The 122,767-nt window shown below is 47.3% G+C and overlaps 2 protein-coding genes across 2 annotated transcripts; both read right to left on the reverse strand.

The window, feature by feature from the left end:
* Window positions 1-4,724: 4,724 nt before the first annotated feature.
* On the reverse strand, window positions 4,725-64,456 carry LOC100074728 (MLX interacting protein). Its single transcript, XM_007666927.3, has 17 exons — window positions 64,033-64,456; window positions 27,502-27,608; window positions 26,855-26,940; window positions 25,744-25,833; window positions 24,325-24,366; window positions 23,072-23,243; window positions 21,935-22,024; window positions 21,214-21,305; window positions 19,229-19,898; window positions 18,809-18,918; window positions 18,193-18,373; window positions 17,414-17,538; window positions 16,822-16,923; window positions 16,551-16,690; window positions 16,017-16,140; window positions 12,492-12,621; window positions 4,725-11,907 (listed from the first exon to the last, which is right to left on the reverse strand). Exons 1-17 carry the CDS (start codon window positions 64,404-64,406, stop codon window positions 11,786-11,788), a joined length of 2,757 nt encoding a protein of 918 aa, XP_007665117.2. The 5' UTR covers window positions 64,407-64,456; the 3' UTR covers window positions 4,725-11,785.
* An 11,760-nt stretch (window positions 64,457-76,216) lies between these two features.
* Window positions 76,217-107,537, reverse strand: BCL7A (BAF chromatin remodeling complex subunit BCL7A). The gene is made up of 6 exons (XM_001506088.5): window positions 107,250-107,537; window positions 98,283-98,364; window positions 96,225-96,321; window positions 93,201-93,368; window positions 83,197-83,318; window positions 76,217-79,481 (listed from the first exon to the last, which is right to left on the reverse strand). The coding sequence occupies exons 1-6, from the start codon at window positions 107,504-107,506 to the stop codon at window positions 79,410-79,412; spliced, it is 798 nt and encodes a 265-aa protein (XP_001506138.3). The 5' UTR covers window positions 107,507-107,537; the 3' UTR covers window positions 76,217-79,409.
* Between the last annotated feature and the right edge of the window lie 15,230 nt (window positions 107,538-122,767).

Here is a 122,767-nt window from a genome sequence, read left to right on the forward strand (position 1 = left end):
ACATGTAGCAGCCGTGGCCAGTGGCTCATTTGCCCTGCAGCTAAGGATGTAGTTATGATGCCAGTTGCACTCAGAGGGCTGGTAGAACCCTTTTTTTATGATATTTGTTAAGCACTTATGTGCCAGGCACTGTACTAGGAAGCACCATAGCATAGTGGCAAGAGCAGGGGCTTGGGAGGGGAAAAAGGGTGTCCAGAGGGTTCCCCTGCTTCTTCAGGAAGCAGAAAGCATGGATAGAACATGGGCCTGGTATTCAGAAGGACCTGGGTTCTAATCCTGGTTCTGCCACTTGTCTGCTGTATGACCTTGGGCAAGTCATTTATCTTCTCTGTGCCTCAGTTATCTCTTCTGTAATATGGGGATTAAGACTGTGAGCCCCATGTCTCGTTATATCCCGGCTAGACTACTGTGTCAGCCTTCTCTCTGACCTCCCTTCCTCCTCTCTCGCCCCGCTCCGGTCTATTCTTCACTCCGCTGCCCGGCTCATCTTCCTGCAGAAACGATCTGGGCATGTCACTCCCCTTCTTAAACAACTCCAGTGGTTGCCTATCGACCTCCGCTCCAAACAAAAACTCCTCACTCTAGGCTTCAAGGCTCTCCATCACCTTGCCCCTTCCTACCTCTCCTCCCTTCTCTCTTTCTACCGCCCACCCCGCACGCTCCGCTCCTCTGCCGCCCACCTCCTCACCGTCCCTCGGTCTCGCCTATCCCGCCGTCGACCCCTGGGTCACGTCCTCCCGCGGTCCTGGAACGCCCTCCCTCCTCACCTCCGCCAAACTGATTCTCTTTCCCTCTTCAAAACCTTACTTAAAAATCACCTCCTCCAAGAGGCCTTCCCAGACTGAGCTCCTCTTCCCCCTCTACTCCCTCTGCCATCCCCCCTTTACCTCTCCGCAGCTAAAGCCTCATTTTCCCCTTTTCCCTCTGCTCCTCCACCTCTCCCTTCCCATCCCCACAGCACTGTACCCGTCCGCTCAACTGTATATATTTTCGTTACCCTATTTATTTTGTTAATGAATTGTACATCGCCTCGATTCTATTTAGTTGCCATTGTTTTTACGAGATGTTCTTCCCCTTGATGCTGTTTATTGCCATTGTTCTTGTCTGTCCGTCTCCCCCGATTAGACTGTAAGCCCGTCAAACGGCAGGGACTGTCTCTATCTGTTGCCGACTTGTTCATCCCAAGAGCTTAGTACAGTGCTCTGCACATAGTAAGCGCTCAATAAATACTATTGAATGAATGAATGAATGTCAGAGAAGGACTCCCTCCAACTGATTACTTTGAATCTACCCCAGTGCTTAGAACAGTGTAAGTGCTTAACAAATTCAATCATAATAACTGATAATAATAATAATTAGCCCGTCGATTAGACTGTAAGCCCGTCAAACGGCAGGGACTGTCTCTGTTGCCGACTTGTTCATTCCAAGTGCTTAGTACAGTGTTCTGCACATAGTAAGCGCTCAATAAATACTATTGAATAATAATTCTGTTGTATTAGCAGACACTTTTCCTGCCCATTACAAGCTTACAGTCTAGAGGGGGCTTACAGTCTACAGGGAACTGACATCACTATTATTATTATTATTAGTTACATCTCAAATAGGAGTTTATGTGGCCACTCCTCTCCCCCCATTAAGCTGGGGGTGCCCACTCTATCTGCCATAGTCACCTCTCTGATTGGCCCCCTAAATCCTCTGCACCCAGTAACTGCTCGATAAATATGGTTGAATGAATGAATGAATGAATGAGCCGAAGTAAAATAATGGGAAGAATAGGACTGGCCCCTTGTTAAGCTGGATTGGGTTAAACCCAGCATGATCCTCCCTAAAATATTAGCAAGGAATAGATGAACTCTGAAGCCCCCTTCTAGCCCCAGGTTGTCTATGAAACTTTTCTCTTATCTTAGGGGCGGGATGAGTTTCATGCTGTGTCATTCAGTTAACCAAATTTTCCCTTAAAATTCACCTTCTCGCCTCTCTCTCTTAGAGCCCTGGGATCCAGAGGTCTCACTTTGTGTCATTAGTCGAAAACTTTTTCCCTTGAGGTTTAAGTACTTTTTCCCTTGCGAGAGGAGCGTGGGTTTGATCAGACAAGTGCCTGTGTCAACCAGGTACATTTTTAGTCAAGAGATAGGAATCTGAGCAGGCTGACAGAAGCAGCTGAGTGGCAGAAGCCCAGAGCCAGGAGTCAGTAGCCGGACTCCTTCTCTTCCTGGGTCCCAAGCCAGACCCCTGACTCGGTTCTGTTGGCCATGTCTGTTGTCAGAAGGGCTGCCCAAGGCAGAGAGAGGTCCAGACAAGAGCACTGGAACTGAGTGGAAAGAGGATGGAAAGAAAGTTGTTTCCTTTTAAAGATAATGAAACCTCATTGTTACGGCATCAGAATTTGTTTCCTGGCAATTTGCCTCTTTGTTTTTAGGCCCATCAAATTCCCTGAGAGGAGCAAGCTGAATCTTGGCAAAAGAAACAATGGAGAGAAAGGACTTTCTGCCACTTTCATTCATTTTCTGTGACTTGGAGGGGCTTGGGGGCACCACTGGGCACAGGCAGGGAAGAAGAGAAAAGAAAGCCCCTCCAAAGTGAGGAGGAAGAGATGGAGCAATCAACACACTCCCCCCAACACCCCAACCCTTAAGCAGCAGCAGTGAGGAAGAGGGAGGGAGCTAAGTTGGGAGAAGAGCAAAATAAGTGTGGTATTTGTTAAGCACAAAACTATGTGCTAAGCACTGGGGTAGATACAGGAGTATCAGATAGGGCACAGTCCCTGTCCCATCCAGGGTTCATAGTCTAAATAGAAGGGGAAACAGATATCGAATTCCCATCGTACAGATGAAGAAAGTGAGGCACTGAGGAGTTAAAAGACTTTCCCAAAAATCATACAGTAGGTAAGTAGAGGAGCTGGGAAAAAAAGACTACCTCTCTTCTTATCCCTCAGAAATCTTTCCTTCCTCCTTCTGCACTCTTCACAGAGTAGGAAACCACCAGAACTGGGAGCCAGGACCTTCCTCAGCCCTGAGAAGGAAGAGCTTCGGCAGCTGGGAATGGAACTCTCTGAAGAGAAAAAGAGGTGGTGATGCCCACCTGTCCCTCTTACCTCTCAATTCCACCTCTGATAGCAGGTGCCCCAGGTTCAGGCTGGGGCCTGACGATGCTCTTCCACCCTTCCCAAATCCTCTAGTGAAGAGATTTCCCACAGTTCACATTTTCCCTGCTACCAACAGTTCCCTCCAGCCCTAGGCAAGGGACTTACTTCAGTGAGCCAACTTGCTCTGAGCAACGCCAAGGGTTAGGCCACCAAATTACACCCAATAACTTTCCTGTCCTCTTCTTGCTCATGGCCTTATTGAAAATGTAATAGGAAAAGCCCCTTTCTGTTCAGGGGAAGTGGAATACTCTGGGGCTACAAGCTCCCAGTACCGTTTGGAATAAGCAGTAAAATCCTCCAAGCTTCTTTAGAAAGAAGGCTCCTGGAAAAGGCAGGGGGGTGGGGATAGGGACCCCAATTCTGTCTCACAGGGTAGATTGCTGCCAACTCCTGTAGGGATCCTTGGGGCTCAAGTTCCTCAACTATAAAATAGGGCTTAAATTTCTGTGATTTTTATGGTATTTACTAAATGCTTTCTATGTATCAAACATTCTTCTGGGGTAGATTCAAGCTAATCAGGTTGGACACAGTCCCTGTCCCTCTTAAGACTGTGTGTCTAAGAGGAAGAACAGGAATTGAATTCTCATTTCACAGTTTAGGTAACTGAGGCCAAGAAAAGTTAAGAGACTTACCCAAGGTCACACAGCAAGCAATCGGCAGAGCCAGAATCAGCACAACAGTCCTTTGGCTCCCGGAACTGTGCTCTGTTCAATAGAACATGCTGCTCCTCACGCTATTCTCTCCCTTAGACTGTGAGCCTCATGTAAGATAGGGCTGTGTCTGATCTAATTCTAGTGTGTTTACCTCAGCGCTTAATACAGTCCTTGGCACCTTATGAATGGTATTTATTTACATTTATATTAATGTTTGTCTCCCCTTCTAGACTGTAAGCTCACTGTGGGCAGGGAATGTGTCTACCAACTCTTATATTGTACTCTCCCAAGTGGCTAGTACAGTGCTGTGCATACAGTAAGCACTCAGTAAATACCATTGATTGATTTTTATTGAGCACTTGCTTCACCCAGGGCTGATCTGGGATGATCAAGGCTGCAGGGAAAATCAGGAAAGGGAGGTGTCCTCCTCGAAGTAAAGGTGGGCTGTTCCCAGACACCAGGGTGGCATTTGGGTTTTTTTTAAGGTATCTGTTAAGCACTTACTATGTGCCAGGCACTGTTCTAAGCACTGGGGTAGATACAGGGTTGGACACATCCCACATGGGTCTCAGTCTTAATCCCCTTTTTACAGATGACTTAACTGAGGCACGGAGAAGTGAAGTGACTTACCCAAGGTCACACAGCAGACAAGTGGCAGAGCCGGGATTGGAACTCAGGTCCTTCTGATTCCCAGGCCAGTGCTCTATGCACTCGGCCATGCTCTCTGCTGCCTGAAGAGGCAGAGGTACCATGTGGACACCCTTTTTTCCCTTCCCTAGGCTGAACTTGTCCTCATAAAATCAGATTCGGAACAGCCCACAGATGGAAGTTTTCACTCCTTTGGACCGTTTGCCCACAGAGGACTTTCCTGTTAGTGACAACCAGCTGGCATTTAAAGGCACACGCAAAAACCCCACACCACAAGCTCTTCCAAAAAATAAGTATTTATTGTTTTGGCTGCAAATATATAAAAAAATGCATTGTAGTGTTGTATACAGCTGGTGGAAATGTACTTCTGCACAGCAAAACCGAGGAGGTGATGTATAGAGGAACAGAACAGCCTTCCACATGAAGGCCCTGGAGCCTGCAGTACTGGAGATGTTATTCTCTACACTTTGCCCACCACAGTATGGATTCACTTCTTGGAAGAATCCATTTAACCTGCCTGCCCCCTAGGAACTTCAACAAGGAAAGTGGGGGGAAGGGAGTGTGTGAGATTGCTGTAGCGTCCCCATGTAAGCGCTTCAAGAGGGTTTTTGTTTTTCGTTCTTGTGCTTACAAAGATTTAGATAAAAGACTCCCAAGGACATTCCTGGAGAAGAAAGATACATTCGACCCCCTGATCTCAGGGAGGCCTAAAGCTTGGGGATGATGTAAACATTAAACCTGACCCATATCACTAAGCTGTTCATACTTTTTTGAATGTCTAGATACAAAATAGAATGAAATGCTTCAAACTTTGGCCTCTTTTTATCTTACCTGTGGGAAAGGTCTAGCCCACCCTCACTCCCCAAGAAACCCAGAGTAAAATATTTTACTCCAAATCTTCCAGATCAAAGTTTTAAACTCATGGAGCCAGCAACAAAAATGTGTAGAGGAGGACAAAGGGACATTGCATTGATGGAGTCTGCTGCATTATCTTAATAAAAATGACATAATCACAGAGAGGAGGTAGACCGACAGAGCTAAAATGCCACTAACATTAACTGAATCAAAATCGGTAAGACACTGAACATCTGATTTTCCCTTTTTTCCAAAGTAGATTATCATGAACACCAGCAAGTAAATAGTTTTCTGTTTGGTGATAGCTGGGAAAGACGGCATTCCAAATTATCCAAGGGTCAACAGCCTATTCTATCATCTAAATCTCCCTCATGGCTGATAACACTCACCAGAGACAAGGCCCAAATATTTCCCCAATATGCTTCTCTACAAGCTCCCTAACACACTTCATTCGACCTATTTTGCCAGAAATGATATCTTGCAAGCAACCAAGGTAACTAGCTATTCCACAAATAAAGAGTAAACAAACAACTGATTGCGTGGAGATTTTGGATTATGTAAAAACCATACACAAATAATTGGAATGTCAAAAGACTGAATGGTGTTTTAGCACTTTCCCTGGGCATAATAACTTTGGGAGAAGCACCTTAGCAGTCTCTATGGCCTTCGTAACTATCAAGATGGAGGAAATGGCCCTTATTCATTCATGCTTACTCCAGGCTTGACCTGAGACTGGCTGAAGAGCTCATGGGGAATAGCATTTTTCTAAAAAAGAGTAGCACTTTTTTTCCCTCTCCCATTCACACACACGTGCACACACACACAAGATTATGAGGGCTTGGGGCTGAGAGGTAGAAGCTACCAAGGAACTAATTCTTTGACTTTCCTCCAAAGAGAGAGAGAGGTGTAATTTATTTGCACTAAATGCCATTAGCAATGAATCATTCACATTTTGCATCTAACTTGGTGGTAACACGGTAGGCCTAGGAACTAGACTACAGGGAAGAGACTGGCAAGGGTCTTTTGCCATCTCACAGCTAATCCATTCCCTGAGAGGGAATCAAGCTGTGGACACCCAAGAGCTGGGCCTCCCTCTCTCATCGACCAAAAGCTGGGCCTCCCTCTCTCATCGATGGATGCAGCAGATCGACCGATGAGGAGATGCTGAGGATGCTAAGGTCAGCAAAGGCCAATTTTGGGATGACCCTCAGTACAGTGGCATAAAGTAGCAGAAATGAAAGGACTGATGAGGGGAACACTGGCTATATCACTGTTAATTCATTCCCCAACTGGTGGGACCAGGAGGACTCAGAGCTGCATTCTCCATCATTTCCAGCTCAAATTCTAGCCCATAAAATCTTTCCAGGGAAGACGCCCAACAGCATCAATGGGAAAATTGATGAGGAACCCAAGCTACACAGTGTAGTTTAAAAACCCAGTGCTCCCAGCAGTCTGACAAAATTGCCCTTTTCATTTGAAAATGATGCTACTGACTTTGAAATTTTAGCCATATGCCAGAGTGTGGCACGAAAGGCGAACACATGTTGACAATGCCTTCCTCACAGAGACAACATCCTCCGCTATGCTTCTGCACCTGCCACTTGCAATGCACAGGGCGATATTTGATTCTCCTTCTCAAGGCTTGCCACTGCCGCCTTCCCAAAGCGGCTTCTCTGAAAGAACTATCCCGTTCTTGACGTGCCAAGCATCCGTCCACCGCTGTTGTCTCCTGGCAATCCACAATTCAGACACATTGCTTGAATTGTGCTTCATTGAATCCTCGTTTAGGCACTCCCATTTTGACTCACCATTCAACAGCTGCAGTCATTCATTCTCTTCATAGTCCTACTCTGCAAAGCTATTTTACAATGGACATCGCTTCAATGCTGGCAGATTGGGTGCTTTTTGGGACCTCATAGTTGGGCTCTCCTGCCTTTCCATTTTAAGTGGAGCTCATAGATAATGGCGAAGAAACGAAGAAACTGTCGTGAAGTCCAAGCCCACTCGTTCAATGCCAGTTTACTCTATTGGAGTGGGAGAAGATTCAGGCAAGACATCTTTGGCTCCAGTGTGCACTGACCAAACCACCAAAGGAAGCTCTATGATCTTGATAAAAATTTCTCAGGGCGGGCGAGTTTTTTCATAGAGGCAGGAGCTTACATCCTTTTGAAAAAGGTCTTCAAATGTGGACTAGAGGTCCTGTTATCGGTTTCTGATCTTCTCTTGTATCTACCCTGCAGCGAAACTCATGTTTGCCCACTGGGCTGTGATCAAAAGTCATATCTGAGTTTCTGTACCTAGTTAACAATCTTTAATTGCCAAATTAAGGAGAATTCTGGCTAGAACCACGACAGCACTGTAGAGAAGGGAGAGAGAAATGAGCCGCCTGGAAGCTTTCTCACTCTCAAAGGTGGTGATCATGGCATCTCTGAATCCTAACACATTTCTACAATGTTCCACACACTGCGTTTCACATAGAGTTCAGACACAGGAGCTTTGACTACTCTTCATTATTCTAACTGAGCTGGGTAGCAATTACCACAAGCGTTAGACGGAGGACCAGGTCCTCATTTAACCCTATCTTTACCCCAATGAGACTAGATTGGGGGAAACCACTGAAAATACAGTGTTTGCTACAACCTCTGGAAGCATCCTCATCGCCAAACAGAGGAGAGCACAGGTTTGCAAACCTTAAAGTTCTAGGACCAATGGGCGAAGCACAGAAGGGAGGAGCATGAAGGGTGGGTGGAGAAGAGATAGACTCAAGAGTCCTTCACACAAAAAACACATGATCACTTTGACACTGGCCCTTGGAAGGGTTCTTTAAAGGTGCCCCAGCAACGCTTGCTGCGAAGACTTTGTGTTCCTTCCTTCCTCTTCTTCATATAAAACCTTTCCCTTGCCCCCTAACTTTCACATCAGCTATGTTTTCTTTCTGCGAGCATTTCTTCATGCCTTCAAAAGCAGTCAAACCACTAATCTGCCACAAGATTGAGGCAATGCTAATTAATCAGGTTATGTAAACCAAGAGGTGGGGGGGGGAGGATTTGAAAGTCAGACTACGCAGAAGCTCTGCTGAAACCTGACACAGACTTACACTTCTTGAAAGAGCGAGATAGCACCATGGGAGATGATGGCAGAGATTTCTCACTCAGGAAATTCAGTGGGTGAGAAATATTTTTCAGCCATTTTAAGACAGGGGAATGAGACTAACTGATTTTCTCTCAAAGATGCAACACTATAACACCACTCTTCTCCCCACCGCCCCCACGCCGGCCCCAAGGAGGCGGGAGAGAATCAAATAGTATGCTTACTTCAGGCTATTTCCCAAAGAGGGTGCCTGCTTCTATGATGTCTAGAGCAGATTAAAGATCAAGAGTCTGCTAACAGGATCTGCACAGAGAAGCTGATTAGACCAGACCAGTTTCAGCCAATCTGACACTTGGTTAGATCTGCCAGGTGAAACTTCAAATGGGGGAAAGTACGGGATCAGGAAACTGGATTTGGAAAAATAACTCCAGGCTCACAGCCTTACTACCATGCTGATCTGGGACACCAGAAATGAACTTAAGTAGTGGCTAAATAAATAATAAAACATGCAAATATTTATACGCTGAATGTTTGTGAGTACACACATACACACACACACACACACTCTCTCTCTCTCTAGCTCTCTCCATGAAGCCTAACACAGCCTAGTTACCACATTAAATATTTTGCCTAGTGCAGGGTAAAGGTGAGTTCAAATGAAGGGACAGGCAGGCCATTGAAACAGGAAGTTTCCTTCACGTCTTATGGAGTCCTAAGGTGAATTAAACGAGCTCCTTAGAGGAGCTCTTGCCTTGTCATCTGCAGTGAAAACCTAACTAGGTTTCCAAAGCCCACAAATCATCAGGAATGGGCCACCGTCTAGACCCACGCCACATCACATTGCTGAAAACCAAGCAGCCCTGTGGTTCTGCTTATGTCTGTTTATGGAAGTAAAGAGCTTTTCAATTCCCACAGGAACTGAATCCCTTGCCCTTTACTACTCTGAGAACTTGGGGTGTTTGTTTTGAATCTTGACGGGGGTTCAAACCCCAGAGACTGAGCATTTGAATCAATGGGCTGAGGTTCTCAAGTGGGGACGCCGAGATGTTAAAACCAGATGCTCTGCTTTCTAAAGCAAAATTCTAAAGGACGGGACTGCTGAGACGCTAAATTTCTCTCAGTTTGGGAAAAGAGCAAGAACACTGAAAAGCCAAGAGAAGGCAGCTCAGCAGGGAAGAGCCCTCCTGCTGCTTCAAAGACAATTTCTCCAGAGGAAACCCATCTCCACCTCATCAGCCACGTGGTCCCCAGGCTATCTGACCCAACTGTCTGGGTCTTTGTGGAAGACACACCTACTCTGGACTTCTCGGACTCAGACTCTTCCACCACCCCCATTCTCCTCCTGCCAGCCAGCAAATGCTGGGTAAGCCCCGAAGGCTGTAAACCTGGGCTTCAGAAAGAGGAAGCTCTAGGAGTGGCCCATGTGCCAAAGACATTTTGCGCTTACTGATCAGACAGAGCACTTGAAGTCAATGCTGTGAGGCTACACAGGGGAAAGGCAAAGTCTAAATAAGCCAAGACCCAATTCTAAAGGGCTTCTGAGTTCATAATGAGCACTGAAATCAGCCCCAACCATCTGTTCTCCAAAGAGAGTATTCCCTCACTGATACTCCTCTCCCTGGGCAGTAGAGTTTAGCGTGACTCTGGGCCACAGGCCTCAGAATGGTGACCTGGTCTTCACGTCTCCTTGAGCCAAGGAAACCAAGTAGGAACCACCAGCTGCTCCAGAAATACCCACCACTCCGATCACGGTTACGATCTGGAATCCCCGAGTCTGAGCCAAGTCAAGCGCTTCCTCCCTCTGCTCTGGAAGCAGTGGTGAGAAATGGCAAGGTCCTACTGCTGCCTATTCTTCCCAATGAGCCTCCCTCCCAGCCTCCTTCCCTTTCTTGGCCCACGTGGAAAGCAGAGGTTGGGATGGTTTTTGAGCTCTGGAGAGGAGGAGCCTTTCAAACTCAAGGTGAAGGGAAGAGGGTTGCAGGGTGAAGGGGGACATCTGAGTCCAGCCCCCTGAACGAGAGCAGCTTAAAAACCTCTCTCTCTTCCCAGAGAGAGGTTAAACAATGGTTCTCCCACTCCTGGGAGCAGAGAGAGCCCCGGAGAGCTTGCCAGGGTCCTTAGATGCTTTCCCCACTTTCTACTCCTACCTACTTCCCAGATTGGCGCCTGGATCAATCAATGGTATTTATTTCTTTGGTCCAAGAACTCCAATGTTTTGAGGCTTCCAGAGATGGCAGAGAGCATCCTCTGACCTCTGGGACAGTTTGGCTTTGTTCAGCCCAGCCTTTCCAATGCTAAGCTTAAGAACTGTGGTTTTACCCTGAACTCAAATCCCTTTAAATTTTAGGGTGCCCTCTTCTGCTTCCAGACCTGCTGCAGCCATGGGACAGATGGCAGATGGATAGGGGCGCAGGGTGGGGGGTGTGTGTGGCAAGGAGGTCATGCCTCTCAAATCCCTGCCCCTTAGTAGTCCTTGGATCCATGATGATGTTCAAGCCACTAATTTAAACATTACCAAAAGAAGAGAAACTGTTCCCAGGTCAGAGGAGCAGCTTTGCATTTCTTTGTGCATGAGTCCTGGGTGCATCCGGGTACATTGTTTTTGCATATGTATTCTGGGTGTTCTCTGAAGAAGGCACTCCCACCCATCGGCACGTGGCACAAAAGCAGACAATTGGAGGCAGCACCTGCCTTCCTGCCCACAAGTTTCAGTCTATTTACAAGCTTCAGAATCTGTGTCAGAGCTGCCGTTGTTGTGTTGGGGGACGGCAAGGATCTTCCAACTGCTACATCAGGAAAGTGGGGAGTCAGGAGGTGTCCTCCCCGCAAGAGAGGCAACCATTTGGTAGGAGAGCAAACAGAATGAGGAGGGGTGCTTGAGGTCCACTGACCTACGTTTCCCTGAAGAGCTTGGGAACTGAGTTCTTTGCCCCTGACCGATTCATCAGTTCTGCAGATCCCATCGGGCCTAGGAGGAAATTAACCTTGAGTGGAGAGGGTGCAGAGGTCAAGGCAGGGGCTGGGACTAGACAGGCGTTTTCCCTTTCAACTGTTGGCATCCCTCCGGCCTACGCTCAAAGGAAGGAGCACCGGAGGTCCCTCGTCCAGGAGAAGAAGTCGACAGCGGACAGGTCATTGCTGTTGGCAGGACCCAGATCTGCTCTGAACCTGAGCTTTGTGATTCGGTTAACATCCACCCAGTCTCAGTGGGAAGCCCAGGCCCACAGCAACGGGACCATTGCTGCTCTGAGAGAGAAGCCTGGGGAGCCTTGCCCCCTACCCCCTCGGGGCCAGACCTCGGAAAAGTACATTCGCTTCCCACCCACCTCCGATACCCATTCTCTTCACTCTCTGACACACTGTCTCAGTTGGGCTGGGCTCTGGCTTTGGATCTCTAGGACTCCCCCATCCTCTTGCTGATCCCGGTGACGGCCTCTGACGCTTGCTCTGGCAAACGAGATGGGTCTGTCAGGATAGAGGTCATCGTGTTCAGTTGGAGGAGAGTGTTCAGCACCACTGAAAGAAAAGAGCGGACAGGGTGAGTTGGAGGAGAGAGAACAGAAGGAAGAGGAAAGAGGGCTGTACTCTCCCAAGTGCTTAGTACAGTACTCCGCACACAGTAAAAGCTCAATAAATATGATTGACTGACTGACTGACTGACTGACTGACCAGAGTCCCTCACCACTCCGGACACTTCTTGGGTTCGCGCCCCCTGCTCAAGGGCCTCCATGGCATGGCTTCATGGATAGAGCAAGGGCCTGGGAGTCAGAAGGACATGGGTTCTAATCCCAGGTCGATCATGTGGCTGCTGTGCAGCCTTGGGCATGTCACTTAACTTCTGTAGGCCACAGTTAACATCTATAAAATGGGGATAAAGAGTGTGAGCCCCATGGGGGACAGGGATTTCTGTCCAATCTGGCTGAATTGTATCTACCTCAGAGCTTAGAACAGTGCTTGGCACATGGTAAGTGCTTAACAAGAATGATTATTATTATTATTACCCAGGGATGTATCAAGTGTTGAGAAAGCTAGAAAATCAATGGGAAATTCCAGCCCCTCCCTCTTCTCCCCCACCCCCCCAAACAACCCTGCATACTCACTTGGCCTGAGGATGGGGAGGGAACAGTGCTGGTCCACCCAAGACAGGACCGTCTGATGTAATTCACCCAAGCTGGTGGTGGACACCATCCCGTTGAATGACTCAAACAGTGGCTTGATGATGATGCTGAACTGTAGGTTGAGGGGTTAAGGGGAATAACTCCCACATTCGATGGAAGCGCTTTACTGTATCTTGTGACTGGCCCTTCTTTTCTCTCCCAGAGGCCCAACACTGGGTGGATAGGAATCAAATCATTAGGAATTTTTTTAATGGCATTTGTTAAGCACTTCTTATGTGCCGGGCATTGTTCTAAGCTCTGGGGTAGATACAAGTTGATCGGGTTGGACAGAGTTCATGTCCCATATAGGGCTCATGGTCTTAATCCCCATTTTACAGATGCGGTAACTGAAGCACAGAGAAGTTAAGTGACTTGCCCCAGGTCACAGAGTGGACAAGTGGTAGGACCAGGATTAAAACCCAGATCCTTCTGACTCCCAGACCCACGCTCTTTCCACTAGACCACACTGCTTCCCCAAGTTCATGGACCATGCTTAAAGACAACTAAACCAAGAAATTCACCGTGAATAGAGTGTCATTTGGCTTCTGGCTTGGCTGCTCCCATATTCTGCCTTCTCCTTTCCTCTCTTCTCTCCCGGCCCCTTACTCAAAGCCTCAGATTCTAAGCTCAAGCCACATGTTGCAACAGCAGCAAAATCAACAAAGGTAGAAATCTGAACTCTTCTGCTACCCATAGCTCCAGCTCATAGCCTTGGTTCCTTTCACGCTGACTGCTGATTCTTTCACTTCCAATTCCATTTTCTCAACTGTAAAATGGGGTTTCAATACCTGTCCTCCCTCGCACTCAGGCTGTGAGCCCCAAGTGGGACAGGGACTGTGTCCAACCTGATTGTCTTGTACCTACTCTAGCTTGTAGTACAGTGCTTGGCGTATAGTTATGTGCTTTACAAATACTCCAATTATTTACTCATTGCTTATGCCTTTCTGCCCAACTGGAACATTCTCTCTAGGCCTCAATTCACCAGACCCATCCCTTCTTCCAAGTACTTCTAAAAAGTCATCTCCTTCAGGAGGCATTCTCTGATTAACTGCCCCACCTTCCTGATTAAGCTATCAATCAATCAGTAGTATTTGCTGGGCATTTACTCTGTGTAGAGAACTGTACTTAATGCTTGGCAAAGAATAATCGAGATAGTAAACCTGATACCTGCCATCGAGGAGCTTACAGTCTAATGGGGGAGAGACAGACACTAAAATAATTTCAGGCAGAGGGAAGCAACAGAGTTTAAAGATATGTATATAAGTGCTATGGGGAGGGTGGTGGGGTGTGAGTAACCAAGGGCTCATATGATGTGGAAGTGGTGAAGGGGCAGGAGATGTGGAAATATGATGGGGAGATGAGAGATTAATCAGGGAAGACCTCCTGGAGGAGATGTAGTTTCAGAAGGGCTTTGAAAATGCGGAGAGCAGGAGTCTGCCAGCTGTGAAGGCGGGGAGAGTTCCAGCCAGATGGGAAGGGGTGAGCAAGAGGCTGGCGGCGAGAGATGGGAATGAGGCACAATGCTTAGCCTGACGTGAGGGAGTAAAGCACATGAGCTAGGGTATAATGCTTAGTAGAGTGTCTGACACATAGTAAGCACTTTAACAAATACCATATAAGAATTACGATGGAGAAAGATTGAGTGCCTTTAAGCCAGTCAGAAAATCCTACTGAATGTGGAGGTGGATGGACAACAGGGAAATCTATCCCATCAGCCACCTCAGCATTCATATACTTATCTGGTGTGGATTTAGTCATTCATTCACTTAAGCTTTACATTTTAGTCATTTTATGTTTAATGTCTCTTCCAATAGGTTGTAAATACCTCTGGGTCAGGGAGCACTTCTTTTCCTTCTACTGTATATTGCTCTAATGCCCAGTAAAGTTTCCTGCACACAGTATGCACTATTACTGAGACTGACATTAAACTCTTCCCCAACTCAAAGAACAGACCAGAAGAGTCAGGAGCATGAAAACCAAGAACTGAGGGCTGTAGCAGTTCACTCACAAAAGTCACATCATCTGGTTCTTGAAATTGGCCAAGGGAAAGCAATTTCTTAACATTTATAGGAAAGGTTTTTCAGTCACCTGAATGGGGAATATTATCAACTCAGCTGGAGAGCTATAAACAGCAGTTATCACTTGGAAAGATGACTCAGGCTTTGGGGGCCTACATTAAATTGAATGCCTTTCTCTTTTGGATTGAAATTTTGGGGTTTCCTGTCCCATCTCTTGATCTGACCTCATCTCAGCCCCTTCCCTTATCCCCTACACCTCCAAGGCCGAGAGTCGCTACTGCACACATCCTTGTCTGATGGAAGCCATAGCTAAAATCGCTCCACCCCTTAGCAGTTTGGGGGTTCACCTCCATTCTCCCCCTTCTTCTATGAACTGAGAGACAGGAGTAGTAGGAGGCATGGAAGAGGTTAGGGTGAATGGAAAGAGTCTGGAATCTGGTTCAGGAGGTGGGCCTGGGGATCAGTGCTGGGGATGGCTCCCAAATTCTCCTCCCTCCTCCAATTCTCATTCACGATCACTGAAGTCAGAGAGATTTTTTTGAATTGGTCCTTCAACGGCAGACACTGTAACTGAGGTACAAAAGCAGGTTTTAAAGGGTCACTGTCAGGACCATACTGGGTGAAACTGGAGCCTTGTTAGGATGTGCTATTCGTATTACACATTGTTAACAAGAATCACGGCGGGGAAGGCCAAGTGGGAGAGATCAGTTTGCTAAGCAGTTTTGACTTGTCTTGGTTGCTGTGACTAAGAAGTGCAACGGCCTAGCTATTTTGTACTGTGTAGTTAAAACAGAATGAAATACAGCTGAGATGTTATCTGTCTGTCAATTTAGACTACACACACACACACAGACACACACAATGCCTTGGTGAGATTATTGTAGATTAAAAAGCATTCGCTTTTCCTGTTTGACTAGTGCCTTAGATTATCTACGCAAAGATTGAAGCTAACAAAAGTGACTGCTATTTCCATGGTTGGTTTGCTCAGTATGGCTAGGATGTTTTCTGGCACTTGGTAAAGGCTGCAATGAATGAGAGAATCCCTGGGTTTGCCTAATCACCAGAAGGGATGTCATCCTCTCTATCCAAAGGCAAAGGATTGGTGGTGGGGGTGGACCTGGGGGGAGAGAAAGAAAATAGAGAGAGAAGAGAGAGAAAAGAGAGAAAGAGAAAAGGGAGAGGGAGAAAAAAGAGGAGAAAAGAAAGAAAAAAGACACGAGAAGAGAGCACGCATGCAATTTCAGATCTAATTGTTAGGGGCAAAGCCAGGTTGGGTCCTTTTTTTCATTCAGGGGCAAGGGAACCCAGGCCCCACCTTAGAAACTTGATGTTAATTTAGTTTACAAAGAATACTCTTCCTGAGGCTGTCTCTGAAGAAAAGGAGACGCTTCTCTGATGTTATCACAATCAAGCAAAGGACGCACGACATCAGGGAAAGAAAAAAAGATACGATCCAGAACTTCCAATTTTGCAGGGTCCGGCTTTTCACATATTCGTCAAACATATCCCGCATGTGGTCAAACCGATGCCGAGCGACAGGGACCCCAGTAGCAGGAAGCTGCTGCTGGCAGGCACTGAAACAACAACCAAAGCCAGAACACTAGCGACCAGCTCCCAGGACAGGGGGACAGGCCCTCCCCACCAGACCCTATCAGTCGGTCAATGGCATTTATTGAGCATTTACTGTGCGCAGAGCACCATACTAAGCACTTGGGAGAGTACGACACAGCAACAGAGTTGGGAGACATGATCCCTGCCCACGAGGAACTTCGAGTCTTCATGGGGAGGAGACGTTAAAATACATGACCATGTGCAAGGATATGTACATAAGTGCTGTGAGGCTGGGGTGAGTATCAAACTACTTTAGGGAGTCTAGATGATGTCTGATTGTGTCCCCCGCTCTCCAACGTTCAGAGAGGACTCGGACTTCTCGCTAGCCTCTCCGGGGCAGCTCTTGGACCCTTGAGGTAAGAGGGAGTCTCACATTATGGTGGAGTTGAGCTCCTCAACCTCTTCTCGCAGTCGCCGGGCTTCCTCTTGCATCTGACTCCTCTCCTGCTGCAGTTTGGCGATGTACTCAACAGTCTTCTGCAACGTGATGGCATTGGTGATGACGTGGCTGGTCTGCAACAGGGATGAGAGGAGGGGTCAGGAGTGGCCCCTAAAGCCCAGGTACCGAGAAGGACCAAGCAACCGGCGACCCCATCAGGGGAGGCTACGGCTAGTTTCTCCTCCTATGGTTTGGGCCAACTTACCGATTTGGAATTGCTAGAGACCAAACTGTTCAAAGTGCTGAAAGCAATCTTGATGTTGAACCGCCTCTTCTGTTCTGCAGAAATGTGTTTCATCTTCCGATTCTGCTCAGAAAAACGAGCCCGTCAACCCTGCTTCCCCTCTGACTCGCCAAGTGTGTGCCTCGACCTGGGGCTAAGTTCTTCCAAGCCTGGCTCGCCCGACAAACATTAGGGCTCAAACCCAAGCCCCGGGACTGCCCCCAGAGCCCCCGGCTGAGGCTACAGAAGCAGGTTGACTGCCTTCAAGGACTCAGGGGAGAAAGCAAATGGAAAGGAGAAGGAATGGGGCAGAACATCACTTGTCTCTCCTCATAGGTAACCCATCTATCTCCCTGAAAACACAGACAATGAAGGCGTGTGGAAGGGACTGAGCTGGATACCCATGGGCTCCTGCCACACCCTCTGCCCTTGGACAGGGCCAGCCTGCACGGGTTGAACTCTCAGAACTAAGGTGTTTTTGCCCCAGTAAAGGATCAGAGAATGGGGAACCCCTGGTGCTCCCAAGTCCACCCCACAGGCCCTGGGCCCCAACAGATGGGAGAGAAGGCACTACCTTGAACACAGCCACGTGTGGGTCCGTGGTGGATTTTCCTGAGCAATTGTTCTGGGGAGACTGAGGGCTGGGACTCTGCTCGGATGCACACGGAGAGCCCTGCCGAGAGCTTTGACAGTCTCGGCCTGAGAAGGTGAACATAAAAGCAAGTCTTAGAGAGAGAATCAGAACAGCAGGAACAGCAAGCAGCTGCCGACTCCCAAGAGAAAGGGACACCAGCACATCCTGGGTTCACTTACTCACAAATTCTGCCAACATCCCCACCACCACCCCCGGGCACTCTGAGTCCACTGCCACTGAATCAACCCAGGAGCCCTGCCTACCATGGGAGTACGGCTGAAGTACAGTGCTCTGCACACATTAAGCGCTCAATAAACACTATTGAATGAATTTGTAACTAAGGAGCAATATTATCCAATGGCAAGGCAGCCCTCTGGGTTAGATGAGAAGGGCTAGGCAATGGGGAGGTAGGAGATGGGGTCCACATTTTCAGAGGCGTTTCAATCAGTCAATCAACTGATCAATGTGGGCAGGGCGCCAGACTCAGAGCTGGGGGAGTACAATACTACAGAGTTGGTGGACACATTCCCTGACCAGAAGGAACCTATAGTCTAGAAGGGTTTCAGTGACTATGTGTGACCAAGACCATCCCACTTTTTCCTGATCCAGGAGGGAGATAGGAGACACAAGCAGGGTGAGATCCTACGCCCAAGGTTCCCACCCTATGGAGACCCCGCTATGGCCCAGGGGATCTCCCCGCTTTTCGGTTGACCACTCACTGGAAGCTGGAGAGGTCACCTGGGGACTGCCCCCGGGCTTTGGGATCTGCTCGCCCTTGATCAGGGGATCCTGCATGGTGCCAGGAGAGAAGAGCTGGGGCACTGTAGCTGTCTGGCTGCCGGCAGCATGTGGGGCTTGGTCAACCAGGATGGTGCTGTGGAATTCAGGGACACAGGGAGCCTGAGACAACAAGGAACAGAGAGGGATCATCACTCCATATATTCCCCAAGCACACTAGCTAAAGCCCACCCCTGCATACCAGAGGAAGAAGAGGGGCCAGTCGCAGAGGCCAGAGGCCCACCCGTACAAAGGGAAGTTACTTGTGAGTAGAGTCAGACCCAACAGACGGGGCCCGGTGAGAGGACGAGGGAGACGTCAATCGAGCATGGGATGTAGTTAGCGATTATTAGGTGTCAGGCGCTGTGATAGACACAAGATAACTAGGCCAGATGCGCTGCCCCACAGAAGGTTCACATGGTAAGAGGGAGGGAGTGCAGGTGGAGTTCTATAGAGAAACACGCAGATCTCCAAACGGGAGGGGGAAACTCCAAAGCATCCTGCCGGGGTCTTCCCCCCACCCCCCGGGGCCCTGAGAAGGAGCAGCTTTCCTCTCACCCTGGCAAAGCCACCTGAGGCGATGACCACGTTTGGCTGGGACATGGTCGGGGTCAGCATCCCTTCTCTCTTCAGTGGGCCTGGGGTCACGATCACTGCTCTGGGTTGTACTGAAAAGGCAGCCGAAGGAACAGGAGGAGGTTAAGCTGGGGACCATGGGACGGGGCTGGAGGGACGCAGAAGGGGAAGGTGGGAAGGCTCTCAACCACGACCAGCTTAACTCCAAAGGGCCCCTGTTTGGTTGTGCCTGTTATGGCCAGGCTGCCTGGCCCTCAGAGCCAATCAGAGCCCTGAAAGAAGGTTGTGTTCTGGCCCAAATACCCAGGGTTCTCAGCCCCAGATGAAGGGTGATCGGGGCTGTTCTCCTCCATCACCCTGGGGAGAGATAAAAGGACCCCAAAGTCACCCCGCTTCACTCACCTGGGGCAATGTAGGTGTTCTTTAACACCAAGGACACAGTCTCCGGTTTGGGAGCAGGCACTCTTTTGGGGGTTTGCTTGGTTCTCACTCCGGCCAGGGGCACAGTTTTGGGGTGCACAAAAGTCAAGCGGGGCTGGGATGGCCCCAAAGTGGTCGCCCCAATGGCAGAAGGCAGTGCCAGGCTACAGGGTGCCCCTGCTGAGGGCAGCTGCCTGGCGGTGAGCACAAGGCCCTGGCTCTGGCTCAAGGGGGCGGCCGGGACATCGTGGGTGAGCGCGGCTGAGGCTGTGTGGGTGATGACTGAGGACGACTTGCCAACACCAAACTTCTGTGGGAGCTGGAAGGTCGGTGGCGTGGCGGGGCTCAGGCTGGCCCCAGGAGATGGCACTAACGGTATCACGGGCGGTGGGGGGACAGGGTTGGGACTTGGGGAGATACTTGGGGAGATAAGAGGAGCCGGAAAGACTGGCAGGAAAGTCTGCGGGCCACTCAAGGGTGGCTCGGGCCTGCTGAAGTCCGAAGGCTGGACAAAAGGGCCCCCGGCCCGGGCCCCCTCCTCGTTACTCCGCCTGCCTGTGAGGTCCAGGGTGGCCGGGCCTGGTGAGACAATGAGGCTGTCGGGGAGATTCACAGTGGGCAGAGCACCGCTATCAGCTGGCAGGATGGACACCTGAGGGAAAGACGGGGAGAGAACACTGGCTTTCGGCATGCCCGCTATTCGCTTCTCTTCCCAAGAAAACTCCAGTCACCCGAGTAAAGAGATGAGAAAGGAACCTCTCCCTCTTTCCCCAGAAAGAACAGCCCCCTGGATGGCCAATTATACCTGTTTCCTCAAGGCTGGCTTGTCATCTCTGGCCCAGTCACCTGAACTTGCAGGAGAGTGGGTTTCCAGGATGAATTAGATCCACGGGTAGGGCCTCACCCTCTGGAGAGGAAGTTGCCTTCTCTAGACATTCCCAGTTAGCAGGGACATGCTGTGCCCTGAAGGAGCTGGACTATAGCAGAGGGCCTCCACTTACCACTCCTTTACATTAAGAAGAATCGGGGGAGGGAAATGGAGGGGGGATGGAAAGAATGGGCTCTTCCTTTCAGGAGCCATTGGGCCTGTGTGGCTTAGTGAAAAGAGCACAGGCCTGGGAGTCAGAAGGACCTGAGTTCTAATTCCGGCTCTGCCACGTCTGCTGTGTACCCTGGGCAACTCACTTCTCTTTTCTGAACCTCAATTACCTCATCTATAGAATGGGGATTAAGAATGTGAGCCCCATGTGTGATCGGACTTGTCTAACCTGATTAATCTGTATCTACTCCAACACTTAGAACAGTGCTTGGCACATAGTAAGAGTTTAACAAGTACCATAATTATTATTATTACAAACCCTCCTTTAGAGTGACTAAGAGAAGCTGGGCTAATGGCTCTACAATGTAGCTTAGTGTAAAGAGTCTGGGCTTGGAATTCAGAGGTCTGGATTCTTATCCCGGCTCTGCCGTTTATCAGCTGTGTGACTTTGGGCAAGTCACTTAATTTCTCTGTGCCTCAGTTACCTCATCTGTAAAATGGGGATTAAGTCTGTGAGCCCCAAGTGGGATAACCTGATTACCTTCTATCTACCCCAGGATTTAGAATAGTGCTTGGCACATAGTAAGCACTTAACAAATACCAGTATTTTTATTATTATTATTCCTGGGACAACTTTGAAAAGCAGGATCGCTACGGTTCTACATTCCCCAAGGCAAGAAAAGCACAGAGGACTAAACTTTTGGAAATCCTGTCCTACAAGAAAGCATCCCTCAGTGCTATCTGGGGCAGAATTTCCAGTTCCGATGAGCTGGTTCAAAGCAAGAGGAAGAAGTAACCCCCCGAAGCTTCTTTTCTTCCCTCCCACCCACTCGGCATGGTGCAGGAGGACTCCGATGCCAATCCATCGAAGATGTGGAGAGCGATCACTACACAGAGACCGGGTACCCCGACCCGCCAGCTCCACTACCTGCGTCGGAGGACCGCCGGGATCCGGTGGAGGTGAAGAGGCAGGTACGGCTGGCATGGAGCCAAAAATGGAGCGGGTGGAAGAAAAGAGATCTGGAAAAAAAAAATCATGACTTTTCAAATTCTTCTGCGCCCAAACAGTCCTCTCGGTAAACACCTAAACTGGAAAGGCTGGCTTTTACTTTACCCAGCAGAGTGGAGGGGGAAATGTCAAGACCAATATTTGTGAAGGGATCCGTCTGGGGGTCGGGTCCCTGGAGCCACAGAGGAGGGAAGCCATGCCCCTAGACCAATCTTGACATGTTCTCTCATCCTCAGGGTCAAAGGATCAAGGGGGCTCTGGGGGATTAGGGGTGGGGAGCAGGATTCCCTCCCACTGAGCCAGGCAGTGCCCCCGTTGCATGGGTAACCACTGCCCTCTGCAGCACAGCGTGAGTGCTGCTTCCAGTGGAGCCAAAGGCAGGGCTCAGGGAAGGAAGAAGAGAAAGGCCTGCTTATAGGGAGCTTTCCACTGAGTCAGACCATTAGCTTCCTTTTCAAGAGAGGGGACACGGACATGCGGGAGAAACCGCTTCGTTTCATCGTACGGGAAATTGTTTGGCTGGTCTCCGGGGCAGACCAATCATGATTCAGGATTCGCCACGCTCCAGCCTGGCTCTGCTGCTTAATTTCATTCTGTGGTGCCCACCCAGCTGGACTTCCCTCACATCCTACATCCTCACCCTGGAAAGGTTCAAACGTGTCCATGAAGTCCAGGTTTGGCTGCAGAGGGATCAATCCCGGCTGGATCATATCGGCGTTCCCCAGATGCGCTAGAAGATTTCAGAGAGGGAACAGGGAAGGGTTAGCTGGTCACCATGTGGAGAAGGAGGAGGTTGCAAAGATGACCTGTGGCCTGGGACAGATCCCTCTGGCTCAGAGGATCTGATCTGGTTTTCCAATCCTCCCCCAGGGTCGACTGCAGATCCTGTCTCCACAGCCCCAACCCAATTCCCTCCCTCTAGCAGCCTCGAGGAGAGGACGGTTGAGCTGTGGAAGATTCTTCCCGTTTTAGAAAAGGGAAAATGTGTCCAGGGAGGAGAAAGGCCTTGCTCAGAGCCAGCCACCAGCAAATCAGCGAAGGAGCTGGCCAGAGAACCCAGGCTCCTGATTCCCCTCCAAGGCTACACCCACACTGTCAACCTACACTGGCTTGAACCAGTGATGCAGCAAGGCCTAGTGGACCGAGCGCGGGCTTGGGAATCAGAAAGATGTGGATTCTAATCCCGGCTCTGCCATTTGTCTGTTGTGTGACCTTGGGAAATCTTTCAACTTTCCTGTGCCTCAGTCACCTCATCTGTAAAATAGAGATTAAGACTGTGAATCCCATGTGTTCAATCTGATTAGCTCATATCTACCCTAGCGCTTAGTACAGTGCCTGGCACATAGTGAGCATTTAACAAATACCATAAAATAAAACAAAAACCACCCACCCAAGATTTCAGTTGATTCTCTCCAGAAGAATCAAATGGTCCCGAGCGCTCTTCTTTCCCATCTCAATATCCCACCCACTTCTTCCTTCAGGAGGAGACCCCTTCAAAGAGGGAGATCAGCAGTTGGGATATGGGGATAGCCCACTTTTCCTTGGTGTGTTTTCTTCATTGGAAAGCAAGCGAGCCCATCGTCTCACAAAACATAATTGGACAGGGACTCCAGTTTCCAGATGCCTACAGCCGGCCAGTGTCCGAGCAGCCCAACTGACTATGCCCTTCCATCTTCCTTTCCTCAAGGCATATGGCCCAGAGAGACTCAGAAACAGAAACATTCCAGCAACCCACCCAGAAAAAAGCCAGGGCTTGAGAGAAACTGATCTGACTTACCAATCTCCCTCGGGTTGGGCCAGGCCATGGGTTGGTGTGAAGAAAGCGTGGAGAACAGGGTGTCACTAAACTCTGACATAAGCATATCCATGTCCAGGAGAGGGTCCTCTTCCATGGGCACTGGAGTGTCCCGCCCATCCCCACTTTTGTGCCAGAGAAGAAGGTCATCATCCTACCCTCAGAGTGTGGAGAGAAAGGCAGAAGGGAAAAAACATTAGACTTTCTGATTACAGCCTCGGAGGAGATCAATCTGTCAATCGCGGTGCTCCTTGAGTGCTTACTATCTAACAAAGACTGTACTAGGCACTTGGAAGAGTACAATGCAATAAAATTAATTGGTAGACACATTCCCTGCCATTTGTCTGCTGGGTGATCTTGGGTGAGTTACTTAACTGCTCTGTGCCTCAGTTAGGTCATCTGTAAAATGGGGGTTAAGACTTGTGAGCCCCATGTGTGACATGGACTGATTTGACCTGATTAGCTTCTATTTACTCCAGCACTTAGTAGAGTGCCTGGCTCATACTAAGCAGTTAACAAATAACATAAACAAAATTATTGATGTAGACACCACTGCTTTGAGTCCAGAGGGCATTCTGGACCCTTTATAACATTAAGCTCCTCCCTCTAGACTGTAAACTCCATGTGGACAGGGATCATGTCCTTCCACATTAGTGCACTGTATTTTCCACTGTGCTTAGTACAATGCTCTGCCCCTATTAAGCACTATAAATATGACTGAGTGATTGATTGGACCTGCGGCTATTACACGCTACTGAAGGAGAGCAAAGGACTGGAGAACTCTGGGAAGAAACTCTCAATCTGGGACAAGATGGTGGTTTTCCTTCAGTCCTCCTCGGCTTCAAAATTCCCTCTAGATTGTAAGCTCAAGTTGGGCGGGGAACGTGTCTACCAACTCTACTATACTGTACTTTCCCAAGCGCTTAGTTCACTGCTCTGCACACATTAAGTGCTCAATAAATGCGATGGATTGATTCAGAGTTGGAGATCCACCACAACTGTACCTGTATAAGTGGTCTCGTATGCTTGTCACTAGTACAACATAAGAGAGAATCTGTTTCCTTCTGCTTTGGGGTTCATGGCTGAACTGCCTAACTCAAATACCTTTTCCCTCTGAAGGGAGAAAGCCCTCTCCTCTCCACCCTCAGCCAGGAATGATGTGGTTCCCCCAGAGTCCTCGGTGCCTGAAGCCAGCACCTCCTCAAGCTGAGAAGAACTTCCCTGGACGCACTTACCCGGACCAGGCTGGACAAGTCTTCATCCTTGTGTTTCTGTAGCTGTGGAGAAAGGACAACCAACCATAACACCTCAGGAAACATTCCTGCCTAGCTTCTCCTCCCTGCCTGCAGAAACACCTCCTGTAATCTTTAATAAGAAGCCAAGAGAATCTTACCCCCAGTTCATAGATGGGGAATCTGAAGACTAAAATACCAAACAAAAAGTTCCCTATCTACTGCCTTTCTCTGCACTGCTCTCCAGAACAACCCAAATGGGCCAGAATGTGGAGCTTCATTGTTTTGAGCAGTGAAGCTATCATCATGGCAGGAGGTAACCTTCAAGATGTTCCTTTTAGGTCAAAGGCCAGTAAGTGATTCTGATTCACTTCTTTCTCTCTCTCTCTTTCTCCCATTTTTTCTTCAAATTCAAGAATTGTGGAACTATTCCCTTTTAAAAAAGCTCAGTTATCTCTTTTACCCAAACATAACAAAACCTCACGCAAAAAATGTGTACTCTTTTTGAGTTCAGCCATTCTAGACTGCTAGCTTTTCGTCTCCTAGCCCCCAAACCTGATTCTTGAAAGTGATTTCATCACTGATTTCATTTTGCAGCTGTAGTGGAGCTTGGGACTGATGGCAGGTAAAGGGTTGAAAGTGAAAGTAGTTAAGTGTAAATCTAAAGAGGGAGAAAGCCCCACATTTATCTCTGGAAACTTTTCAGAGACTAGTCTCCAGGGAGGTGAAAGAACTAGGTCCCACTGTTATCTGGGAAGCAGATGTCCTAGTAGAAAGAGCAGAGGCCTGGGGGTCAGAGGACCCGAGTTCTAACGCTACCTCTGCCACTTGCCTGCTGTGTGTCCTTGGGCAAATCACTTCACTTCTCTGTGTCTCCATTTCCTCATCTGTTAAAGGTAATTTCATACCTGTTCTCCCTCCTACTTAGACTGGGAGTCCTGGGGCTGTGCCTGAACAGATTATCTTGCATCTACCCCAGGGCTTAGTACAGTGTTTGGCACTGAGTAAGCGCTTAACAAATACCACAAATCATTAATTACTTTTGCACCTGGGCATTCAGTTCCCCCTAGCAGGTGGGACTTAAATTTCTTACCAGCTCTGCCCGAAGGAAATCCCACTCTACAGACCACGTGCCTTGGCTGAAACCATGGGAACGGACACAACCTTTCTTCCATTGCTGTGTTGCATCCAAACAAACGAGCTTAGTCAGAGAAATGTTCCCTAATTCCCTGGTGTTGATCTATCCAGACACATATGATGGAACAATTGAGTGTTAGCTCAATTCTGATCTAACTGAAAGTTCTAGGTTGTAAGCTCACTGAGGGCAGGGAACATCTCTACTAACTCTTTATTGTATTTTCCCAACGCTTAGTCTGGTGCTCTGCACACAGTAAACACTCAGTAAACAACATTGACTGATACCCTTTTCTTGAAGTAAGTCCTCCACTTGTGATATTCCCTTATCACAATCTCAATGCGCCGTTTCCAGTACTTCCCTTCAGTTGTGATGGCCTGGAATGGAGGGAGGGTAAACAAGGTTAGTGCTAGAAATGGCTCTCGAGCCAATTAACTTGGTGATAGGATGGCACTGCAACTATCCTAGGAAATGCTGGCAACAGCAAATGCTTGAGACAAAGACCTGGTGAGGCAAGCCTAGTAATCTTGTTACGGAACCATTGAGGGATTTCAACAGATGAGGGATTTCCCACCCTCTCCTTGCCACAAAAAGCCCGTTGGCCTGTAAGGAAAAGGACGACCTTTAAGCCTGTGCCTCTTCCTTTCTTTTCAGGGCCCTGAAGGATCTGTGAGATAATACTTCTAATGTCTGTCTTCCCTACTAGAGAGAGAGCTCCTGGTGGGTGGGAACATACCTCTGTTTCTGTTGTACTTTCCCAAGTCCTTAGCATAGTGTGTTGTGCTCAGTGGGTGCTCCAACACCATTACACTGAATGGTATGAAAAATGCACTGAAAAATGGCACTGAAAAATCACCCGCCCAGGAAGCACATCAGAATACTCAGGCACATCAATCACTGGTCCTTCACCCTGACTTCCATCCAGGGAGGCCCTAGACACATCACTCCCAAACAACAGAAAATGGGACCTCTCCTCTACCTGCTGTCTAGAGGCAGTCATCTCTCTGGGAGTGAGTAAGCTAGTTGCTGGGTAGATCAGCAGGCCTGCCCATTGAATAAAAGATGAAGAACTAGCAAACTGAAAGGGAAACAGAAGGTAGTGTCAAGATGGAGGAATGGAGATGGAGATTTGCGTCCTCATATAAAGGCTTACCAATAACTGGGGGGCCAGAGGGCCTTATTCTTCCCTTCGCCATTCCCATGATCAAAAGTTCTCCTGCTCTAATTCTCCCCACCCATCAGCCTTGCTTTTCCCTTCTTAAAATGAGGCCCAAGAAAAGGGTGTTCTAGAGTCACCACCTTTACCTGATCTAAGCGCTTTACTACTGTGCTCGGCACATAGTAAACTCTCAATAAATACCACTGGTTGATTGGTTGGTCAGTTGATCCTGATCATACCTCTGGTCGGCGATGTTCATCCACCTCCACAGAGCCATCCAGGGGAGTCACAAAATGGCACACGGGATTCTTCCGCTTCTCCAGGTCTGGGGAAAAAGAAAGATTCCAGCTGAGACCCTCACTCTCTTTCCTGGCTGCTCCCTCCCTTTACTTGGGTCCAAACCCCATTTCCCTTCTACTTTCTTGTGGGACTAGCGAGATGTCAAAGAAGGCAAGGCCGTGAAGAGAACAGAAGGGGAGAGACCACTCATTAGCCTCTCTAGTACCAGACCTGTCCAGCTATGGCATCCTACCCTAACTTTAAAGAAAGAGCCAGGGGAAGCCAAATTGAACTGGGAACAGCAGGCCCGGTTCCTGAAGACAGGCTTTGCCCCCGGCTAGATTTAGAACTTTCATGAAATGGAGTTTGGAGGGTTCTTCTCTAAGCTTCTCCCTAACTGATCAGATAGGTGTTTCCCATTTTCTTGGCCCACCTGAGGGTTCCTGACATTTCTTTCCAAGATACCAAAGGGAAGAAGACAGACGGATCTTTGGGAATAAGACCCCGCAACCCCAACCCAGGATAAGATGGGGGTCTGGGGAGAGAGACTGAGTTACTGGCAGAAATTCCTAGGCTTCTTCCCACCCTCTGCTGGGTAGAAACTTACACTGCATATACCACGCCCGCCAGATGGCGTTGTTGAGCCGGATCTTATCTCTCCATTGTAGCTTCAGGCCTTTAAAGTTTTTCCACTTTGGTGAAACCAACTTTCCACTAAAATGAGAGACCAAGAAGTTAGCAGCTTCTTAGTGAGGCAAGTTTGGAAATGCCCAGTAATAACAACAACAATAATAACAATAACAGTATTAATTAAAAAATTCTGATATCTGTTATAAGTGCTTACTCTGTGCCGTGCACTGTACTATACGTTGCGGTAGACACAAGAACGATCAGACCCAAGGGGCTCCCAACTACCTCCAGCCAAAACCTCTGACTGTTAACTCAGGTCAGCCTCGCCACAGCCTTGGCTTGGCATTCTTTAGGTGTGAGCAGGGAACGTTTCTATCCACTCGGTTGTATTGTACTTTCTCAAGCACCTAGTACAGCATTCTGCACACACAGTAAGCGCTCAATAAATACTACTGATTGATCGATTGATTATCCTCCGAATCAGAAGTGGATCTCCTCAGTGCTTGGGGCCAAATCAAATGGGACCTCTCCAGGCCTTTCTTTATCAATGTGTCAAGTTTGCTCCTGGCTTGGCCTGGTCAGCAGATTTTGTCAGATGGACAGTGGTATTTCTCGGGTTGTTCTGCTACTCAGCACCTTGGAAAATCAGAATGGAATGAAATCTACTCCCTGGGCCACACCAAGTAACTAGTTACTTCCCTCTTTGAGTAACCCTTCTGGGACCGGGTGAGGAGGAAGAAGAGGAGGATGTTGTGGGGGAAGGGGTCATGTTCCCTTCCTTTCAGGGGTTTATGCTCAGATGGGACAAAAATCAGAGGCTCCCATTAGTTAGGTACTGTAATAAAATGGCCTCATGGCCTGAGACCTACTCTAATTCCAGAGACACTTACCCAGAGTGGTCTTGGGCTAGGCTTAGAAAAGCAAATTCTCAGCTGTTCTGCTTAGCAGAAGCTGAGTTCCTGCTACCCTGATTTTCGGCCTTAAAATTCTAAATGATCAAGAGATTGTCCTCTAGTTAAAACGGACAATGTGATCCTTATGCCAAGAGTCCAGAATTGGAGTGAGGGGTTGGGGTTCGAAAGTGGGGGGAACATGGAGGCTTCCTACCTCCCTACAGGAGCGGTCCGGCCTAGTGAAAGGGGCACGGGCCTGGGAGTCACGGGACCTGGGTTCTAATTCCAGTTCTGCCACTTGTCAGCTGTGTGACCTGGGCAAGTCACTCCACTTCTCTGGGCTTCATTTACTTCATCTGTAAAATAGGGATAAAGATTGAGTCCTCTGTGGGACAGGGACTATGTCCAACTCGATTATCTTGTATCTACCTCAACACTTGGTACAGTGACTGGCACATAGTAAGTGCTTAACAAATACCACAATTATTATTATAAGCTCTGGGCTCCAGGTTTCCAGGGGGTCATCAAGCCTGGTGCTTGGATTCAGAACAAACAAGAGCCGGGAAGCCACACAGAGAGAGGCTTGCAACATTTTAATTAAAGCACCATTACACATGGGAACTGAGGACCACACAGGGAACATTCCCCCAGTCCCGAAGGGAGTAGAATAGATCTAAAAACCTGGGTTCTCTTCTTCCTGGGTGTCCCCCTTTAGAGCCCGAGGGGCTAGTCTCACCTAGCTCTGTAGCCAACTCCCTCCCGAGTTCATGATGTACTGTTTATTTCAAGTTCCTTACTGTACCTTTGTCCTCCTTTATTGCATTAATTAGAATATGACTGTATCATAAAACTTCTCTGTATACTTGAAAACCAGCTCAAGGCTTCTCTGTTTAATTGCATGATTCCACGCTTGCTGAACCAATTCACAGCAGTGAGAAACTCCTGTTACCCACCTTTCTGCTCACTGTAAGGAGAGGGGGAAAATATGGCAAGTGGAAAAAAGCTCACATTTCAATTTTCACCACAAGGCAGAAGTGCACTCCTAAAGAGGGAACCATCAAAAACTCAGTGATGCAGAGAGCTTGGTGGCCAGCTGAGAACTCCAAAATGCCAAGAGGCAATTTCTCTTCTTGCCCCACTTTCTCCCCTGTAACCAATCAGGAGTAGTAGAGTAGCATCATCTCCCTCGAGACCTCAGGGTTAATACTCCTCACCTCTAGACAATTCTCTTCTTCCCCTCAACTGATTGCAGATAGCTGGCTGATGGTATCAAGCAAGGGAAGCAGTGTGGCCTAGTGAAAAGAGCACAGGCCTGGGAATCAGAGGACCTGGTTTCTAATCCCAACTCTGCCATGTGTCTGTTGTATGACCTTGGGTAGGTCTCTTAACTTCTCTTTGCCTCAGTTATCTCATCAGTAAAATGGAGATTAAATCCTATGCTTTCTTAATTAGACTGTGAGCCCCATATGGGGGAGAACTTTTGCCCACTCTGATTAACTTGTATGTATTCCAGGGCTTCGAGCAGTGCTTGGCACATTGTAAGTGCTTAACAAGTACCATAAAAAATGGTCAAGAGAAAGACAGAGGGATACTTGCCTTTCTGGATCTAAAATCAGACTTTCTAGGGCATATCTGCAGTGCAATTAACATCCTTGATTGGCAAGTTCTCTACCAGCAGTGGAGGGAACTCGGAATGACAAACATCTGTAAAATGGGGATTAAGACTGTGAGCCCCATGTGGGAAATGGACTGCATCCAACCTGATTAACTTGTATCTACTCCAGAACCTGGCACATAGTAAGCACTTAATATGCCATTAAAAAAAAAAGTAAAGGCAAAACACATTTGTGAATCAGAATTCCTGGGCAGTCCCTGAGGGGAATGAGTGGAAAATGGAGACGGAGCACCGAAGAGCTAAGTCAGAAACAACAGCTTGTGGAAGAGGCCTGGAGCCCTTCTTTGGAGGTCCGTTAGTCATTTATACTATAGCAGCCTCCTCACAAGTTCTTCACAAAACTCAATTTTTAAAAGGCAGGGGAAAAAAAGGGCATTCATTCATTCAATCGTATTTATTAAGCACTTCCTGTGTGCAGAGCACTGTACTACTATTACTAATAATGATGATGGTATTTGTTAAGCGCTTACTATGTGCAAAGCACTGTTCTAAGCGCTGGGGGGGATACAAGGTGATCAGGTTGTCCCACATGAGGCTCACAGTCTTAATCCCCATTTTACAGATGAGGTAACTGAGGCACAGAGAAGTTAAGTGACTTGCCCAAGGTCACACAGCAGACATGAGGGCAAAGCAAGGGATCAGAACCCAGGTCCTCTAACTTGACTATTGGGTCCATACTCTTTCCACTAGACCACAGTGTTTCCCTATAGTGTGGTTTCAAATACTACCACGGCTCTAGGTCAGCTCAACACTCTTGGGTCATGTCTGAAAAATGCACACAAAGTCACCAGTGAAAGAGAGCTGGATAAACACTAGGAATGGCAGTCAGAAAACAAACAAGTTGAAGATCTCAGTCAAATCATGCCGATGACTATAAGCTTGTTGTGGGCACACTCCCAATATAAACATCAGTGGTATTTATTGAGCAGTTGCTGTCTGCAGAGCACTGTACTAAGCACTTGGGAGAGTACAATACAACAGGGTTGGTAGACACGTTCCCTGCCCACAGTGAGTTTAGAGTCTAGAGGACACAAAGAATATATCCAGTAGGTCATCAGGACTATGTGATTATAACAGTCATAATCATTATAACTATTATTATTATTATCACATAACAGAACTCAGACTGTAAGCAGTTACCTGTTCTCCCTCCCCTCTAGACTGGGAGTACATCAGGGACTGTGTCCGACTTTTTTTTAATGGTATTTGTTAAACAGTTATGATATGCCAGGCACTGTACAAGCTAATCAAGTTGGATATAGTCCATGTCCCATATGGGGCTCACAGTCTTAATCACCAATTTTCAGATGAAGAAGCAGGGAGAGACTATTGTTTTCACCTCAAGCCAATCATTCTGGGTCTCTCTCCTGAGGGCTGGGTCTTAATGGGAGCCCCTCTCTGACTTTAAGCAGCACCTCCCAGGGAATAGCTGGGCCATCAGCTCACAGATGGCTCCCACAACCATTAATCTCCCCTTCCCAAGGGTCCAGGCACTTTTCCCCTCTCCTAGGTCTGGACACTCTCAGTTTTTCAGGGAGTAGCTGGGCTGGGAGCATTGTGTTGGGGTGAAATCTTATGACATTCATGGGCTTTGGACAAAGAGCTCTTCCCAAACATACAGACCAACAGGTATTCAACCTCCACCCCTCTCCCTTCCCTCCAGGAGTTAGTCTGAAACTGGGTCACACTAATCAATCAATTGAATTTACTGAGAGCTTACTGTGGCAGAACACTACTAAGCGCTTGGGAGAGTACAATATAACAGACACACTCCCTGTCCACAACGATCTTACAGACTAGAGAGGGAGAGAGACTAATAAAAAATTAACGAAATAAATTACGGACATGTACACAGGAGCTGTGAGGCTGGGAAGGGGAAACCACTAATGTTCCTGCCAGGGGCCATTGGATGCTTGCAGGAAGTGAGAAGTATGCTCCCCATGACATTCATCCTAATGTTTTGGGATATTCTATCAAACGCCCCTAAGTTTCCCCTCTAATAACTCAATATGGATCTCTGACCATTATTTTATCTAGAGTCCACTGATAACAGTCTTAATCCCCTGCACAGAGCAGTTAAGTGATTTGCCTAAGGTCTCCCAGCATTCAAGTGGTGGAGCCAGGACTAGAACCCATATCCTTCTGACTTTCAGCCTCAGCACTTACATAAATATACACATTCAGTTGTACACTCAATTATTTATTCAGTTATTCCATCCTGACTTACTCATACTGTTACCTGTTATATCCTTGTTCTTCCTCCTATATCCACTACTTGTAAATAATTTATGCTTGTCTGTTTGTCCATTAAATTATAAACTCCTTGATAAATGCTTGTTCTTTTACCCAACAACAAAGCAAAGGATCAATAATTTGTAGGTCCAGCCCTGTTCAACCACTGAGATGCTTCCGTATCTAAGGATAGCAACAATAATAATAATAATGTTTAGAATTATGGTACTTGTTAAGCACTTACTATGTGCCAAGCACTCTTCTAAGTGTTGGGGTAGATACAAGGTAATCAGGTGGTCCCACGTGGGCTTCACAGGCTTAATCCCCATTTTATAGATGAGGTTACTAAGGCACAGAGAAGTTAAGTGGCAGAGCCGAGATTAGAGCCCACGTTCTCTGACTCCCAAGTCCGGGCTCTTGCCAATAGGCCATGTTGCTAGTGACCAGGATGTGAGCAGGACCTGGAAGCTACTGTCAGGATACACTTCTGACCCATGGGGAAATATGACAGACTGTGGGCTTCATCCAAAGTTTTTGATCCAGTCACCATACTGATTACTGTGCTCCAGATGCACAAACCCCAAAACACAAGCAGATGAGCAGGACAAAACGTCTGCAAAAAAGACTGCAAAGAGGTACCATTTTCCTGGATTGAACATGATCCCAAGTTGCAAGAAACTGTGTGAAGTAGAGGAAACCCTACTGACAAGTAGAGGATTCCCACTGTCTGCAAATTCCGTAGTGCAGCCACCACATTCTGCTACCTAAGCAATCTACCTATCTTCCATGTCTCTCAAGCCCTCAGCGTGATTCCTCTCTCTATAAACCTCATATTCTGTTAATCTCAAAATTCTGATTATTATTTTCTTCCCAGCATCTCCAGAAAGTGTCTATTCCACTTGAACTCCCCACTCATCAAAACTCTCCAACAATTCAGGGAACAAGAGGCTGGGATCATGTCTAATTCCCACCTGTGTATTCTCTTCCAATGCTCAGTACAATGCTCTATACACAGTGAGTGCTTAATAAATGCTATTATTACTACTAGCCTCCAGACACTCAATCATTTCTCTCATCTCCTATTTATCTTCTCTCCTCCTCCCTATATCCCACTACTCACTCTTCACTACTCTAATATCAACCTTCTCATTTTACCTCTCCCTCTTTCACTCTGTCCTCTCCCTCCCTCTATTGAGTACCTGCTCATGCCCTCCCCACTGCCTGAAACCCCTTCCCCAGCATATCTAGCAGAGCACTCTTCTCCCCACCTAAAAAGACCTTCTAAAATCCTATCTCCAGGAGGCCTTCCCTGATTAATCTCTCATTTCCCCAGCTGTTTCCATTTTACTGCCACTTCAGCACTTCAGATTAGATCACTTAATCTCTTGCATACTGACTTCTCCCTTCCTCTATAGCATTTATTTAAATATCTTTGAACTGTGATATTTCCCCAAACTTGAAATTTATTTTAGTACCTATCTCCCTGGAATAGATTATAAATTCCTTGAGGGCAGGGATCATGTCCATTAACTCCACTACACTCTCTCAAGTGCATAGCATAGTGCTGGGCACATAGCATTCAATAAATACTATAGATAGATTGATTTAAACACTGGTAGCACACACCCTTCAGAAGCAGCGTGGTCCAGTGGACAGAGCATGGGCCTGGGAGTCAGAAGGACCTGGGTTCTAATTCCAGCTCCATCACTTGCCTGCTGGGTGATCTTGAGCAAGTCACTTAACTTCTCTGTGCCTCAGTTACTGCATCTGGCAAATGGGGAATAAGACTGTGAACCCCATGTGGGACAATGACTGAGTCCAAACTGACTAGTTTGTATCAACCCCAGTGCTTAGTACAGTGCATGGCACATACTAAGCGCTTAACAAATATCAATAAGAAAAACATCCTTGGCCTTCTATCCCTCTGAGCCACTTAGCATAACTCCAGGTGTCTCCAACAGCCTCCCTTCAATCCATTCTGGGGCTTTTCTCCTGTCCTACCTTACACCAGCAGGGACCAAAAACATTTAAACATTGGCAACACACCACCTCAAAATTTAGATAATTAGGAAGACAGTTGCTGTGGCTGCTGTAAATGTTGGACTCTGAGTTGCAAGGAGCCTGAAACTCTGCTCCTGTATCCAATCCATGAGTCATATTCATTGAGCACTTACTGTGAGCAGAGCAGCATGGCCTAATGGAAAGAACATGAGTTTGGGAGTCAAAGGACCTGGGTTCTAATCCTAGCTCTGTTAAATGCTTGCTGTGTGACCTTGTGCAAATTGCTTAACTTCCCTGTGCCTGTTTCCTCAACTGTTAAATGGGGAGTAAATACCTGTTTCCCTCCTATTTGGACTGTGAGCTCCATGTGGGACAGGGACTGTGTCCAAACTGATTAACTTGTATCTATCCCAGAGCTTAAACAGTACTTTACACATAGTAAACACTTAATGAATACAACAACAACAATAATAATAACTGTACTAAGCACTTGGGAGAGAACAATATGACAGTTGATAAACATGCTCTTTGCTGCTTACAGTCTAAAATTACCCTATTGGCCTTATTATGTTTATCCTTTTCCTGTGTTCTGTGTTGTTTGCAGTTTTTACCATTTCATCTCTCCTTAACTGCCCATCCCCAAACCATCTCCCTTATTCTTGGATTGTGTAGCCCTGTGCACTGTGCACACTCGTGCATTTGTCCCAGTGTTTCCTAGAGTGCTTTGTACAAAGTAGGTGCTTAACAAATATTACCAGAGAAGTCACCTCCAGCTTCTCAGTTTCATCAGCATACTCAAAATCAATGTCCAACAGGACCATCACAATGAGGTACTTGAATGCTGCCAATTGACAAACTCTAAAGCAATGCTCTTCACAACCCAGATTCACCGGATAAGGTGACCAAGCAGGGAGGGGAGAGCAAACATCTTCAACTTGCTGAGAAATGTTCTCAAACAATATGCTATGGCAACGGAACTTCGGAAGGCAGGAGCAGGAGCTGAAAGGACTTGCTCTCTGTGAGTAGAGGCTTTGGGCAGATAAGGAGACCCGAAAAGCAGATTTGCAAACAATCATCAGTCCAGTGAAGGATAACTTTCATGCTTAGTATGGTGGTCTGGATGCAGTAAGCGTTCAATAAATACGATGGAATGAATGAATGAATAACCTTTACATTCACAAAATACAGAATGGACCTTCAGTCACATGTTTTATCTATTTGACCACATCCATTTATGTGGGTAGGATCATGTTTCATCTTTTTGATCACACCCATTTATGTGGGTAGGGTCTCAGTCAATAGTGTCATTTTCACAGATGAAGGACATATACATAAAATTCCATATGGACACACAGAAAACACACATCCTGTGATATGGCCTAGACTCTCGGGAAGCAATAGCTGTGGACAGAATGATCTTCACACAAATTCTATCCTCAGCTGGGGGAGGTAAGCAATAACCACTATGTCTCCTCCCCCAAGAAGGAGGTTATGCTTCTAAAACAGAGAGGAAGGCTGGATCAGTTTTCCCAGTCTTTTGAACTGGGTGGAAGTTTTAACTCCTTCAGCCCACAGCCTTCCAACCAGGAAGAAACACAAAGTGGCAAGGCCCGCTGATTGAAACAGGATGGAGTCAGAGGGGGAAAAACAACAGTGAACTCTGCCGGGTTTCACTTCACCACCACTGAAAGCTGCGTGGACTTTCACACACTGAAAACTCCCTCCCATGGGTTTAGGGTTTCTCCCCACCTTCCTCCAAGTATTCTCTCTCCACAGAGATCAGCTGGGGAGCTAGGCTGGGTTCTACAGGCTGCCTGGAGCCGAGGTGAACAGCTCCCGGACAAAGATTTATTAAAGAGCCCAGAGGAGAGAAGAAGCTGCAGCCAGAGAAGGAGGGAAAAGGGCAGCAAGTGTAACAGAATAATTCCTGTGCCTCACCTTCCCCTCGACACACACCCACACACAATAATAATAACTAATAATTATAGTACTTGTTAAGTGCTTACTATGTGCCAAGCATTGTTATAAGCACTGGGGTAGATACAAATTAGTCAGGTTGGACACAGTCCCTGACCCACATGGGGCTCAAACTCTTAATCCCTATTTTACAGATGAGGAAGATGAGGCCTAGAGAAGTGACTTGCCCAAGATCACACAGCATTCATTCATTCATTCAATAGTATTTATTGAGCGCTTACTATGTGCAGAGCACTGTACTAAGCGCTTGGGATGAACAAGTCAGCAACAGATAGAGACAGTCCCTGCCGTTTGACGGGCTTACGGTCTAATCGGGGGAGATGGACAGACAAGAACAATGGCAATAAATAGAGCCAAGGGGAAGAATATCTCGTAAAAACAATGGCAACTAAATAGAATCAAGGCGATGTACAATTCATTAACAAAATAAATAGGGTAATGAAAATATATACAGTTGAGCGGACGAGTACAGTGCTGTGGGGATGGGAAGGGAGAGGTGGAGGAGCAGAGGGAAAAGGGGAAAAAGAGGGTTTAGCTGCGGAGAGGTAAAGGGGGGGTGGCAGAGGGAGTAGAGGGAGAAGAGGAGCTCAGTCTGGGAAGGCCTCTTGGAGGAGGTGAGTTTTAAGTAGGGTTTTGAAGAGGGAAAGACAGCAGACATGTGGCAGAGCCGGAATTAGAACCCAGGTCCTTCTGACTGCCAGGCCTGCGCTTTATCCATTAAGGCACATTACTTCCCATATGGCCATGGTCCCCTGGCCACAGCAAGCCCAGGGAAGACAGGAAAGTTTCGGATTCTCAGTACAGTGCTCTGCATACATTAAGCGCTTAATAAATACGATTGAATGAATGCCTCCCAGGTGACCAAGCAGGATTTCAAGGTCCTCCATGCCCACACTGCACTGCTGTCTTCAGCTGCTCATGGGTCACTTAACACCCTTTGCCTTTTCATTCTCAATAAGAAGTCTCTATAGGGAGGCAGACTAAGCCTGACTCCTGTAAGCAAGCCCTCATTTCCCCTTCCCGCCCTCCCCTCTGGGCTGCCTATGCACCTGGCTGGGTATCCCTTTTTATAATTTTTCTTATGGCATTTTTTAAGTGCTTACTATGCATCATGCGTGGGGTAGATATAAGATAATAATCCTCTGGGGAGAGGATTTAATCCCCATTTTATAGATGAGGTAACTGAGGCAAGGAAGTTAAATGACTTGCCCCAAGTCACACAGCAGACAGGTGGAAGAGCCAGAATTAGAAGCCAGGTCCTCTGACTCCCAGGCCGGTGCTCTTTCCACTAAGCCACACTGCTTCAAGTCACTTAACTTCTCTCTGCCTCAATTCCCTCATCTGTAAAATGGGGATTTGGATTGTGAGCCCTATGCGGGACAGGGACTATATACAACCTGACTATCTTATATCTACCCCTGCACTTAAAAGAGTGCCTGGTGCATTGGTAAGCGCTTAACAAATAATTTTCTATTATTATTACTATTATGCCCTCTGAGATGCAGCCCAGCCCTGTCACAGCACTTATGTAAATACCTAAGGCTCTATTTCCCCTGCCTGTAATTCATTTTATTAATATTAATAATGATGATAATAATGTTAGTGTTTGTTAAGCAAATGTCCACTATGCTAAGCATTTATTTGTTCATTATGGCCAGGGAGTGTGTCTGTTATAGTGTGTTCTATTCTCCCAAGTGCTTAGTACTGTGATCTGCACATAATAAGTGCTCAATAAATATGATTGATTTATTGATTCTTATTAAGTGCTTACACTGTTTTAAGCACTGGGGAAGAAATGAGTTAAGTCAGATTCAGCCTTGTTCCCACATGGGGCTCCCAGTCTAAGGAGGAAGGAGAACATTCATTCATTCATTCAACAGTATTTATTATACGCTTACTATGTGCAGAGCACTGTATTAATGTACAAATCGGCATAGAGACAGTCCCTGCCCATTGACGGGCTTACAGTCTAATCAGGGAAGACAGACAGACAAAAACTACAGCAATAAATAGAATCAAGGGGATGACCATCTCATTAAAACAATAGCAATAAATAGAATCAAGGTGATGCACAACTCATTAACAAAATAAATATGGTAATAAAAAATATATACAATTGAGCGGATGAGCACAGTGCTGAGGGGAGGCGAAGGGAGAGGGGGAGGAGCAGAGGGAATGCACTGAGTCACCTTTTTATAGAGGAGGAAACTGAGGCACAGAGAAGTGAAGTGACTAGCCCTGGTTTGCATGGCAGGTAAGTGGCAGAGCCGGGACTGGAAGTCAGGTTCTCTGATTTCCAGGCTCCTACTTTTTCCACTAGGCCACTGCTGTATGTAAGTTTCCCCACTTGTAACAAACTCTTATTTCCTCTATCTGCCCCACGTGGAGCAGAAAGAAGCTAAAACAGTCTCAGTTCTTTTTCTGCCTGGTTCCTCCCCACATAAAATTTGGGGCACGTTCCAGATGCACACCACCTGGGGGAAGAGAACGATCAAGGAACTAAAAAAAGAAAAAATGAACAAGCGCCATTCTGCTAGGATTTCTGAAATCATTAACTAATGTAGACAATCTGCCTCAAGAAAAGCCCAGGGTTTGCATCTACAAAAATCCATCACATCCCTTTTCACCCTCCCAGCCATAATACTCTCTAGCCCGACACCCACAATGTTGGTCGGGGGGTGGGCAGTGATCTTGACCTTTACTCCCAAATCACAGAGGTCTCCCTGGTGGACCCAGTCCCTTTGCCCACAGGACATGCAAGAAGCAGCATGGCCTAGTGGAAAAAGCACAGGGCTGGGAGTGAGAGGATCTGGGTTCTAATCTCTGCTTCACCACTTCCCTGCTGTGTGACCATGGGCAAGTCACTTCACTTCTCTGTGCCTCAGCTACCTAATCCATAAAATGGGGATTAAATCCTATTTCCTCTTACCTAGACTATGAGCCCCATGCAGGACAGGGACTGTGTCCAATCTGATTACCCTGTATCTACCTCAGTGCTTAGAACAGTGCTTGGAACATGGTAAGCGATTAACAAATACCCTTTTAAAAAGAAAGGGCCCAGGAAGTACCCTAGTGTATGGAAAACCACACTGGCAAGAGGAGTTGTGTGAGGAAGAGGGGCACTTCGTGCACATGCTTCTGGCTTCTGAGATCTTGGGACCTAGGGCAGACTTTGGTCACAGCCCCAAGGGAAGGCAGGTTCCTGGCAGCCAGGACACCTGGGGGCTGTTGAGGGCCAACTTCCTGAAGGTTTGTTTGCCAGAGCGGTAAAATCTGAACACTATTTTCCAACTTCTTGGTCTACTCCCCTAACTGGTACCGCCCACCCACGGCTGTTCAGAGTTGGCAAGGCAGAGTCCACAGATGCAGGGTGAATGCCCAAGGGCTCTCTCACAGTTAGGTTCCTTAAACTTTTCCAGACACTTTTGATCCTTTCCATTTCTAACACCTTGAGCAGAAAAATCTCTCAAGCCACCCAGAAAGAAAACTATGTTCAATTTTCTAAACAGCTAAGCCAGGAATTTCCCGTGTCTCATCCTTTTTTTTTTTTTATGAGACAGGGGAGAGGAAGGAGAAAGACCATTCTTGAGTGGGTAAACAAGCTGAGGTCCAGAGCCTGAAGTAAACCAGGTTGGAGGCAAAAATCTCAATAAAATACAAAAATATAACACAGTTTTGGGTTGTCCTTTGAGCTCTGATACTTCACTCATTGACCCTGAGTCTGGAAGGAAGGGTGGACAGGCTGGCAAGTTGCTGAAAAATGTTTCTGAAAGGTTCTCTGGAGTTTATGGGGAGGGGCTCCTGACGATCCTGAGAGTGTCCCCGTGACCCATTTCCAGGGACAGGGCTCTGAGGAGTGGACAAAAGAGAAGAGGCTTCTGTGGTCCAAACCCTCTCAGGAGAACACCTGATAAGTGTAATGTCCACATTCACTCATTCAATTGTATTTATTGAGCAACTGCTTTGTGCAGAGCACTGTACTAAGTGCTTAGGAAAGTTTAATACAGCAATAAAGAGCTCACTGTTTGTGTGGAGAGGGGGAGAGACAGACATCAGTACAAATAAACAGACATCAATGTAAAAATATATAATTACAGAAATATACATAAGTCTTTTGGGGCAGGGGGGAGGGGAAGAGCAAAGGGAGCAAGTCAGAGCAATGTAGAAGGGAGTGGGAGATGAGGAAAAGTGGGGCTTAGTCTGAGAAGGCCTCATGGAGATGTACCTTCAGTAAGGCTTTGAAGGGGGAGAGAGTAAATGTCTAGCGGATTTGAGGAGGGATGGTGTTCCAGGCCAGAGGTAGAAAGTGGGCCAAGGGTTGGCAGTGAGATAGGCCAGATGGAGGCACAGTGAGAAGTTTAGCACTAGATGAGTGAAGTGTGCAGGTTGTGTTGTAGGAGAGAAGCGAGCTTAGGTAGGAGGGGGCGAGGTAATGGAGGGCTTTAAAGCCAATGGTGAGGAGTTTTTGTTTGATTATGGAGGTGGATAGGCAGCCACTGGAGATTTTTGAGAAGGTGAGTGACATGCCCTGAACGTTTCTGTAGAAAGATGATCTGGGCAGCGGAGTGAAGTATGGCCTGGAATTGGGAGAGGTAGGAGAGGTTGGGAGGTCAGAAAGGAGGCTGATGCAGTATTCTAGACGGGATAGGATAAGTGACTGTATTAATGTGGTAGCAGTTTGCATGGAGAGGAAAGGGCAGATTCTAGTGACATTGTGAAGGTGAGACCGACAGGATTTGGTGACAGAATGGATATGTGGGTTGAACAAAAGAGCGACATCAAGGATAACACCAAGGTTACAAGCTTCTGAGATGGGAAGGATGGTGGTACCATCTACCGAGATGGGAAAGTCTGGGAGAGGACAGGGTTTGGGTGGGAAGATAAGGAACTCTGTTTTGGACATGTTGAGTTTGAGATGACGGGAGGACATCCAGGTAGAGATGTCTTGAAGGCAGGAGGAGATGTGAGAGGGAGAGAGATCAGGGGAGGAGATGAAGATTTGGGTATTATCCACATAGAGATGGCAGTTGAAGCCATGGGAGCGAATGAGTTCTCCAAGGGAATGAGTGTAGTTGGAGAATAGAAGGTGACCGAGAACTGAACCTTGAGGGACCCCCACAGTTAGGGGGTGGAAGGAAGAGGAGGATACCATGAAGAAGACTGAGAATGAATGGCCAGAGAGATAAGAGGAGAACCAGGAGAGGACAGAGTCAGTGAAGCCAAGGTTGGATAGCAGACCCAGGGGAAAGGGGTGGTCCACAGTGTCAAAGGCAGCTGAGAGGTCGAGGAGGATTAGGATGGAGTAGGAGCCGATGGATTTGGCAAGAAGGAGATCAATGATGATCTTAGAGAGGGTGGTTTCAGCGAAGTGAAGGGGACGGATGCCAGATTGGAGGGGGTCCAGGACCCTGCCCTCCTCCAGGGCTAAGGAGCAGCAGTGAGGTGGTTAGAAGTCTATTTTTTCCATGTTTAGACAGTTGGGAAGGTTGTAGGATTTGAAGCAGGAAAGCGTAGTGGAAAGCATGGGCCAGAGGACCTGGATTCCAATCCCAACTCTGCCACTTGCCTGATGTGTAACCTTGGGCAAGTCACTTAATTTCTCTGTGCCTCAGTTTCCTCAACTGTTAAATGGGGATTAAATACCTATTTTCCCTCCCACTTGGACTGTGAGCTCCATGTGGGACACGGACTGTGTCCAACCTGATTAACTTGTATCTACCCTGCTTGGAATAGTGCTTGATGCATAGTAAGTACTTAATAAATCCTATAATCATTACTTGACCCAAACACAGCTGAGAAGAGTCTAAGGACTATTCGCTACTAGTGGTTATGCATTACTGATTTTGTTGGTGTTCTGAATTACTGTTTTAGACTGTAAGCTCGTTATAGGCAATGAACATTTCCTTTAATTCTGCACATAGTAAGTGCTCAATGAATACCACTGATTTCTGTTTTGTTGCATAAACATAGCAAAATATCCCATTCTTTCTCTGAAGGTCGGTTGTCATTGTCCCTTTGAAGTTTGTGATGCTCCTGCCACCTGGTTTCCACAACTCAATTAGCATCTTCTTCCTCCAGCTTTCTGTGCATTTAGGAAGTACTGAACAAAAATGCCATATATTATAATAATGATATCATCTCTACAGGGCTGTGTTAAGCTGAAATGTTTCACCTGTAATGTGATTATGTTTGTGTCTGTATATGCTTCTGGTTAATGTTTTTAATCAATTTAAAATGGGCCATGTGTTTGTATCCTATTATAATCTGTCCTGACCATCCATTTTCACTCAGAAAGCAAGCTGTTGGCAGAGGTTCTCTGGCCAGACAGGGGATTTGGGCAAAGGTTTGGCCTGCACAATCACTGTCAACATGATTTCCTTTTTTATCTCTTCTGCCTTTCTCTTTCCAACAACAACCCCCAGCCTCCTCCTTCTCTTGGCTGAAGGGTGAAGAGAAAGATTTTAAACCAGGTAATGAAGACACATAGGAAACTAGAGATGGAGCTGACTGAGGCACATGGCCAACAGTGGCTTGAGAGAGGAAAGGTTTCTGGTTTGGTTATGAGTCTGGGGAATGGTTTGAAGGATGGCTTTGATTCTGGAGAGTCACGTGCAGATGAAGATTCAGAAGCTAAGCTTGGGTGAAGCAGAAAGCATGGCCAAGTGGTAGAGGCGAAAGGCTAATTCAAAAAAACAAACTAAAAAAAACCAACCTCTACAATTCTCCCTCACACCCATTTTCCCAATATCCTTCCGGCTCTCCAGCGATAATGTCAGTTCAAGGGAGAGCAGAGCTGCAGAGAACTTTCACTTCCTCTGATGAATGCCCTGACACCACACCATAATGTCTTGGGTCACGACCTCATCCTGTGACCTCTTCTCACTCATCGTGGGGCCTGTGTTTTTCTGGGATGTTTTTGTAAACTGGCCATTACTTCCTGGAGCTCCCTGGGGCAGTGATTCCACAAGGAATATTTATGAAAAGCAATTTTTAATTTTTTTAAAAAGGAAGAGGTAGAGAGAGAAAGTGTGTGAGAGAGAGAGGGAGGGAGAAAAAGGGAAGAAGACAGAGAGGGAGGGAAGGAGGCATATGGAGAGGGAAAAAACTAGAGTCTCTCCAGCATGGTGTTGTCCAGAGATATCACTGCACAAGTTGTTGTTGTGGTTCCCCCAGGTGACCAATTGTCAGGACTCCTATTATTAGCCAATCCCAAGGCACTGCAAGCTGCTTACTTGGCTCAAAGCCTGGGGAAATCTGAAGCTCTCCCATGCAATGCAGAGGATACAGTGACATGCTCTACATGGTCCAACTATAAATAAGTTCCAGAGGCCATAAAGATCTCTTTCCAAAAACAGCTTCATTTTTTTCAAGAGACCATTTGGATCCTCTGCTCTGCTGGACCAAGACTAGAGAACCTCTGCTCTAACCTCCAACCCACCTGGCTGAGACAACCCAGGTTAAGTTGCTGAGAGGTTAAGGCTCGGTCAGAATGCCCAGAATCATTGTTTCAAGTTCAGCTTTTTAATCTAGAGGAACAGGAGACCTGCATAGAGCCTTTTTAAATCTCATGAAAACATCTTTCAGGTTTCCGACACACTAGTTGAATTGAATTATTTCCCTCAAAATATCCAGACCAATCGTTTCAAGTTCAGGTTTTTTAAATCTAGAGGAAGGGAAGGATGGGAGATGTGCATGGAGCCTTTATGAAACTCAGGAAAATATCTTCCAGGATTTTGACACCCTAGCCAAAGAGAACCATTTCCCTCCTGTTTTCCATTTAATTTCTGCCCTGCACCCCCTAAGCAGAGATGTTATCTTCAAGAAATGTAGTTCATTCATTCATACATATTTATTTAGCACTTACTGTGTGCACAGCACTGTACTAAGCGATTGGAAAGTACAATTCAGCAATAAAGAATTTCTGCCCACACACGGCTTATAGTCTAGAAGTGGAAGACAGACATTAAAGCAAGTAAACACGCATCAATATAAATAGAATTATATATAGGCACACATCAAAACAAGTAAACAGGCATCAATATAAACAAATAGAATTATAGATATATACATATATACATAAGTGCTGTGGGGCAGCGGGGGAAGAGCAAAGGGAGCAAGTCGAGGTGATATGGAAGGGAGGGGGAGCCGAGGTAAAGGGGAAGCCCGGGAAGTCTGGTAAGGCCTCCTGGAGGAGGTGGGTCTTCAGGAGGGCTTGGGGCTGGGGGGAGAGTGACTGGTAAATTAGGTTTCCTTGTGGGGTCTGGTAAAAGAATCCAGTGACCTTTGACCTACTACGAGATTGGCACCCAGGTGGCTTATCAGTTGTCAACAGGGTAGACATGCCAGAGTTGGCGGCATCTCCGAATGGACATGCGCCAGAAGAAAATTACAGTGGATCAAATGGGCCTTAGTGACCCTTACCCAGTTGGAGAAATCCTAGCTGGATAGACTGGACAACAGCAGCACCCAGGGTAGGCAAGTTGTGTGCATGGCCTAATGGGAAGAGCAAGGGCCTGGGAAACATATTAGGCCTCCAAGCCCATCTCTGCTACTGGCCTACTGTGTGGCCTTGGGAAAGCAACTGAATCTCTCTGGGCCCCAGTTTCCTCAACTGTAAAATGGAAACAAAGTACTTGCTCCACCAACCTAAAAGGCCGTGAGCCCTGTTGTAGGCAGGGAAATGGGAGGGTCCGATTATTTGGTATCTACCCTAGTATTCAGCACCTAGTAAGCACTTACTATCTAAATAATGTCCACTTTTCACACCATTACCACCACTGCCCAAAAGCTAGCACCACTTAGTGGCATGAGCTGTAAGCTTGTTGTGGGCAAAGAACCTGCCTGCTCACTCTGTTGTACTCTCTCAAGCCCTTAGTACAGTGCTCTGCATATAGTAAGTGCTCAATAATTACCATTGATTGATTGAAGGGCATCGTTCTCTAAGGCCACACACAAGCACCAGAGGACAGGGGTCTTGTTGAGTCCAGAGAGCAACTGGCACTTCAACCCCAAGAGAAGAGAGTCCCAAATCAGACACTGGGAGTGCCTGTTTACTTGTTTGATGTGTTTGTATCTATAATTCTATTCACTTATACTGAAGCCTGTTCACTTGTTTTGATGTCTGTCTTGCCCCTTCAAGACTGTGACCCTGTTGAGGGCAGGGACTGTCTCTATTTGTTGCTGAATTGTACTTTCCAAGCACTTAGTACAGTGCTCTGCACACAGTAAGCGCTCAATAAATATGACTGAATTAATTAAGTGCTCAATAAATATGATTGAATGAGTGAATGAAAGAATGGTGAGTTAGAACTGGTGATACCCTCAATGCCACAGCCAGATCCTTTAATGAAGGAAACTCGTTTCCCAGTAAGAGTTTTAAAAGGATCTTTAGAGACAGAGGAACAGTTTTAAGGGATGAGTTTCTTAGTCTGGAGAAGTGACGATTAGACACATGGAGCTTGAAAGTATGGCAAGAAGCAATGGCATCGGAGAGACTGGTGCCTGTCACAAGCTCTGAGTTCCCTCTGCCAGGGAAAAATACTGCACTCCTGTCAAACCAAATCTGCCAAGGAAAAAGCTTGGTCATGTTAGTCTGCTAAAGACCTTTCCCCTTTCCGCTGCTAATGAATTATCCTCTTGATTCTGTACGCTTCGATCTGGACCATTAGACTTAACCTCTCCTGGTCTCTAAAAGCAGGCCATCAGACCAGGTACTCCTCCCAACTGAAAAGAGAGTTCACTATAGATTCAATCTTCCAGGATTTGCCTTAAAATACTACAGCATTTCCCTTCAGAAAGATGTAGGTTGTAATTGATTGGAGTGTCTCAACATGCTTTCACAATCACCCACTATCTAGCCAGTTTCAAAAAAGAGATGGGTGACAAACCACAGCTTCTCCCACTCTGCTTCCTGCCAAGGCTTCACATTCAACTCATCCTGAGGCATGTGCAGTTGGGTTACCAGTGGGTTACCAGTCAAGAGGTGCAGAAGCAACACCGAAAGCCCAGAACCTCACCCAAGACAAGCTGGAAAAACAGAAGGAATGGTAAGGGAGGACGAGGACTGTACCTCCATCTCATCTGTCCTGCTGAAAACCTCTTGCCCACCTCCTCCCTCCAGCCCAGAACTCCCTCCTCGATTGATTGATTGATGTCCTACTTCTACTGTCCATTTCCCACAGCTGTCTTTTTTTTTTTTTAATCTCTGTCTTCCCCTCTAGACTGCAAGCTAGACAGTAGAGCTCACGTCTATCGACTCTGTTGTACTGCACTTTCCCAAGTGCTTAGTACAGTGTTCTGTACTCTCTAAGCACTCCATAAATACCACTGATTGATTGAATGACTTTAAAAGAGCATGAGCCTGGGAGTCAGGACATGAGTTTTAATCTTGAGCCTGCCACTTGTCTGCTGTGTGACCTTTGGCAAGTCACTTCACTTCTCTGCCCCTTAGTTATCTCATCTGTAAAATGGGGATTAAGATGGTGAGCTCCATGTGGGACAGGGACTGTGTCCAACCCAATTTGCTTGTATCCTCCCCCAGCGCTTAGTACAGTAGCTGGTACACAGTAAGCACTTAACAAATACCACAGTTAGTATTATCATTCAGTGGTAATCCCAGAACAGAAAGACTCACACCTGTGCTGGCAGCACAGGTATTTTCAGTGGCCTTCTGACATTCACCAGCCTTCACTCTCCACCTATACATTGAGATCTGAGGGACAGAAGGCCACTGGGCTTTCTCCCGCAGAGCTGCCGTTCTATGGCACAGGCTAGGACAAGGCAGGGAAGTTCCCCTCCTCCTAAGCCAGGGTGCATGAGGGTGCACGAGACTGAGGGGCAGCTCCTACTTCCCTACCAGAAGCAGCGCTTTGGAGTCAGAGGTCAGGGGTTCGAATCCCACCTCGGCCACTTGTCAGCTGTGTGACTTTGGGCAAGTCACTTAACTTCTCTATGCCTCAGTTCCCTCAACTGCAAAATGGGGATTAAGACTGTGAGCCCCACGTGGGACAACCTGATCACCTTGTATCCTCCCCAGTGCTTAGAACAGTGCTTTGCACATAGTAAGTGCTTAACAAATGCCATCATTATAGAGAAGCAGAGTGGCTCAGTGGAAAGAGCATGGGCTTTGGAGTCAGAGGTCATGGGTTTGAATCCCGGCTCGGCCACTTGCCAGCTGTGTGACTCTGGGCAAGTCACTTCACTTCTCGGTGCCTCAGTTACCTCATCTGTAAAATGGGGGTGAAGACTGTGAGCCCCACGTGGGACAACCTGATTCCCCTGTGTCTACCCTAGTGCTTAGAACAGTGCTCGGCACATAGTAAGCGCTTAACAAATACCAACATTATTATTACCACACAAGCCCTTTGGGACACTTGGTTGCAATTACCTTTATCAAGCACCACTTAGTCAGGCTGGAGTGCGGTCTGGGAGGGTGTAAGGAGGGAGAAAAGGAGGGAGGGAGAGAGAGAGAGAGAGAAAGAAAAGAGAAGCTGGTGGGGGAGTGGCCAAGGATGCAGGAAGTGACAATCCCAGGGAGGTGGGAGGGCTAGACGATTCTCCTCTCCACATTACCCAATACTGGTCACAGAATAGGGCCGGGGGCGGGGGTAGGGGGAGGGGATGGGATGGGATTCTTGGTAAACATTTCTAAAAATACTCCAACTGCATCTAGGCTCCAGGACTAATGACGAAATATTTGCTTGGATAAACTCACGGCTTCCACCCTGATCTCTCCCATGAAGCCAAGGCCCGGGAACATAGCGGTCGCTCACCCCGGGCCCAAGAATCAGTCATTCCACCGTCCATCCTTCCACGATGGTGCACCATTCGCTACAGTTCCATCCCGTACCATTCACTGCTGATTTCAACCTCCTCCTCCAGCAAAGGGCTGGGATGTGCTTTAGGAAGGGGAGCTCAAGATAAGGATTCAAACCATAAATGGCTTTATGGACCAAAGGCAAAGTCTCAACCCTGCAGATGATTTCCCTCCCCCCAATCCCTTGGGAATGCTGTCAGCCAGAAGTGGAGGAATGGAGGCTGTAAGCCCGTCAAACGGCAGGGACTGTATCTGTTGCCGACTTGTTCATTCCAAGCGCTTAGTACAGTGCTCTGCACATAGTAAGCGCTCAATAAATACTATTGAATGAATGAATGAGGTTCCTGGAGATAGGAGATGAATGGGGGTGGGGCTGCCCGGCTCAGTCCCCTCCTCAACTCCACACCACAACTTCTGACAGAAGTTTTACCTGATTCCCTCGCAAAGAGCTGAAGGGAAGGATAAAGAAGGGAGAGGTGCTCGGCTCTCCCTATTGCTACTGTTCCTTTTCAGGGGGAAGAGAAGAGGGCTAATCCAACCCCAGTGGTAGCCTCAAGCCTCCTTCCCTGCCTTGGGGGTGGAATACATGGTGGGGGCCCTACTGGGCAAGGCTATTCAGCGCAGCCTCTGGTTTCGGAAGGGGAAGAGTAGGGTTGACTCTAAAGGACTACAACATTTAATGCTGCACAAAAAGTACTGAGCCACATTCAGCCTAAGCTGTGGCTTCCTGCTTCACAAGGCCATACTTCAGGCCTCCCCTTCCCCCTGCTCTGAAGCTGCTGACATCCCGGCATGTTTTCCGTTTAGGACAGGCACACACACACACACACACACACACACACACACACACACACACACACACACCTGCATTCTCCCACCGGCCTTGCCCACAGGGACCCCAGGAAGGGGGCAGGATTAATCTTACTACTCACACCCACATCCTGTTTGGTCCAACTTCCCCATAACAGCTCTACTTTTTCATTTATTTTAAGCCTGGTCCCCTGGACAGGGAGAACCAACAACAGCTTAGTCAATGCTGTTTTCCTGAGACCCAAACCACAGAGGAGAAGCCCTGGGCTATACCAATCCCCTCTGCCTTTCAAAGATTAAAAGAAATTCCTCCTCCAAGACGCCATCTTGATTAAGAGGAAGCACAAAAACCAACTATAACACTACAGAACTTTACAACTGAGACAAAATTTATATTATACCTATAACTGTTTTCCTGGCCGGGTATAATTATCTTGTTTATTTCTACATCCACGTCAACTGTTACAATAGCTCAACTCCCACTGAGCAAGGGCTGCTGTGTGACCTTGTGAAAGTCATTTAACCTTTGTGCCTAAGTTTCTTCACCTGTTAAATGGGAATAAAACACCTGCTCTTCCTCCCTCTTAGAGTGTGAGCCCTGAGTGAGAGACTGTTCCTGATCTGATTCTTTTTAATCTACCCGAGCGCTTGGGTCACATTTAATGAATACTATAACTTTGTCCTGAATGGTGCCTACCAGACTAGAATATGTAATACGTTAGGATTTGATCAATGGTATTTATTGCATGCTTATTGTGTGCAGAGCGCTGTACTGAGCATTTGGACAGTACAACAGAGTTCGTAGACACGTTCCCTGCCACAAGGAGTTTACAGTCTAGAGAGGGAGACAGACGTTAAAATAAATTACAAATACGTACATAGGTGTAAGCTCATTGTGGGCAGGGAACGTGTCTGTTTATTGTTATTTTGTACTCTCGCAAATGCTTAGTACATTTCTCTGCACACAGTAAGTGCTCAATAAATACAATTGAATAACTAGAGCATGGTAAGTTTTTCATTACTTCCGCACAGAGGGACAAACAGGACTCTTAGGTTTACAAACTCAGGTGAAATGAGGGCATGGGCGGGGAACTGTTCTCCCACCTTCTTACATATCCAGGTATCCTTAGACTGAGAGATTCTCATCTTTGGGCCCAGTCTCCTGCCACGCTAGCACTGGCTACAACAATCCTTATAGTTGCAATAGTGAAATTGAGGCAAGGAGGCTCTGACGTGATCAGAAACTGAAAGAGTGGAGGGAATCCCTGCCTCCTGCCTGATGTACTAAATTTATACCCAGGGAAAGGAGTCTTTCCCTTTGCCGGTAAAATGTCAAGGAAAAGGGGTTTCCCCCACCAGCAGCGAAGGCATCCCAGACGTGGGAGGAGCAGGTAGAGAGTAGCAGGGAGTTCAGCTGTGGCAGCTTTGTCACCAGTGGCAGGAGGGGGACCAAAGGCAGAGAACAGGTGGTCCCCGATCTAGGAGACATGAGAGCCAAAGAAGAAGGGGAAAAAAAAAAATTAAAAAAAGAGTCTGAGGCCAGGCCATGAGCAAGAGGCATGATTAAAGAAACCCAATGCCCCAACGGCATGCACTGTGGGCAACGCTGGCTACAGATGGGCACAGGTTCAGAGAGCGAGAGCGCTGCGGCTCTAGTGGGGAGGGACAGTTCACTCTGGGTTGTCCGGGCCATTCTAGGAAGCTGCCGGGGACAGAGGAGCAAAAATTTTCCCTCTGCTGGAATTAGTTTTCCGCCCTTCTCCCTTAATCACCCCAAAGTAGAGACTCTGAAGACAGAGAAAAAGGAGCCAGTTTCAGAGCACCAGAGTGATTCAAACCAAGCCGACCAGCACCAAATCCAAAACAATGATTCCTTTGTGGCTAGATTGCAACAGCACAGCAGGGGCCGGTTGAAAACGCTGCCCTTTCCCCCAACTTCTCCCCTCCATGGCTTTGGGAAATTACATTAAAAAAAAAAATGACTAAATGAAAGGCACATGAACCAGCATCAAATGTCTCATGTGACACACAGCAGAAGACAACTCAGCTGTTCTTCGGAGCTGGCAACTCAGCCCTGCCCAATCCATACACACGAATCACAGGGGTTTACCATTTTGTTACTCATCTTCCCATCCCAGGAATTCCAGTCCAAAGGGTATATTTCTTTAATAACCTCACTACTGAACTGTCTTTCCACAGCCCAACAGGAAGCTGAAGAGAAACTAGATTTCCAGTGCCCTAGACGAACACTTACATCCTCTCTAGATGAGAAAAGCACCCTGATGACTCTGCCAGCGGCGACCGACATTGGCAATACTACTTGCCACCCTGGTCCCCCTTGGGATCCTCTACAGATGCCAGGGACTCAGAAACTGGACCCAAGTGGGACATGGGAAGGAAACCCACTGCAGTGACCAAAGCAGAGACCTGAACCACCTTTTGCCCTTCCCTCTTCCAACTTAACTCATATCACACCAATCGGGGCAGAATGATTTCAGCACTAAGCATACATTCCTACCTTGCAAGTCCCCCACTACACCCAGACAAACAAGCTCAGAGTTATCAAGCACAAAGCAGCTGGTCACACACTCCATGTCCGGTGATCGTTAATCAATAGCCATCTGGCAGCACAAAGTGAGAAAGGGTCAGGAGGGCCAGTGCTCTGAGCACATGGTGGAACAAGGCCCTCTATCCCACAAGTCAGGTTCTCCCAGTTCCCCTTGTACAGCCCAACTCATCCAAGGACAAGAGAACCTTCTCACAGTGCCTTGATCTCGCTTGTCTCGCTGCCGACCCCTAGCCTACATCCTGCCTCTGGCTGGGAACGCCCTCCCTCCTCAAATCTGACAGGCAATCACTCTCCCCCACCACCTTCAAAGCCTTATTGAAGGCACATCTCCTCCAGGATTCCTTCCCGGAGCGAGCCCCACTTTTCTTCATCTCCCACTCACTTCTGTGTTGCCTTGACTTGCTCCCTTTGTTCTTGCCCCCTCCCAGCCCCACAGTACTTATGTACATATTGATGTCTGTCTCCTCCTCCCCCTACAGACTGTAAACTCACTGTGGGCAGGAAATACCACTGTTTATTGTTGTATTATATTTTTCCAAGGGTTTAGTACAGTGCTCTGCACACAGGAAGTGTTCAATAAATACGACTGAATGAATGACTTTGTGAGTAGGAGGTTGGGGGTTTATCTACAGCTGGGCCAGACAAAAATATTTTCCCTCTACTCCCCAACACAAAGGAAGTTTCCTCTTAGCTAGAACCTTCTGGGAGAAGAATTTCCAGCTCCTGGGGAAGATCAGTGACTAGGTAAAGCAGAGGGGAGAGGTCTGGCAGCCCACTCTTTGGCTATCACCCAATTTGAATGAAAGGAGTCAGCAGGAATTGGCAGGGTTAAAAGCCCCAAAGCCTGAGGTGGGCTGGGACTGTCACTGCTGGATCCAGACAATGAATGCAGCAAAATAAATAGGAGCTCTTTGCTTGGGCACTCCCTTCATGCTCATCTCCACCCCAACCCAGCCCAGGACTCAGCATGGGTAGACCCATCCTGAACTGGGGAAATTTCAGGTCACTCTCCATCCAAAGGGGCTAGAAGGTCCAAGACCAACCTGGGGGAAACCAGTCCACTCCAAAAGACCAACCCCAAACTCTCAAATTACCCTGGCCTTCAGGTCAGCCCCTTCAAACTGAAGTGAGTGAGGGTCAGACTACCCAGGCTGCTCTGGTCTGAGCATCCACCCTCCCCCCGACAACCTAAAGCAAAAGGCTCTTGGCAGGAAGTGGGAGGGATACTGATATCAAAACTCTTAAATCAAGCTATAGAAACTCCCTCACCAAAGGAATCTCCCTGGGGCCTCTCCTATTTCCTTGTTTGCAGCCTCAACCTGGATCTCAAAATGGGAAATCTTTAAAATGAAACTGGATTTCGTCTTTGGATCTTTCCCCTCTGGAGTTTAAGCTTGCTGTGAGCAGGGACTATGTCTGTTTATCGTTGTACTTTTACAAGCACTTAGTACAGTGATCTGCACACAGTAAGCACTCGATAAATAGGATTGAATGAATGAATGTAATTTTTTTAGCCTTGAATGTGAGGTGGTTTTTTTTTTGGTTTTCCCCGACCCATGGTGAGTGTTAGAAGTGTGGAGGAGGGACTGAAGGACATGTTTTGAAGAAAACAGAGCAGGAACCAGAGGGCTAGGAAAAGGCAAGGAAGGACAAAACTTAAGCCTGGACACAAGTGAGCATTAAGGACTATTTTCAGACTGAAGATCTATAGGCTGGACTTAAAGAGAGATTTGTTTCTCCAACTTTGAGGTCAAGGTTCACCAATATATTTTAAGTGTTTTTGAATTCTGTGGATTTCTTTTTTTAAAACCCTGTCACTTGTGGGATAAGAGGGGTGAAAAAAAACTTCAGTGACTTACAAGGGCATAAATGGTGAGATAACTGGGAGAGTTGAAAAAATGGGACCGGGAAATTCAGGTCATGTATCAAAGATAATATGAATATAAAGGTGCTTTTAGTAAGCATTTTCAATGTGCAAAATGCCACACTGAACACTGCAGTAGATACAAAATAATCAAATTGGGCACAGTCCCTGGCCCATCACAATCCCTGGCCCATACAAGGCTCACAGACTAAGGTGATGACATATGTTATCCCCAGGTTACAGATGAGGAAACTGAGGCACAAAGAAGTTGTGACCCATCCTTGAACCCAATACTCCAGACACCCAGTCCCATGATCTTTCCAGGAGGTCAGACTGCCCCTCAAAAGAATCCCTTAGCTGAAAAAAATTTGGGAGACACTGTTCTAGCCTCTGCAGGGAGGTGCTTTATGTTTAAGAAACCAAGTTAAGTTCCTGTTGGGCTTAGGAGGGATTAGAGAAGGAGTAGCATTCCCTACTCTTGTTCTAAAGATCTCAAAATCAATTCAAATACTTGTCTGAGTCAAATCAGTTGGAGTCTGGGTAACAGCAGTCCAGAGAGAGTAAACCACTTCTCCAGGGTAACTCTGCCAGCTGCCGATATTCCTCAGAGAGTAAATCAAGAGTCCTAACTCCCGGGGATCATAGTTCCATAGACCTTATGCCCTCGGGTCTCTATCTCTGTGGCACAGACACCCCTTTTCACTACACCTCCCACCAGAGCTCAGAGAAGAAGGAAGAATGCCAAAGAAAACCTCAACCAAAAGCCAAGGGAAAGAAACCTACTGCAGCTCCCACAGCCTGGGGCTGATTACAGTCCTGATTGTATGATGACCAGCTGGGACCATGACTCAGAACGGCAGGGTACGGAAATGAGCGGGGCAGCTCCCAGGCCCGCTGCTTCTAGGAAAGTAAGGTTATCTGCGGGCTCTGCTTCTTCCCACTCCCCACCATCTGTCTGTCCAGTGGCCGATCTGGTCAAGCTGCCCTTGGAAATAGCCCAGCCCCGGGAAACCAAACAAATGGAAAGAGGGTGAAAGGGGAAGTTCTATGTCTTCCTGTTCCCAACACCTGGAGAAGTTCCCTCCACTCCCCTCACCTGCCCCCAAGAAAAATGAAAAATATTTTCAACGATCGTTCCCTGCCCTTCCCACCCAAGAGCTCCTCACCTGACTCCCTGTGGGCAGACACGCCCTTGTGCTTGTGAACCAAGACCAGAAGATTCTCAAGTTTAGCAACCTGTGGTCCCGGGAACTACAACAATCTAGAGCTGCCTGGGTCCAAAACCTGGAGCTCAGTCTGACTCCTGCATGCTCCAGGCACCGGGCTGAAGCATCCAAAAGCCACCCAATAATAATATTGGTTAACCTCTTACTATGTGCCAAGCACTCTAAGTGCAGGATAGATACAAGATAGATCAGAAAGAGTCCCTGTCCCACATGGGACTCACAGTCTAAATACAGAGGATAACATACTGAGCAACTTATTTTACAGATAAGGAAATGGAGGCACAGAGAAGTGAAATGTCTTGCCCAAAGTCACATGGCAGGCAAGTGAAACAGCTGGGATTAGAACCCAGGTCCTTTGACTCCCAAACCCATAGTAAGTGCTATGTGCCTGGCACTGTACTAAGCACTGGGGTGGAAACAAGCAAATCAGGTTGGACACCGTCCCTTGTCCCATGTGGAGCTCACAGCCTCAATCCCCATTTAACAGATTAAGTAACTGAAGTCCAGGGAAATGAAGTGACTTGCCCAAGGTCACACAGAAGACAAGTGGCGGAGCTGGGATTAGAATCCATGACCTTCTGACTCCCCAGCAATTAGTATAGTGCTTGGCACATAGTAAGTGCTTAACAAATACCATTATTATTATTATTATTAATAAGAGGCAGCAGGCGTGGGGACAGAGTGATGGAACTGCTCTGGGACAGAAGGGGGATTCTGTAACTCTGTGGTCTTACACTTGGCACAAATCTCACTTGGCTAGGGGCAGGGTAGGTGAGATGGCCCTGCCAGCTCCATCCTGACTGGAAACCCTCTGTAAATCCTGAATGAGAGGCTGGTGGGAAACACTATTACAGTATAAAATAATCTGTGGTCTCTGCTGGACTCCATCATCCAGATTAAAAAATTCACAGTCCTTATCCACATGGGGTTGGTCCTGTGCTAACAAAGGGAATGAACCAGTTGATAAATCTACTATGGTGTTAAGGGGGAAATGTTTATGCTTTCCCAACCTAGACAATAGAGGATAAAGAACTGGGGAGTGGAGAGGAGGTGAGGCATGTCAGCCTGCAGATATATTTAGAAGCAAAAACATGAAGCAACATTTATCTGGATGAGCCATGTTCCAGTTCCTAGGGACAACCCCAGACGTGGCAGCAAGGCAGAGGAAGACAAGAAAAAAGGATGGTTATTTGGTAGGCCCTTACTATGTGTTGAGCGCTGTTTTAAGCACTGGGGTAGATGCAGGCAGATCAGGTTGGACACAGTCCCTGTCCCACATGGAGCTCACAATCTTCACCCCCATTTTACAGATAACAGAGGCACACAGAAGTGAAGTAACTTGCCCAAGGTCACACAGCAGACAAGTGGCAGAGCTACGATTAGAACCCAGGTCCTTCTGAACTCCCAGGCCCATGCTCTACCCACTAGGCCATGCTGCTTTGAGAGAGAGTCAAAGAGAGAAGCAGGAGCATGGCTTAGTGGACAGAGCACAGGCCTGGAAGTCAGGAAGACCTGGGTTCTAATCCTTGCTCTGCCACTTGGAAAAACAAACACAGACACAGAGAGAAGAAATAGTGTTGCTGAGTGGATAGAACACAGGCCTGGAAGTCAGAAGGATCTGGGTTTTAAGCCTGGCTCTGCCATGTAGTGGGGGTGGGGAAAGAGAGAGAGGAGAGAGAGAGAGAGAGAGAAATGAAGGCCAAGGGTCTGCTTCAAACTTCATTCATTAATTGGAGGAAAAATGGTGGACATTTCCACAAAAGGGGCCTTCACCCCACCATAGAGGCTAAGGAGACTGCGCGATCTTTGGCAGGTTATTAGGTAAGGGAACTGGGAACCAAGACTTTGCCTCACCACTTAGGCACTTCATGAGGCTTTTCAGAGAAAAGTTGGGAATAGCTAACTCTGAGCACCTTCTAAATCCTGCTTGGTCTAGGAGTCCAAGGCTGGATGAGGTCTTACCAGCTCCTACAGCAAAACCCCATTCTCAGCTCAGTAAGAATTTCCATCAAGGGGGAGGTAGGGAGGACCAGGACCCACTTTTGAAACCTCAAAGCCTCCCTCCATCCAAATCTGCTGTTGCCAAGTGGCAAGGACAAAAGCCCAGGCCAGAGCCAAGAAAGAAAACATGCAAAGAGCTGAGGAAAAAGTACTGATTAGCAGGGATGCCCTCATGGGTCAGGGTTACTCTTCCAAATGCCAGAACTGCAAGACAAAAGCCCTCTGACCTCCAGGTCCAGCCTGGAGGCACAGGTTGCAAGTTGCAGCTCCTAAAAAAGCTGGTAACTCCACCACCTGAGACATTCCAGGCCAGGCCGGCATGTTCTATAAAGAAGATAATTCCACCCCTGAGGATTCTTGCAAACCGGCACTTAAACTCAGTCTTCCACAACCTGCCCTGAAGGGCAGACACACTAATCCTTAAAATGCATAAAAGTAATTACCCTGATTTTCCACCTGCAGTGAGCACATTCTGTAATAATAATAATAAAAAAACCAACCAAAAACCACACACACAGGATGTACACTTGGGATGTATCTTACATTTAAGTCACAAAGGCTATTAAGGCAGTTTGTGTGCATTGCTTTTGAGGTAGGAAGGCCTGCTAACACTTCCACTACTGACTCCGCACTTCCTTCTAAACTGCCCCCCATGACTGCTGTTAAGTATTTACGGAATGTACAGACCACCTTGATATGAGAGGAGGCAGGGTCATAGCTTTGATTTTAGAAACTACTATGCCTAAAATAAGCTCCTGCTAAGAAGACAAGGAGTCAATCCTACTATCTTTCAGCCAAATCCTTTCATTTAACCAAGTCTTATTAATTAAGCCCATCCAAAGAGGCACTATTTTCCTTAATTTTTTGAATTGGCAAACTGAGGCAAGGAGAGGGGCTGTGAGTGGCTCAGTTCCACACAGCAGGTAGAGAACTCTAGCCAAAATTCTAAGATAGAGAAGGTTTGGATTTCTACTAAGGTGAGATGATTTGGGCAGAACTCGATAAATCAAGAGCATTTACTGAGTGCCTACTGCAAACAGAACACTATAGTGAGTACTTGGCAAACCTCTACAGATCTAGAAGACATGATTCCTGGCTTTGATAAAGCTTTTAGAGTCTAATAGGCCCTATTTTGGGGAATTTCGATCCTGCTTCTAGTCAAAGCTAGGATGGCATAGGACAGCCTCTCAGCGAAGATTGTTGAGGGAGTAGCATCATGATCTGAAAATAATTCACTCACTTCTCCTCTCTGTGCCTCAGTTTCTCAATCCAAAAACAAGGAAAATGATACCTCTTTGTGTCTGGGCAGGTTTAATGATGCTTGACTAATAGTAGTAGTAGCAGCAATAGTATTTATGAAGCGCTTACTGTGTGCAGAGCGCTGAGCTAAGCTCTAGGAAACAGGTGTGGAATTAGGTATGGACCCCATCCTCTCGAGGGGTTCACAATCTAGGAATATAAGTGGGAGAGAGTGGACTGGAGACAGATATATAGGAGCAATAAAACAACAAAATAGCCTAAAAGACAGGTCAGAGACACAATGTACACAAAATAAAAAACAAAAGTGGGTCAGATGCTGAGGCTAGAGGAGCAGAACTGTAGGCTCCTAGAGGCCCAGAGTCCAAGGCACAACTATACCTACAGCAATGGCTCCTGCAGACACTAGCTTTCCTGAGGTTTTACAGGGGCCTCTTGCTACAGATGCTTTTCTCTTTTCCGACCAGGGTGGTGGAAAGCAAGACAGGGTGAAGTCTCCTCAGTGGTGCAGAGGAGAGTCAGTACGAATGAAAAGCACGCTTGGACTCTTGACTGAAATATGCAGATGACCGAGAAGGAGGAGGAGGGGGAGAAGTGGTCCTCCTCCTCTTCAGCAGCTCCTTCTGCCATCACTACCATGACTTAACTGCTTTGTCCAGGCCAGGGATAGCAGTTTTTTTGGGGTTTTGTGTTTTTGAAATGGTTCCTGTTAAAGTGTTTACCCTGTGCCAGGCAAGAAGCAGCGTGGCTCAGTGGAAAGAGCACGGGCTTTGGAGGCAGAGGTCATGGGTTCGAATCCCAGCTCTGCCACTTGTCAGCTGTGTGACTGTGGGCAAGTCACTTAACCTCTCTGTGCCTCAATTACCTCATCTGTAAAATGGGGATTAAGACTGTGAGCCCCACGTGGGACATCCTGATTCCCGTGTCTACCCCAGTGCTTAGAACAGTGCTCGGCACATAGTAAGCGCTTAACAAATACCAACATTATTATTATTATTATTACTCTACTATGCACTGGGGAAAATACCAGCTAATCAGGTTGGACTCAGCCCTTGTCCCACATGGGGCTCACAGTCTTAACCCCCATTTCACAGATGAGGTAACTGAGGTGCAGAAAAGTGAAGCAAGTGGCCCAGGTTCACCAAGCAGACAAATGGCAGAGTCAGGATTTGAACCCAGGTCCTTCTGACTACCAGGCCCATGCTCTTTTCACTAGGCCACGCTGCTTCTCTAGGAGTTTCCAGCACGGGTGGAAGAATATCGTCGGGCTAGGCCAGAAACATTATCTATCCATGGATACTGCCTGGATCGGGTGGTGACTGTCCTGGTGGGCAGGGGCAGCTGCCTGGCCCTCTGGCAGAACAGCTGAAACTTCTCTCTCCTTTCCCTCTGTCCCCCTTTTAATTCCACCCCCATGACGCCTACGGTGGCCAGAGTACTGGTTATCTTATCCTATACCTGCAGGGAGAAGGGGAAGGAGAAAATCTTGTCTACATGATGCACATCATCCATGCATAGTTGTAGAACCAGCGGATGGACCCACCCCAGATTTCTTGACTTGTGTCACGCACACACAAAGCTGTACAGGAGTACTACAACCTCTGAATCTTCCAAAAAGCCTCGGTTTTCCACTGACTGAAGCTCCTAGTGGGAGGTGTGGACGTCCTGATGAGGCCTCCCTTTCCAGAGCGAAAAGGCCAGGGCCTGCTGCACCACCCAATTCAGGACTACCATTTACAAATACTCAGAAGCTCTACTGCCTCTGAGGAGCTCCCAGACAACTCTGGTGTCTGGCTTCAGATGGGGAGAAACGTTAATTTCTATCCTTTCAACACCCCACTCATGCTGCCTCAAGTCCTGCACTCTGGAAATAGAAATGATTTTTGGTAGGCCTAAAAAATGGATCCACAGAGATGCTAGAAAATGGAACGTGGGGGAAAACAGGGTGAAGCAAGTCAGTGGGGCGAATAACTCAAAAGTCAAGAATACTGAAGGTCAATTCCATTTGCCGAGTGTGCTTTTATTCTCTCAATTCCTCCTTGCTCTCCATACCCAGCTTCTCAGGGAGGGAACTTCTTACAAGCTATTGAGGGCTGACCTCTACTATGCTACCTTGTTGGGGGAAGGGTTTGACTTGGACAAAGGAGACAAGAGAAAGCCCTTTCCTCTCAGTTTTCCATGATTACAGGGCCATTCTCCTGGCCTCACACACCCATGCACATTCCTCAAGTTCCCTGAAGAGCTCCACTCATTCAGGTCACCAGGAGTTTGTGTATTCGGGGGCAAACAATCCTCAAATGCCTCTTAGCAAGAGAAGAAAAAGCCATGACCTCCTTCACTCTTAGTTCCTCCCCCCAGTAGCTGCATGCGCTTGGTCTGGAAATAGCTGGGAGGTGGCAGTTGACAGGAAACCAAAGCAAAAGCACAGAGCGTACCGAGAAAGAGAAGGCTAGAGCACTGAGGCCAGAGGACAGGAAGTTGAAGTTAGAACCCAAGCCAGAAACATTCACACTGTTGAGGAGAACCAGCTGATCCCACTTTCCAGTCCCACATTCCCTCATGTTGCCAGCACCAACAAGAGAGAAGGGATGGGGAACATTTTCCCAGGGGGGCGGCGGGGAGGAGTTATTCTGGGGTTCAAATCTCACTGGAGCCATCAGTGTTAACGGAATCCTCCAAGTACCCATCCTTATGAGGAGTCAAGTTTATTTACGTCCAATCTGTCCAGTCCTCAGGACAGAAAGATGGCAGCCTCTGCCCCGGGGAAAAGCTGGGCTCATGAACCCATCACTCGATGAGTCAATACCTTCTCACTCTCCTGTCAGAAGCCACAGATCTAATAGTTGTTTGGGATCATTTCCCTCTTGCCTCATCTGATCACCTGACTGCCAACCGAAAGAAGGGGGGTTACCACCCAGTCTCACAGCAACAGACAAAATCTGTACCAATCGCTCTCAAGCAGCAGCACACCTGACCCTGGGTATGTGAGGAGGAGCGGGAGAGAGGCAGAACGAAGCAGGTTTGGCATCTTGAACATCAAGATGAGTATTTTTACACCACTGGGATGGTGTCAAGAGGAATTGATGCCACAAGACTCCAAAAGTAGGAGCCAGTTTCCAGAGTATTTTAAAGAGGAGCCTAATGCTGATACACATTTTTAAAAAAAGTTTATTTCCTGATGAAACACCCTAAAGCTCGTTCATAAAAAGAAAAGTTCTAGGTTCTCCAAAGTTCTAGGTTCGGCTCAGATTCTTCTCTCTGATTCATCTCAACTTTCCACCACAAAAGAGTTGTACTTGAAGACATTTAATATCATTATTTTTGCGCTATTCATCTCTAATTTGGAAGTAAAAGTTAAAGTGTAAGGGTGTAGTCTACAGCGATTGTGTTTCTAATTCACATACAGCAAGGCAAAGGTGGCTGAGAAGGAGCGGTAGTTTTGCTGAAGTTATATTATTTTGCTGGCCAAAGAGAATCTTCCCTCCCTACCTGGTTTTGGTGTAGCCCAGTCCCTAGAGGACAAACCCAAAGCACCAAAGGTCATCTGTGAGCCGAGGGCACTGCATACGAGAGGTGGATGAGAGGGCCGAAGACCTGCCACGTAAATGTAAAAACACGTGACAAACAAATCATCAGAAAAAATGTTTTAAAAGGGGAAGTGAAAGGAGCACTTACAGGAGTAATTCAAAAGAAAACATTGACTAATCATTTTTTCCTCTGCTGTCAATAATTACTCAAAAACCAAATTCCTAATGTTTAAAGGTTCTGGCTTTCAGCTTACAAGGTGAGAAAACCGTTCCAATTTCTTCCCTTCCCAAACTTTCTGGATCAGGTCTTCTTAGTGATGTCTCCAGGGTGACTTTTCACTTGCAGCTCGTGGAGCGGAGCCGAGACAGCCCCGGCCTGTCCGGCCACTAATGCAATAACCTCGGCTCAGCAGAGATCTTTATCGCAAGCTACGTGCTAGGGGATGAACTGCAGAGGCTACATACACCAATGCAAAAATCCAGGGGAATTGTTGGCAACGTGGAAGAGACACCAGATGTAGGATCTTAATATATACACAATGAGAGCGGCAAGTAGGAGAGCCTGGAACAAACTTTTAACCCTTCTATGCCTTCCTGTTCACCAACAAAAGCAGCATTCCTGCTAGTTCCTGGAGATGGTTTCTGCTGGATCTTGGCTCAGAGATCCAGTGGTGATGGATGCACACGACTGCACTGCTCTGGGGCCTCACCCACTCCATACTCCGGTGTTGCCGGGCAAGGAAGGCATTTCCTTTCTTTCCTCTCTCCCGAGTTACATGGTTCTCATTGTCCAGGGGGCCAGAGTGTACCGCTGATGGCGGCCGGATTCCCTAAATTACGGTTCAAACTCAACTCAAGCGCTTAGTATGGTGCTCTGCACCCAGAAAGTGCTCAACAAATACGCCTGATTGACTAACTCACAGCTTTGATTCACCCTTCAACCTTCGCAGTAACAGGATCAGGTTGAGGATAGAGGCCTCCAGGTCCCTACCGGGTAGGTGCTTATTTGCAGCACCTAGGAAAAACCCAGGCAGCCTCTTTGGCCACCAGCATAAAGCAAGTCCTCCCTAGTTCCCTCCTCCTTTAGGTGTTAGTGCCTGTAAACCCCACCTCCCTTTCCTCTAATCTTGAGATGGTCTTGGACAGTTCTAATTGGGTGTTTACTGTGAGCCAAGCACTGTACTAAATGCTGTACCGTTGTCGGTCCCCAAGTCCCCAGATCTTCCAGCTCTAGATGTCTAGGCCCCATCCCTCTCCCTTCACCTCTTCTCTGGTGACTGACCCCCGACGAGGATTGGCGTGGTTTGGGAGTCAGAGGTCGTGGGTTCTAATCCCAACTCCTCCACTTGTCAGCTGTGTGACTTTAGGCAAGTCACTTCACTTTCTCTGTGCCTCTGTTACCTCGTTTGTAAAATGGGGATTAAGACGCTGAGCCCCACGTGGGACACCTGATTACTTTGTATCGACCCCGGCGCTTAGAAAAGCGCTTGGCACATATTCCTTCATTCAATCGTATTTATTGAGCGCTTTCTCTGCTTGGGGCGCTGTACTAAGTGCTTGGAAAGTACAACTCGGCAACAAAGAGAGACAACCCCCGCCCATAACGAGCTCACAAAGTAAGCGCTTAACAAGCAGCGTGGCTTAGAGACAAGTGCCCGGGCTTGGGAGTCAGAGGACGTGGGTTCCAATCCCGGCTCAGCCACCAGTCTGCTGTGTGAGCTTGGGCCAGTCACTTCACTCCTCTGGGCCTCAGCGACCTCATCTGCGAAACGGGCATTGAGACAGCGAGCCCCAAGTGGGGCAACCCGATTATCCCCTATCTACCCCACTGAACTTCTCTGTGTCCCAGTGCCCTCATCTGTAAAATGGGGGTGAAGACTGTGAGCTCCACGTGGGCCAACTTGATCATCTTGTACGCCCTCCCGGCGCTTAGAAGAGTGCTTTGTACATAGTAAGAGATGTGGAAAGAGCCCGGGCTTGGGAGTCAGAGGTCACGGGTTCGAATCCCGACTCTGCCACTTGTCAGCTGTGTGACTGTGGGCAAGCCACTTAACTTCTCTGAGCCTCAGTTTTCTCATCTGTAAAATGGGGATGAGACTGTGAGCCTCATGTGGGACAACCTGATGACCCTGTATCTCCCCCGGCGCTTAGAACAGTGCTCTGCACATAGTAAGCGCTTAACAAACATTATTATTATCATCATTATCATCCCAACGCTTAGGACAGTCCTTGGCAGGCAGTAAGGACTTAACCAACAGCATCAGTATGAAAGGCTATTATTATTCTCCCACATTTGGCAAGGGGGTCCCTCCCCTCTGCCTGACCTCGTCGGTTTCTAGGTCGTGGCGGGGGGGGGGGTGTGGGGACGCCTTTCGTCGGGGTGCCCCGTGTGGCACAGTGGAAAGAGCCCGGGCTTGGGAGTCAGAGGTCATGGGTTCGAATCCCGACTCGGCCACTCGTCAGCTGAGTGACTGTGGGCAAGTCACTTCACTTCTCCGGGCCTCAGTTCCCTCATCTGTAAAACGGGGATGAAGACTGTGAGCCCCAGGTGGGACCACCTGATGCCCCCGTATCTCCCCCAGCGCTTAGAACAGTGCTCGGCACATAGTAAGCGCTTAACAAACACCAACGTTATTCTTCTTGTTCTTCTCCCTCGGGTACCTGTAGGCCAAGCTCATGCACTCGAAGAGCTTGGTGAGGGAGGCGTCGATGGACAGGTGACAGGAGCTGGTCTTGCCGAAGCTGTAGGTCTGGCAGGTCTGCTTGTTGACGGTGTCGAAGTCGTAGCCCTTCTTGGGCGGGTGGTCGCGGTGCGGGGAGGACACCATGAAGTGGCCGCTGTGGATGATCTGCTGGCGGCGGGGCGGCTCGGCGGGGCCGGAGGGCCGGCGGGGCGGCGGCCAAGGCGGAGAAGGCGGCGGCGGCGGCGACGGCGGCGAACGCTCGTCGGTGTCCGAGTCGTCGTCGTCGTCGGGCGCGGCGGGCTGGAGGCTGCGGGGCCGGCGGGGCGAGCACATGAACACGTCCGCGGCCATGAGCGCGGCGGCGCGGCCCGGCCGGGGGCATCCCCCGGATCCCCGCACCCCGGCCGAGGACCGCACCGGCGCGGGGACCCCGACGGCTCCGCGCTCCCCGGGGGCGGGGGCGGGGGCGGGGGAGGGGGCGGGGGCGGGGCGGGGGCGGGGGCGGGGGAGGGGGCGCGGCACGGCACGGCGCGGCGCGGCGCGGAGGAGGCAGGGCGGACGCCACACACTCAACCCCGGGGAGGGGGAGCCTCCGCCGTGACGTCACCCGCGCGTCTCCGCCAATGGGAGGCCCGGGAGCCCCCTTAAAGGCGCCAGCCCGCTCCGCCCGCTGCTCCTGCGCCGCCGACATAAATTCCGTCCCCGCCTCCCACCCGACCCGGGCGAGCTGAACTGGGGGCGACGCCCGCTGCACCACCCCGGATCCTCCTCCTCCCCCTCCTCTTTTTCCTCTTTCTTCTCCTCCTTTTCCCCCTTTTTCCTCCTCCTTCTCCTCCTCCTTTTTCCTCTTTCTTCTTCTCCTTTTTCCTCCTCCTTCTTCTCCTCCTCCTTTTTCCTCTTTTTCCTCCTTCTCCTCCTTTTTCCTCTTTTTCTTCCTTCTCCTCCTCCTCCTTTTTCCTCTTTTTCCTCCTTCTCCTCCTCCTTTTTCCTCTTTTTCCTCCTCCTTCTTCTCCTTTTTCCTCCTCCTTCTTCTCCTCCTCCTTTTTCCTCTTTTTCCTCCTTCTCCTCCTTTTTCCTCTTTTTCTTCCTTCTCCTCCTCCTCCTTTTTCCTCTTTTTCCTCCTCCTTCTTCTCCTTTTTCCTCCTCCTTCTTCTCCTCCTCCTTTTTCCTCTTTTTCCTCCTTCTTCTCCTCCTCCTTTTTCCTCTTTTTCCTCCTCCTTCTTCTCCTCCTCCTTTTTCCTCTTTTTCCTCCTCCTTCTTCTCCTCCTTTTTCCTCCTTCTTCTTCTTCTCCTCCTTCTTTCATTCAATAGTATTTATTGAGCGCTTCCTATTTAACTTCATAATGTTGGTATTTGTTAAGCGCTTACTATGTGCCGAGCACTGTTCTAAGCGCTGGGGTAGACACAGGGGAATCAGGTGGTCCCACGTGGGGCTCACAGTCTTCATCCCCATTTTACAGATGAGGGAACTGAGACACCGAGAAGTGAAGTGACTTGCCCAAAGTCACCCAGCTGACAAGTGGCCGAGCCGGGATTCGAACCCATGACCTCTGACTCCAAAGCCCGTGCTCTTTCCACTGAGCCACGCCGCTTCTCAAATAATGATAATGTTGGTATTTGTTAAGCGCTTACTATGTGCAGAGCACTGTTCTAAGCGCTGGGGGAGATGCGGGGTGATCAGGTGGTCCCACGTGAGGCTCATAGTTAATCCCCATTTTACAGATGAGGGAACTGAGGCACAGAGAAGTGAAGTGACTTGCCCACATTCACCCATCTGACAAGTGGCAGAGCTGGGATTCGAACTCATGACCTCTGACTCCCAAGCCCAGGCTCTTTCCACTAAACCACGCTGCTTCTCTATGGGGATTAGCTGTGAGCCTCACGTGGGACAACCTGATGACCCGGTATCTACCCCAGCGCTTAGAACAGTGCTCTGCACATAGTAAGCGCTTAACACATACCAACATTATTATTATTATTACTATGTGCAGAGCACTGTACTAAGCGCTTGGAATGGACAAATCGGCAACAGATAGAGACAGTCCCTGCCCATTGACGGGCTCACAGTCTAATGGGGGGGAGACAGACTCCTCCTCGTCCTCCTCCAGGCCCCGCAAGCCCCGGGCCGGGGGGATCCACGCGTGCCTGCTCTTCCACTCCCCCATCCCATCTCTCTTTTTCTTTCTCTCTCCCACTCCCTTTCATTCATTCAATCGTATTTATTGAGCGTTTCCTATGTGCACAGCACTGAACGAAGCGCTTGGAATGCACAATTGGGCAACGGAGAGAGACCATCCCTGCCCAACGACGGGCTCACAGTCTAGAAGGGGGAGGCAGCAAAACAAAACAAGTATTCATTCATTCAATCCTATTTTTTGAGCGTTTCCTATGTGCGGAGCGCTTGGAATGCACAATTGGGCAACAGATAGCGACCATCCCTGCCCAACAACCGGGTTCACAGTCTGAAGGGGGGAGGCAGCAAAACAAAACAAGTATTCATTCATTCAATCGTAGTTACTGAGCGCTTACTATGTGCAGAGCACCGTACTAAGCGCTTGGAATGTACAATTCGGCAACAGATAGAGACAATCACTGCCCAACAACGGGCTCACAGTCTTCCACTCCCTCTCCCTCTCAAGGTTTGAGTGCGTGGGAGCAGGGCAGCCAGCTAGATTCACTCATTCAGTCGTATTTATTGAGCGCTTATTGTGTGCACAGCACTGTCCTAAACGCTTGGAATGTACAATTCGGCAACAGACACAATCCCTGCCCCAAAACGGACTCACAGTCTTCCATTTCCTCCTTCTCTCTCTCTCCAGCCCCAGGTTTGAGTGGGCGGGAGCAGGGCCCCCAGCTAAATTAATTCATTCATTCAATCGTATTTATTGAGCGCTTACTGTGTGCAGAGCGCTGGACTGAGCGCTTGGAATGGACAATTGGGCAACAGAGACCAACCCGGCCCAACAACGGGCTCACAGTCTAAGAGGGGGAGATGAGACAGACAACAAAGCAAGCAGGCATCAATACCATCGAAATAGATAAGTAGAATCATAGATATATACACATCATTAATAAAATAGAGGAATAAATAATATATACAAATATACACAAGTGCTGTGGGGAGGGGAAGGGGATAGAGCAGAGGGAGGGAGGACGGGGAATGGGGAGGGGAGGTTCTCTTCCCCTCTGCCGCTGGACAAAGAAGCGTGGGCTGGACTGAGCGGGGAGATCTGTGTTTGCAGCCCCGACCTGAGCCTAGCTGCCCTCCCTCGCTTCTTTTCTCCAGCCTCGGGGGGCGGGGGGGACACCCAGGTGACATAGCATATTTTAAAGGGGAGCTCTGCCCCTTGAGGGAAATAAGAGACCCTGGAATACACTGAAACGCTTATAGATGTTAAAATGCGGGCCCGTTTTTTTTTTTCAAAGCACCAGGCATAAAACTTAGGAAGGAAATGAGAAATAATGGTCGCAGGCAAGCTTGGTCTTAAATGCGAATGCAAGTGAGAGTGGGGAGGGAGACAGGGGACTTTATAAATGAGAACTTTATGGATGTGCCTCATTCTCATCTCTTCCCCCTGCCAGGAACTTCCTCCACCATCAACTCCGGAGGGGCGCCTTGGCCCATCCCTTTTAGACTGTAAACTGCTTAACAATAATAAACTATGGTACTTTGTTAAGCGCTTACTATGTGCCAAGCACTGTTCTAAGTGCTGGGGTAGATATGTTAAGATGGACACAGTCCCTGTCCCACATAGGGCTCACGCTCTTAATCCCCATGTTACAGATGAGGTAACTGAGGCCCAGAGAAGTGAAGTGACTTGCCCAAGATCGCACAGCAGACATGTGACGGAGTCATGATTAGATCCCATGACTTTCTGATTCCCAGGCCTGTGCGCTATCCACTGAACTACACTGCTGAATGTGTCTACCAATTCTGTTATATTGTACTCTTCCAAGCACTTAGTACAGTGCCCTGCACACCGTAAGTGCCAATAAATATGATTGATTGATGGGTGAGTAACCCTCCCAACTCCTCCAGTATTTTTTGCCCAATTAATTTCTACTCCCCACAAATTATTTCCTCCCAGCTGCCACCTCAGCACCTCTGTTCCTTATTGAAGGCCCATCTCCTCCAAGAGGCCTTCCCAAACTAAGCCCTACCTTTCCTCATCTCCCACTCCCTTCTGCGTGGCTGTGACTTGTTCCCTTTGCTCTCCCCACTCCCCCACCCCTAGCCCCACAGCACTTATGTACCTATCTGTAATTTTATTTATTTGTATTGATGTCTGTCTCCCCTGCTCTCATAAGTTCCTTATGGGCAGGGAATGTGACTGTTTAATGTTGTATTGTACTCTCCCAAGCGCTTAGTACACAGTACTCTGCACACAGTAAGCACTCAAATATGATTGAATCGATTGAATGAATGAATGGGCCGTTTGAACACCTGGAGCATCGGTAACCTCCCATTGCATTTACACAGCCTACAGTGCTCAGTGCTTAGAACAGTGCTTGGCACATAGTAAGTGCTTAAATACCATCATTATTATTATTACTACTTAAGCACTAACCTATGTATTTATCCCCTTTTCCTCTTTCCTCCTATCTATAAATGATTTCAGTGCACCTCTCTCCCCTACTAGAATGTAAACTCCTTGACACTAGGGATCCATATTCATTCAATAGTATTTATTGAGCGCTTACTATGTTACTCTCCCACTTCTTTAGGCAGGGAACTCTATAGATACTACTACTAATAAAAACTGTGGTATTTGTTTAAGAGCTTTCTATGTCCCAAGCACTGTACTAAGCACTGCAGTAGATATAAGATCATCAGATCAGACAGATTCCCTGTCCTACGTGGGCTCACAGTATAAGGATGCCATTGATTGATTGGTTGGGAATATCTTTAGTTTTCCTGAATTAAAAAATTTTTTTTTTTATTTGTTAAGCCCTTACGATGTGTCAGGCACTTTACTAGGCGCTGGGCTAGATAAAAGCTAATCAGGTTGGACACAGTCCTTGTCCCACATGAGGCTCACGGTTTTAATCCTCATTTTACAGATGAGGTAACATAGGCAGAGAAGTTAAGTGATTTGCCCAAGGTCACACACCAAGTAAGTAGGGGAGCCAGGATCATTCATTCAATCAATCGTATTTATTGAGCGCTTACTGTGGGCAGAGCACTGGACTAAGCAATTGGAAAGTGTAATTCAGTAATAGAGACAATCCCTGCCCACAATAGGTTTACAGTCTAGAACCCAGGTCCTCGATTCCCAGGCTCGTACTCTTTCCACACTGCTTCTCTATGGATTAGGAACTCCAGGTTCTCTACAAATCCTGGACTTATCCTAAAGATTTGGAGAAGAGGAATGAGCAATCAATTCTGAGTGAGGAAAGAAATAACTCTGCACACTCTCTCTCCTCTACTTTCCAACCCTTTTACACTGAATGGCCCTTGCACCTGGGTTTGCACCCTTTATTCACCCCACCCTCAGCCCCATAGCATTTATGTACATACCCATAATTTATTTATTTATATTAATGTCTGTTTCCTGCTCTAGACTGTAAGCTCCTCGTGCCAGGGAACGGATCTACCAAGTCTGTTATATTGTACTCTCCCAAGATCTGCACCCAGTAAGCACTCTATAAATTTGATGGATTGATTACCAACTGTTATATTGTACCGTCCAAAGTACTTACTACAGGGCTCTGTACACAGTAAGTGCTCAATAAATACCACTGGTTGATTGAGTCCCGAGCTGCCATTAACTCCAGCTGCTAGAGAGAAGGGAAATTGTGGGAGTGGACATTTTCCCTTTCTGGTGTTCATGGGGTGGGGGGATGTTAGCCAACACTTACCAGGGAGATATGTCCCGAGCAATTTCCTGCATTCGATAGATTCTTTTGTAAAGGGAAAGGTGTAAGATATAACATGAAATAAATCAAATATTTGAATTATGATGAAATAGAATAAGTAATTGAATATACAAATGAAAATCCAAGTTACAATATACATATATACATAAATACTGAGGATCAGAATAAAATTAAATACATCAGTGTATTCCCAGGTGGCTGTTGGGTCGATTTGACTAGGGTGTTGGAGCTAATTGGGGAAGGCTTCCAGTAAGAGGTGGGGTTTTAGTAGGCTTTTGAGGATGGGGAGAGGTGTTGTCTGGTAGATTTACATGGGAGGGAGAGAGCTCCCACGTGGGGAAGCCACTCCCTCTTAGGGATCCTTTAACTGAACATTGGGCAATGTTATGGTTCCTTTTTTTTAAAAAAAAAAAAAGTAAAGTTCCCATTTTCTCCTTATTTAAATGCAGCATTAACTTGCCAGTAAAACAACACGTCCATTCTGAAGAAATAACCACACGTCCATTCTGAAGAAATAACCACAGCAGTCGCCGATGCCCCCTTTCTGACATGGCTAACAGGAATTTAGGGTTCAGATAACCAAGTCGCTGGCAGTGTATTTTAGTTAAGAACAACCATACAAAAAAAACTCCCACAAAACACTGAGGACAGGTGCTAGCTTTCCTTCTCTTCTTTCGCTGTCCATTTTAGTCATGAGAGTCAGTATGTTTAAACAAAACTTAAAATAGGAGCTGAACAACTTGGCATCCTCCCTTTAAAAATAAATAAACCCAGGAACCTTAAAGGGCTGCTGCCACCTCTGGGAATCCGTTTGAAAAACATTCTAGTCCCAAATACTCCCGCCAGGTGGTGACACGTGGCCTTCCTCCCCACTGCCCATTGTTGTTTCAGACACTACCAACAAAAACAGGATCTCGATTTTTGCAGATTTCATCTCCGGCCAACTCTCCCCACCTGTGGGCTTAAATACTCCGCATCCGATGAAATCGCTGTTGGAAAAGATTCTGACTCTGTGGAGTGTGAGCCTCCGGGCAGTTTGTCACATCGGCATCCAAAAGGAAATGTAGTTGAGCAGCAGCAGCATATGATGTTTACGAAGCAGCGATGATGATGGTATCCACTCTGAACACCCCTGTTGTTATTAGAGCTGACTCAAGACCATTTCCTTCAGGAAGCAATAGTACAAGTAATATTTATTTAACGCCTACCTTGTGCGATGAACTCGTTTAGAATGCTGTAGAACTATAAGCCAAGGACCCCGGGATGAAGCTTCTATGGTGTAATGGTGAGCAGCCAACATACAACACAAAATATGTTCAAAAACACAGATATTGACATAAGTGTTGGTGAGATGACAGAGGATATGACCAAGGAAACAAGGAGCTAGGAAAGGCCTTTTCAGGAGGAGGGTTTTGAGAGAGGTTTTGGAAGTTTTGTGTTTGTTTTTTTTAATCATATTTGTTAAGCACTTACTACTTGTCAGGCACTGTACTAAGCACTGGGGTAGATACAAGCTAATCCGGTTGGACACAGTCCATGTCCCACATGGGGCTCACAGTCTTAACCCCCATTTTGCAGATGAGGGAACTGAGGCACAGAGAAGTTAAATGACTTGTCTCGCACAGCAGACAAGTGGCCGAGCCAGGATTGGAACCTGGAAGTTGAATGGGGAGGGCATTTGGTGATGGGTGTGGGGAGGAGGGGAATTGAATGAGCCATGACTGGAGAGGAAAGGAGATGACAGAGTGGGTGGAAAGATTGTGAGAGATAGTTTCCTCAGCCCCATTCGTCTATCCATGATCCACCCCACCCACTTGTGATCATCACTGCATCTATACTATTGAATGAATCTATACAGACGTGTTTATGCTGAACCAAAGATTTCTGCCTTGCCTCTGATTTGAATGTAAGCTTTTTGAAGGCAGAGATACTCTAAGTGCTTCATACAGTTCTGAGCCCCACATGAGAGCACCATAAGGAAAGTTCTCCTTGGCTGGTTGACTAATACAAATCTAGGGGTCTGGGCAATGAAATCCTATTTGCTTTTCTCAGAAGCAGTTTCCATAAGGACCTCAGAATCTCTTGTCACAGATGGAAATTGTGCCTCAGGTTTTCCCTCTGAAGGTTGGTAAGGCCTGTAGGAAGGGAGCAGCATGTCCTAGTGGAAAGAGCACAGGCCTGGGAGTCAGAAGACCTGGCTTCTAATCTAGTGGCTTGCTGTGTGACCTTAGGCAAGTCACTTTACTTCTCTGGGCCTCAATACTCCTGTTTTCCTTCCTACTTGGACTGTGAACCCCATGAGGGACAGGGACTGTTTTAACTTGTATCTATGCCAGTGCTCAGAACAGTGTTTGACACGTAGTAACAAGTACCATAAAAAAGTGGCAGGGAGCAGGAGAAACAAGCAAAAAGTTGAGGAAAGAGAATAAAGTGGATGCTTAACCATTTATTCTACAGGCTCTTCAGCCAGGAAGGATTTCCCCTCTGGGGGAAAGAAGGGCATTTCTCATTGAGGGCTTCCGCGTAGTGTGTTTAAGTCTCCTCTCCCATGGCTGGGCCCCTGTTCTCCCCTCCTGTTTGCTGTGATTTTCACAGTCGTTCCTCACAGTTGAACCCTCTGCTTTGTCCTTGAATCATGCCATGCCAGTGCTGTGCGACCTTGGCTTAGTCACTTTCCAGGCAGCCTAAAAACCCTGGAGTTGGGCCTCCCAATCCTGTCTCAGTTGCTAACCTTGGCAGATCACAGCTTCTCCGTGCCTGTTCCATCATCTGTACAATGAGGAAAAGATCATTTATCAGATTGTCCAGGGACAGCAGCAATAGGTTTTTGAATATGAACCCAGGAAGGAGGAAAAAAGTCAGGGGGAAACACAGAACGGTAGAGAGAAAGATGATCCCCTTGGCCTGGCACCCTGATGATGAACAGGATTTACCTGATGGGAATAACAGCTTGATTGGAGCCCACCAACTAAAACCAAAATAGGCAGGGATGGAGCAGGGAGAGCACCTGACTAGCAGCAGTAAAGGGACCAGAGGAGGACTTTCACAGACCCCTGCGGAGGGTTTGATTTCTCCAGGGTCTTGGCCCTTGGGCCTTTTGGCATCCTAGGAGCTGACCTGAGGGAATAGTCAGAGCTCAATTATTTTTCCAGGCAAACAGTGACAGGAAGCCTTCACTAAGCCTGCTGTGGGCAGAGACTGTCTTTATTGCCAAATTGTACTTTCCAAGCATTTAATACAGTGCTCTGCACACAGTAAGCACTCAATAAATATGATTCAATGAATGTACAAATGAGTCTTAAAGACCGGGAGACAGACATTAATATAAATAAATTATGGATATGCACCAAAGTGCACAAGTACTTTGAGAAGCAGCATGGCCTAATGGATAGAGCGCGGGCTTGGGAGTCAAAGACCTGGATTCTAATCCCAACTCCACCCCTTGTCTGCTGTGTGACCAAGGGCGAGTCACTTGTCTTTGCCTCGGTGACCTTGTCTGTAAAATGGGTATTAAGACTGTGAGCCCCATGTAGGACATGGAGTGTGTCCGAATTGATTAGCTTTATATCTACACCAGCGCTTAGGACAGTGCCTGGTATATAGTAAGCACTTAACAAATACCATTAAAAAACAAACACCCAAGGGAGATGAAAAATCCAAAGTTTCTGTCCAGGAGAAAGTCATTTATCCAAACGTATGTGTGTATCTATGCACTTATGTCTGTAGAGGCGAACGCTCCAATTCTATGTAGTGTGCGTTGCTCATTGTGGACAGGGAGCATTTCTACCCATTCTGTTATACTGTACTCTCCCAAGTGTTTAGTACAGAGCTCTTCACATAGTAAGCGCCCAATAAATACCATTGATTTCCAGATTATGTAACTGATCCACTAATAATAATAATAGTGGTATTTGTTAAGCACTTACTATGTGCAAAGCACTGTTCTAAGTGCTGGGGGGATACAAGGTGATCAGGTTGTCCCACGTGCGGCTCACAGTTTTAACCCCCATTTTACAGATGAGGTAACAGAGGCACAGAGAAGTAAAGTGACTTGCCCAAAGTCACAAAGCTGGCAAGCGGCAGAGTCAGGATTAGAACCCATGACCTCTGACTCCCAAACCCAGGCCCTTTCCACCGAGCCACGCGCCAATATCCAGCACTCACACACGAAAGGCCAACGAAGCCCATCTGCTCTGTTTTCAGCCACTCTCCCAATTCCTTGCATTTCCCGGTGAAGCGTGCCCCAGCATTTCTAGGCATCCTGCTATTTCAAATCAGCAGGTGGACATCTACCCCACTACTACTGAGACCTCAGGCACAGGGAAGGAAGGAGGGTTATTCCATCCCAAATTAGCCCTTAGAAAAAGGTTTACCACCACCAATGGACAAATACAGGTCCTCCTCTTCCAATATAGACCAACTGTAATCCTTATGGCTTAGTCACTAATATCAAATGAAGAGGTGGTGCCTTCCCCACACTACCTCATTAATCTTCACACATTCTCAGGAAGAATAAGTAGGGGTCACTAGAGCTCATTACCCCCCTTAGACAAATATTAAGTAGAGCAAAGGTGAGGTCAAGATAACCTAGAAAGCTGGATGGAATTGGCAATAGGTTGTTCCACCATGCTCCCTGGGGTGTTGTGGGAATTTTGATGGACTGCCATCTTGGATTTGGTTGCTTCCAAAGAACCCTGGGCCACTCATGTTTCCCCTAGCACATGCCCATTTGGTGTGCCCAGGTGGGCAAAGGCTCCAGTAGTGGGGATCAACCTTCTGGTCAATTTACTCCGTTCTTGCTCATCCCAAGCTTGAGGAAGGCAGAGAGGACTCAAGGTCCACTCCTGTGCTATTTCTGTTATTCATTTACTCTGCATACAGTAAGTGCTCAATAAATACGATTGAATGAATGAATTTAAGTGTCTGCAAAAAGACAGAAGCCTGCTAGGACATGGATCAGGTTGGGAAGACCAGATTAAGATGGGGAAATAAGGAAAAACAATTGTAGAAGGCACAAAGGTGGTGTTGGACCTATTCTGAATAGGGAAAGGCATGAGGTGCATGTGGGAGAGAGAGAAATTTTCCATAAAAAATGAAAAAGGAGAGAGGGCTCTGAAAGCTTGGTTAACTGTGAAAGGGTACCTGTGTAGGAAAAAAGTGGAAGAACCACTAACTTGGCCCACATTTTCTCTCTGCTCATAAAGAGGCCTCAGCCAGCACTTTGATATTCATTCCAGAGCCACAGCACTTATGAGCTTAGGACCAGCAGGAGCGGTATGGTCTACTGGAAAGAGAACATTAGGCCTGGGAGTCTGAGGACCTGGGTTCCAACTCTGGCTTTGCCACATTCCTGCTGTGTGATCTTGGGTAAGCCACTTAACTTCTCTTTGCCTGTTACCTCATCTGTAATTGGGGATTCAATATCCCTCCCACTTAGATTGTGAGCTCTGTGAGATACAGGGACTGTGTCTTATCTGATTAGCTTATATCTTCCCCAGTAACTGCTTAACAAATACCCCAATTACCATGTAAATAGCCTTATCCCCTATTTCCCCTAGTTGTAATTCATTTTAATGTCTGTCTCCCCTTGTAGACTGTAAACTTCTTGTGAGCGGGGATCCTACCTACTCTATTATATTGTACTTTCCCAGGTGCTTAGTACAGTGCTCTGCACACAGTAAGTGCTCAGTAAATAAATTCCACTAACTGATTAGCATAGTAAGCACCTAATAAATACCATTGATTTGTTAATTGAAGGCACTTACCTAGGTTGCTTTGGTTACATTTTAACAAGGAAGTACATTCAGAAAATACTCCATCCAAAGACCATTGTTTAGTTGGATTCTAGGCTCTCAACCTAGTAGCGAGGAAGCGATTTTTCAGGCTAACTTCCCTTTTAGGCAACCCAAGAAATCCCTCATTCTCCTAATCCATCAAGTAATTAAGCCAATGGCATTGAAGAAATAGCTCCAAACACATATATACAATTTTCTGAATACACAAAATCACATACACCCCCTAGAGTTTATCTACACATTATCTGTGGCCCAGTGAGTATATGATATTTTCCCAGTCAGCCTACTTCCCTAGGAGTTGCCCTGGTCTGTTTTGGGAATATCTGGTGACCTTCACACATTACCTATGAAAAGTTTCCAAAGCTAGCCCTAGGCCCCTGCAACCCCTTCCCAGTCCTCTGCTTCCCACATTCCTTTGACAACCTCTTGGCCCAGAACTAGGCCAAGGATTCTGTCTCTATGTATTTTAAATGAAAAGTGGACAAGAAGATCTTTGCGGTGTGATTTTTTTATTTTTACTTTTGAAATGGAACCATTGTACATTGTACAAACCATATCTACCGATGGAATAAATAAGTGAAAAAATTATACTGCTGTACAACACACACACACACAAAAAAAATCATAAGATGAAAAATGATTAAGTATTGAAAAACAAAATTCTTTACACCTTCTAACAGGTCCTTCGATATAAAGAACATTCCAAGCCATTACACTGTTTATGAAAGGAGGTCACCACCCTAAACAAATATTGTATTCGGCCTTGTGGATTCTGTGTTTCGGTAAGTGCCAGCACTTTCTGGAATGTCTAACTGCGGCTTCCCAAGCACAAAAAAAAATCCCAAGGAACAAGTTCTCCCTCTGCAACGTTTCGGCCTAGTGTCTGATGAGCGCGGAAGGCCTCCACTCCTGTTTCCTATGGTCAGTAGCAAGGAACTGAAGTGCCCAGCGTTGAGTAGGCAACGGAGAGGACACCCAGATGGAAGCATTTCTCCCAGACGGTACCAACCGGAGATCCTTGGGTCACCAGATCTGGGACCGCCTTGCCCCTTGAACGGGCAGGTCTACCAGACTGTCTTTCTTGCCTTTTAGTACGTCAAATCTGCCTGGCACGATAGCCTCAGTTTTGTCCCACTGACTGGCCCATTCCTATTTTCAGGCACTTCAGAGAAAGACTAACAACAGTCTTTAATGCTATTTTGGATTTCTTCATCCTCAGTAACGTCAAGCCCTCTGGCCCTTCAGGAAGGGCTAGCATTAATAGATTTAAGCAACCCAAACCAACCTGCTTTGTTTTGCTTCTCCAGCTGTCTGTGCGTAGCCTCTGGTTTTCCAAAAGAAATATGAAACAACAAGAAAGAACCAAATGCACCATAATTGTGTCAAAAGAGTGATTAGCTGAAAAGGAAAGTTACTGAAGAATTTACAGGTAGAGCCAAAAAGTGATCTAGGTGAAGGTATCCTTTTGTTTTCCACATCACGATGGACTGGACAGTTCTCAGCCAAAGTGACCGACTGGGAAGAAATTCACGACTAGCTACTAAAAGCGAGTAACCTGTCAGTATCGGTAACTTCAAGATTTTTATTTTTCCCTTTTTTCAGGAGAAATTTGCATGAGGTATTTGAAATGCAGGAACTGTATTCCTCTTGAAGTCCAGGAATTGACTCACTTAAAAATCAAACCCAAATCCTCGCACCTGTAGAAAATCAAATCCGGAGATCCTTTTGATGCACATTTAGATGGTAGTCAGTAGAAAAGTTGACTTAGAGATGGTGTCTGAAGAATGCACAGTTAGCATTAAAAAACCCCCAACTCAAAAGCATGAGAGAACGAAGATAACCAGAAGAACGTTTAAAGGTGTGAAGATTTCATATAGTAGTTTTTTTTCATTTGCCTATATTATATATGAGCAAACAGTGGGATCCCCCTCACAAAATACCATCTTTAAAATCTGGCTTTACTAACCTACATTACTGAAGTGGCGATCAGTGATTATAGGCATCTACCTCTGTATGAAAAGGAGTCTAAACTAATAGAGACGAGGGGACTTCTACTGTTGTTCTCCGTCCAGTGTGCAAATATCAATTCTGACTCCTCAGAGCCCTGTTTCCAGACTCCTATCCCTGCCCCAGGAGATCCGACCCTATTAGGACAGTGCTGCCTGCGGGACTGAGGAGCGATCTGTTGGCTTGAGTTGAGCTCGGGGAAAATACGATTCAGAATTGATTTTGGCGGAGCGGAAGTGCTGGCTTCTCCAGCTGGGTGGGTGAGGGGAAGAGAGAGAGGTAGGGCAGCAAGTTACTTTGGACTTCAATTCCAAGCAACATCAGCACCAGCTTCTCCCCAGTCACTCCACTTACCCTCCCCACCCCCCAAACCCTCTTCTAGCCTTCACAGCCCTACAGCAATGGGAACTCAGGTCCTTTTCACCTCTTGAGACCCGGAAAAGGTAAGCTGGGTTTGGGAAAGTGAGGGTTGGAAGCTCTGAAACAAGTCTAAGGAAAGGCATTTTCATTTTATCAACCCCATCCCCGCCGCCTTAAGCCAAGGTGGGGTCTGCTTTGTAGGTGACAAAGCGTCAACTGCCCAGAGAGAGACGAGAGATCTGTCAGTACCAGGGACCCATCAATCAAATGCCAGTAATTGAGAGAGCAGCCTGTGAGCCGTCTCTCCTACAATGCCACGTGATGAGGGCATCACCAGCCTCACCACCTACAGCCAGGCCGGGATCCTTGGAATAAGGGGGCACACCTCCCCAGAGCTCTAGAGTATGTGAAGACAGGGCTCCGAGTGCCTGCAAGCTGCCACTCTGGGAGCGAGAAAGATGTACTAAAATCCTCCTAAGACAAAAACTGCCAAGGGCTAGCCCACCCCAATTTGACAGACATTTGCTCTCCACCCCCTCCTCTAGATCTACATTGGCAAGGCATCATCCAGCAGGGTCTGGCCCAGTCGAGTGGACACCACTCCAGGTGCCCAGACCATCCTGTGCCCAGACTAATCTTCGGGGAAAGAACACAATAACTCCAAGCCAGGGTCACATGGCCATTCCCACTTCTGCGGCAGAAACGTGTGTTCAAAGCAGCAGACCCTCCCAAGGGGAAAATCGCTGCCTTTTTCTCAGTCTCTTTGAGTCCCCGGGCAAGGGGAGAGGGTCACTAAGGAGCTGATGGCATCATACAAAGAAGAGGGCACTTTGCAAGGGGAGAGATGCAAAACAACAAGAAAAAATGTAAGCGCTGTTTCCCGGACACAAGGCACAAAAACAAAGCAGACAGAATTGCCAGAACAATTAAAATTCCACACAAAAAGCTAATTAATACCTGACCTGTACCATCCTTAAATATCTTACATCGTTAAATAGAGAAATGAAAAATACAGCAGCAACATAAATGTAATTTTGACTTTAGAAACAGTGCGTAGACCCTCCTGAGTTGTTGATTCCAACCTTTCCAGAGACAGTAACTTAAAAGTTCTGAACGTTTGCTTCACAGGAAAAAGTTTTTCAGTGTCTGAGAAGTTAAACCTTTCTAGGTTTTCTTGGATTTTTGCTTGGTAAACTTGAAAAGTTAGGAGTCCTGTCCTCATCCAAGAGAAGATGCTTAGGTAAGGTTGTTGTTCTAGAATTAAGCCCACTGATGTACCTTACATAAAACTGGAGCAGAAAACCTAATTTAGTGTCTAAATCTCTTCGGCGTTTTGTTGGGAAGCCTCTAGTTTCATCTTTTTAGAAGGTGGCACTCCTTCCGAATCCTAAGAGGGAAAAGAAACACAGCAGAACTGGGTTTTAGTTGCAGCAAGACAGATTTAGGTCAGACAAAAGAAAGAACTTCACAGTAATGAGGGCGATGCAATATGGCACGGGCTCCCATGGGAGACTGTGGAATCTGAGTTTTTGAGATCTTTTTAATGGGACAGAAAACCGCCCATCTGGGATGTTTAAATTAGACAGTCCTAGCTAGGGCAGAAGGCTGAATTAAGGGCCCTCTTGAAATTCCTCATGGCTTTATTCTGCCAGAATTAATGCTGAGAATAACCCAGACTGACAGGGATGGCAGAACTGCTGAAGGAACCAAGTCTTAAAATTGGCTTAGTGGAATGAGCATAGACGTCCTAGGTGTCAGAGGTGCTGGGTTCTAATAATAATGTTGGTATTTGTTAAGCGCTTACTATGTGCAGACCACTGTTCTAAGTACTGGGGTAGATACAGGGTAATCAGGTTGTCCCACATGAGGCTCACAGTCTTAATCCCCCTTTTACAGATGAGGTAACTGAGGCACAGAGAAGTTAAGTGACTTGCCCACAGTCACAAAGCTGACAAGTGGCAGAGCCGGGATTTGAACCCATGACCTCTGACTCCCAAGCTCGTGCTCTTTCCACTGAGCCACGCTGCTTCCTCTGCCCCATGCCTGCTATGTGAACCTTGGGAAGTCACTCACTTCTCTGGGCCTCAGTTCCCACATCTGTCAAATGGAGATTTAATACCTGTTCTCCCTCCTACTTACGACTGTGAGCCCCATATGGGACAAAGATTGGGTCTGCCCTGTGTCTTGTATCCCCTCGCCCCCATAGTTTAGAACAGTGCTTGGCACATAGTAAGCACTCAACATATACAATTATCACCAACATCTCCTGCAGAGAAAATGCCCAGCACTTTTGCTGGATGAAGTTTCAACTCTTCTAATGCCCCAGATTCCCCAGAAAGCCCTCTGATTACCAGGGAATATTTTCTTTATCTCTAAGAGATCCTGTTAGTTACAGAGTCCTTACTTTGCAGGGGAAAAATGCACTGAGGAAAAAGATGCTTTAAATGCACTTTGTTATATTTATAAAAAAGGATCTAGATTTTTCAACAATGTCAGAACTCTGCAAACATTTTAGGAATGGATTCTGACTAAAAATGCCCTGGGAGTCAGAGCCTGGCTGGTTTGTTTTCATCCTTTGGTCAAAACAACATATAAAAATGGGAATGGTAGAAATGTAAATTTCTCTTCAATTAGCCTGAAGTTTCTGAGCAATCAACACTTGCTTTGCTCTCGATCCAAGGGGCGGCAGGAAGACCAGTGAGAGAGTGGGGTTCGGGAAAGAGGGGCAGGAGGCTAGGGTTGGGGAGAGACTGGCTGAGAGGAATCCAGTTTTGGGTTTTTTTTATGGTATTTGTTAAGAGTTCACTATGGGCCAGGTAGTGTTCTAAGTGTTGGGGTAGAGTCAGGCTAATCGAGAAGCAGCGTGGCTTAGTAGAAAGAGCACAGGTTTGGGAGTCAGAGGTCGTGGGTTCTAATCCCAGCTCGCTACTTGTCTGCTGTGTGACCCTGGGCAAGTCACGTAACTTCTCTGTGACTGAGTTACCTCATCTGTAAAATGGAGATTAAGACTGTGAGCCCCACGTGGGAAAACCTGATTACCTTGTATCCGCCCCAGTGCGCAGAACACGGCTTGCCACAGAGTAAGCGCTTAACAAATACCATAATTATTATTCTTATAATCAGGTGGGAACTAGCCCATGTCCCACATGGAGCTCTCAAGTCTTAATCGGCATTTTCCCCATAAAGGAACGGAGGCACAGAGAAGTTAAGGGTCTGGCCCAAGGTCACATAGCAGGCAGTTGCAGAGCTGGGATTAGAACCCAGGTCCTTCTGACTCCCAGGCCTGTGCTCTATTCACTAGGCCATGCTGCTTCTTTTTCCCACATGTTCTGTGCTGTCATTCTCTCTGTCATCTCCTTTGCCACTTCCAATGTTGAAATGCAGCTGGGGTGGGTTGGTCAGGTTCAGACCCCAAACAATCCACAGGCTGATGCCACCAGAACAGGTGAAATGCACAACTCGAAAGGCCCCTGTCTAGGCTGGCAGTGAGGCAACGCCATGACTGGGCTGAAGGGGAAGGCATTTGCACTGCATGGCAAGTAACAAGCTGGTAGTCCACCCGATGACATCAGCAGGAGCTGAAACGATTCAAAGGGTTGAACTGAGGGGTCGGTGGGGAAAAACAGGAAGAGGAGAACATAGGAAAGAAGCTGGAGGAGGCCCATCTCTTGGACAGATGAGAAATGGCTAAGAGGACTTTCCAGGAGCCTCTCGAGGAGGTCCAACTTGGGTGAAGAAAAGGACTAGGAAACTAGGACTAGTACGAGACTAGGAAACTCCATGATTTGTTACAGCCTCATTTTCTACTGTGTTCCACACTACTGCAATTCTTAGTAACCACTGTAACTCGTGCTAATTGTGCATCTATAGTGATTTTTCTATTTCCAGTATCAAGGAGATACTCTTGATTTCAGTCATGTGTTCATAAAGAGTGAGGGGCGCCCGGGTGTGTGTATGCTATCGAGCCGCACTGACTTGGGGAGGCAGCATTTCTGTACACAGCCACCGGTAATTTGTTTTAATGTCTGTCTCCCCCTGGAGATCGTAAGCTTCTTGTGGGTAGGGATTGCATCTACCAACTCTATTTTATTGTTCTCTCCCAAGCGTTTAGTGCAGTGCTCTGCACAAAGTGCTCAATAAATACCCCTCATTAACTGATTAGGAGAGATTCTGCTATCATTTACGGAAGAAGGTTAGCCAAGAGGGATCCCCTCTCTAGCTCAGCTGCCTGCCCGTTTCCAATGCCTTGCAGAGGGGCTGCTTCTAAAAAGTCTCGCGATGGCAGTGGCGGTGACATGCCGGAACAATCAAAGGCCGTGCTTGTTGGAGCCTTTCCGGGAGAAGCAACAGAGGCTGGAAACCCAAGAGTGCCCTTCTGGGTCAAGGAAGGGTTTGGCTGGGATAACTGCGGTCTAGGCAGGGAGCAGGTAATGTATACAGCACAGGACAGCCCAAATACCCCAGCTGTTCCACAACCTGCTCCCCGAGAAGCTGCAGAGCCCCAAGCTTATAAGTGGTGAAGAAGTGTGGCCTGGCAGAAAGAGCATGGGCCTAGGCCTCAGAGAACCTAGTTTCTAATCCCGGCCCTGCCACTCATCTGCTGTGTGACTTTGGGCACGTCACTTCATTGTAAAATGGGAGTTAAGACTGGGAGCCCCATATGGGCCTGGGACTGTGTCCAATCCCATTATCTTGTATCTATCCCAGCAGTTTAGTAAAGTGCCTGGCACACAGTAAGTGCTTAACCAAAGGACAATTATTATTATTATTATTACTGACACCTAAACAGGAGTAAATACTGAAGATACTAGAAAAAGGCATCCAGCAGAGACACTTTTTCTGCCTTTTTATTCTCTTCTTCCAACTAAATGTAATTTATTCTGTGTCTGCTTCCTCCACTAGATTATAAACTCCTTGAGGGTAGGGATTGTGAAGTCTAACTCTTGTGTGTTCCCCTTGGTGCTTAGGACTGTGTTCTGCCCCTTGTAGGTGCTCAACAAAAACTACTGATCGATGACTTTTTATCTGGAGAGGGTCTGTTGACATTTGACCTTTCGGACCCGGGACAGGTTTCGACTCACGCATGCTGGCGAGTGAGGTACCTGAGAGTTTTTTGATGCTTCTGTAGTTATATCACTGTCTCCAGACGGTTGCATTTCCACTTTCTCTGAACTGTTCATTGAATTTTCCATCGACGACTGTGAATTCTGTTCATCCAAAGTATCTGAAAAGCAACAGAAGCTGTTTTCAAACACACGGGCTCCGGTGGCAGATGGGTTGCGGACTAAAAATACTCAGAGTCAGCCGGTCAGGCATGCATTCATCAGCTCCCCCCGGGGCTTTGTACCAACGCTTACAGCAACCCCTTGCTGTAGAGGCCTGGAGCAAAAGCAGCCTTCATTAATGTTAGATTGCAGATCTTGGCTGGGAACTGCAGAGTGAACAACCTGCTTACCTTGGCCACCGGTGAGCTGAAGCAGAAGCAGGCACAGATGCCCTTGCCGTGCCCCAAACTGCACCAGAAAAATCAAGGTGTAAAGAAGCCGCTGCCTGGCATTAGCTAAATATTCACCCGGCAATTTCCAAGAAACTAGAGGTCAGCAACCAGGGAGTTTAGTTCAACTAAAAGCGTGTCCCCTTTCCAGCCGCTTTGAAGTTTTCTGTGGAACTCCCACTCCGCGCCCCCAAGTGGTTTCAGGGAGCTCAGCAGCAGCTTCGACTGCTCTTGTTACTCAGACACGTGGCTTTATGGAATTCCTTCCCGTCAGTAAAAGGGATGAGCTTTCCCCTCTCACTTATTTCTTGAAAATGCCCAAATCTCCCCTTCTTGGAAACAGAGTAGAACCATTTAATCAACAAACCACTGATTGACTGAGTTACAGTCTCTAGATTGTAAGCTCCACTTATTTCTTTAAAATACCCAAATCTCCCCTTCTTGGAAACAGGGTAAAACCATTTAATCAACAAACCACTGAGTGACTGAGTTACAGTCTCTAGATTTTAAGCTCCCTGTCTACCCACTTTCTCCTATCGTACTTTCCCAAGCACCTAGTCCAGTGCTCTGTACAGAGTAATCACTCAAATGCCCATTGTTTGAGTGGAAAACATTTTTTTCCCCCAAGGAATAAGGCACGGGCTTGTTTAAATGAGAACAATGGGGGAAAAAAATCTAGAGGGAATGAGCTTTCTGCGGTCTTAATAATAAAATAATGATAATAATGAAGCAGTGGTATTTGTTAAGTACTTACTACATGCCGAACACTGTACCAAGAGCTGGTATAGGTACAAGATTAGCAGGTTGGTCACAGTTCCTGTCCCACAAGGGACTCACAGTCCAAGGGGGAGGGAGAACATTTTACAGATAAGAAACACAGGCCCAGAATCGTTAAGCAACTTCACAAGGTCACAGAGCCCAGATCCTCTAACTCCCAGGCCTGTATACTTTCCATTAGACTGCACTGTTTTTCAGAATTTCCTGAGGGGGCAAGCCACCTGACTTCCCTGTGCCTCGGTTACCTCTTCTGTAAACTGAGGATTAAGGCTGGGAGCCCCACGTGGGACAGGTACTGTGCCCAACCTGATTTGTTTGTATCTACCCAGCGCTTAGAACAGTGCCTGGCACATAGTAAGCACTGAGCAAATACCACTTCAAAAAAAACCAACCCCAAGTACTTGCTGATACAGGGCTCCCAAGAAGAAACTTCACAGGGGGTCTAGTGTCTGGGGCAGCTACTCTCGTGAAGTTTGGGAGAGCTCTGGGCCCGGGGATAAAGGATGCCCGATTAGCAAGCTCTGAGTGGTACCCAGCCCCAACGGGGGAGATAGATGAACACCAAGAGAGGACAGTAATTTCCCTCAACAGGCCTGTCGTGGGGGTATTGTCGTTCAGAGCCATTTTTAGCCAGCTGCTTTATTTGGTTGGTCAATCTCACGATTAGAGACGCCCATGTGACAACTCTATCGACTGCCTGTCAGCTGGCAATTGCTGCTTGGGAATGGGCTGTCTTCTGCTCTCTCAGGGTTGGAATCCTGGCCTGTTGTGGGATGGCAAAACGTGCCCAGGGGGAACTTTTCTCCTTTCTCTTTCCTGAATACAACCACTTTCCTGTTTCTTCTCTTGCACCCAGAGGTTACTTTTTTTAAATGGTAATTGTTAAGTGCTTACTCCGTGCCAGGCACTGTACTAAGCACTGGTGTAGTTACCAGCTGATCAGATTGGACACAGTCCATGTTTCACATGGAGCTCACAGTCTCAATCCCCACTTTGTAGATGAGGTAACTGAAGCACAGAGAAGTGAAGTGACTTGCCTCAGGTCACACGGTAGCCAAGTGGCAGATCTGGGATTAGAACCCAGGTTCTTTGACTCCCAGGTCCAGATTCTTTCCACTAGGCCACGCTGCTTCTAACATCACTTCCTCATTCCCAAAGCCAGCTCCCTCCTCCCTTCAAGCTGCTCCTAACATTGTTTCTCTGCAGTTCAGTCAATGATCAAATTCACCGACATGGCGTTTTGAGGATGCTAAAAAGAGTTTTAAAATAATCTTTGGAGAAAGTATTAAAAAATCTGTGTCCCCTCCCACCATCTATTCACTCTCCATTAGACTCTAAGTTCTTTCAGGGCAGGGACTGGATCTACCAACTCTCGCTTTCTCTGCCCCTACACTGATCCTCGGGAACTTCAATATCCATGTGGATGTTCCTGAGGACCTTCCCACTACCTTCCTCTCACTTTTCAACTCCACCAACCTCCTGCTCCACCCCACCCCACCCACCCACCCAACACAGACGCACTCTCTATCTCGTCATTTCTAATCACTGTACAATCTCTAACCTCACCAACTCTGAAATTCCATTTTCCAACCACAACCTCCAGATTTACCATCTCTCCCACACAACCCCTCCCTGCAAAACTGTCCTGCTCCCCTACAAAAACCTGCGATCTTTCCACTTTCTCTAATTTTCCAATGTCATCATGATCCACTGGGTCTCCAAACCCAACCTACCTTGCCTTGACACGCAAACCTCTGCCCTCAACCCCACCCACTCCACTGAACTCCAACTCCCTGGCTCTCGGAACTCGAACCACAAACCCGCAGCTTTGGATCACCTCCACAGGACGCTTCCTCCACTCTCGTGTTCGAGCTGTGGAGCCCTGTTGGTGGAAAAAACAGACACCAGGCCGACCTTGTCCATCTCAAACTCATCTTCACCTGCTATAACTCCACTCTCTCCTCTGCTCAGCAAAATTACTTCCCCATCCTCACCCCTCCTTTCTGGGTTGCCTATGCACTTGGATCTGTACCCCTTAAACACTTGATCTTCACCCACCCTCAGCCTCGCAGCCCTTATGTACGTATATTTACATTCTATTACTCCTACCTGTCATTTTTTTTAACGTCTGTCTTCCCCTCTAGACCGTAAGCTCCTTGTGGGCAAGGACTGTGTCTACCAACTCTACTGAATTATATTCTGCCAGGTGGTTATACAGTACTCTGCACACAGTAAGCATTCAAAAGATACTGCTGATTGATCAATACTTTCAGGCCCATTTTCCTCGCCAGCTGTTTCAGGCTTTTAATTCCCTCTTCAAACCTCCTGTGCCCCCGTTCCTTGCCCAACAAACTTGCCACTTATTTCTTTGATAAAACTGATACTATCAGGCGCACTCTCCTCGAAATCTCCACTGTATCTCTCCAGTTCAACCCTCCTCCTGTCACTCTTTGAATCTCCCATCCTTCTCCCGGCAGTATCTCAAGAGATCCCCTGCCTCCTCTTAAATCTACCCTCTCCACCTGTGCCTCCGACCCCATCCCTTCACACCTTATTAAACTACTTGCCACTTCCCTTCTTCCTGCCCTGACCACCACCTTCAACCACTCACCTGCCAATGGTCCCTCTCCCGGGCTTTCAAACATCCCTTATCCTAATAAAAACCCTCCCTTGATCCCAGTTATCACCCCATCTCCCCCCCAATCCATTCTTTTCCAAACTCCTCAAGCAAGTTGTCTATACTCCTCTCCTTGACCCACTATCTAGTTTCCACCCCTTCCAGTCCATGGAAATTGCCCTGTCTAAAGTTTCCTGCGACCTCCTTCTTGCTAAATCCAACTGCCTCTACTCCATCCTAATCCTCCTCAACTGCCTTTGACAGCAAGGCCCCAGTCCCCTGAAAATATTATTTAACCATGGCTTCACAATTGGCCGCTCATTCACAGGCTCCTCCTCTGCCCCCCACCCTCTTGCTGTGGAATAATTATAATAATAATTATGGTACTTGCTAAGCGCTATGTGTCAGGCACTGTACTAAGTGTTGGGGTGGATACAAGCAAATTGGGTTGGACACTGTTCCTGTACCTTGTGGGGCTCACAGTCTCAATTTCCATTTTACAGATGAGGTAAAAGAGAAGTGAAGTGACTTGCCCAAAGTCACACAGCAGACATGTGGTGGGGCCAGGATTAGAACCCATGACCTTCTGACTCCCAGGCCTGAGCTCTATCCATCTATCTACCCCAGCATTCAGTTGAGAACCTGGCACATAGTATGCGCATAACAAATACAATAAACAACAATATGTGACAGCCCACCACCCTCCCCACCTTCAAAGTCCTACTAAAAAAATCACATCTCCTGACTAACCCTTCAATTCCTCTAATTGTCCTACCTTCTGTGTTGCCTATGTACTTGAGTCTGTACACCTTAAACACTTTTAATATTCACCCCATTACCAGCCCCAAAGCACTTATGTATATCTCCTTAGACTCTGCCTTTTTCTCCATCGGTAATTCCTTTGGATGCCTGTCTCCCACCTCTATTGTCCTTTTCCAAGTGCTTAGTACCCTGGCTCTGCGTAAATCAGCACTCAGATACCACTGACTGATTTCTTGCTCTGTGCACAATAAGTGTTCAATAAATACCACTTATTCATTCGTATTTACTGAGCGCTTACTGAGTGCAGAGCACTGTACTGAGGGCTTGGGAGATTACAATACAACAATAGACAGACACATTCCCTGCTCACAACAAGTTTACAATTTAGAGGGTGGAGACAGATATCAGTACAAATAAATAATTACGGATAGGTCCATAAGGGGCGTGGGGCTGGAAGGGGGGAAGAGCAAAGGGAGCAAGTCTGGACTCTGCAGAGGGAGTGGGAGATGAGGAAAGGGGGGGGCTTAGTATGGGAAGGCCTCTTGAAGGAAATGTGCCTTCAATAAGGCTTTGGGTGATAATAATAATAATGTTGGTATTTGTTAAGCGCTTACTATGTGCCGAGCACTGTTCTAAGCGCTGGGGTAGACACAGGGGAATCAGGTTATCCCACGTGGGGCTCACAGTCTTCATCCCCATTTTACAGATGAGGTAACTGAGGCACCGAGAAGTGAAGTGACTTGCCCAAAGTCACACAGCTGACAAGTGGCAGAGCCGGGGGAGAGTAACTGTCGGATTTGAGGCAGGAGAGCTTTCCAGGCCAGAGGCAGGACGTGGGCTAGGGCTTGGTGGTGAGATAGGTGAGATCGAGGCACAGTGAGAAGGTTAACACTAGAAGAGTGAAGTGTGCAGGCTGGGTTGCAGAAGGACAGTAACGAGGTGAAGTAGGAGGGGGCAAGATGGTGGAGTGCTTTAAAGCCAATGGTGAGGAGTTTTTGTTTGATGCGGAGGTGGAAGTGCAGCCACTGGAGTTTTTTGAGAAGCGTGGTTACAAGTTCTGAGAGCTCACCTCCTCCAAGAGGCCTTTCCAGACTGGGCTACCCCTTTTCCCTCTGCTCCCCCTCCACAGTCTGCTCCTTCCTCCTTCCCCGCCTCCCCTCCCCTCAGCTAAGCCCCCTTTCCTTCTGCTTCTTCCCCTCTCCCTTCAGCACTGTGCTCATTTATATATCTTTTTATTACCCTATTTTGTTAATGAGGTGTACATCCCCTTGATTCTATTTATCGTGATTATGTTGTCTTGTTTTTGTCCGTCTGTCTCTCCCATTTAGACGGTAAGCCCGTCATTGGGCAGGGATTGTCTCTGTTGCCAAATTGTAAATTCCAAGCGCTTAGTACAGTGGTCTGCACAGAGTAAGCGCTCAATAAATACTACTGAATGAATGAATGAACATTTTTGTAGAAAAATGATTGAGTGCACCTCCTGCCTCCTTAGTCAGCAGACAGGTAACAGTGGCATTCTCCTTTCTGCAGCCAGGAATAGGCTGGGGACTTGGCAACCCAGTTGGGCAGTCTCTCTGAAGGAAGCAACTTTAGCACTGGAGGACTTTGCTGCCAATCAATCAATGACATTTATTGAGCGCTTACTATGTGCAAATCACTATAGTAAGCATTTGGAAGAATACAACAGAATACTGAATACAATACAACAGAATTAGCAGATACATTCCCTGCCCAAAACAAGCTTACAATCTATAGGGGCAGACTCAAGGCCAGGGCTCGAGCCCAGACTGGCTATCTGAGCCACTGTTCTGTTGGCAGACTTTCCCTTTAGCAAGGCTCTGGAACCCTCCCAGAGAAAATTATATTTCTGGGACCTAAATTTAGTCTTGGGAGCTTGGGTGTTATATCATGGACTGAACTCACCGGTAAACAAGTTCACGACAAGGTCAGCATCTGGTAGCCAATCAGCCCACATAGTGACTGAGAAGACCACTTTGATTTCAGGGAATGTGAATGTGTCCATTTAGTGTTGTACTGTACTCTCCCAAGCACTTAGTATAGTGCAGTGCACACAGTAAGCACTCAAAAATATGACAATGAATGAATTTTTCATGTCACTCTTCCCCTAGCCTGGGCCCTCTCGTATATTCTGAAAAAGCTTCAAGAGCTAAAGCCTGTCGAGTACTAGATGCTGGGCTAGTCCCCCCCCAGAGACCTGACATAATAATCCTCAAGGAGAGGTGAATTTAATTGGTAATCTTCCTCAAGTTGGGGACTGAGCAAAGAGGGGAAGATGCAGTGTGGCCTAGTGGGAAGAGCATGGACCTGGGAGTCGGAGGATCTGGGTTCTACTCCTGGCTCCACCATCTGTCTGCTGTGTGACACTGGGCAAGCCCCTTAATTCCTCTCTGCCTCAGTTATCTCATCTGTAAAACTAGGATTAAGACTGTGAGCCCCATGTGGGACATGGACTGTGTCCAACCTGATTAGCTTGTATCTACCCCAGTGCTTAGCACATAGTAAGTGCTTTAACTATTTTGAGAGGAAAAAAAAAAGGTTGACACTCGACAGTCAAAAGGATCTTATTGTGTATTTAGAGCAAATTGGTTTACCAGACACACATAGTATGTACTCTTTACGAGTTATAATGATACCAATAATCAGAGTGGAAAGAGCATAATTACATATACCTTTCCCTGCAGTCATGCATATGAGCACAGGCCCAGTGTTGAAATAGACTGCAGAAAAATACAAAATTCCATTAAAATGGGGAGGAAATACGACCCATAGCATTAATGATTTGCTACCAGTGCTCCCCGCCACGCCACTTAAGCCCTGGGAAAGCAAGAAGGGCTTGGGAAACTTTAATGGGGCCAGTAGGTCTCCGCAAATCCCTCTGGAAAGTGGCTTTTTTTGTATGGCTTTCCAAAAGGGTTCAGTCCTGGCTCAGTGGCTGTCATTTTGTAGCAGTGCTTTGTGCTGCTTGGACAGTTACGAAGGATTAATGAACACATGCCTGGAATATTTCAGAGCCATTATTAGAAAAATGCCAGGCCAAAGAAATCCCTTTGCCCCTCCTCCCACATTTTAAGGCAACTTCTCTATCCTGGTGGATTCTGAGTATAACTTGGCCCCGTCCTTTGAGAGATGGGTATCATTTCTCAGCTAGTCCAGTAGGGCGCACTTAAAGACATCACAAGACAGCTCAGAAGTTCCAGAAACCAGCCTGGAGTGGGATCAAAACAGTTCAGCGCTTAGAACAGTGCTTGGCACAGAGTAAGCTCTTAACAAATACTATCATTACTATTATTCAGCATTCTGGATTCCTGCCTGTAACATCATTCAAGGCCCAGGCCAGAGAGAGGCCAACCACAGCACTCACTGAGAGGGCATCCCCACTGGTCTAAATACAAAACCCCTATATTATTCGAGATTACATTTGTTTTGAAACGTAGTTCACGTAGACATCGACTTCGCCCATCACAACGCCACTGCTTAATGCTATCAGAATTCCATCTACCAGAGTGAAATCCCCCATCCAACACAAGCAAGAAAATTTGCCTGAGAGAGGTTAATACTTGAACAGGAACAAGGGTAGCTCAAAGTCATCTGAACAAAATACTTCTGTGCCCGTGAACAATGCCTACAGGACACCTAGCAATTCATCCGTTCGTTGAATTTAACCCAAGGGCCCACCTGGGCAGCTCCAATAGGTTGGAGTTGAATTTAATAGCAATAAAGGCGATATATTATAAAGGTGGCTCCTGTAAACCTTTTGAAAATATTCCCTCATTTTAGGAGGCCAATGATGATACTACTGGAGAAGCAGCATGATCTAGTGGATTAGGCACTGCTCAGGGAGGCAGAAGACCTGGGTTCAAATCCCGACTCCGCCACTTTTCCTGCTGAGAGACCTTGAGCAAGTCACTTCACTTGTCTGTGCCTCACTTTCTTCAACTGCAAATGGGGATTCAATACCTGTTCTACCTCCTACTTGGGACTGTGAGCCCCATGTGGGACCTTATCTACCCCAACGATTAGTACAGTGCGTGGCACACACTAAGCAAATACCATAGTTCTCAAAGCATCTTTGAGAACTTAGTCAGGATTAGAACAGACTCACTTTATATTCTGCCTATCACACAAGCAACGCAAATGAATTTTTTCCATTTTACAGAATCTCCAGAAACTAGCTCTCACCCCTGGAATGACTCTTCTAATAACCACCTTCAAGGATTGGTGGAGGAGATCCCGCCAAGTTGCTCTCTGTACCTGAGTCTGGAACTAGAGGAAATGGGCTGATACAACCGACACAGTAATCAGAGATTTTGGCCGACTACCAGGAAGAAGTAATGGACCAGCTGGGGAAATAAACTACTAAAACAGGCCCTCAAGGGAAATGAGGAGTCTTGGTCCCTGGAGATATTTGAGAAGATAATACATATCTATCCTGGATGGCTTATTCTTCTGCCTGGAGGCAGGGGCCAGGTCCAGATGACTTCATGAGGTACCATCCAACTCTAAGATGGCAGGAATCTGAGCACATTTCAGGGAGGTCTTCATTAGCACCACAGGCAACTACCTACCTACCAGAGGCCACTATTTCGGGGGGTGCTGCTTACCTTCTTCGAGCTAGGGGCTAGAGAAAGGGCCCTGCCACCTTTACACGTGCACAATACGGAAGAGACTACCTCTGCAGCCACAACCCATTCTGGATATCATAAGTGGCATAGCCTACTGGAAAGAGCCTCGGCCTGGGAATCAAAGGATTTGGGTTCTAATCCCAGCTCCACCACTTGTTTGTCATATGACCCAGGGTGAGTCACTTCACTTGTCTGTGCCTCAACTGCTTCATCAGAAAATGGGAATTAATCCTCCCTCCAATTTAGACTGTGAATCCCATGTAGGATGGATTGTGTCTAATCTTCTTATCTTGTATCTACTCTAGGACTCAGTACAGTGCCTGGCACACAGTAAGCACCTATCAAGTACTATTAAAAAAACAAAACAAAAAAACCAAACATCCCACCAAGGTCAGCATCCTCTTCAAACAGGAAAAGCAACTATGCAGTCTGTGAGTACATGAGAAAAGGGAGCTTGTTTTTGCACAGTCAAAACACCGACAATGGATTCCCAATGGCCAGCTGGTGAAATATTGCCGAATTGTACATTCCAAGTGCTTAGTACAGTGCTCTGCACATTATAAGCACTCAATAAATTCTACTGAAGGAATGAAATGTGCACTGCAGGAGGAATGTTTTTTCAGAAACTGCATTTTCTGTCTCCAGCAGGACTCCAGGTCCACCACATCGCTTTCAAAACTAGGCAACTTTGGAAGTTAACCCTTGGCCTCTCTCAGCACAAGATGCTCCTGCAACATCTCTCGACAGAACCTGCTCCCAGCCGCTTTCTGGAGAGCTGGCGGGCAGGAGGAATCCCCACCCCAGGGGCTTTACCTTCGGATCCAGGCTGCTCCTTCGCCTCCGACGAAGCTTCGTCTGATTTGACTTCGGCACTGTCTGGCTGTGCTGCCGAGTTCTGCTCTGGGGCCGGACTTGAATTGCTACTGTTCTCCTGTTTGATGGGCGAGGCGTCTGCTATCGAACTCTGGTTGCTGTTGTCATCTGAAGGAGAAAGTTTCTTGGGATGAAAATTCAGCAGGCTTATCTGACACTGCAAGCTTGCTGTGGGCAAGGAATGTGGGTTATAGTGTACTCTCCCAAATGCTTAGTACAGTGCTCTGCACACATAAGCACTCAATAAAGACGACTGACTGACGCGGCTGAAATTTTGTGGAGGAAGAGAGAACTGTCTTGGGGCTATTCTGGGGGAGAGTTTTTTTTTTAAATGTTGGGAGTGGTGGTGGGGGAACCACAGTTCTGTTGTACTTTACTCTCTTAAGCACTTAGTTCTGTGCTCTGCATAAAGTAAGCGCTTAATAAATACCACTGATTGGTCAACTGAGGAACTTGCTTTACTTCACCTGGCTCTTAGATGACTCTGAGCGCTGCTTCAGCTACCGGTTTCTGATAGAAGAGAAGTGACTGAACCCATCCCCTCTTCTGTCCTAAGATGCTTCCTTGATTTGGGAAAAGATGGGGTGGCAGACTCAGCTAGAGACAACACTTTTTCAACTGGACTTGAGAGAACAAGCCCTGAAAAGGGACCTGGAGATCTGCCTTTTCTCACTACCAACTGGAACCAAGATTCTTAGACACCAATACTAAGTTCTCTCTAAAGACTGTTTCTCTGATAAAAGGTACAGGGGCTCCACTTGTTCCTAGAATCTCACGGATTTCCTTCCCCATTCCTTTCCTCTGAGCTGCCCTGGCTCCTGTTCCTCCTTTAGGGAACAAAGAAGGGTCAATTCAGGGAATGTTTCTAATTCCCACCTGTGCATTCTTTCCCAGCGCTCAGTACAGTGCTCTGCCACAGTAAGGGCTTCATAAACATTATTACTACTGCTTCCATAAAACTTCCCATCTCCATCTCATATTTACAACTATGGTACCCGTTAAGCACTAATTACATGCTCAGCACTGGGAGAGATACGATGCAATCAGATCAGACACAGTCGCTGTCCCTCATGGGGCTCACAGTAGAAAGGGGTAGGATTTAATCCTCATTTTAGAGATGAGATAACTGAGGCACAGAGAAATTGAGTGACTTGCCCAAGGTCACATAGCAGACACATGCCCAAGTTCTCTGACTCCCTGGTCCACTTGGCCACGCTGCTTCTCACCCCCATTTGAACGCCCATTTGTTTACACAGAAAAAGAAGCTGAGGCCCAGAGAAGTTAGGTGCTTCACCCAAGCAGGCAAATGGGATTAGAACCAAGGTGTTTCTGAGTCTCAGTCTGGGGCTCTTTCCACCAAGTCTTGCTGCATCCTACTGAGATGCCTTTCAGGCCAAGGTGTGAGAGCATTTTTAACCAATCGGCTTTCCCAGTCCTTACTGTAGTAGCCCAGTTGCCGGGTAAAAAAGGCATCCCCACCTGACCCTGGAGAGAGAGGTCAGACCTAGTTAGTGGGGCAGTGGAAGAACTGGGGTAGAAAAGCCAGGAGCCTGAGCTGCTGCTCTCTGCCCTACCCAGCGCCCGCCTCAGTTCTGCCCTACAGTGTGGAGTCGTATAAGATTATGATGGTGGTAGCTGTTAAGTGCTTACTATGTGCCAAGTACTGTTCTAAGTGCTGGGGTAGATACAAGGTAATCAGGTTGTCCCACGTGGGGCTCACAGTCTTTATCCCTATTTTACAAATGATGAAATAGGCTCAGAGAAGTCAAGTGACTTGCCCAAAGTCACACAGCTGATAGGAACTGGGAATGTCTGGCCTAGCTCGTCACAATCTGTCTGGACCCCAGGCCCGCTCCTCCTCAGCGGAGCTCTGGACCTCATTTCATGGTGGGGAGGTGCGGGTGAAAACTCACCACACTCCCAAGAATGAATGTGGCCAGCAGGTGCACGAGCTCCAGCTGGTAGCCGAGCCCTCCTGCCTAAAGTTTCCTTTCCGGACCCCCAGGTCAGTGTTTGAGCACACCAGACACCAAATAAGTCGATCCCACAGACCTTCTGGCTGAGCCCAACACTGACCCCTCTGTGGCTTTAAAGAGAGCTCCTTGTTGGTAAATCAGTGCTGACCTACGCTGTTGAAATAGAACAAAGGTCACTGGGATGAGTTACAGCAAACCCAACAGCAGGAAATGGTTCTAACCCAAAGGCAGCTTTTGTTTCATCTGAATTTATCCTTTTCTGCCAAATGAGCAAAGCATCAGTAAAAGCTCATGGTTCATTGCTGAACTTCCAAAGTGTGAAAAACTTGCTGCAGTCTTAGAGTCAAGGTGCCAGAGGGTTTGTCAAGGACTAGCAATCCAAGTCCTTCGAGTTCTCCCACCAGCCTACTAGGGGCGAGGGGAATGGGACTGCACTAGAATCTGCTAGAGGACAGGGAAATGGGCCTACTACTCTACTGTACTCTCCTCAGCGCTTAAAACAGCACTCAAATAAAGCTTGCCCACTGCAGCCTCAAAAAAAGACTTTCTGCTTCCCAAGCCAGGCTCCATCTGTCACTGCCTTGCCCTCTTCTGCCAGCTCTCCTGCCCCTTGTGGGAATGGTGGAAAAAAACCACGAAAGAGAAAACGTATCCCCTAAGCTTTCTGAAGCTAACTCCAGTCCCACAACACTTATGTACACATCCTAATCCACTGCTATTTGCCCTCTCTGATTTATTTTAATGTCTGTCTCCAGCTGTACGTTCCTCACGGGCAAGGATCATGTCTACCAACTCTGTTGAAATGTACTCTCCCAAGTGCTTAGTACAGTGCTCTGCACAAAGAAAGCGCTCAATACATGCCACTGATTGACTGAGGATCTGAATAGTCCACTTCAGTTTCAGGCAACCAGAGGGACCCCGATGTGCAACGCTGATTCTTCTACCCCTTGGAAAAAGCCCACCAGCACCCCCTTGCAAGCAGGCTCACCATGCAGATCCATCATCCCGGGGGAAGAACTGTTCTCTGGGGTGGTCACCTCTGAGCCGCACTTCTCATCTTTGCCCTTTTTCTTGTTCTTGTTCTTCTGTAGGAAAAAGAAGCTGAGATTATGCCACTCTCCTGGGCATGTATGTGTGTTTGTGTGTTTATGTGTTAGAGATGAGAGAGGGGGAGAGGGAGACACACCCACCCAGGGGGCCAACATATTTTATTTGATCTATTCATCTTGAAAGTTCACTCCATTGGAAGGTGAGTTATTCTTCTGCATTTCTTGATGTTTCCCTCTGCCTATTTGATCCTGCCTGTTCTAGAACAGTGGAGCCTAGTGGAAAGAGCAAAAGATTGAGTCAGAAAACCCAATTCCATCACTGACCTGGGGTGTGACTTTTGGACAATCACTTAACCTCTCTGGGCCTCAATTTCCTCATCCACAAAATGGGGAATGGAGATTGTGAATCCCACCTGAGACAAGGACCGTGTCCAATCACAGACCACGGTCTCTACCCCAATACTGAGCATCAGGTGATTAAACAAAATAAAAAAGAAGTACCCCACGGGTAGGGCCCATGTCCAAGAGGCTTCGTACAACACAAACTAGTATGACATACACATGAAGGCGCTTAATAAAGATAACGTGATGACGACGGTGAGTGGCCTGGGCGAAATCAACTCTTTTGCCTTTTGTCCTTTCAGGTTAGGAGTCACTGAGGAGAAGCCCAAGTCAATGCTGTGTAGGACTGAGGGCCCTTGACTTCGACAAGAAAAGGCAGTGACGGCAATAATGTCCCCTGGTTCAGTAGGCCCGGGGCACATTTTACACAGACAACACAAAGGCCTGAAGAGCAGTTCCCTGGGGCAGCCCTGCTCCTTGCTCTGGCGGGGGTCGGGGTGGGAGGGGAGAGACACCCCTTGGGTCGGGAGAGAAGAAAAGAAATCCATCTCAATCCCAACTGAGGTTTCAATTCCAAGTCAATCTCTCTGGAGTGCTGATGAGTCATAGGCCGAAGCTACTCCAACATTGGAGAATAATTTGTGTGGGCCAGTCAACATTGTCTTTTACTGGCCAGGTGGGTAAAATATTATGTAGTGCTTAAGGCAAGAGTGGCAGGAGAGAACAAAGGAACTTCTGGCCACAGGGAAGGCCAGAATCCCCCCTCTCTGAAGTGCCTTGGAGAGAGTGCCTGAAATTCCACAGATTTGCCTTTCCAACCACTAGGACGTGAAAGAGGAGAGCCCAAACACCATTCCCAGCCTGCTAGAGGCTCTGAATCTCTGCCGTGTTTGACTTTACTGTCCTTTCCCAAGCGCTTAGCACGCCGCTTACTGCACAAAATAAGCGCTCAATAAACACTACTGACTGATTGACTGCGGTACAAAGCCTCAGAACTAGGAAGGCAAGGAAGCAGCACAGCCTAGTGGAAAGAGCACTGGCCTGGGAGTCGGAGGTTGTGGGTTCTTATCCCGGCTCTACCACGCACCTGCTGTGTAACTTTGGGCAAGTCACTTAACTTCTTTATGCCTCAGTTTCCTCAAATGTATAATGGGGATTCAATACCTGTTCTCCTTCCCACTTAGACTGTGAACCCCACATGGATCAGGGACCGGGCTCGACCTGGTTAAACTGAATCTTCCCCAATGTTTAGAACAGTGCTTGACATATAGTGAGCACTTAATAAGACTAATGATAATAATAGTAATCAAAAAATCAATTAGCTCCATCCAATCCTAATCCCCAGGCTCAAAAGAGTCCTTAAACCCCCAGAATGCCTTCCCCATCCAGTCTGGCCTGCTTCCTCAAAAGGGAAGGGGAGCTCTGACAATTTATGCCCTAAAGGCTGGAGGGGGTCCTAATGGCTAATGCCCAGATGGCTAATGCCCAGATGTCCTCTGGAGGACAGTGGCCGCTGCCCAGAGGGATAGGGTGGGTTTACCTGTGTCTCTCCCTCCTCCAGAGTGGCTGGCTGGGCTTCCCACACACCATCCAGATTCCCTTCCCGGCCCTCGTGAGACACCTGCTCTCCTCACAAAGCACCAGGCCATACTCACGTCATCCACCTTTGGCTCTGTCACTGGGACCCACTTGTAGATCCGTAGGGACGTGTCGCCCACAGTCACCCATTTTTTCTCCCTGTGGAGAGCGAAGAAAGACACACTGGTTATCCAGTGGGGCGCTCACCCCAGAGACAATAATCCCAGATTTATAATCCGGGGAAGAAGTCTGGAGCGGCTCATGATGGAGACCTGGGAGGGAAGTGAAGGGCCAGAGGAAGCTGAGGAAAGTCCCACAGACCTGACGTGCTGATCTGGATGGTTGGTGTCTCTGCAGACCTCAAGGAAAATAGAATCTATCTGATCAAGGGGCTCCGAATAGGCTTAGTACCATTCTTTCCAACAACAAAACCCCAGAGGCAGATGGGAAAGCCACTTCAGAGAGCTGGAGAGCAGTGGAGGACAGGCCAAGAAACAGAGCCGATTTGACTTCTCCCAGCCCTTGGAGGCCTGACTCTCCTGCTGGGGACAATAAATCAATCAATGGTAGGTACTGAGCACTTACTGTGTGCAGAGCATTGCACTAAGCATTTTGGCAGAGTACAATATAACAGAGTTGGTAGACACGTTCCCTGCCCACAATGAGCTTACAGTCTAGAAGATGCCACTGAGGGTGGGCCCTGGCCCTCTGGTGTCTCATACATTGCACTTGTAAGGAAAGAGCGTGGGTCTGGGAGTCAGAGGACCTAGGTTCTAATCCCAGCTCTGCTACTTGTCTGTGTGACCATGGGCAGGTCACTTCACTTCTCTGTGCCTCAGTTTCCTCAACTGTAAAATGGGGATTATGACTGTGAGCCCCAGGTGGGGGCAGAAACTGTCTGACCCGATTTGCTTGTATCCATCTCAGTGCTTAGTACTGTGCCTGGCAGAGAGTAAGCGCTTAACAAATACCACAATTATTATTATTCTCCCTGCCTCGGTTTCCTCATCTGTAAAATGGGGATAAAGACTGTGAGCCCCATGTGGGACAGGGACTGTGTCCAACCCGGTTATCTTGTATCTATCCCAGGGCTTAACACAGTGCCTGGCACATGGAAAACACTTCAATTCCAGAGTTATTATTATTACTTTGGAAACCAAACTCCACTCCCTGTTTTGTCCCCATGATTGCCTCTTACCCCAGCCCTGCCACGGTCAACGGTCACGGGGCAGGTCGGGGCAGCAGCAGACGAGTCAGTTGCCTGGTGAAGGGAAAAGTTGGAGGGTTGAAGACAACGAGCAAGAACAGAGGAAGTGGGGACCAGCCAGTTAGGTAGTCACGCTTCAAAACCCATCCCTATTTCCCTTTAGAAAGGAACTTGGCCAAGGGCAAGCAGTTTTGCCACTGGCCTTTACGGCTCGCCTCTGGCATCTTCTAGGTCAGAGGGAGCTGGGCTGGCAGGGAGGAGCAGGTAACTGTGAGTAATCACCGTGCTCATGCTCCCTTACCTAAGAGGGGCCTGGAGGCTGCGGTGGGGTGGAGGCAGCTGGCTGAGTCTGGATGGAGAGAGGGAAAAGGTGCTACTGAAGCACAGCATTGAGGGCTGAAAGAGAAACCAAGCCCAGATCTCTAGGGTCAGTAGTCACTAAGACAGCTGGGTAAGAGGACACTAAGGGGCAAGGCCACCCTCATTCCCAACCTAGCCTCCGTGCTGGGTTGAGTTTATTTTTGCAATCTATGTCATCTAGATGTGCATCCTTCAACCCTCTGTTTATTGATTCACTCTCCCCGTCTATTCTGGTGGGCAGGGTTTGGGTTCCCACAGTGCCTAGGATGAAGCCTTCCAGCCCATCTTTGTAAACTGGAAGTGAGAGTGTTGACGTTGATGATGGGGAAGTGGGAAGGAAGACAAAGGGAGCGTGGGCAATTTCCTTAATCCAAAAGGAAGCTTGGTCCTCTCCACCAGGACAAATAACTGCTTCTACCCTTAAAAGAGACTGCCCCATTGGGTAAGGTGATTCATGCTTCTGTTTTTCACTATCAGGTACTTATCAGAGGCCCCCATTTTTGAGGAAGAAATAAAGCTTTTTTTAGAGCAGTGGTAGCAATTGGGGGTGGGGGTAAGAAGAAAGATAGGGCCAGGACAGTTGGGATAGAGGTAGGAAGAGAAGGGAGAGGGGTTACAGTCATTCACTGAGTACCTATTGTATGCAGCACTTGGGAGGTGCCAGAGAGAACGAAGAACTAGTTCTCTGCAGTCTCAAGTGCCCTCTTACTTTTCTCTTCCTTCTCCTCTTCTTTCCTCCTCTTTGTTCTCTTGCTCCCCTTATGGCTAGTGTGAATCCCACAAACATAATAGCCTCTTCCCTGCTTTTGACTGCAAAGAATATGCAACAAAGCAGGGCAATTATGTGAGTAAATATGGTGTTTCAGAAAGGCTAATAATACAGCTGTGATATTTACTAAATGTTAGATCTGGTTTACTTGATTTAAAAAAAAATTAGTCCAGCTATATTCTAAATGAACTCAAAAATAAAAGTCCCGTGTTTCTGTCTGATGTCTGTTAAAAAGAGAGAGCGAGAGAGAGAAAAAGAGAGAGAGAGAGAGAGAAAAAGGGTCATCCGTGGCCAGCCAGACAACCTTCAAAGCTCTTTAATGACTACTGGTTTAGAAGTCCCAGAAAATGCAGAAGTTGCCTTTACTTTCATGAGCACCACTGCTCCACTCAACACTTGTAAATTAGCACCTTTTTCTTTTTAATGGTATTTGTTAAGTGTTTACTATGGGCCAGGAGGGGTACTAAGCGATGGGGTAGATACAAGCTAATCAGGTTGGACATAGTCCATGTCCCACAGAGACTCACATTCTCAATCCTCATTTTACAGATGAGGTACCGGAAGGACAGAGATGTTAAATGACTTGTTCAAGGTCACACAGTAGACAAGTGGCAGTCTCAGGATTAGATCCCAGATCCTGTGACTCCTAGGCTGGGTCTCTTTCCACTAGACCAATGCTGCTTCCCTAACCATGCCATCCTGACTTGTCCCAAATTTCATCCCTAAGGGACAACTTTTCAGAGTCATTTAGGAATATGATTAACGAATCCACCTGACGGAGAGGAATGAACCTGACAGCATAGTTGAGATATAAATCAAACCAAAACCTCAGACACCAGATTTCTAAGGAAGGACCTTCCTCTCCCTTTCCCTCCAGTGGTGAAGTCACCAAAAACACAGACTGCACCACACCCCCCAACCCCTGCTCCCCCCACACCAGTTGCTCTCCCCAGCCGCTGTTGCTAAATTCATATTTGACACAGAAGGGTCTCCAGCCTCTCCTCTGCCAAATATTCTCTCTCAGTAATGCTGAAGGTAAACCAAGTTTCAAGTGCAGTTCAGTATCTCACGACCTTTCGAAGCTCCCCGTGCCACCCCTTCGCTCTCGAAGGTGCCGTAAGGAATGGAGGAAACTGCTAAATCTCTCTCAGGTATGAAACCAGCCTTACCATCTCTTTTTCAGTTGGAGTCCATCAAGACAGACAGCCTTAGGTACCCTCCATTTCAAATCATCAAAGGGGATTTTGTTGAGGGGAGGGGCCTCCCCCAAATCAACAAAAACAGGTCCCAGGGCAGGAATGGGCAAAACTCCAGCCCTTCAATTGATTCATTCTCTCCCTGTCCTTCTCCTTCTCTCTCACAGTTTCACCCTCTGGGATTCCTAATCTGCTCTGTTTGATCCTACAGTCCACAATTCCCACCTGCTCGGGTCCCTAGGGGTGTCGAACAAGAGCAGGGGTTCAGTTCCACACCCAGCTCGGAGCCAGTCAGGAGCAACCACAGGAGGAAAGACAACCCACTCCCACCCCACAAGTCCCGCCACTGACCGCTCTTCTCCATAATGATCAAAATCGTGTGTGCGGCCCCTGCACCATTTGGAAGATTCGGTAAGGGGCCCGCCCGGCCGAAATAATGGCCTGACCCAGAGGAAACGTCAATCACTTCTACTGAATGAAACAAGAGCCAGAAAAGCTAAGCGATTTAACACAAACAAAACGCAGGGTGTAAACATCATGCACACTGAGCTCAGCTTCTGCAAATGATCTGAGCGGGGAACTTAAAAAAAAAACACAAAAAACTCTGCATAGTGAAAAAACTTAATTGGCACAAAATACACAAGGCATCTTTTAGAAGAGTTGTTGGTTTTGCAGGCCACAAATGAACACACACACACAGACTGCAAGCGTCTCCTTACCACGTGTTCACAATACTTATCACATCTCCTTGGCTCTCTGATAACCCTAGCCAGTCTTCTCTCCCAGCCCTTTCATTTATTCATTCATTCATTCAAATACTCTACGCTCAAAGAGAAACCTTTCAATCACACTGTTAAATTGATTGGAGTTACTGCCATGTGCCCCACATTACAGGGGCATTAAAATGTCGCCAATTTAAGTAGCCAAATACTTTAATTCCCCATCTCGCCTTCAGGATCTAGACATTGTTGCCTAAAATGCTGAATAGTTCAGAGCAGAACGGAGGGAGAGATTCAGAGAAAAGCCAGGAAGAGGGTAAATCAGAAACAGAGAGAGGGTCCCAGAGACTCGAATCCAGGAGAGGGTGGGAGCAGAGATGAATCACCATTGCATTTCACACACAAGACACTGTACTCTTTGCAAAATTCCAGCGAGCTATTGGAGGAGGCCTCTAGTTAGCCCCAAAGGCAAGGCTGCTGTTCCCTCCACCATCTCCTTTTGCTTCATGCCCAAACTCATCATCCTCAGAACGCATCCACTCTCACTCAGCTAACCACTGGGATTAATTAGCCACAGCACTGGTGCAGTGAGGTTCACCATTACCCACTCGTGCAGAGCCCTCTCCTGCCCCCTCTGTCCCGCCAACCTCGCATCTCCTCTCCAACCCCGACACGAAGTCATCTTGCTGTCTGGGTGGGCCGCTTCCCAGTCCATCCCAAAACAAGTCCCCAAACAACCGTTCTGTTCTCACAAGGGGCCACAGCGAGGGACAGGCTGCAGGCAGCTCATCCCACCGGGAAAGCCTGCAAAAGACAACAGGAAGGGTCAGTCCGAAGAGAGACACTCAACAGGACCCCGTGGCCATTCCCACAGATAACATCCCTGACTTACAGAAAAGACCCCATATGGCTCTGGCAAACCCCTCTCCTTGAGGGGCCCAGTGGGATACCCACCACCACTGACTTGTAAAGCCCAACCTCCCAGACGTCCCCCTGGCTCTGTGTCCTTCGGAAGGCGTTTGTCTTTCTCCAGACTTAGCCTTCCAAGTCCAGTCTCCCAGAAAGATGGGGTTCGGTGCTGAGGCGAGCGATTCCCCCAACGGTCCAAGTGCCCTGGGGGAAACACTGCTTGAGGCTTGGAGAGACCCGGTGCCAGGCATCCTCCGTGTCCCAGGCATTCTGCTAAAACCCATGGGTGCCTCTGCCGAGGTCAAAAATCATCCCAGGACACCTCCCTTCCCACACTGAGAGACACAGAAAACCCATCGGCTCTGACAGCCGACCCCAAGCAAAGTAACTGAAAATTATCAGAAAGGAAGAAAACTGTACAAAAAGTCGCCAACCTCTGAGCCCCATCGGCCAAACCTGAACTGTGATGCCCGCGCAGCCTGGCCCTGAGGTAGAGATGTGGGAGGTTGGCCACAGCACATCCCGCAGGGGCTGAAGGCAGCCTAGTCACAGTCTCTCCCTCTGGAACACGCAGAAAAATAAACCACCAGCCTCCCTCAGGCTCTCCTCCTCGCTCCCCACCAGTGGATTGGTTTCTTCATTTCAGTCCCCTCCACCCAAGAGTGAGCCACCATTTTGTTTTCCCTCAGCCATCTTCAAGAGCCGTCTCACCCCATCAGCCTGCTCTCCTTCTGAAAGCCCCAGGCTGGATTCCATTCCACACCAGAGTCGGAGTTGCAGTGGTTGTGGCTTCTCTAAATTGTGGGGGGAGAGTGAGGGGATGGTCAGAGCTATCTGAGGCTCTTCTGAGGGGCAGCACACCAGGAGTCACTTTTAAGGATCTAGGCTGCTAAGAAGAAACACAACTCTGCACAGAGAGAAGAACCAGACTTCTTAGAAGGCCATACCTAATCAGCAATAGGTCAAGAGGACTTCTTCTGTAAGCCCCCCAGTTAACTAAATAAACCAGCTCAACATGGGACCCATAGAGGCAGCAGAATCAGCCCCATCCCACACACCCTCAATGGGCTAAGAGCCAGAGAGCCTGCAGAAAACCAAACCCAGAGCAAAAATCAGTCACTCTTAGGCCACATGACAAAGAGTAGAGATGCAACCTGGAGCGGTTTTGTTATGAGTCTGGAAATAAAATTAAAAAAAAAAAAAATCAGAGAAAGGGCATTCCCCAAGCATGGTGACCAGGAGTCGACTAAGATGACAGAAAGCAATTTATCTCCAGGCTGGCTGGCATTTAATAATAATAATAATAATAATAATAATAATGGTATTTGTTAAGCACTTACTATGTCTGAGCACTGTTCTAAGCACCGGAGTAGATACAGGGTAATCAGATTGTCCCAGGTGGAACTCACATTTTTTAATCCCCATTTTTACAGATGAGGTAACAGGCACAGAGAAGTTAAGTGCCCAAGGTCACACAGCAGACAATTGGCGGAGACGGGATTAGAACCCATGACCTCTGACTTCAAAGCCCATCCTCTTTCCACTAAGCCACACTGCTTCTCTGGCATTTGATCAGGGCCCGTCCCAGCTCCTTGGAGTTGAAGTGTGGTTGCTCCATCTGCCCTAGCCAAGGGAGCAGCTGGTAGGTCCTGCCAGGAGGCTGAGTTTCTGACACAGAGCAGTTGGCAGGCTGTTGGGATCCACCCGCTTTGTTGGAATGGAGGGTGGGGGAGGGTGGAGAGGGCAGATTTGCCCTCCATCCCTTGTACTTTGGAAAAAAACGAGGTGATGGGGAGGGGAGTCAGGACAAATTGCAATGGCTCCCCAGGGGCCCCTCAGCTCCCCCTATTTATTTTTTATGTATATTAATGTCTGCCTCCCCCTTCAGCTCATTGTGTTATATTGTTATATTGTGTAGTGTACTGTCCTGAGTGCTTAGTATAGTGCTTGGTACACAATACACACTCAACATGAATGAATGAAACCCAGTACACTATGACTCCGTCTGAGGAGGCTGCCACAGGTGACCTGCATCCCCAAGGGGGCAGGGCCCAGGAAAGGAAGACCACATCTTTTCGTATTATTCGGCCTGAAAATAAAAGAAAAAAAAACCTTTCTATTCGTACCATACCGTGATCCTGCAGGAGAGGTTTTAGGGGCAGTTGCTGGTGGGATGACTATTTTTTTTAAAATTATTATTATTTGAGTTGGCTTGTTTGTAAAAGGATTCATATTCTGAAAAGTCTCTTTCGGGACCGCAAATCACAATCGACTTGGATCCTGTTAATGTCCTGCTACAGAAGGAATGTTCTGAAATTTTTTCCAAGTCAAACGAACCTACTCCCAGGGCTTTTGGGAAGGCCGCGGCGCTGGCCCTCTCGAATGGGACGCCGAGAACACGCCAACTTTATTTCCCTCTCCTCTTTCTGTGAAAGAGAAGTGGGAGGGGGCAGAGGAATATCCGCGCCACTGCAAACCCAAGAGACGTTGACATTTACACAGGAAAGCAGACTTTCTGTTTGTTTGTTTGACCAAAGGGACATACTTTTCGTTGGAATCAAAGCACAAAACGTCCTAGGCGGATAGGCAGGCCCATTTCGACTCAGTTGCGTTGACACCCTTCCTCGTCCCGCTCCTGGGAACACTCAATCGGCCGGGCTCGATGAATCCGTGGGAAAGAAAAGTCAAAATTCGGGCACCGGGGCTTTGCTCGGAAAGTTAGAGCCGGAGGACCTCGTTTCATCAAGGCGTCTGTCTTACGGGCCAGAACGTTTAAAAATAAGAACGCAGGTCCCCGTCGGGCGATTAAAAGTACTGACGTGTAAAAATTAGGCCGAGTGTAGTCAAAACGCGACAAAATAAAAACCTTAAATAACCTTTAAAGCACACCCACGGCCTGCTCCTGCAAATCAAAGGGGCGCGTTTGAAGTAGAGGATTAGTTACCAAAATAAAGCAACCCCCCCGCACCGCCTCCGAGAAAAGAGAATTAATAAAGCCCACTGGATTTTTTTTTTTTAAATTGATCCCGCTCCTCATTTGGAACTCTTTTGTTGGGAGGGTGGCCTCCCTTGTAGGGGAGATGGAGGGCTCGGTTCTTTCCTAACACGAGGCCTCGCCACGGGGGTGGGGGGCGAGGGTCTCCGGTTGGCAGCCCCGGGGGTAGGAGAGTGGGGGAGGGAAGGGGGCCTGACTCACGCCTGCTGCAGCCCTTGCACCACTTCCTCCCTCTCCCTCGGCCCCCATCTTTCTTTCTCCTCTCCCGAAAAGCTCTCTCTCCGGGCGGCCCAAAGCGCTAAATTTAAACCACTGGCAGTCTGCAAACTCCGCAGACTTCAGGGCGCCTGCTTCCAAAAGGCGGAGAGAGGGAGGGGGGAGGCGGGGAAGGAGGTGGGGACCCAGCTCGGGGCCGAGACGCTGGGGAAAGCGGAGGAAAAAGGTGGCGGCTGGCTGCATGCACAATGGAGATCTCTCCACCACCCGGCATTACACCCAGGCGCACAAAAAGCTGCTTTCATGTGACTTGCAATAAAAGAGAATAAAATAAAACAACCCCCCCGAAAAAAACAACCAACAACCCCGAAATGGCTTCTCGGTCCGGATTTTCTCCCCCTCCCGGGACGGTCCTCTTTGGAGGCCCGAGGCCCGCCATCCCGGGCGGGCACCAGGTGGGTGGGCACGAGTGGCAGCGGAGCGCACCTGGCCCGGCGTGCCCCCCTCCCTTTGCAGCAGGTGACCCGAGCTGGGCTGGCGCTCCCTCTCTCCCTCCCTCCCCGGCCGACGCCAGCACAGTGCTCGTGCTCCCGCCGCTGCTCGGTGAAGGGGGGGCCTGCTGGCTGCTTTTTTCTTTTCTTTGCAACCATTGCCACGGAGCTTCGCCGCTTACCATTTGCGCACTTTCTCGATAGCCGCCATGACCCTCTTGATATCATCTTTGGCCCGGCTCCTGGTCTCCGCTCGAACCGACCTGCCCGACATGGTTCTGGCTGGGAGAAAGAGGCGGCTGCTGCTGCTGCTGCTGCAGCTGCTGCTGCTGCCGGTCCTGCTGCAGCTGCTGGTGCTGGAGGAGGAGGAGCGCGCCCTGGTCCTTCTCGCTTTCCCCTTCTCAGGCCCACACTCTCTCACAGACAGGCAGACACACATATACACACACACAGAAGCACGCACTCTCACCCACACACAAAGCCTGGTGCCGCCGCCGCCGCCGCTCGCTCGGGCCCCCAGTGCGCAGGCGCGGAGCAGCACGGTTGCACAGAGCTGCAGCAGGACCAGCCGCGGCAGAGCCATTGATCTCGGGGTCCGGGAAGCCCTTTACGCCGGCCCGAGCCCTGTTCTAAACGCTGCGGTCGATCCGAGGCAGTCGCCTTGGCCCACGTGGGGCCTCCCAGTCTCCAGCCCCAGTTTACAGAGGAGGGAACTGAGGCCCAGGGAAATGACTTGCCCAAGGTCACACGGCTGACAAGTGGTCGAGTCGCAATTAAGACTAATAATGGTGGTATTTGTTAAACGCTTACACTTCTAAGCACTGGGGAGGATACGAGGTCATCAGGTGGTCCCACGTGGGGCTCACAGACTTCCTCCCCATTTGACAGATGAGGTCACTGAGGCCCAGAGAAGTGAAGCGACTTGGCCAAGGTCACACGGCTGACAAGTGGTCGAGTCGAAATTAAGAATAGGAATAATAATGGTGGTATTTGTTTAACGCTTTCTAGGTGCGAAGCACTCTTCTAAGCGCTGGGGAGGATACGAGGTCACCAGGTGGCCCCACGTGGGGCTCACAGTCTTCAGCCCCATTTGACAGATGAGGTCACTGAGGCCCAGAGAAGTGAAGCGACTTGTCCAAGGTCACACAGCTGACAAGCGGCGGAGTCGGAATTAGAACCCACGACCTCTGACTCCCAAGCCCGGGCTCTTTCCACCATGAGCCTCATGCGGGACAACCTGATGACCTTGTATCTTCCCCGGTGCTTAGAACAGTGCTTGGCACATAGTAAGTGCTTAACAAATACCATAATAATGATTATTATTAATAATAAACATAACTATTGGTCCTCGGGATGCTTAAGAGCAAGAAAATGGATGTTTTGGAGAGAGCCAACAGATGGGGTGGGGAAATACAGTGTGAAGGGAAGTCAATTTGAAATCTTAATTCATGCTTTGAAATCAGTTTTAGGACACAAGCATGACCTGTATCGCCGTCACTCTCCAAAGTATCACTTTTCCTCTCCTTTCCTCCCAAGGTGAAAGTACAGTTTCCAATGTAGGGTAATAATCGTTTGATATCTGGATAGTGCAGAAGTTATCATCAGTGGATTTGGTATAAGTGTAATCACTTTGATATTGAGCTTCCTCAGTTGTGACTTATCATTTATCTATCCCAATGCTCAGTGCAGTGCTCGGCATATAGTAAGTACATAACAGATAGCGCAGTTATTATTAGATGAGGTTAGGAGTTGCAGCCTTCAAGAAGTTGAAGTTCTGGGCCAGGCAACCACAGCATAAGGTCAAGTGTTGAGTGGTACTGGATACAATTAATTGCAGATTAAAAATGGAGCCCCAAACTCTTCCCCACACTAAGGGAAATAACTCCAGTGTTAGTGTAACACTTTGTTTTTAATAATAACAATCCAAATTGTTGGCTTTCAGCCAGGCGTCCTGAATGAATATCTTTGGGTCCCAAGGCTTCCTCCACTCACATTGCTTGAAATTCACCTACCCCTTTAGTTACATTAGCAAATTAAATGCTAATGATTTCTTTATTAACATTTAATGTACTCATATGTAACCGTGTAAATGGTCACTGTCTTAGACTGGGAAATATTCTTTCACCTTTTGGGGTGGGAGGGGGAGTACTTATGATGGTGATGATTATGATGATATTAAGGAGAGAAAAAAGCATTCACAGGTTTTCTTCTGCACTGGTCTTCCCCTAGCAACTTGAGTTAGCAGCATGACTTTGTTTTTGTAAACAGTAGGTGCTATGGTGTTTGCCTTGGGGATCTCACCATTAATTAGAAATGAAAAAAGAAAAACTTACAGAGTAAAATAAAACTTTTAAAAATCACACTAGGCAACGGACAATGTCTTTATTTGGGGGCTGCATCCGAATTTTCTGAGGTATAATTGGGTGTGTGCTGGGGGTGGGGGGGGGGGTGTTTTTAACTCCAAATACTTATAGCAATGCACCACTCAATACATTTTTACCTCATTAGCAGTGATAAAAGCATTACCAATGCTATAAAGTTGATGGCCGCCATCTTGGTCCTGCTATTAAAAGTGCGGACTATTGAGTTTACATTAAACCATACTGCTCCCAAATTAATAAAGGTTACTCAAGGACATTTATAATTGAAACCTCATTCAGGTACCAAATTTGAAAGTAATCGTTTCTTGACTACTAGAAGGAACTCTCATGAACTGATGTATGGATAACCTGGGAAATTAAAGGACAATACTGTAAAATCATAAGAGAAGGTAAATTGATTAGAGTAGGACTAAAATTTATGTTAAAATGTCAGAAAACTGATTTATGGTAGTATTTGCCATACAGAATTTGGAATGAGTTTTTACATTTTGGCTAACATGAATCTTAACAAGGCACACATACAAACGACAGCCTTTTCTGATAGTCTTTGTGCCTGACTGTGACCAACCTTATTATTTTTTATCTATCCTGGAGCTTAGTACAGTGCTTGGGACATAGCACTTAACAAACACAATAGTTATTATTGCTTTGGACCAGGGGCTTTATCAAATAAAAATAAATTCAATTTTTTTTGACATACAGAAATAAGCACAGGCATCCTTAACTCCTAGAACTGAATTGGACTTCTGCCACTCTTATTTTCCTCTCCCTCGAAAATTATTTTCTTCCTAAACCTCCACCAATGAAACTGATACGATGAGGGGTTATCAGAATGGTCACTGATATTTTCATTTCCCCACTCCCGGAAGCAGTCACGGAGCCTTCCCACAACCAAACCAGAATATGTAATGGAGGAGACAAGGCTACAGGGGGTGAAATGAGTGATAGGATGATTCTTGAGATGTGGCTAATCGTATTTGTGGGGAGAGAGTTAATTTGGTACTGCTGTTTTTGTTTCCCCCTACCTCATCGAGACCTGTGTTTCCCAGTCAGGTTAGATAGAGGAAGGCAGAAATTCTTGAGGTGGAGATGAAACCAATGGCTGGACATTGCTGGGGAGATTGCCTGGGAATTGTACCTTAGTTGCTCTGGATTATCTGCCAATTCAAGAAACTCACCAAATCCTGTTGATTATACCTTCATAAAATCTCTAGAATCTTCCCTTTCTTCTCCATCCACCCGGCTACTGCACTTATCCCAGGCCCGGCCTCTTTCTGCTGGGCCATTCTGCCTCGCAGCCAAAGAGTATGGAAAAATTTTGCATGCTAGATGGAGAATAAATTATTAAATGGCAAGTTAGAGATGTTGTGGGAGAGAGGAAAGAATATCAAAATCAATAGTATTTATTGAGCACTTACTAGAGCACTGTACTAAGCGATTGGAGGATGGCAATACAAGAGAATTAGTGGACGCATTCCCTGCCCATAATGAGCTTACAGCCTAGAGAAGGCCCAAGAATTCATTCATTCATTCAATTGTATTTATTGGGCACTTACTGTGTGCAGAGCAAACAAAAAACAGATGCATTCCCAGCCCACAGTGAGCTTAGAGTCTAGAGGACAAGCTTACAGTCTAACAGGTTATATGTCCATGATGAATTGTTAAAGGGAAAAAATTTAATGTAATGGATGATTCCCCCTAACCATAAGTGCAATTATATCATTGCTTTTCCAAACATCCTTCACTGCTGTTGTCGGAGACAGATTTCTGTATTGGTCTGGCCCGATAATGGCAGTGCTTCATTCTCACTTCTGGTCGACTGCCTGGGTCCAGGTTAGAAGGCACAGATGTGATCCATGCAAATAAGAACAATAAAGAGTGAGTATCAGTAAGGGAGATACGAGCCCTTTCTAGCTCCACAAGCAGGACTGGCTTCAGACATTGAGCCACCTGAGGCTGGGAAAACTTGTTGCCCCACCTCGCATCCAGTGTGACATTTTGCTGAGGTCATATCTCCACGTGGCCGTCGGGCCAAACCCTGAAGCGAGTGTTTGTCTGGAGAGACCCCTGACTAGGGCCTGCCTCGCTCCAGGGCTGTTGGGTATCCCCGCTCTATTCAGACAGGGACACCCGTGTCACGACCTGAGCCCCGTCACTTACCGGTCCACCCTTCCCTCTTTTGCCACTCTCCCCGGCCCAGATCCACTCACATCCCCTGCTGGGTGGGTGGCTTTGTGGCAGCGTCCTCCTCTCTGCTTTTCCCACACTGCTGACCCCTCCCCTGCTCTCCCTTCCCCATACTTCCCAGCCAGGACCCACCAGAGGAAGAATGCAGACTCTGGGCTCGGCCTCCCGGGTCAGAGGTTGGGGGTCCTGACTTAGAAAGTGGGCCTGGGGGTCAGAAGGACCTGGGTTTTAATCCCTGGTCTGCCACTTGGCTGCTGTGTGACCTTGGGGAAGTCACTTCACTTCTCTGTGCTTCAGTTCCCTCATCTGCAAAACGTGGATTAAGGTTGTGAGCCCCATGTGAGGCAGGGACTGTATCCAACCTGATTACCTTGTATCTGCCCCAGCGCTTAATCCAGTGCCTGACACACAGTAAGCACTTAATGAATACCACAATTATTATTATTATTATTCCCACCTCTGGTCCACCCCAAGAGGCAGCCCCATGCTCTCCCTGACCTCATTCTCCAGTCTCCAGGCTGTCCCCTAGCCCAAGCCTCAACCACTCACTCCTTGGCAAGGGCAGTGGTAATTTGGAACATGGACCACCTGTGGGCAACTCAAGCCGGATGCTTTGCCTGCTGGACGGGTTTCAGTAGAGGGAACCGTGGGGAGCGTGGAGATTTGTCCTCAGGATGCCCACTTTTTCTGACTGCTGGAGCTGGGCCTGCTTTGCACAGAAATGCTGCAGCTCCAACTTCTGCTGCCCCAGACATCAAGTTTGGCACAGGGTAGCATAAGCCTGTCCCTCAGCCTGACCCGATTGAGGCACACTGGATGCCAGACATCCCGACTTCTCTCAGCTCCAGGTCGTTTATCTGTTGCCTCAGCCCCAATATCCCATGCATGCACCCCAGGGCCCCTTGGCCACCCGGAGGGAGAGCCAATCTTCAGCTGAAGGAGGTCAGATATATTGGTCCAAGCCCAAACCCCCTGAAAAGCCTCTGGAGCCCCCCAAATGACTCTGCTTCCTGCCACCCCACAGCTCTCAGGAACTTAAATAAGCAAACACATTAAAAACAAAAAACTAAGCAGCATGGCCTCATGAGAAAAGCACAGGCCTGGGAGTCAGAGGACTTGCATTCTAATTCTGGCTCGGCCAGTTGCCTGTGTGACCTTGGGCAAGTCACTTTAACTTCTCCCCACCTCAGTTTCCTCTGCTTTAAAATGAGGATTCAATATCTGTTCTCCCTTTCACTTAGGCTAGGAGGCTCACTTGGGAAAGGGGCAGGCTCCGACCTGATTTACTTGTACCTACCCTGGCTCGTAGATCAGTGCTTGGCACATAGCAAGCTCTTAACAAATACCATTAAAAAAAAGAAACTAACTCTTTAATAGATTCCTTTATTTTGCCAGGGAGTGGGAGTTGTTAAAAGGGAGGGTGGAGAAGCAGAGGATCCCTGTAAAAAATTCAAGATGACTGCTGCTCATGCGGCAAGAAGCGGAGACGGGGGGACTCTCCATAGGTGAGGCAGTCATCTTGATGAGGTCCTGGGAGGGGCGCCATCTTGAATGTCTCAAGTGGTGACCAACATGGAAGGAAAAGGGGCACATAACCACCCCTGCAACATGCCACCCTGACGTGGCCGTTTACCTCACATCTGAATATGGCCCCGCCTTAGAATGGCGCGGCTGTTCAGAGAGCCTGGCATCGTCATCGCTACCAGCCCTGGAACTAACAAGCTTCCTCTCTGAGAGTGCTGTGTTTATTTTGTAAGCTACCCAATCAGAACCTATCCAAAATAACATTATTTGAAGCTCAGCATTTTGTGTCAGGTATTGATTTGCAAACCGACTTGAACATTGAAGGGGGTGTTCCTTCTTTTGTTCACTGGGGCTGTGTTGCTTTTCTCTTTTTTACCAGCAGAAAGACTGGCATTTGAAATCCACCACTAGAGTGTTGTAATTCTCCAAGATAGGATGCTGCCTACCTGGAAGGTTGCAAATAGACAGACATCCCCAGATCCCTAACAGCCCTGGTGTCATACGTGACCACCGGCCGGGAATATGTTTTCCTATTATAAGAGCAAAATGGCAAAGTGGAAAGAGCATAAGATTGGGAGTCAGGAGGGCTGGTTCTAGTCCTGGATCTGGATCTGAAGGAGAAAAAGGAATTAATTTTTCTCAGCTCTTGCCACTCATCTTTGAGTAAGTTACAGTGAGGTCTAGTGGATAGAGCAGGGGCCTGGGAGTCTGAAGGACATGGATTCTAATTCCATCTCCCCCACTTGTCTGCTGGGTGACCTTGGGCAAGTAACTTCACTTCTCTGTGCTTCAGTAACCTCATCTGTAAAATGGGGATTAAGACCGTGAGCCCCATGTGGGTCAGGGACAGTGTCCAGCCTGATTAACTTGTATCTATCCCAGTGCTTGGTACAGTGTCTGGCACATAGTAAGTGCTTAACGAATACCATAAATAAGTCACTTATCTTCTCTTGTTTCTATCCTAGCCCCTGACACGGCACAAGTGCTAAATAAATCTCATCATCATGAGCAGGCTGGGATTGACAGGAGAGACGATGTAAAAGGGGGCCTCTCAGGGCCTCAGAAAGGTTAAGTTGCACAACTACTGTCCTCAGCTTTTGTTCAACAAGCAAAGAAACGATGCACCACTTTTATATAGTGTCAGCACTGGGAGACTATGAGGCACCAGTACAAGTACCAGTACCACAGTACCACAAGTACAAGTACCAGTACCAGTACAGGTCTCACAGTCTTTGTGAGACCAGGCACTGCTGGTGGAATCATGTCATTTAAATAGTTCCTGCTGCAGTCCTTTCTGGAGAACACTGTCATCTTTATCTTGAATGAGCTGCTGAACCCTGAGTTGCACTTTCTTATTCTTTGGGATTTCAGAGCGAGGAAAGAGAATTGGACTGCAGCCCTATGAAAGGACAGATTTTTCGACCCAGATAATCATGGTGTCGGACGCTGGCTCCACCGAGAGTTATCGCCTCTATTTTGTGGACAAGAAAATCAGACTTCATTTTGGTATCAATCAGAGAACCCTTTAGTTTGTCTCCAAAGCGTAAGCAGTTCTCCCCCAGCCCTAACAGTCACAGGAGTGAGACCTGAGGTGGAATTTCAATCAGTGGTATTTATTGAGCATTTACTATGTGCAGAGCATTGTACTAAGCATTTGGGAGAGTGCGATATAATAGAATTAGCAGACACATTCCCTGCCCATAATGAGATTTCCCCCCACAGCCAGCCACTTCTACAACCCAGAGAAGCAGCATGGCCTAGTGGAAAGATCATGGACTAGGGAGTCAGAAGGTCTTGGATTTTGATCCTCGTCTGCTGTGTGACCTTGGGGAAGTCACTTCACTTCTCTGCCTCAGTTACTTTGTAAAATGGAGACTAAGACTGTAAGCTTTATGTAGAACAGGACTGTGTCCAACCTGATCAGTTTGTATCTATTATAGTGTTTACTACAGTGCCCGGCACATAGTAAACACTTAACAAATACCATTTAAAAAACAAAAAAACAGGAGGAGTACCAAAGTAGTACAGAACAGGAAGAGATCAATCAATCAGTCGTATTCATTGAGCACGTACTGTGTGTAGAGCACCGTACTAAGTGGTTGGGAGTGTACAATATAACAATATAACAGTTGGTAGACACAATATTCATTATTTTTAGATTGTGAGCCCCATGAGGGGCAGGGAACATGTCTAATTCCTACCTGGGTATTTTCTCCCAGCACCTAGAACAGTGCTCTGCACACAGTAAGCACTTACAAAGTACTATTGCCACTAGTTAGTGCCCAGATTCCCCTAAACATGGCGAGTTATGAGGCTGAGGTAGGATGGACCCACTTTCCCTAACCCTCTCTCTCTGCCATCCTCTGGAGGCGGTCCTCCTCAGAAATGTGAAAAGAAGCACGCCTCTGAATCCCGATGGAAAGTTGTGAAACATTTTTTTCACAAGGTCACAGGACTAATTATAATTTAAAATTGTGGCATTTGTTGCAGGCTTACCATGCATGTGCCAAACCTCATCCAAAGCACTGGGGAAGATACAAGATAATTAGGTCAGACCAAGGTATGGTTTCATCATCATCACTGGCATTTATCAAGCACTTACTATGTGCAGAGCACTGTACTAAGTGCTTGGAAAAATGCAATACCACAGACCTGGCAGATATGTACCTTCCCAATATGAGCTCACAGTCTAAGGACTGTTTCAGATAGCTTCAGTGACTAACACAGTAACTAGTAAAGAACACCAGAAACAGTTCTGCCATTTAGATTATTACCTCCTCTAGACTCTAAGATCATTATAGGCAGAGAATGTCTGTTTATTGTTATACTCTCCCAAGCGCTTAGTACAGTGCTCTGTGTACAGTTAGTGGTCAAATAAATACACTTGACTGACTGACCTTGAGGGTAGGAAACATGTCTTCTAATTTTTGCTAAATTTTTCACCAAGAAATATTACAGTGCTTAACGCGACATGCTTAATAAACATGCTGATGATGCAAAATAGCTAATCCAAAAAATGTCCTCTTCCCAAAATACCACCTAAACTTTTTGATAGCTCAGTGGTCACTAGGCGGCAAGGTCACAGGCCTGACTAAAGGACATCTTCCTTCCCAGACTAAGCCCTTTATCTCCCCAATCCTCCCATCCCTGTCTCCACTATTTACTTTGATACTTACCCCAGCCCCACAGTACTTTTGCACAGCACTCTACTAATTCCCCTATCCCTAATCTACTGAAATATCTGCCTCTCCCCGAAGATTGAAAGCTCCTTGTGGGGGGGAAACATATCTACCAACTCTATGTATTTTTCCAAGTGCTTAATACAGTGTTCTGCACACCGTAAGTGCTCAATAAATACCACTGCTATCACCCACCAACAGAATGGCTTGGAATATTTTGGGACCACCCAGAGTCATTTGGACTATACCCCTGAAGATTCAATCCAGCCCCACAATACAATATTCCATATCCTTATTCTCCGTCATTTCCCCTCTTCGCTATTTATTTAATGTCTGTCTCCCCATCTAGCCTCTAAGCTCCTTATGGTCATGTCTACCAATTCTATTATACTGTATTCTCCAAACACTTAGTATAGTGCTCTGCACACAGTGAACACTCAATAAATATCACTGATTGATGGGTGGATTGATTAGGAAAGGGCTGACTTGTCTCTCTGCCAATAGGGAGAAAGTTCTGCTCTCCCTTGAAGCAGAGCCAGGTTCTTCTAAGAGCAGATTCACTGCCTACTTTTGTGAGTCTCAGAGAAAAGATCCCCAAGCTGAAAATGTTTTTCTCTTTACCTAAAATATACCTGGGTAAAAAGGAAGCTAGAGCAGGTTAATTTGGGTATTGTTTCATACTAAACCCTATGTCTCAGCCTTTTCTTGGAGCAAAACTTTATTTTTTTTAATGGTGGTAGTTAAGTGTTTACTATGTGTCAAGCACCATTCTAAACACTGAGGTAGAAACAAGATAATGAGGTCAGGCACAGTCCCTGTCTCACATGGAGCTCACATTCTAAGTAGGAGGGAGAACAGGTATTGAATCCTCATTCGACAGTCAAGGAAACTGAGGCACAGAGAAGCTATGTGACTTGTCCAAAGTCACACAGCAGACATGTGGTGGAGTTGGGATGAGAATCCAGGTCCTCTGACCTCCACGCCTGTATTCTTTCTAGTAGACCATGCTGCTTCCCATGACTTCATGACTTCAGTTAATCAGATACATTCATTCAGTCAGTTATATTTATTGAGCACTTACTGTGTGCAGAGCAGTGAACTAAACACTTGGGAGAGTGTGATACAAAAGTAAACAGACACATTCCCTGCCCACAACAAGTTTACGGTCAGATCCTCAGCTTGGGCCTGACGGTCTTAAGCCGCAAATGTTACCGTACAACCCTTATCTTAAATATTTTTTCCCCATTTGTGTTACTAATTAAATCCTGACTTTGATCTGGTCTGATGTGAGATTTTGGTCCAGCTAGGCCAAAATCCTCAATTGGATCCAGGTTGAAGTTCTCAATTCCCATAATTTCTTCCAGTGGTCCTAAATCTGGGATGGCTGATTTTGATGCTCATCTGATATGGTGACTGTCACAGAAAAGTGACCCCGATTTTAATGTCCCGAGGCAAAAATGTAACAACTAGACAAGAAAACAGAATGATTACATACCTACAGATATCTAAAAGTGCTTTCTGTTTCCCTACAACCTTCATCGGTGCATATTCCAGTCCGTTTTTAAAAACAAAAGTCCAAAATGTGAACTGCTTCTAAGGCTCAATTATATAATCCAGCAAGTTTCCAGGGAACCTTGGTTTACACTGCTATAGGGTCATTGTGACATAGAGTGACTGTGTGTGAAGTTTAAAGGTGGAGGAAAAACGCTTTACCGATTCTGGCTTTCCAACTGGAAAGGTACCTCTGGGTGTGTGGGCACTTTTTGAGGATTTTTCAGAAAGTGCCGACTTTTCACTTGGGAGTAGGGCCGGGGAGCAAGAGGGATAAGGCCGGAGTGACAGGCAGGTGTCAAAGATCTAACAATAGCCGTGGCAATAATGCTATTTATAGACTGCTTATGACATGCCCAGCGAGTGGTGTGCTAAGTGCGGGACTATTAGATCAAACGTTGTCTCTGTCAGAAAGACCTGAGTTGGGGTCTTTTCAGCCCCAGAGTAAATGCCGTTCTCTAAGCACCGTGACGTAGTGGATGGAGCACGGGAGTCAGAAGGTAATAGGTTCTAATCCTGACTCTGCCACTTGCCTGCTGTGTGGCCTTGGGCAAGTCACTTGACTTCTCTGGGCCTCAGTTACCTCATCTAAAAAATGGGGATATAGTCTGTGAGCCTCATGTGAAGACAGGAACTGTGTCCAACCCAATTTGCCTCTATCCACCCCAGTGCTTAGTACAGTATCTGGCACGTGTCAGCACTTGAGAAATACCACAATTACTATTATTATTATTCCCCCCTGCCACCGCATGCTGCTCTGGACCCTCGCTACGATTTCGAGAACACTGGGCCCGGATTCTGGACTACCTGGGCAGCAGCATCACGAGGCCCTTCCCGGCTCGGGCCCCTTGACCACCAGACCCGGGGAGATCCAACCTTTTGTCTTCAATGTTGTTTTGGGGTTCTGGTGTTTTCATCTTTCCTTATGGACCTTTTGCCCAACTCCTCTTGCCCTTATTCTTATTAATAATAATGATGATAATAATTGTGGTACTTGTTAAGCACTTACTATGTGCCAAGCACTGGCCTAGATACAAGTTAATCAGGTTAAGTTCAGTCCCTGTTGACTGTGAGTCTGTGTCTAATTATCCTCCATGTATTTTCGTGGCTCAGTGGAAAGAGCACGGGCTTTGGAGTCAGAGGTCATGAGTTTGAATCCCAGCTCTGCCACTTGTCAGCTGTGTGACTGTGGGCAAGTCACTTAACTTCTCTGTGCCTCAGTTACCTCATCTGTAAAATGGGGATTAAGACTGTGAGCCCCACGTGGGACATCCTGATTCCCCTGTGTCTACCCCAGCGCTTAGAACAGTGCTCGGCACATAGTAAGTGCTTAACAAATACCAACATTATTATTATTATTATTATTTTTTTTTCCCAGCACTTAATATAGGGCTTTGCGCACAGTAGGTACATAATAAATACTATTACTATTATAATGCTAATGCTATCACAGCCCTTATGTACATATCTTTAATTTCTTTATATTAATGGCTTTCTCCCCCTCTAGACTCTAAGTTCGTTGTGGGCAGGGAATGTGTCTGTTTATTGTTATTGTACTCTTCCAAACACTTCGTATAGTGCTTTGCCCACAGTAAGCACTCAACAAATACAATTGAATGAATTGAATGAATAAATACCACTATTTCTACAGTGTAATGAGCCCAGTCTATAAAGCTCAGATACAAACACAAATAATAATAATAACAAATAATAGTATTTGTTAAGGGCTTACTATAATTTAAGCACTGTATTAAGATAATACAAGTTAATCCTTGTCCCACCTGGGACTCACAGTCCAAGTGGGAGAGAGAATAGGAATAATAATAATAATAATAATAATAATAATGTTGGTATTTGTTAAGCGCTTACTATGTGCCGAGCACTGTTCTAAGCGCTGGGGTAGACACAGGGGAATCAGGTTGTCCCATGTGGGGCTCACAGTCTTAATCCCCATTTTACAGATGAGGTAACTGAGGCACTGAGAAGTTAAGTGACTTGCCCAGTCACACAGCTGACAAGTGGTAGAGCCGGGGTTCGAACCCATGACCTCTGACTCCAAAGCCCGTGCTCTTTCCAGTGAGCCACGCTGCTTCCCTTTCATCCCCATTTTACAGCTGATGAAACTGAGGCGCAGAGAAGTTAAGTGATTTGCCTAAGGCCACACAGCAGGAAAGTGCCAGAGCTGGATTAGAATTCTAGACTGTAAACCGGGTGTGGGCAGGGATTCTCCCTCTTTATTGCTGAATTGTACTTTCCAAGTGCTTAGTACATTGCTCTGCATACAGTAAGAGCTCAATAAATACAATCGAATGAATGAATCTTGGTCCTCCAACTCCTAGGCCCATGCTCTTGCCAATAATCCATGTTTACTGAGCACTTACCGTGTGCAGAGCACGATACTAAACTCCGGGCAAAGTACAGTAGAAGTGGGAGACACGATCCCTCCCCCAGAGAGCTTTCAATCTAGTGGGGGTGACAGACATTAAAATATATCACAGCTGGGGGAAGCGATAGAGTTGTCTTGTATGGCCTTTGAGACGGTCTAGAACTGCAGAGAACAGTAAGGGGAAATTGCCAGCTGGCCAGGAGGGCAAATCCCTTTGCATGCCAGTTGAGTCATTCTTGGAGAGGCTGGGCCACCTTCTGACATCAGCTGGGACTCAGCCGGTTCCAAGGAAGGTCTGGGACAGAGGGGAAGGGAGAAAAAGGGACTAAATGAACAGACCCAAGGGGCTTGTTACTTCTCTGCCTTTCCCTCAACAGAAGAAACATGCTCCATGTCCTTAGGGTCACAAACATCACACTGCAGGGTCTTTCTCAAGGAGATAAGTGAGCACTGCTAACCTCTGGGAATAATTCCAGTTAAAGTAAGAACCAGGTGGTCCGTGATTAAACCAGGATTTTATTTTTAAAGCCGTTGTGGGCAAACTATTGTAGATTTCTCCTCATACATTTTATTTATATAGTATTTGTTAAGCACTAACTTTGTGCCATTCACTGTACTAGCACTGAGGTAGATACAAACCAATCAAGTTGTTCACAGTCCATATCCCAGGTGGGCCTCACAGTCTTAATCCCCATTTTACAGATGAGGGAACTGAGACACTGCTAAATTAAGTGACTTGCCCAAGGTCACACAGCTGACAAGCAGAGAAACAGAGGACCCGGGATTAGAACTCAGGTCTTCTGACTCCCAGACCTGGGCTCTTTCCACTAGGCCATGCTGATCCTCAATCTCCCAAGCTAAGAGTGACCAGAGATTCTGACTTGGATGCTTTGAATAATAATAATTTAGTATTTTTTAAGCGCTTACTATGTGCCAAGCACTATTCTAAGTGCTGGGCAGATACAAGGTAATTAGGTTGTCCTACGTGGAGCTCACAGTCTTCATCCCCATTATACAGATGAGGTAACAGACACAGAGAAGTGAAGTGACTTGCCCACAGTCACACAGCTGATAAGTGGCAGAGCTGGGATTAGAACCGATGCTCTCTGACTCCCAAGCCTGGGCTCTTTCCACTGAGTCACGCTGCTTCTCCCAAGTATTCATTCAATAGTATTTATTGAGCGCTTACTATGTGCAGAGCACTGTACTAAGCGCTTGGGATGAACAAGTCGGCAACAGATAGAGACAGTCCCTGCCGTATTCATTCAATAGTATTTATTGAGCGCTTACTATGTGCAGAGCACTGTACTAAGCGCTTGGTATGAACAAGTCGGCAACAGATAGAGACAGTCCCTGCCGTTTGACGGGTTTACAGTCTAAATACAAAGTAAATACTGTAATATCTCTTTTCTGTACAGAGGGTTGTCTGTGCTGCTGTCTGGGTGAGACAACTTTTTTTTTTCCAATAATGGTATTTATTAAGCGCTTGCTATGCGCCAGGCACTGTACTAAGTGCTGGGGTAGATACAAGCTACTCAGATTGGACATAGTCCCTGTCCCATATGGGGCTCACACTCTTAATCTTCATTTTACAGAAGAGGGAACTGAGACACAGAGAAGTAAAGTGACTTGCCAAAGGTCCACAGCAGACAAGTGAGGAGCTGGAATTAGAAACCAGGTCCTTCTGTCTGTGCCTCAAGAGGGAGAGGGACTATGTCCAACCCAATTTGCTTGTACCCACCCCAGCTCTCAGTACAATGCTTGGCACATAGTAAGCACTTAACTACCACAATTATTATTATTTTGACTCCCAGGCCCATGCTCTATCCACTAGGCCACACTGCTTCACTTACTCCAGGAAATCATGTCATGGATTTGGAGAGGGAGTTGAGGCCCTTTGCTGTCTTCCCCAGCCAGCTGATGAGCCTGCCATGACGAGCCTGCCATGCAAAACCCCCCAAAGTGCCCCAGGACTCTTGGGGGTTCAAATCTCTCTAGTCACGGGTCCCTCTAGACTGTAAGCTCACTGTGGGCAGGAAATATGCCCATTTATTGTTGCATTGTACAGTGCCCTGCACACAGTAAGTGCTCAATAAATACACTGATGGCAGCGAATTTCCTGGACAATATTGGGGTTCACTAACTGGAGCCATTCGGGACCAGATAGCAAAGGTGACGTGATCCTAGTATCCTCCTTGTTTCTGGGACTATTGCAATTGAAGGAGGGGGCCTCAGCAGGCGTCTTCAGTCTGGCCCAAGTCAGGCAATACAGTCCCAGAGACTGTACCATTCAAGCCCCTGCTTGTGGCTGGAGCAGGCCCAGTTGGTCATGGGCCAGGAATGATTTTGCCCCTGGCTCTCCCCTTGCAGCAGCTGACAACAAACATACCCATTTCATTCAATCATGTTTATTGAGCACTTACTGTGCGCAGAACACTGTACTTGGGAAAGTACAAATCAACAATAAACAGTGACTTTCCCTGCCACAGCAA

The sequence above is a fragment of the Ornithorhynchus anatinus genome, chromosome 2, assembly GCF_004115215.2.
Source record: "Ornithorhynchus anatinus isolate Pmale09 chromosome 2, mOrnAna1.pri.v4, whole genome shotgun sequence".
Lineage (NCBI taxonomy): Eukaryota > Metazoa > Chordata > Mammalia > Monotremata > Ornithorhynchidae > Ornithorhynchus > Ornithorhynchus anatinus.

Excerpts from the sequence above, each read along its gene's own strand:
- LOC100074728 (XM_007666927.3), bottom strand. The coding sequence starts at position 64,406 with ATGGCCGCGGACGTGTTCATGTGCTCGCCCCGCCGGCCCCGCAGCCTC. Across the intron at positions 19,899-21,213 it reads CCGGCGGTCCTCCGACGCAG|GTGTCCATCCTGCCAGCTGA; the intron begins GTAGTGGAGCTG and ends TCTTTCCCTCAG. Across the intron at positions 16,141-16,550 it reads GAGCTCAACTCCACCATAAT|TGCCTGCCAGCAGCAGCTTC; the intron begins GTGAGACTCCCT and ends TTGTTGTTTCAG.
- BCL7A (XM_001506088.5), bottom strand. The coding sequence starts at position 107,506 with ATGTGTGTCTGCCTGTCTGTGAGAGAGTGTGGGCCTGAGAAGGGGAAA. Across the intron at positions 83,319-93,200 it reads GGAGCAGCCTGGATCCGAAG|ATACTTTGGATGAACAGAAT; the intron begins GTAAAGCCCCTG and ends GTTGCTTTTCAG. Across the intron at positions 79,482-83,196 it reads AAGCATCAAAAAACTCTCAG|GATTCGGAAGGAGTGCCACC; the intron begins GTACCTCACTCG and ends TTTCCCTCTTAG.